Source organism: Leptodactylus fuscus, chromosome 3 (assembly GCF_031893055.1).
Source record: "Leptodactylus fuscus isolate aLepFus1 chromosome 3, aLepFus1.hap2, whole genome shotgun sequence".
NCBI classification, from domain to species: domain Eukaryota; kingdom Metazoa; phylum Chordata; class Amphibia; order Anura; family Leptodactylidae; genus Leptodactylus; species Leptodactylus fuscus.
The window spans coordinates 221701140-221840355 of NC_134267.1; the positions used below are offsets into that span (position 1 = coordinate 221701140).

A 139216-nucleotide genomic window follows, 5' to 3' on the forward strand; every position below is an offset into this window, starting at 1 on the left:
CTGTGTGTATTACCTCTGTACTGTGACATCACTGTGTGTATTATCCCTGTACTGTGACATCACTCTGTGTATTATCTCTGTACTGTGACATCACTGTGTGTATTATCCCTGTACTGTGACATCATTATCCCTTTACTAAGACATTACATTGTGTTATCCCAATATGGTGACATCACTGTGTGTATTATCCCTGTACTGTGACATCATTATCCCTTTACTAAGACATTACATTGTGTTATCCCAATATGGTGACATCACTGTGTGTATTATCCCTGTACTGTGACATCATTATCCCTTTACTAAGACATTACACTGTGTTATCCCAATATGGTAACATCACTATGGATTGTCCCAGTTTATTAGGGATAGTCCCATTGGTTCCCCACAGCAGGAGGTGTCAGGGTGTTGCCATACCAGTCAGAGGCCTTCTGGGTCTAAGTACCAATGCCTATTAGGTCCTGACAAACTCCAGACATAATCCCCTACAATACTGATCTACTACAATGTATTATATATATATATGATCAGCCTGCTGACTGCCCATATAATATACCGCACTATATCCGCATTGTAGTGTATTACGTCCCGACTGAGACTTCCAGAAAAAGTTAAAAAAAACGGCGTATTCAAGATCCAAAAACATGAACAAAAGTTAAGATGATACAGTGTATGTACCTCAAACTGGCGCCATCTAAAAACACAACACATCCCACAAAAAACAAGTCCTGCTATCGCTTTGCTACAGAGAAATAGAAATGTTTCGGATTTGGGAATGGGGAGATAGAAAAAAAAAAAAAAAACCAGGAATAAGCTGCGTCCTTGTGGGGGTCATTAGCAACAATGGGGGGAACGCTGGATACCCCCACTACACCCAATATGTGCTGCAATATGGCGCACGCATCGCTGCAATATGTCTTTGTGGACGCCATAAGGAGACGTATTGGTCACCAATGGGTTAATACATATAGTTGATTCTTGTGGGTGCAATTCACTAATAAGATGTCTGATAGGTCAGGGCTTGCTTTTACTAAACTCTCTCTTTATTCTGGAGGTTTCCAGCTGCCCCCTCCCTGGTGTCAGTAACATGGCTGTCCACCCTCCTCCTTCCCACAATGCACCCGGCCCCTAGCAGGTGTGACACTGTGAGAGGACCAAGATGGCCGCCTTCTGGAGCCCCGGGAGGAGCCTGGAGTAACGGGGGGCGTGAGGATCACGTCAGGCTGCCTCCCTGTAGTTGGTGCTTGTGCCCTGGCACCATCACACCCCCCGCCACAGGCACGACGGGGGCAAATGATTGGGATGGCTAATATAGTGTGTGTATGGGCCACCTGCCCGACCGTGTCACTGCACTGACGGCGCCTGTGTGTGAACCTGCAGATTAGCGCTGCACCTGCCTGCGCCCGCCCGCTCTCCCTGTCAGCAGCGCACCTTGTCATTGGGCCGCGGACGCCTGTGACGAGTGCGCGCTCCGAGCTGGTTTGTCCTGTGGGGCTTGCTGTAGTCTGAGGTGTACGGGGCACGGAGAGACTGGCAGCGGCAGGAAGACAGCGGGGAGACCGAGCGACTGACAGCGGCTGTACATGGAGGTCAGTACTGTGTGTGCCCGGTGTATGTGCAGCTACAGGTGACATGTATGTGCCCGCGCCGTGGACAAGCAGAGTTGACATTTATGTAGGAGCTTGCTCCATGGGGTGGGACATGTTTATAGCTGTGCAGGACATGTTACATGTATGGGACCGGGCTCATGTATCTACCGCAGGGTGACAAGTCACATGTATGTACTCAATATATGGAATAGGATACATTACATGTATGTGCTGCAAGTCACATGTGTGTGCTAGGACCTCTGACATGTATGTGCAGAATATATCGTATATGGAACCTTACTAATATATACTGAGTATATAGGGTAGGACATGTTACATGTATGTGCAGAATATATCGCGTGTAGAACCTTACTAATATATACTGAGTATAAAGGGTAGGACATGTTACATGTATGTGCTGCGAGTCACGTGTGTGTGATAGGACCTGTGACGTGTATGTACAGAATATATCGCATGTAGAGCCTTACAAATATATACTGAGTATATAGGATTGGACATGTTACATGTATGTGCTGCAGGTTGACAAGTCACATGATATATGTTTATTGTGAGAATAAGGGATGGCAAATGTTTCATATGTGATACATGCTTGCAGAATGAGAAGTCACGTGTGTATATATACGTATATATTTACTTATACTTTATAAAATATATAACATTTGACTTGTTATCCTGCAAGCATGTATATAATGTCATATCTCTTATACTTGGTACATGCATGTAACGTGTGACTTGTCAATCCTCAAGAATACCGCACATACATGTAATGTGTCCTATATCATATTCTTAGAACCTACATCTTTATGTTGCAGAGTAACAAGTCACATGTTAAAGGTATGAACTAAGTATATGGGATAGGACATTTTACATGTGTGTGCTGCATTCGTGTGGCATGACAAGTCATGTATGTGGTATATGACGTGTATGTACTGCACGTTTGTAGGGTGGAAAGTAATGTGATGTATGTATTGAGTATATTGTGTAAGGTTTATGAAGTATATTTCTGTATATCATTGTATTTGATATGAAACTATGGGACATGTATGTACTGAATATGTGAGATAGCTTATGTACTATTATATAGTAAGGAGCCATGTCTTGTGTGTGCTCTGGTTCTAGGATTCTCATTAATACATACAGGTAATAGATATGTGTGCACAGGATAGGACGTGTTCTGTCTGTATTCTCTCTACGAGGATCACTTATACATGTCCTGCACATGTACTCAGCAGATATAGTGACATGTTTATATGTATCAGTATAGGTGATATGTTACATCTAAGGTCTTAGTACATTTAGTAATATATTTATTGTGTGCTTAGGACATAGACATTGTATACGATCACCTGTAGCTGACATGTTACATGACATGTAAGGTTTGGAGGGCGCTGCTCCATGTTGTATAGACTCCCAGTACATGTGACGTGACAGGTGACTTGTATGTGCCGGTCACCCCCTCCCCTTTTACCAGTATGATAAATAATACATGACAGAGTCATACAAGTAGTGGAGACATCGGCATTATGGTAGTCCGTGCGTCTTTTCTTGTAGTCCGGCATAATCCAGAATGTCATCGTCTGCTCGGAGCCGCCATGTAACATCAGAGTGCACCAGACGTGATTCAGGTGACTTGGATACTTTCAGAGGTTACTATATGTCTGATAATCTGTAATATCCGGCATCCATCGCCTCCCATTGGTACAGTAACTGACGGCCTTTACATGTCATGCAGTTCTGAGCTCCATCTGTCCCCCCCCCCCCCCCTTGTATTTTGATGCTGCCTTTGCCCCCTGTGTGTGTCCTGGCTGACCCAGCATGTGCTGCCCCCGATCTCCTCCAGGCCGTGTACACAAGGAACCTGGCAGGTGGTGCAGCATCTACCTGGTGCAAATCACACCGGGCACTGCCAAGTCCTGATCTTACCAGCTCTGCAGCATCTGTAACTGGTCAGTGGCCCAACCAGTGTTCACATTCACATGTATACTCATGGAGAGCAGCTCCTGTTTACAGTGGGGATGAGGGGGACGCAGGAAAGACAGGGGGGGAGAGGGTTTCCTTGCATTGAAATCCCTTAAAGGGATTGTCCAGTTTAGAGAATCCATAAACCCTACATGTGCCAAAGAGCTGTAAATTCCTGATATCGCTTACCCCAGCTATTTACAGCAGTTCCTTGCTGCTGTAGATAGACATGGTGCTCTACATCCGGACAAAGATGGCGCTAGTGAGGTGATAGCCCGATTGACCACCTATGTGTATTCACTTCTGTGCTGATTCAGAAGGTTTTGCCGCCTTTATCTGCACTTGAAGGAAGTTAAAGGATGGGGGTCAGAAAGTGGGCAGAGCACATCGGCGCCATCGTCATTCCAATGTAGCACTAAATGTCGTGTACACATCTTAGCAACCGAGCCAGTAAGTCTTACACTGCGTATAAGCCAATAAATTCCAGAACTTATTGGGAACTGCTCAGATCTTCACTAGGCCTCAGTGACCTAGGAGCCATCAGACTGTCCAGTCCCATCTGTCCTGTCTACACTAGACCTCAGTGACTTGGGATCCATCAGACTGTCCAATCCCATCTGTCCTGTCTACACTAGGCCTCAGTGACCTAGGAGCCATCAGACTGTCCAATCCCATCTGTCCTGTCTATACTAGACCTCAGTGACCTAGGAGCCATCAGACTGTCCAATCCCATCTGTCCTGTCTATACTAGGCCTCAGTGACCTAGGAGCCATCAGACTGTCCAATCCCATCTGTCCTGTCTATACTAGGCCTCAGTGACCTAGGATCCATCAGACTCTGATCCCCATCTGTCCTGTCTATACTAGACCTCAGTGACCTAGGAGCCATCAGACTGTCCAATCCCATCTGTCCTGTCTATACTAGACCTCAGTGACCTAGGAGCCATCAGACTGTCCAATCCCATCTGTCCTGTCTATACTAGGCCTCAGTGACCTAGGATCCATCAGACTCTGATCCCCATCTGTCCTGTCTATACTAGACCTCAGTGACCTAGGAGCCATCAGACTGTCCAATCCCATCTGTCCTGTCTATACTAGGCCTCAGTGACCTAGGATCCATCAGACTCTCTGATCCCCATCTGTCCTGTCTATACTAGACCTCAGTGACCAGGGATCCATCAGACTCTCCAATCCCCCATCTGTACTGTCTATACTAGGCCTCATTGACCAGGGATCCATCAGACTCTGATCCCCATCTGTACTGTCTATACTAGACCTCGTTGATCAGGGATCCATCAGACTCTGATCCCCATCTGTCCTGTCTATACTAGGCCTTGTTGATCAAGGATCCATCAGACTCCCCAATCCATCTATCATATGTACACTACTCTTGAATAACATGGGATCCATCATTACATAGTTATGACAGCAAGCAGAGGTCTTGCCAGTGCTGACATGCATTAGGTAGCAGCAGAATTTCCGGAGCACTGATGCCGCCTCCTTCACAATGGATCCGTACATCATGCGGCTGGCACTGCTGTGCTTGGAGAAGGCCGACTATTGATTTATTAGATGTGTGGCGTCCTGCGGTACGGTAGAGAACAATCATACTTATATTCTGTGTCACTGAGCAAGGCGCTGAGGAGTTCTGCTTGTGCTTTACAAGAAAATTGTCTGCTCATATTAAATCATTCTAAGATATTAGCGGACAGTAAGTATCTGCAGAGCTGGCAGAGCCGTATAGTGTGTGCCAGCCAGCAGTGATATCAGTACCGATGGCGTATTGCCAGGATATGCCACCACTTTATGATTGGTGGGGGTCCAACTAATCCTGAGAATCAAGGGGCACAGTTGTGGTGTCCCTATTACAGCACTGCGGCTACCTACTGTACAGGGGAGTGCAGCTCCCTGCAAGTGAATGGGACTGAGGGCAGTGCCCTTCATGGCTGGGGAACTGAGGTGCAGGGAAATTTTAGGTACATTGCAGAGCCCTATAAGCCCGGCTGCAAAAAGTATTTGGTCTGTACAGGTTATCACCCTAAGGAAGTACACAGGGACGTTTCCATTCACAGACAGCAAGCCAATCTGGGTACTGGTGAGAAACTGAAATGCAAAATATTTTAGAAAAATGCAGAATTTGCACATGAATCCAGAAAGCCCCTTCGGTTCCCCTCCTATAGTTTTAGTAGTGTTTGGTCTCATATGTTACTGTACATGGACTCTGTGTAGTATTGCTGTAGCCACTTGTTTTCCCTGTTATACAGGCATGTACAGGCGGGAATTAGGACACGTGTGAGTCAGTGTCAGGGGAGGGGTGTATCACTAGCCACTAAATAACCCAGCAACATTGCAAAACCAGCAGTGACAGTGATTTGTACACAGTGTGTTTTGTGGCTTTACTTCACTACTGGGAAACCACAGAGTAAACAACATTTCTTTTTTTGCCTGTGTCCATCAGTATTGTAAACTCATTGCTACTATGAACAGGTTATATACATTAATGCCGCCATAGCGTGGGATTGTTGTTTAGGCAGTTACCTAATGCACATGGGAAAGTAGATGTAGATTGGACATCCACATGTTGTGGGGTAGTATATAGAGGATCTCTCCTGTGTGGTGTAGTATATAGAGGATCTGTCCTGTGTGGTGTAGTATATAGAGGACCTGTCCTGTGTGGTGTAGTATATAGAGGACCTGTCCTGTGTGGTGTAGTATATAGAGGATCTGTCCTGTGTGGTGTAGTATATAGAGGATCTGTACACTGTAGTGTTCACTCCTATTAGATATACTCATATCCATACTGAAGCTCTTACAGTGTTGGCCAAAAGTATTGGCACCCCTGCAATTCTGTCAGATAATACTCCTCCTCTTCCAGAAAATGATTGCAATCACAAATTCTTTGGTATTAATATCTTCATTTAATTTGTCTTCAATGGAAAACCACAAAAAGAATTGTCAAAAAGCCAAATTGGATATAATTCCACAGCAAACATAAAAAAGGGGGTGGACAAAAGTATTGGCACTGTTTGAAAAATCATGTGATGCTTCTCTAATTTGTGTAATTAACAGCACCTGTTACTTACCTGAGGCACCTAACAGGTGGTGGCAATAACTAAATCACACTTACAGCCAGTTGAAATGGATTAAAGTTGACTCCACCTCTGTCCGGTGTCCTTGTGTGCACCACATTGAGCATGGAGAAAAGAAAGAAGACCAAAGAACTGTCTGAGGACTTGAGAAGCAAAATTGTGAGGAAGCATGAGCAATCTCAAGGCTACAAGTCCATCTCCAAAGACCTGAATGTTCCTGTGTCTACCGTGCGCAGTGTCATCAAGAAGTGTAAAGCCCATGGCACTGTGGCTAACCTCCCTAGATGTGGACGGAAAAGAAACATTGACGAGAGATTTCAACGCAAGATTGTGCGGATGGTGGATAAAGAACCTCGACTAACATCCAAACAAGTCCAAGCCGCCCTGCAGTCCGAGGGTACAACAGTGTCACCCCGTACTATCCGTCAGTGTCTGAATGAAAAGGGACTGTATGGTAGGAGACCCAGGAAGACCCCACTTCTTACCCAGAGACATAAAAAAGCCAGGCTGGAGTTTGCCAAAACTTACCTGAGAAAGCCAAAAACGTTCTGGAAGAATGTTCTCTGGTCAGATGAGACAAAAGTAGGAAAAGGCCTCAACATAGAGTTTACAGGAAAAAAAGAGGCCTTCAAAGAAAAGAACACGGTCCCTACAGTCAAACATGGCGGAGGTTCCCTGATGTTTTGGGGTTGCTTTGCTGCCTCTGGCACTGGACTGCTTGACCGTGTGCATGGCATTATGAAGTCTGAAGATGACCAACACATTTTGCAGCATAATGTAGGGCCCAGTGTGAGAAAGCTGGGTCTCCCTCAGAGGTCATGGGTCTTCCAGCAGGACAATGACCCAAAACACACTTCAGGTCAGCACTAGAAAATGGTGGTGAGAGAAAGCCCTGGAGACTTGTAAAGTGGCAGCAATGAGTCCAGCCCTGAATCCCATAGAACACCTGTGGGGGAGGAGAGATCTCTTGGTGGCAGTTTGGAGAAGGCCCCCTTCACATCTCAGGGACCTGGAGCAGTTTGCCAAAGAAGAATGGTCTAAAATTCCAGCAGAGCCTTGTAAGAAACTCATTGCTGGTTACCGGAAGCGGTTGTGCGCAGTTATTGTGTCTAAAGGTTGTGCTACCAAGTATTAGGCTGAGGGGGCCAATACTTCTGTCCGGCCCATTTTTGGAGTTTTGTGTAAAATGATCAAGGATTTGACTTTTTTTTTCATTCTCTTTTGTGTTTTTTCATTGCAAGCAAAATAAATGAAGATATTACAAAAGAGTTTGTGCTTGCAATCATTGTCTGGAAGAACACGAGTATTATCTGACAGAATTGCAGGGGGGCCAATACTTTTGGCCAGCACTGTATATAATGGCATCTCTAGAATCAGAATATTTTTGCTATCTTCCTCTCTGTCCCTGAAGCTGCAGGTTCTTTACTCCTTTATGGTGTATATTCGGTGAGCTGATGCCATTCTGCTCTTTGGTATATTCGGTGAGTTGATGCCAGCCTGCTCTTTGGTCTCGCCCGCTCTCTGGCCCTGCTTGGCTCAGGCTTGTTGCTCTATGACACATTTGGAATCCAAACCTTCCTGTTTAGGATCTGGATAATATTCACCCTGCGCGTTATCACCTGATCTCACATTCTGAAGAGTTTATTACACCTCAATTATAATACAGGCTGTGTGTGCCCAGTGTATACAGCTTTAGCTATGGGCAGATGTGACTGTGCGTCCATTCACTTGTATGAGGCTAATATCTCCCCCTCAGGACTAATTTTGTCTGTACTTGACCCCCACCATTTGTAAGGTGCTGCGGAATATGTTGGTGCTTTCTCTTTTCTCTTAATTCCGGTGGGATCAAAGTCGTTCTGGGGATAGTGAATAAGTGTCTTTTGGGGAACACTCCCCCTTCCACAGGATAGGGGATTCGTTTTTGCCTACTGGGGGGATCTTGATAGTGAATATACACACAACCACTGCGGGGTCTGTGGATAGGAGGTAAGCGTCTGACTGTTTCGAGTCTATTGAAGTTGATCAGGTGTGAGGATCTAACCTCTATGGTCTATAGATGTGGGATCAATGTCTGACCGCTGGGGGTCCCTGGATAAGCATCAGTGTCTGACCGCTGGGGGTCCCTGGTTAAGCATCAGTGTCTGACCACTGGGGGTCCCTGGATAAGCATCAGTGTCTGACCGCTGGGGGTCCCTGGTTAAGCATCAGTGTCTGACCGCTGGGGGTCCCTGGATAAGCATCAGTGTCTGACCGCTGGGGGCCCCTGGATAAGCATCAATGTCTGACCACTGGGGGTCCCTGGATAAGCATCAGTGTCTGACCGCTGGGGGTCCCTGGATAAGCATCAGTGTCTGACCGCTGGGGGTCCCTGGATAAGCATCAGTGTCTGACCGCTGGGAATTAGCATTGAGCGAGTAGTTTTCAATCAAATACCTCACCGGCATAGGAATGCGTGTAATCGGCCGAACACTGAGGGGTTAAACGCATTGAATATTTGAAGCGTTTAACCCCTTGGTGTTCGGCCAATTTCACACATTCCTATGCCGGTGAGGTATTTGATTGAATACTACTCGCTCCACGCTACTGGCAATCTGTTGGATCAGAGATGAATTTCTGACCTCTGGGTGTCCAGGCATTGTGGCCAGTTCCTGACTGCTGGGTGTCTGCATTTCAGGGACAGGTCTAACTACTGGGACCAATCACTAGAGTGAGGGTCCCCCCCCCACCACCTGAGTAGAGTGACCTGAATCCGGCTCGTGCACTACAACTAGACACAAGTACTTTGCCCGGCTGTCAGTCCCTCTCATGGAGTTGCATGGAGCAGCATTTGCACATGGCCGGACCCGGTACATCCACTTGTGGTCCAGGTGACGCAGCGCGGTATAGTCATGAGGAGTTGCCCTTTATCCGTGGATTAGCAATGGGTTATGCAGCGTTCTTAGGGGCAGTCTTACTAGGTAGGGGCACCATTAGGGAATCTTGTATCCTTTTGCCTGAAGCTAGTATTGTTCTGGTGATGGTCAGGAAAGGGTTACTTGCACATTGCTAAATGCTCCCGTGTTTACAGCCTGGAATTGCAAATGAGGGGGCAGTAGTGAGCCCGCATAATGTGCTTTTTATGGAAACCTGAGCACCAAGACAGAACTAGCTAGTTATCCAAGCGGTGCGAGCTGGCGTTCCTGTGAGATGTGTAATTATACAGCGCCGGGGGTATACGGATAGCTATATACGCTGATCTATATACACTCTGCATACATTTCCTATATTCTCTGCTGTTTTCCAGGGACTGTGAAGTTGTGCGCAGCGTATGGAGGAGTCAGGGGGAGCGAAACAGGACGCATACAGAATATATAGATACAGAGCGGGTATTTATAACCCTGCAGGGTCTCCAATGGCTTCTCTGAGACTTCCTCCTCATACCGCACATGACTTACAGGCCTTCTTCTTCTACACCCCACCGTCTCCACGTCCTTAAGTGTTTTGATAGTACACGACCCTGTACGCAGTAACGTTTGTCTCCTGATGCTTTTTGGGGTGACCCTAAATGGTTTGTGTGGGTGAAGAAGCAATCTGTTATATAGGCAGTATGGAACTACAACGCTCAGCATGCTGTCAGGGATTTCTGGTGGAAGCTGTAGGACACAACACTGACACTTGCTGTCTCCATTAAAGGGGTATTACAGGTTTCTTCAATTGATAATCGTCAGGGATCCGACACCCAAACCCCTGGCAGATCAGCTGTTTAAAGGGACAGCGACGTTCAGGTGAGCGCTTCGGCCTCTACGGCGTAAACTAAGCACAGTGCCATACCCTATATAATGGCTGTGATTGGTATTGCCCCTCAGCTCAGTCTTGATTGGGACTGAGCTAGGATCAGGCCATTTGACTGATGAATGTGCATTACATGGCCTGTGAAGTGGAAGTGGCGCTCAATGAGGGTTGTCACTTGCTCACTGAATAGCCTCAGTATTGTCACGCCGCGGGTTCTGCCACTGAAGCTGCGGGAAGATCTTGCAGAACGCTACCTTACTGCGTCATGAAAAAAGGAAAGCCCATTGGTACATTCCAATAAAAACTATAGAAGGAATATTCCATCAGGGAATCCACCTCAAAATTGGCTTCTATTGTGTGACTATAATCTAACTGTGTCTTACTCAGGAACCATCCCCAGGAATATGCAGAACATATAAAGAGAAATACTAAATTGTACTTAGTAAAGTGAATTGGTTGTGATAAAACATTCAGTTCCAGCATCAAGAGCCTATTCACATGACTGACTTCCTTGCTGCATGTTTTTTTTGTTTGTTTGTTTGTTTGATTTCCCCGCCTCCACAGATGAGAATCAGCAATTGAGGGACTGTTTCCATGAAAAAGATCCTTTAAATACATGGCCAAATCTCCGCTCAGATATGTGAATAGAGAGTAAGCCTGTGTTTTCTCCTGTTGTCTGCCTATTTCTCTCTGCTCATTCTTCCCCTCTCCATAGACTTCTAGAGAAATGAGTCAAATCACCTGCAGTTTGTCTCGAGACATTGAGCAATGATTTTCACAGTGAAAGTCGCTTTAGCAGAGGGAAAAGGAAAGCAACCTGGTTAAAGGAGAAAGAAGAAGCATTTTTCTCTAGATATAGTACATACTAGCTGGTACCCGCGACTTCGTCTGTGGTGATTGTAGAAGTGGGTATATACAGGCGTGGGTAAGGTTTTCGTACTGTGTATAAGGTATGGGATATGAAATGTAAGTTTGTATCTTGTTTTTGCTGTAATTCATAGAATACGTGAGACTTTTGTGTTGAAGTTACTTTGTATTAGAGCTGCTATATATACGGTGTTGTGAGAAACTTTACATAGTGACTTTGGGACAGAAGTATTTGAAGTTAACCCTTTCCCGCCAATGGCATTTTTTGATTTTCGTTTTTCGTTTTTGACTCCTCTCCTTCTAAACCCCATATATATATTTTATACGTGCGTGTACGGGGATGTATAGGGCGTCTTTTTTTGCGGGACCGGGTGTACTTTTTAGTTCTACCATTTTCGGGAAATGTTATTGGTTTGATCACTTTTTATTCAAATTTGTATCAGAATCAAAACAGTGAAAAAATGGCGGTTTGGCACTTTTGAGCATTTTTCCCCCTACGGCGTTTACCGAACAGGAAAAATATTTGTATAGCTTTGTAGAGCTGGCGATTTCGGACGCGGGGATACCTAACATGTACGTGTTTCACAGTTTTTAACTACTTTTATATGTGTTCTAGGGAAAGGGGGGTGATTTGAATTTTTAATCCTTTTTATTTGTTTTTATTTATTTTTTTTACTTTTTTTAAACTTTTTTTTTGCATTTATTAGACCTCCTAGGGGTATTGACATGGGTGGGCGGTGTCGCGGATTGTCAGAGCGGTGGGGTTCGGCAAACATGGCTGCTCCGGAGCGTTAAAGAGCGCCTCCTGGAGTATCGTTAAGGTGAGGGGCAAAGTGGTAAAGTATATGTGAATGTGATTGTGTGGGGTTAGGGGCGAGGCTGCAGAGGGCAATATGAATTTTGTGGCTTGCTATGGTCCAAAGTGTGTGAGATTGCAGAGATGGTGGTGTGAGTTTGGGTTTGTGGGGGTCCTGGCACAAACGTATGTGCGCTATTGTGACGAAAAGTAGCCTATTGCGCAATCCAGTGTAGTGACTATGTTTGTGGAAAATTTCAGCCAAATCGGTCGAGCGGGTTTTGCGTGATTGACTAACAAACATCCGAACACACAAACCCACAAACATCCAAACTCACAAACTTTCACATTTATAATATTAATAGGATTTAATACATAGTTTCTTATCTTCGCCTGTACTATTCATTAAAGGGGGTGTTCCAATGTGGACACTTATCCCCTATCCACAGGACGGGGAATAAGTGTCTGCTCACTGGGAGTCCGAATGTGTGTCCCCCAGTGATCGGGAGGTCCGAAAGTCCCCCTAAGGCCTTCTCGTGAGTGCGCTTGTGTGATCACTTCTATGAGCTGCCAGCGCTGTAATATCCAGTACATAGAAGTGAATGGAGCACTAGTCACTCACAAGGGAGGCCTTAGGGGGACTTTTAGTCCCCTATCCTCCTGATCACTGGGGGGACCCTAAATTCAGGCCATATATTTTACAGAAGGGATCGTGTGACACAACGCTGTGTGTGTGGGCAGGATAGTTTCTGCCGCTTGCAGCTGTTTCTATGTACTAACATTTGATGTTGCACAATGAATGTCGTCTGAAGAACATGTAATTTATTCCTCGGGGTGGGTCTGACATCGGCTGACTCATTGTAGGTCCTTATTGTTCTGAGGAGCGCTCCTCACACGGGGGGGGGGGGGGGGGGGGGATTGTCTTAAGGGAGTACAAAAATATCTGTCTGTTGCCTAAATTAAAGTGGTGCTCCGCCATTGAAACCACTCCAAGGAGTTTATCATTTTCCTTCTTTGCATTGACAGTATCTACAGCATTGGGTCTAAAGTACAACAAAAGGAAAGGGGTAGCATAGGACATGATGGCCTGCGAGCCTCGAGGGGGTCCAGGTGTCAGAGCCTATTGATCTAAGGATGGACTATCAGCATTGTAGCCCTGGAAAACCGTATCTGAACATTCCCACAAGGCAATGGAACGCCCATGTTTTATTTTTTTTGTATTTTTTGTATTTGTAACCTATCTAACTTCCTTTTAATAGAACTCCGGCTGTAAAGCTTCCACTACCAATGCTTTAACTTAGCGTTACCAGAAGTAGTCTTTCCTGTAAACCTGTACTCATTGCAGTATATAGAGCTGAAGGGGACGGTTGCTCCAAGTGGTTTATATCTTTTTATACTACTTAGAAAAATGCTTCTGGTTTTATATGAAGGCTGAAAATGCAATACTGGCTCTACAAGAACCGGAGATATCACTAGTTACAAATACAGCCAGGATTGTGATTTATATATGCAGCATGAACTATAGCATACAAAGCCCTAAATTGTGTTTTTTACCTATTGATATCTCATGTTGTTATATACCACCGTATATACTCGACTATAAGCCGACCCGAATATAAGCCGAGGCCCCTAATTTTACCATAAAAAACCTGGGAAACTCGAGTCGAGTATAAGCCAAGGGGGGAATCCACCATTGCAGATAAAAAGTCTGGTCATGTGCATTGCAGCTTAGTAACTCCATGGGGATCATAGTAATAGCAGTTAACCCCATCATGTCCCTCACATTAACCCCCTGTGTGCCTCACATAAGACTTACTGATATGTGGGACATATGGCGGTAATAATTAGGTATCTTCATAATTAAGGTCCTTCATTAGTACCCTCATGTGTCTCATATATTAGTAACCCTTATATGGGGCACACAGGGGTTAATATGAGGGACATGATGGGGTTAACTGTTATTAATGTGTGGCACATGGAGTTACTGAAACTAAATTAATAAACTCCAAATGCCTGACATTAATAGGAATAGTATCCCCAGTATGTACCTGTGTGTTACTTTCACTTTACTGTAGCTTCCTCTCCTCCATACAACAGACATCTTCCATAAGACACAATGAATCCTGGCCACTGATTTATCTGCAGATGTTACATACTAGTGGCTACAGGACCTTTGATGACATCACAGTCACGCAGTAGCACTAAAGGACCTCCCCCTTTGTTCAATGTATGCAGGTCCTTGCAGGTCTCAGTGCTCCGTGGACCCTGACTCGAGTATAAGCCGAGGGGAACTTTTTCAGCATAAAAACTGTGCTGAAAATGTCGGCTTATACTCAAGTATATGCGGTAGCTGAAAATATCAGCTTTCATGCGATACTAGAGCTATTTTTCTAGGTGGTATAAAACCGGAGATGGAGCCATTGGAAGTGACCATCCCACCTTTGGCTGAATCTGTTTACACTGGCAATACAAATGTGTACGGATTTCTCTGGCAACAGGAGAATGTTGTAGCCTGTTTTTCATTAAAAAGAAAGTTAGATAGGTTAATATAGTAGATCACAAAAACGGTCACCCAAAAAGAAAGTGAAATTGGGAGTTTTCTAAGTAGAAGCGCCCACTACTGGCTGAGGTACATTTCCTTCATCCCTTGTGCTCCGATCCAGCTCATGTAGCAGGTCACGTTGTAGCAGATATAGCATTAGGCTGTATATATGTATTGATATTGTGTCACTATCTCGGGAGACTCTCTGGATTATCCGCTCTGCTCCCACTAATGGACTTTCCACCATTGACCAGTGGTCAGTCATCCCACTAGCCCCTGGATCCATAGTTCTAGTTCTACAATGGAAATATTTAACCCTTGTACTGATTCCTATACTAATGATCTTTACATTGTGTTCCGTGTCCGGCCTGTCTGTCTCTTGGCTTAGCTTTTCCTTCTTGTACTGGGTCAGATCTGTCCTGTTGGACATGGATACAGTTTCATAAACCTGTGCGCTCCGGGGTCGGAGCATGAGCACGGTCTTTGGTTTCCGTTATATACGTTATATATTGGTTTTTCTTGCCGTGTTCCTTTAAGGATCTGTTCACACGGCTGCCTTTAAGGCACAATTTACAAATTCTCCGGCAGGTTCGGTAGTGGAATCTGGTCAAACCAAATCTGATATTGATGGCCTGACTGTTTTGGACACATTTGGGATTTGCATTGACCCTATGGGATTCCCGGACTTGGTGTGGGTTCTTGCACAGATTTGCAGTTGCTCCTTTGTATTGCACCGTTCCCAGTCTCTGTAAGCATTTCCTGATTCCATCCCCTTACCGGTAGAACAATTCGAGGCGGGCGTGTTGCGATGTATCGCTCTGTATTCTCTATTGTTGTTTCCGTCAGTGCCACTATGTCATCGCCCATAAACCAGCCGCTTCCCACCCACAGCAAGAATGCAGCAGCGTCTGTGTGATGGTAAGTCCGCTCCGTCCTGGCCTCTCTGCATTAGTAATGTCTCCGATTCCTTATTCCAATGAACAGTACTCAAGAATGACTCTGCTGACATGTTATTTCCTTCTAAAAGTCCCTGCCTTGTAAGAAGTTTGACCCTAAATGGCTTCTGCATTCTTTGCAGACTTTTCCACATCAGGGTGCCTGGAAAGCTGGATGGACACGGTAATGCAGGAGATCAAGGTACATTCCACTGATGTGTAGCCTTAAAGGGGACTTCTATAGGGATGACCTATCTCTAAAATAGGTCATCAGTTGTGATTGGGGTGGGTCCGACACCCAGGACCCCCACCGATCAGCACTTTAAAGAGGCCACGTCGTGTGGTACAACAGCAGCCCAGTCCCATTCAAGTAAGTGGGGCAACACTGCAATGCTAAGAAGCTGATTGATGGGAGTCCAAGGTGTTAGACCCCCACCAACCACCTATGGATGACCTACCCTAAGGATGGCCATCAAGACGGAAGCCCATTTAAACAGGTTGTATGAGATTAAAAAAAAACTTAACCAGGCGACAGCGCCTCTATGGTCTATAGGCAGTTTCTGGGATTACAGCTCAGACCTTGACTAGTCTCTACCCAATAGATAAGCAAGGGCACCAAATACCTTACTAGGTGATAAGTCAATGTGGTTCTTCATTTTCGCCAATACATTTGTATACATGGATTACATCGGGGTTATTTTTACCTATAAATATTGCTCAGTGTTGTGACACCCAGGACACAATGGAATAATTCATGTCATTGTATTCATTGTCAACATTGCAATGGCTGGTCTAGAAATGGGAGAAAGCAGAAACCTTCTGGCGTACGAAAGCAACTACCATCATCCTCCTCCTGCCCTTACTGCCATATATTCTGCACTACTACTACAAATCCTAGAAATATAGACCTGTAACATCGCGTTCTCTCTTTTTGCCGGCACCACTAGGGGGAGTCTACTGCATACTGTTTTATTATTGAGTCCAATGTAAGAACTGTCGACGGCACTAAGCTCCCCCTAGTGGTGGCTGCAGGCAGCTAGAACTTTATAATCTACTCTAAGATATGATTCCTTTGCATATGGATTCAAATTGATTTAGAAGGGATTTGGCAGGTGAAAGATTCCCTATAAAGTGTAAGTAATGTAATTTTCATGAATCTATAGTGCGGGTGAAAGGAACAAACTTTGGAGTATACTAAAGAAAAGCGCCGGCGTCTTTAAAGTGTTACTCCTGTCTTCACTTTTTATCTGTTGATTCTGCTCCATACACGAGCAGACTTTACAATGAAGTCTATGGAGAGAGGAAGAGGAGAGACAGAGATATGGGGCAACTAAAGTCAGGGGAAGGCTGATAGACAACCTGTTGGGTTACACGTTAAATCCCTTCATGTAATGGTTAAATATTTTTCGGGGGGCGCTGCCAGCTCTGCAGGGGTGATGTGGCTGACTACTACGCGATCCCTGTTGAGATAATGGGAAAGAATTGTTATAATCCCCCTAAAAATGCTTCTTGTTAAAGGCTGCAGAGCCCGGAGGGATTACCCAGCGGGGGGCAAGTGCTTGGGTTAATGGAAATAATACACATGGCCATACAGTACACTGGCCGCACTGTATATACGCTATATGGAGGTCCCTATTGGTCCCAGATCTTCATCATTCATCGCCTCACTTCATATTAATGCCTATGGATCTAGAATAGGATGCCATAAAAGCGCCTGTAGGTGCCCATATACTATACCGTATACCGTACCTCCATATAGTATATAAGTATAGGCTCCTCCAGCCTCACATTCCATGGTGTAGTTTCTTCTTGTACAGCTAAAAGCACAAAAGGGTTTGTAGATTTTGGCTGCACACGGAGCAAAATAATAAAATTTCAGGTCAAGTCAGCCTCGGTGTTGCATAGCAACAATCTTAAGAATCTTCTGAAGGTGCTCGTATATACTAGACCATCTAATGTATAAAGGGGGGACCAGACTGTTCCCTCATGGAAAATGGTGGGGGTAGTAGGGAAAGAGAAGTGCGTTTCTTGTTAGGGAAGCCAAGTGGCCACCAGAGGTGTCTGGCAGCGACTCATTTCCTAATGAGAACATCTATGTGCTTGTCTGAGGGTTCATGTGTGTGAGGGATGCGAGGCCTTACTATTGGCTAACTGAGTGTTTCACTGACATCTAAGAGGTATTTACATAGGAGGCAGTATTATAGTAGTATTATTCTTGTACATAGGAGTAGTATTATAGTAGTTATATTCTTGTTCATAGGAGTAGTATTAAAGTAGTATTATTCTTGTACATAGGAGCAGTATTATAGTAGTTATATTCTTGTACATAGGAGCAGTATTATAGTAGTTATATTGTTGTACATAGGAGCAGTATTATAGTAGTTATATTCTTGTACATATGAGGTAGTATTATAGTAGTTATATTCTTGTACATAGGAGCAGTATTATAGTAGCTATATTCTTGTACATAGGAGTAGTATTATAGTAGTAGTATTCTTGTACATAGGAGTAGTATTATAGTAGTTATATTCTAGTACATAGGGGCAGTATTATAGTAGTTATATTCTTGTACATAGGAGCAGTATTATAGTAGTTATATTCTTGTACATAGGGGCAGTATTATAGTAGTTATATTCTTGTACATAGGAGCAGTATTATAGTAGTTATATTCTTGTACATAGGAGGTAGTATTATAGTAGTTATATTCTTGTACATAGGAGCAGTATTATAGTAGTTATATTCTTGTACATAGGAGTATTATAGTAGCTATATTCTTGTACATAGGAGTAGTATTATAGTAGCTATATTCTTGTACATAGGAGTAGTATTATAGTAGTAGTATTCTTGTACATAGGAGTAGTATTATAGTAGTTATATTCTTGTACATAGGAGGTAGTATTATAGTAGTTATATTCTTGTACATAGGAGTAGTATTATAGTAGTTATATTTTTGTACATAGGAGTAGTATTATAGTAGTTATATTCTTGTACATAGGAGTAGTATTATAGAAGTTATATTCTTGTACATAGGAGCAGTATTATAGTATTTATATTCTTGTACATAGGAGTATTATAGTAGCTATATTCTTGTACATAGGAGTAGTATTATAGTAGTAGTATTCTTGTACATAGGAGTAGTATTATAGTAGTTAAATTCTTGTACATAGGGGCAGTATTATAGTAGTTATATTCTTGTACATAGGAGCAGTATTATAGTAGTTATATTCTTGTACATAGGGGCAGTATTATAGTAGTTATATTCTTGTACATAGGAGCAGTATTATAGTAGTTATATTCTTGTACATAGGAGGTAGTATTATAGTAGTTATATTCTTGTACATAGGAGCAGTATTATAGTAGTTATATTCTTGTACATAGGAGCAGTATTATAGTAGTTATATTCTTGTACATAGGAGTATTATAGTAGCTATATTCTTGTACATAGGAGTAGTATTATAGTAGTAGTATTCTTGTACATAGGAGTAGTATTATAGTAGTTATATTCTTGTACATAGGAGGTAGTATTATAGTAGTTATATTCTTGTACATAGGAGTAGTATTATAGTAGTTATATTTTTGTACATAGGAGTAGTATTATAGTAGTTATATTCTTGTACATAGGAGTAGTATTATAGAAGTTATATTCTTGTACATAGGAGCAGTATTATAGTATTTATATTCTTGTACATAGGAGTATTATAGTAGCTATATTCTTGTACATAGGAGTAGTATTATAGTAGTAGTATTCTTGTACATAGGAGTAGTATTATAGTAGTTATATTCTTGTACATAGGGGCAGTATTATAGTAGTTATATTCTTGTACATAGGAGCAGTATTATAGTAGTTATATTCTTGTACATAGGAGCAGTATTATAGTAGTTATATTCTTGTACATAGGAGCAGTATTATAGTAGTTATATTCTTGTACATAGGAGCAGTATTATAGTAGTTATATTCTTGTACATAGGAGCAGTATTATAGTAGTTATATTCTTGTACATAGGAGCAGTATTATAGTAGTTATATTCTTGTACATAGGAGCAGTATTATAGTAGTTATATTCTTGTACATAGGAGGCAGTATTATAGTAGTTATATTCGTGTACATAGGAGCAGTATTATAGTAGTTATATTCGTGTACATAGGAGCAGTATTATAGTAGTTATATTCTTGTACATAGGAGCAGTATTATAGTAGTTATATTCTTGTACATAGGAGCAGTATTATAGTAGTTATATTCTTGTACATAGGAGCAGTATTATAGTAGTTATATTCTTGTACATAGGAGCAGTATTATAGTAGTTATATTCTTGTACATAGGAGGCAGTATTATAGTAGTTATATTCGTGTACATAGGAGCAGTATTATAGTAGTTATATTCGTGTACATTGGAGCAGTATTATAGTAGTTATATTCTTGTACATAGGGGGCAGTATTATAGTAGTTATATTCTTGTACATAGGAGCAGTATTATAGTAGTTATATTCTTGTATATAGAAGTCGGTATTATAGTACAGTTCTTAGTTATCTGATTTGTACTATATTATGAGGACATAGGTAGCAGATGTTTAGTTTTACACTCTCTATAGCCTGGGGTTTTCCTATATAATGTTTGTTTTCATCATATATACATTATGTCTCCTCTAGTGTATATAGACAGGACGTATCAGAGTAGTAAATAAAGGTGTTGTCTGGCAGCAAACATATGGTGTATCTGATGCCTTCATTTACATTTGGGGTTGACTCTGGAGAACATATGGACGCCTCTCTGAGTGTGTGTGGTTTCATTGTGTATTGCTTCCTATGGCGATAAGCAGTGATCTGTCGTCTTCATAGGTGACATCCGCGATGGCCGTAGACTTATAGAGACATGATGTCTAGACAGTCGAGCATCTTAAAGATGTTTGCAATGGTCAGCTGTTCATCCTCTGACTTTTGGGATGTTTTTTTCCTGTTGATGTCTTGGCGTTTTTGTTGTGTAGTTCCTAAAATTAGACTGATTCATCTGGTCATGAATCACAGCTTTTTTGTAATCGTTGCAAGGAGTAAAAAAGTGTGACTACCGAGAGATCCCAAGACGCTAACAGGAGGCCGAGCTGTGACATGTAGATGGAGGAGTCGGATCCTGGCGGTAGAGGAGCTTCGAGGAAAACAGGCAGACGTCAGTACGAGACAGAAGTATCTGACCCCGCCATCGTCTCCCATCCCTCAGAAGGTGTGAGGTGCTCAGTGTCAGGAGAGCGGCATCAAAGCTCAGGTACAAGCCAGGACCTGCTCCTTCTCATCATGGATGACTGCACCTCCGGGATGCTGTAGATGACAATCTAACACACGTCAAGAGCGTGTATGGAGTCAAATTCACACTTGCTTATGTCTTATTTCTCTTTTTATTCTGTCTTCGGATAATAGATAAATTTTTAGGGTATTAGGGCTAAATTCGCAACTGCGCCGGAGTTGGCATTCGATGGCGCCGAGTCTGTCCGAACTCCCAGATGAAAATGTCCTGCCGAAATAGTACTGGACTCGGGATTCATCATTAGATGGACTGTCTTTCCGTTCTTCTCATTCTGCAACTGACCAGTAAACAGGACAAAACAATGCGGATGTGAACGTAACGTATCGGCATGCAGGAGAGGTTTCGGCCACATAGGCAACAGCCCCAGTTCTGGACAATACCCAGAGTAGATGCAAGAAGAATGGCAAAAAAAAATACAGTTTAGCGGGGGCTGCATCTGAATCCTGCTGACATGTTTAGGGTGGGTTCACTTACAGAAGATCAGTGATGGTCTGACACCCAAGACCCCAAAGGGTCAGCTGTTTGTAGTAGATCATATAAGGTCACGTGCAGACACCTGGCCAGTTCAAGTGAATGGGCTGAGCTGCGATACTATGCGCAACCACTAGGCAGTGTATGGAACTGTGTTTAGTTTTGTGCCAAAATCGCCTAAATTCTACAGCACCCCTGCTGTTCTTCAGTTATATACTGATCCTCTAGTTAGGTAATCAATTGATAAGCCTGGAACACCCCTTTAAGATTTCATCCACTTTTATGCAGCTGTACATTATAGTCTATGGCCATGATGGCGAACCTATGGCACTGGTGCCAGAGGTGGACTCAGAGCCCTGTCTTTGGGCACCTATCTTTGGAACAGAGTATACTGTGTGGGGGCCACTGTTCAGCAGATTGTACTGTGTAGGGGCCACTGTGGAGCTGATTGTACTGTGTGGGGGCCACTGTGGAGCTGATTGTACTGTGTGGGGGCCACTGTGCAGCAGATTATACTGTATGGAGGCCACTGTGCAGCAGATTATACTGTATGGAGGCCACTGTGCAGCAGATTATACTGTATGGAGGCCACTGTGCAGCAGATTATACTGTATGGAGGCCACTGTGGAGCAGATTGTACTGTGTGGGGGTCACTGTGGAGCAGATTGTACTGTGTGGGGGCCACTGTGGAGCAGATTATACTGTGTGGAGGTCACTGTGCAGCAGATTGTACTGTGTGGGGGGCACTGTGAAGAAGATTGTACTGTGTGGGGACCACTGTGAAGCAGATTATACTGTGTGGGGACCACTGTGGAGCAGATTATACTGTGTGGGGACCACTGTGGAGCAGATTATACTGTGTGAGGGGCACTGTGAAGCAGAAAGCTCTATAAAGTCCCCATTCACATGACCGTATTTTGCAGGTCCATAAAAGTCTGCAATTGTGGATCCGCACATTATTAAGGTTAATTTGCCATGTTGGCACTTTGTGATAATTTAGTGGGTTTTGGGTTGCAGTTTGGGCACTCTAAAAGGTTCACCATTGCTGGTCTATGATATAGTGTATTGCGATACTGCGCATCAGTAAGGGATTCTATACGTGACTCTCGGGTTTTATTAACCTTTTTTATGTTGCACTCACTTCCCCTATATAAAGCCTGTATACATTAGCAGTCAGAGTGAAGTCTGTGCCAGCGCCTTTTTTCCTACCATCCGGTGCCCCTAATTCATGTCCAGCCCTATAAATGAGACCTGACAGACAGGGCACAGTGGCGGTGCAGTGTCTCCCCTCTAATGTACAGTGACCTCCCCCAGCCCCCATTCCTAGCCCACCGCCAGCCCTGTCATTGTCTTTCAGTGGGGAGAGTCAGTCATGAGGAAGCAGCGCTCTGTGTGCACAGCGGGGCCCAGGCTCGGCATTATTACTAACAAGGACTGTGTTTGTGTGTTGTGTTTGCAGATGGCCCGGAGTTAACCAGACATGCTGCGCAACACCATGCCTCACTTTCCCATGGCCCTGAATGGTGAGTACATCTCTATTCACACGAGCGGAGGGGGAGACTGTAGGCTGAATACAAGATGACTCTGTGCAGTAGATGTTGGTGCTACTATTACTATCATTTCTAAACTACTGTTGTGATGTAGCAGAGCTGAAGTTGCTCTTTGGCGGTGCAATGTTTATGCCTAGTTTTTGCATTGACTTGTAGAAAGTGACAGAATCGGCACTGCTACATCTCACAAGTTATACAGTAGGATGCCTTCTGGTTCTTCTCCGTATCTTACACTCAATGGTTTTTGGTCTTTCCAGCAGCCCCCAGAGGTCAGACCTCCATGATAATAGGGTTATGACCTGTCCCAACACTATGACGGCACATTATAAGATCAGACAACCCCTTTAATGACTGGTTTCAGTAACTCCTATAGGTTCTACCATGTCCCCTTTAACCCCTTCCTGCACCACCTGTATCACAGAACTTGCCGTGCTGCAATTGATAGGATTGTGGTTGGCTCTAATGTTGACCGTCGTAATTCGGTTTTGCAGAGGGAGGGCACTCGGTCAGTAAGACCCTTGAAGCGGAGCCTCAATTCACACCACCATCGTAGAAAACCCTCATGTACGTTCTTCAAAAAAATTAGTCATGTGACTAGCCCGTCATAGACTGAGCATAATGCAACTATATATATATATATATATATATATATATATATACATATATATATATATATATATAATATATATTTATTTATTTTTTATGTTTCCAGTGCACCTTTAAGGGGTCAATGTGAACAGAGCCTTAGTGGTAATTGTTAGTATGGTCAGCAGGTTTTTTCCGCTCGCTCCTCTATACAGAGCGGCTTTATACCGCATCAATTAGTTTTCCTGCAGAAGCGGCACATTTCTTGATCTGCAGCAGTATTGCTGTTGGGTTCAAGTCAGGACTATATATAGAGGCAGCAGATACTTGTATACATGGGAGCTGGCTAACTCTTTAAAGTAAATTAAGCTTAAAGGGATCCTATCATTAAAACAACTTTTTTTTTTGTCCCTAACACGTAGGAATAGCCTTAAGAAAGACTATTCTCCTCCTACCTTTACATGTCTTCTCCGCGCCACTGTTCGGTAGAAATCCCGATTTTCGCCAGAATGCAAATGAGTTCTCTCGCAGCACTGGGGGCGTCCCCAATGCTGCGAGAGAACTCTCCAGTGCCGCCTCCATCTTCTTCAGGAACAGGCTCTCTTTGCATCGTCTTCCAGCGCTGGCTTCAAACTTCTAGGCCTCAGGCCTAGGGCAAAACCGACTGCGCATGCCCGCTGGCCACAAGAAAATGGCCCCTTACACAGTATTGTAAGCGGCCATTTTCTTGTGGCCAGCAGGCATGCACAGTCGGCTGCCCGAGACCCAGAAGTTTGAAGCCACCGCCGGAAGAAGACGCACATGGATGGCGTTCCAGAAGAAGATGGGGACGGCACTGGAGATTTCTCTCGCAGCATTGGGGACGCCCCCAGTGCTGCGAGAGAACTCATTTGCATACCGAAGAAAACCCAGATGTCTACCAAATGGCGGCGCGGAAAAGACATCTAGAGGTAGAAGAATAGCCTTTCTTAAGGCTATTCCTACGTGTTAGGGAGAAAAAAATAGTTTTAATGATAGGATCCCTTTAAAGGGATTTTGTTCTGATCGATATCAGATCTTTGTGGTCAGGAATCGTTCTGTGATCAGCTGTGGTCTCATGCTCATGCCACGTCCATCAAATGAATGGGGATAAGGTGCAATACCACATGTAGCCACTATACAGTGTATGGTGCTGTGCTTGATAAGTATTTCTAACAGCTGATTGGTGGTATGTCAGGTGGACATTAGACCCGTGGCCTCCGTGGACCTGTTGCTGTCTGATGCCACATTAGATGGGACCTGAGTGATGTTCCACAAGGCCTGGTCATCGATACTAGACCAGCCGGGGCCAGGACCTCGCACACTGCCAACCTTGGGGGGATTTCTGGTGCTGCGAATACTGAGAATGGGGTGATGGAGGGAAAACATTCAGCAAAAGGGGATCCTGAAAAAACCTAATCAATGAAAGGGGTCAGAGGAGGAATCTGGTGCAAGCAGAATGAATCTATGATCCCTTCCTAAAAGGTGGATGTGCAGTGATGGCGCCCTCCTCTGGTACATTGGTGCTGGTATGAAGGCCAAATGAGGTCCAACACTACAGTAAGGGGGGGGGGGTCTCTAATAAAGTGGCCATTCAGTGTACATTACATGGTTCTTATACATTTTATATAAAGCTCAGCATGCCACATATACAGTACAGGGGGCAAATACTTCTCCACACCATGGAATATCATGTTAGAAGTCTCTGGCTTCTTCACTATAGATTATACATTTACCTCCGGCTTCATCGCTCACTCGCTCCATTCCTGTAGTTTGGCCCGGTGCCCATGTCAGGCTTTGCAGTATATGTTTGCACCAGAGACGGAGGCCAGTTTTTGGCAAAGGGACAAGCCTGGGTGTAGTGAATGGAGACAGTGCTGGGCACTCTGGGCATCTGTGTCCGGATAGATTCTCCCAGTATATTGTTAGTGGTCCCATAGACTCTCCCAGTATATTGTTAGTGGTCCCATAGACTCTCCCAGTATATTGTTAGTAGTCCATAGACTCTCCCAGTATATTGTTAGTAGTCCATAGACTCTCCCAGTATATTGTTAGTAGTCCATAGACTCTCCCAGTATATTGTTAGTGGTCCCATAGACTCTCCCAGTATATTGTTAGTAGTCCATAGACTCTCCCAGTATATTGTTAGTAGTCCATAGACTCTCCCAGTATATTGTTAGTAGTCCATAGACTCTCCCAGTATATTGTTAGTAGTCCATAGACTCTCCCAGTATATTGTTAGTGGTCCCATAGACTCTCCCAGTATATTGTTAGTGGTCCCGAGGACTCTCCCAGTATATTGTTAGTGGTCCCGAGGACTCTCCCAGTATATTGTTAGTGGTCCCATAGACTCTCCCAGTATATTGTTAGTGGTCCCATAGACTCTCCCAGTATATTGTTAGTGGTCCCATAGACTCTCCCAGTATATTGTTAGTGGTCCCATAGACTCTCCCAGTATATTGTTAGTAGTCCATAGACTCTCCCAGTATATTGTTAGTAGTCCATAGACTCTCCCAGTATATTGTTAGTAGTCCATAGACTCTCCCAGTATATTGTTAGTGGTCCCATAGACTCTCCCAGTATATTGTTAGTGGTCCCATAGACTCTCCCAGTATATTGTTAGTAGTCCATAGACTCTCCCAGTATATTGTTAGTGGTCCCATAGACTCTCCCAGTATATTGTTAGTGGTCCCATAGACTCTCCCAGTATATTGTTAGTGGTCCCATAGACTCTCCCAGTATATTGTTAGTGGTCCCGTGGACTCTCCCAGTATATTGTTAGTGGTCCCGTGGACTCTCCCAGTATATTGTTAGTGGTCCCGTGGACTCTCCCAGTATATTGTTAGTGGTCCCGTGGACTCTCCCAGTATATTGTTAGTGGTCCCGTGGACTCTCCCAGTATATTGTTAGTGGTCCCGTGGACTCTCCCAGTATATTGTTAGTGGTCCCGTGGACTCTCCCAGTATATTGTTAGTGGTCCCATAGACTCTCCCAGTATATTGTTAGTAGTCCATAGTCTCTCCCAGTATATTGTTAGTAGTCCATAGTCTCTCCCAGTATATTGTTAGTAGTCCATAGTCTCTCCCAGTATATTGTTAGTGGTCCCGTGGACTCTCCCAGTATATTGTTAGTAGTCCATAGACTCTCCCAGTATATTGTTAGTGGTCCCGTGGACTCTCCCAGTATATTGTTAGTGGTCCCGTGGACTCTCCCAGTATATTGTTAGTGGTCCTGTAGACTCTCCCAGTATATTGTTAGTGGTCCCATAGACTCTCCCAGTCAGGAGACAGGAGTCCACACCTGCCATGTACAGTAGATAAACCTGTTTGCACGTACTTGAGGCGTTGCATGTCCTTACAACACTAAACCATGACTATATAGTTCTGCAATGAATGGGCCGTACAGTAAATCTTCTTCATTCTCTTTCTGGTGCTTCCATCTTTTCCCCTTATTCAGCACTAGGACAGGAGAATAAACCCCATGACTTACCCTGTGACCATACAACCCTTACACAGCAGAGCCGACTTTACCGTATCACACAAGGTGCCTTAATGTTCCTGTGTTTAGGGGATTATTTTAGTAGTACAATTTACATCACACTGCACAAAGGAAACCGCTGTGTGACACATGTAGCTCTGCTATATCTGTAGAGGGCGCTGTTCTGATTTAGATGTAGTCAGGTAATACAGGAGGCTCACTAGAGCCTACACCCTCCTTGTATGAAGGGGGATCCGGCCGGTACTACTATACTTAGCACTTGACAAAACCACGTGACAGTCGGTGAGAATTTCTTCCGATGTCTTGAGGATTTGGGAAGCGAGATCTCGAAACTGCAGGAAGTTGCAATAACTGTCAGCAGAGTCCTGTGTCCTGTGACTTCCTCTGTAGACCTAGGAGGGGCGTCTTGTATCACCGGGTTGTATACTAGCGAGCGGTGGATGTGGTGACAGTAGCTTTGTACGTTTCCGGTGTGCACTAGATACGGAGGTGTTACTATAAGAAGCCGATCATCATCTCAGAACTATATATAACCTTCAGTGTTTTCCTTACAGGAGGGCCAAACATGTGGGCGATCACTACGGAGGAGCGGACCAAGCACGACCAGCAGTTCGCAAGCTTGAAGCCAATAGGTGGACTCATCACCGGTGAGCTTCCTCTTTTTTTATTTCTTTTTTAAAATTGATTTAGCCTTTTTTTTTTCTTTTTTTTTTAGTTATTTTGCTTAACAGGATACTTTCTGAAAGATCGTCCCCTCGGTAGTGATAGTTATCTCCTCCGTGATAGTTTACTCTGCTGTCACCCACTTCAGTAAGTCACATGATCACAGTTGGACCTTTTTTTTCTGGCATGGGTTGCTGTGCAAACAGAAGGTCTCTCCCTGCTACCTGCACATTCTATTGAGAACTACCATGTGACCTCATATTCATCAAAGTCTCTCCCCCCCCCCATCTTCTGTGCTATTGCCCACTGCCCACTTGCAGTGACATCACAATGCCCCCATTTCCTTTTCCTGTGCTAGCAGTAGCGGTTGGTGCTGCTTCCAGGACCTTTCATGTTCTCATCCACACAGTCTATGGTCCTGGAAGGTCCATTTTAGAATTGTGGTGTTAGATGTGGACACAGATACTAATCACATGCACAGGTATTCGACGCACACAACCCCCATACAAGTTTTTGGACAGACAGAGGTAGCTGAAAAAAACACACATAAGTAACAAGGTCTGCAGTGGATGTTCCCTTACAGTTTTTAGATCTAGTGTGGCTGTCCTTAGTCACCACATTGCTGTGCACCTGTATATCACATGCTGCCCTGCAGGTGTTTACTACAAGGTGACTGAAATAAATGGACGCCTTCCCTTAAAATATATCTAGTACAGATGGAACCATTCCATTTATATCCGTGTACCAGTAGTAAGCACCTGCACAGGAGCGCGTGATACACAGGTGCATAAGGAGCTCACAGCGCATTTCCTTTAACACTTCACAGTCCAGTCCAGTGCCACCCTTCTCAATAGGTAATGTGTGGTATTGCAGCTTGGTTATGTTGAAGTCAATGGTGCTGAGGTGCAATACCACTCTTATCCTGTGTGACATTGTGTCTTCTAAATCTTCTCTTTATTTTGGACGTGTGTGGAGCGCCCCTTTAAGAGCCTCTTATGGTCATGGTTCAGCAGTTGTAGGAAACCTCAGGATTTACATGACAGTCATAGTGTAAGCGGTGACTGGGAAGTCTCTGAGGGTTCCCGGATTTGATCATCACATGGTGCAGCACATTATGGGATCTATCAGTCACAGGGAGATATAGCCGTATCATATGTCATCTGCATAAAATGATCTATATCAAGTGTTAGGTATTTTTCTGTGTTTGTGTCGCTGACCTTCCTCGCCATTACTACAGTCATGGCCAAAAGTTTTGAGAATGACACAAATCTTATATTTTCACATGATCTGCTGCCCTCTGGTTTTTATGTGTGTTTGTCAGATGTTTTTATCGCATACAGAAATATAATTGCAATCATATTATGAATAACAAAAGCTTATATTGACAGCTAGAATGAGTTAATGCAGCAAGTCAATATTTGCAGTGTTGACCCTTCTTCTTCAGGACCTCTGCAATTCTCCCTGGCATGCTCCTGGCATCAACTTCTGGACCAAATCCTGACTGATGGCAGTCCATTCTTGCACAATCAATGCTTGCATTTTGTCAGAATTTGTAGGTTTTTGTTTGTCCACCCGTCTCTTGATGATTGACCACAAGTTCTCAATGGGATTAAGATCTGGGGAGTTTCCAGGCCATAGACCCAAAATCTCTCTGTTTTGTTCCCTGAGCCATTTAGTTATCACCATTGCTTTATGGCAAGGTGCTCCATCATGCTGGAAAAGGCATTGTTGATCGCCAAACTGCTCTTGGACGGTTGGAAGAAGTTGATCTTGGAGAACATTCTGGTACCATTCTTTATTCATGGCTGTGTTTTTAGGCAAGACTGTGAGAGAGCCGATTCCCTTGGCTGAGAAGCAACCCCACACATGAATGGTTTCAGGATGCTTTACAGCTGGCATGAGACAAGACTGGTGGTAGCGCTCACCTCGTCTTCTCCAAATAAGCTGTTTTCCAGATGTTCCAAACAATCAAAAAGGGGATTCATCAGAGAAAATGACTTTACACCAGTCCTCAGCAGTCCACTCCCTGTACCTTTTGCAGAATATCAGTCTGTTGCTGATGTTTTTTTTGGAGAGAAGTGGCTTCTTTGCTACCCTCCTTGAGACCAGGCCTTGCTCCAAGAGTCTCCGCCTCACAGTGCATGCAGATGCACTCACACCTGCCTGCTGCCATTCCTGAGCAAGCTCTGCACTGCTGGTAGCCCGATCCCGCAGCTGAAACACTTTTAAGATATGGTCCTGGCACTTGCTGGTCTTTCTTGGGTGCCCTGGAGCCTTTTTGCCAACAATGGAACCTCTCTCCTTGAAGTTCTTGATGATGCGATAGATTGTTGATTGAGGTGCAATCTTTCTAGCTGCAATACTCTTCCCTGTTAGGCCATTTTTGTGCAGTGCAATGATGACTACACGTGTTTCTTTAGAGATAGCCATGGTTAACAGAAGAGAAACAATGATGCCAAGCACCAGCCTCCTTTTAAAGTGTCCAATGGTGTCATTCTTACTTAATCATGACAGATTGATCTCCAGCCCTGTCCTCATCAACACCCACACCTGTGTTAATGGAGCAATCACTGAAATGATGTTAACTGGTCCTTTTAAGGCAGGGCTGCAATGATGTTGAAATGTGTTTTGGGGGATAAAGTTCATTTTCTAGGCAAATATTGACTTTGCAAGTAATTGCTGTTAAGCTGATCACTCTTTATAACATTCTGGAGTATATGCAAATTGCCATTAGAACAACTGAAGCAGTAGACTTTGTAAAAATTAATATTTGTATCATTCTCAAAACTTTTGGCCATGACTGTACATTGTCTGCCTCTTCATTAAAGGCTTTGCTTTGATGTCAGCGTAGTCCGAGCACAGTACACACAGCATGCCAGCCTAATCCATAGACTATTATATGAGCCGCCGCTGAGCTAACAGGGCAGCTATTCTGTCATGTCATGTCTGAGCTGTACAGTCATCTATGTATATACCTCTCTGTCTGTATATCCCGTCTGCCTATATACCAACCTATGTATTTATCTGTTAGTCTGTTTCCTAGTTTTTTTTTTTACCTTACTACTTATGTCTTCTATTTACTCAGACCTGTATCTATAGACCTATCAGTTTATGTTTCTCTCTCTCTTTATCTGTGCGTCTGTTCATTTATCTTACTGTATATGTATCTGTCTATTCACTTGCTGACTTACCCATCTCCTATTTATCTATCCATCTAACCAACTACCAATCCTATTTGGAATCCCGGAGTAGTGCTACAGTTTTGTTTTTTTTTTGCCTAGGCTTGTGTGGAGAGTCCATAACCATGACTCGCTTTATGAAACGCATCTCTCGCGCTCTGTCCTTCTGGCTCTTGCTCTAGCTCTCTGTCTGATTTTTGCTCTCTCTCTGTCTGGCTCTGTCCCTTCCTCTCTCTGTCTGTTTGGCTTTGACTCTCACTATATCTGGCTTTGGCTCTAGCTCTCTGGCTGGCTCTAGCTCGCTGGCTCTAGCTCGCTGGATCTGGCTCTAGCTCTCTGGCTGGCTCTAGCTCTCTGGCTGGATCTGGCTCTAGCTCTCTGGCTGGCTCTAGCTCTCTGGCTGGCTCTGGCTCTCTGGCTGGCTCTGGCTCTCTGGCTGGCTCTGGCTCTCACGCTCTGGATGGCCCTAGCTGTCTGGCTCTGGCTCTCTGTTTGGCTCTCGCTCCCTCTCTCTGTCTGTTTGGCTCTCGCTCCCTCTCTCTGTCTGTCTGGCTCTCGCTCCCGCTCTCTGTCTGGCTCTCGCTCCCGCTCTCTGTCTGGCTCTCGCTCCCTCTCTCTGTCTGTTTGGCTCTCGCTCCCTCTCTCTGTCTGTTTGGCTCCCGCTCTCTGTCTGTTTGGCTCTCGCTCCCTCTCTCTGTCTGTTTGGCTCTCGCTCCCTCTCTCTGTCTGTTTGGCTCTCGCTCCCTCTCTCTGTCTGTTTGGCTCTCGCTCTCTGTCTGTTTGGCTCTTGCTCCCTCTCTCTGTCTGTTTGGCTCTTGCTCCCTCTCTCTGTCTGTTTGGCTCTCGCTCCCGCTCTCTGTCTGTTTGGCTCTCGCTCCCGCTCTCTGTCTGTTTGGCTCTCGCTCCCTCTCTCTGTCTGTTTGGCTCTCGCTCTCTGTCTGTTTGGCTCTCGCTCCCGCTCTCTGTCTGTCTGGCTCTCGCTCCCGCTCTCTGTCTGTTTGGCTCTCGCTCCCGCTCTCTGTCTGTTTGGCTCTCGCTCCCTCTCTCTGTCTGTTTGGCTCTCGCTCCCTCTCTCTGTCTGTTTGGCTCTCGCTCCCTCTCTCTGTCTGTCTGGCTCTCGCTCCCGCTCTCTGTCTGGCTCTCGCTCCCGCTCTCTGTCTGGCTCTCGCTCCCGCTCTCTGTCTGGCTCTCGCTCCCTCTCTCTGTCTGTTTGGCTCTCGCTCCCTCTCTCTGTCTGTTTGGCTCTCGCTCCCTCTCTCTGTCTGTTTGGCTCCCGCTCTCTGTCTGTTTGGCTCTCGCTCCCGCTCTCTGTCTGTTTGGCTCTCGCTCCCGCTCTCTGTCTGTTTGGCTCTCGCTCCTGCTCTCTGTCTGTTTGGCTCTCGCTCCCGCTCTCTGTCTGTTTGGCTCTCGCTCCCGCTCTCTGTCTGTTTGGCTCTCGCTCCCGCTCTCTGTCTGTTTGGCTCTCGCTCCCGCTCTCTGTCTGTTTGGCTCTCGCTCCCTCTCTCTGTCTGTTTGGCTCTCGCTCCCGCTCTCTGTCTGTTTGGCTCTCGCTCCCGCTCTCTGTCTGTTTGGCTCTCGCTCCCGCTCTCTGTCTGTTTGGCTCTCGCTCCCGCTCTCTGTCTGTTTGGCTCTTGCTCCCGCTCTCTGTCTGTTTGGCTCTCGCTCTCGCTCCCGCTCTCTGTCTGTTTGGCTCCCGCTCTCTGTCTGTTTGGCTCCCGCTCTCTGTCTGTTTGGCTCTCGCTCTCTGTCTGTTTGGCTCTCGCTCTCTGTCTGTTTGGCTCTCGCTCTCTGTCTGTTTGGCTCTCGCTCCCGCTCTCTGTTTGGCTCTCGCTCCCGCTCTCTGTTTGGCTCTCGCTCCCGCTCTCTGTCTGTCTGGCTCTCGCTCCCTCTCTCTGTCTGTTTGGCTCTCGCTCCCTCTCTCTGTCTGTCTGGCTCTCGCTCCCGCTCTCTGTCTGGCTCTCGCTCCCTCTCTCTGTCTGTCTGGCTCTCGCTCCCGCTCTCTGTCTGGCTCTCGCTCCCGCTCTCTGTCTGGCTCTCGCTCCCTCTCTCTGTCTGTTTGGCTCTCGCTCCCTCTCTCTGTCTGTCTGGCTCTCGCTCCCGCTCTCTGTCTGGCTCTCGCTCCCGCTCTCTGTCTGTTTGGCTCTCGCTCCCTCTCTGTCTGTTTGGCTCTCGCTCCCTCTCTCTGTCTGTTTGGCTCTCGCTCCCTCTCTCTGTCTGTTTGGCTCTCGCTCCCTCTCTCTGTCTGTTTGGCTCTCGCTCCCGCTCTCTGTCTGTTTGGCTCTCGCTCCCGCTCTCTGTCTGTTTGGCTCTCGCTCCCGCTCTCTGGCTGGCTGGCTCTCGCTCCCGCTCTCTGTCTGGCTGGCTCTCGCTCCCGCTCTCTGTCTGTTTGGCTCTCGCTCCCGCTCTCTGTCTGGGTCTGCCTCTCCCTCTCTGGGCAGTCTGCTGTCTCAGTGGTTACCACTGTTGCTTTTGCCTACCTAGGTTTGAATCTGACCAAGGACAACATCTGCAAGGAGTTTGTATTTTCTCTCCGTGTTTGTGTCAATTTCCTCTTGATATTCTAGTTTTCTCCCACACCTGAACAATATATTGGATGGGGGGGATATTTATCAGGACAGGATTTTTCGATGCCAGTCTTGATCTCCCTGCACTGGCGTGACAAGCACCTAAATTGGTCACATGTCCTACTGTCCCACTGTGCAGCGGACTCTGCAAGAGATGGTGCAAGTCTGAGTAATAACTTACACCTTCTGTTGGGGGCTCTGCAAGTCTTTTCCACTTCTGCTAAACCCTGCTCCAACGAGCCCACTTTCCTGAGAAGAGGCAAATAGGGACACGACAGCAAAAAGTTGCAAATTCGGTCACAAAACTGACTTTGCAATAAAATTCCCACCTCTCTAATAAATTTTCCCCAGTGAGAGGTCAACCCATTCACACATCTGGTAGGGTGGCCGATGGTCAGACCACATCATCTGAGATCGATTGTCTATCCTCAAGATGGGACATTCATATTTTGGACCCGGATAATACCCTTTAAATACCACTTCCACCAACTCAACATCTATTTGTCCGTTGATAGGTTTCTCTCTCTGATTCCAGTACAGTTAGAATTTTTTTTTTCTCTAGCCCTCACCACTCCTGAGTTATCATTGGTAAGTTTCTGTGCATGACAAGCTAACTAGACTCCCTAATGTCAAGTGGGTGAAAGTCACATAGTAGCAGGCAAGGGGGTGTGACTCATAGCTCCAGCCAGAGGGGGGCACTGTCAGAGCTCTGAATCACACGCCCTTGTGACTTTCACCCACTTGACATTAGGGAGTCTAGTTAGCATATCAGGAACTGAAACTAACAGCAGTAATTGTTCAGGAACGGTGGGGGCTAAAGGAAAAATTCCAAGTGTGCCAGAATCATTTTATCCGTGACTATTAAAGGGTTCAAGGGAACTGGAGGTGGTGACAGGTCCTCTTCTAAATATTAAAATTTACCCCACCACTAGATCTTTGCAGTCAAGGACATACTATGTAGACCTTATATGAGTAATAAACCCGTATGCCGTAATCTCATAAGCTCCCTAGTGGTGGCTGCATGAAGCCATAGTATTATTTATGTCTATGTCTTTTATAGCATATTTCTAGCTCTATATTAGGAAAACCAAGTTCTACCCAGCATAACGGTATATTAAGACGTTATTCAGTACAGAAGGTGGAAACTCGCGTTACTGTCTTGTGACATTGCTGAAGGTGGAAATTTAGTGCCGGTTGTACAGCAGTAAGCAGCAGGCGGCGTGCTGAAGAAGCTTCATGAAATATTAAGTGCATTGCAGTGCTGCGCCGCAGCTTTTCCGTTACACTCGGATTTGTTCAGGTGGCTTCACGGGTCAGGCGGTAACTCCGTCGTTCGTTGACAAACCTGAACTTTAGAGTCCACGATGCTTTTTATGGCTCTTGGGGTCTTTCATGGGTTAATAATTTCTCTGCGGTCAGAGCTTTTTCTATGCTCGGGCCAAACGTTGCGCAAACCTAGCAGAGCCAGGTACGGCGTAGCACAGCAGTGCGGAGTGAGGTGTCAGGCAGATGCTCTGTGCAGCGTTCCTGTGTACGGGCTTAGTGTTCTATACTAGGGGGCAGAAGTCAGCTTCGGCAACGCTATATAGGCTGTTTATACTGATTGGTTTTATGCCATCCTTCTGCGCCGACTAATGTGACTGCAATTGCCGATCACTGGCTACATTGGAGAGATGGCACCGCTGCCACCAGTGATTGCTATTATGTCACTGTGGACCTCATGGTATCAGTAAAGCTGTGTTCACATTAAGTTCAATTACAGTATGCATAAAAGTCTGTGCCTTTGTTTGGCGGCAATGCACTGTTATACCTTTGCTTTCTGTGTAGGGGCAGACTTTTATATACATTGGATACTCAAATAAATAATCTACATTTTGGATAATGGCCGACATATGCCACCGTATGGCTTGATGGTGGCTTATGTCACAGGTATGTGTCAGTGAACACTTCCAAAGTGTACCTGCAACATACAACCCAATTGCGGTTGAGCTTATTACGGTGACTGTTCTGCATTTTGAGCACAAATTTTTTTTCTTTTTATTATACTCGAGTATAAGCCGAATTTTTAAGCACAGTTTTTGGGCTGAAAAAGCCTTCCTTGGCTTATACTCGAGTCAAGCAAAAAAAGGGGGGGGGTCTATGAAATTTTCCAGTAGCTGCTACATTTCCCCCCCAGGCTTATACTCGAGTCAACAAGTTTCCCAGTTTTTTTGGTAAAATTAGGGGGGTCGGTCGGCTTATACTTGAGTATATACGGTAAATAATTTTAATTACAGAAACAAGAAGGTCCGTCTTTATTGTTCAATTCATTCTTCTGTCCCTGCAATGGGCCAGAAGAACAGATGCAACCACCCAGATGTGAACGCACTGTTATTGGGATATGTCCACTATTGGGCACCATTTCCAGTATGTCTATGTGTAATGGGCAGCCGTAGAGAATGGAGTTCATTACTGCGGAAATGCAGCTTTTTTTTTTTTTTTTGCTGATTTTTGCTACTTTTTTTTTTTTTTTTTTTTTAATGCCAATACCAGTGGTGAATTTATCAGAAATATATGTGTTCCCATTACATTTCCCATTCCTTTTGTAGCCACTCTTGGGTATTGCTGCTTTTATGTTTTTAACCCATTTTGGGCATGCTTTATATCTCAGGCCCGGTTCACATCTGCGTATGGGGTCCGTGTGGTTTCCGCACGAAAAATGCAGAGAGAAAAGCGCTGCTTGCGTGACTCTTATCTCCGCATTTTTCATGTAGAGAGGGGAACGGAATGGCCCGAATGCAGATGTGAACCGGGCCTGACATGTGGAAAATGTCGTTATAACATGTAACCTATAAGAATCGGCTACTAATGACTAATAGTGTGACTTGTATCCTATAGGAGAGCAAGCAAGAACCTTCTTCTTACAGTCAGGACTTCCTCCTGCTGTCCTAGCGGAGATATGGCAAGTATACTTATCCTACCTGTATATAGAGGTCTATGCGGTTTCCATGCACCTCACCTGCAATTGATCTGTAGTGATGTTTGGTGACCCCATTATTTCACATGGGGGTGTGGAACAAAAATAGATTTGCGCAAAATTTTTTTTACTTTTTTATGCCTTGTATGCTAGAAAAGATGCAAGATGGCTTCCCTCAAAATCCTATACAGAAAATAGAATAAAAAAATCTACAATTAGTATCAGTATCTGGTACTTCTCCTTTAAATACTCTCCATTGACTAAATGTTCCACTTACCTCCTGTATATTATTTAGCTGCTGTTCTGTTCCTCTGTGCCAGTTTGTGACTGCTCGGAGCAGATGCTTCAAGACTGTAATTAACATCTGAGAAGCCGTCAGAGTGTTGTGGAGAACGCGGTGTTAATTCTCCTGAGCTCTGCTGAAATCTTCTTGAATCTTCCTATTAATATGCATGTGTTATCTCCGACATGTTGCCTAATACTTTGCTCCTATACTTTACTGCATGTATAATTCATGAGTGTTCCTACATACAATGAGGCCAATACTTGCATAACTTTCATCATGGAAGTTTAGGAAATTTTTGATTTTCATATTTTCACAGTATTGGAGCCCTTACGTTTTACAGCATTTGTTGTACAATGCAGCTAGACTGTGAATAGATTTGTATATGTAATGGAGAAGTGTCTATTTTGAGCCTGTGTTAACAATTCAGTATGATTTCACATTTACTATATGCAAAGCTGAGTTACCTTGTTACTTAAATTACATCGCTGATACAGATTTACATAATCCAGAGCTGCGCTCACTATTCTGCTGGTGCCGTCACTGTGTACATACATTACATTACTTATCCTGTACTGATCCTGAGTTACATCCTGTATTATACTCCAGAGCTGCACTCACTATTCTGCTGGTGCAGTCACTGTGTACATACATTACATTACATTACTTATCCTGTACTGATCCTGAGTTACATCCTGTATTATACTCCAGAGCTGTGCTCACTATTCTGCTGGTGCAGTCACTGTGTACATACATTACATTACTTATCCTGTATTATACTCCAGATCTGTGCTTGTGCTCACTATTCTGCTGGTGCAGTCACTGTGTACATACATTACATTACTTATCCTGTACTGATCCTGAGTTACATCCTGTATTATACTCCAGAGCTGCGCTCACTATTCTGCTGGTACAGTCACTGTGTACATACATTACATTACTTATCCTGTACTGATCCTGAGTTACATCCTGTATTATACTCCAGAGCTGCACTCACTATTCTGCTGGTGCAGTCACTGTGTACATACATTACATTACATTACTTATCCTGTACTGATCCTGAGTTACATCCTGTATTATACTCCAGAGCTGTGCTCACTATTCTGCTGGTGCAGTCACTGTGTACATACATTACATTACTTATCCTGTATTATACTCCAGATCTGTGCTTGTGCTCACTATTCTGCTGGTGCAGTCACTGTGTACATACATTACATTACTTATCCTGTACTGATCCTGAGTTACATCCTGTATTATACTCCAGAGCTGCGCTCACTATTCTGCTGGTACAGTCACTGTGTACATACATTACATTACTTATCCTGTACTGATCCTGAGTTATATCCTGTATTATACTCCAGAGCTGCGCTTACTATTCTGCTGGTACAGTCACTGTGTACATACATTACATTACTTATCCTGTACTGATCCTGAGTTACATCCTGTATTATACTCCAGAGCTGCACTCAATATCCTGCTGGTACAGTCGCTGTGTACATACATTACATTACTTATCCTGTACTGATCCTGAGTTACATCCTGTATTATACTCCAGAGCTGCGCTCACTATTCTGCTGGTACAGTCACTGTGTACATACATTACATTACTTATCCTGTACTGATCCTGAGTTACATCCTGTATTATACTCCAGAGCTGCGCTCACTATTCTGCTGGTACAGTCACTGTGTACATTACATTACATTACTTATCCTGTACTGATCCTGAGTTACATCCTGTATTATACTCCAGAGCTGCGCTCACTATTCTGCTGGTACAGTCACTGTGTACATACATTACATTACTTATCCTGTACTGATCCTGAGTTACATCCTGTATTATACTCCAGAGCTGCACTCACTATTCTGCTGGCGCAGTCACTGTGTACATACATTACATTACTTATCCTGTACTGATCCTGAGTTATATCCTGTATTATACTCCAGAGCTGCGCTCACTATTCTACTGGCACAGTCACTGTGTACATACATTACATTACTTATCCTGTACTGATCCTGAGTTACATCCTGTATTATACTCCAGAGCTGCGCTCACTATTCTGCTGGTGCAGTCACTGTGTACATACATTACATTACTTATCCTGTACTGATCCTGAGTTACATCCTGTATTATACTCCAGAGCTGCGCTCACTATTCTGCTGGTGCAGTCACTGTGTACATACATTACATTACTTATCCTGTACTGATCCTGAGTTACATCCTGTATTATACTCCAGAGCTGCACTCACTATTCTGCTGGTACAGTCACTGTGTACATACATTACATTACTTATCCTGTACTGATCCTGAGTTACATCCTGTATTATACTCCAGAGCTGCGCTCACTATTCTGCTGGTGCAGTCACTGTGTACATACATTACATTACTTATCCTGTACTGATCCTGAGTTACATCCTGTATTATACTCCAGAGCTGCGCTCACTATTCTGCTGGTGCAGTCACTGTGTGCATACATTACATTACTTATCCTGTACTGATCCTGAGCTATTACTGATTCTCATCCACTCCGTGTCTTCAGGACCCTGTCCGACCTAAACAAAGACGGAAAAATGGACCAGCTGGAGTTCTCCATCGCAATGAAGCTGATCAAACTGAAGCTGCAGGGTCACACATTGCCAATGATACTCCCGCCAGTCATGAAGCAGCCGCCAGTCTTCTCGCCATTAATGTCCTCCCGCTTTGGTGTGTTTTTCTCTGTAGACGGTGTCCTGATCTTGTGTCTGTAGCTTTTACCTAGAATATGATATTTCATTGTACTCTCTACATTACACATGTTATGGCTTAGATGGAGAAGAGCAGAAATAAATCTGATAATCTGGTGGAAAAGATTCAGTAATGCTAAACCTAAAAACTTAAAGAAAAAAAAAATCCTGGCGTTTCCTCCATTGATATCTTCCTTTGTTTTAGGATTAGGTCTTATACACTGCTCAAAATCTAATGGGAATACTAAAATTACACCTCCTAGATGTGAATGAATGAAATCTTCTCATTGAATACTTTGTTCTGTACATAGTTGAATGTGATGACAACAAAATCACACAAAAATCATCAATGAAAATCAAATGTATTAACCAATGGAGGCCTGGATTTGGCGTCACCCCCAAAATTAAAGTGGAAAAACACACTACAGGCTGATCCATCTGTGATGTAATGTCCTTACAACATGGCAGTATGAGGCTCAGTAGTGTGTGTGGCCTCCACGGGCCTGTATGGCCTCGCTACAACGCCTGGGCATGCTCCTGATGAGGTTGTGAATGGTCTCCTGAGGGATCTCCTCCCAGACCTGGACTAAAGCATCTGCCAACTCATCATGTATGAGACAGACTCCTCCCCGAGGTTGCAAACTAGAGAATGCACCACTCGCCAAATTTGGAATGGCGGTGCAATAACAACGCTTGCAACAATTTTTTCTAATGATAAATGTCCCCCAATAAGTTACAGATTAGACTGAATCTTTTCCACCAAACTATACATCAGTCTGGTGAGCTCCTCCTGCTGCAGATAGGGGGCAGCATCTTCTGTGTGACGGATCTACTTGCCCGTGTGAACCGAAATTCTTAAGGAATTTGCTGAGATCCTCTCTGGTAATCCAGCTCCTCACATGAATGATGTGTTGTCGGTGTAATGTTGGTCCTTTGTGTTCTACGTTCAGGAATGGGAAGTATGCCAAACCTGTCCATACCGCCATCTATGCCCACGCTGTTACCCCTTGCACCCACCACTTCGTTGACCTCAATGAATTCTCTGACACCCATGCCTATGTCTAGTCCCCTGGTGCCTTCTGTCGGCTCATCATCAACATTGCCAAATGGAACGTCCTCTCTCCTGTCCTCGTTCACTGTGCCTTTGTCTTCAAGTAAGTGTCCATGTAAAAAACACATACTGCTTGGTTTTCAAGATATTCATAACCTAGAATTCCAGGATAATTGGTCTTATTAGGAGGGGGGGGTCTAAGCTGCATTTTTCTGATACATCAATCCAATGCACTTTCATAGTCTGAATTGTGTGCACGACGCTACTACACACCCCCTAGTGGTGATTGCAGATTTTTGTCTTGGCTATAGTAAGCGGGGCATGGGATTTGCACCTTTGTATCAGGAAAAAAAAGCTGGAAGCATTATAAAAGAAATGAATTGGTGCAAATTTAAAAAAAAAAATTCCCCCTTTTTTTGTGCATAGTCATCTGTTGTCAATTTGCTATTAATTGTCTGATCGCTTAAGAATAAGTCACAGCTTTAATGCTTGGAAATAAATGAATCAGATATAGGAATCTGTGGACAAACTACATTTCCTCTGATGCATCTGCCTACTCTCACTCTCTGTGTTCCCCTTCCTTCTTCCCTGCAATGACATCACAGGTAATAAATCACTTCCACATCTGATGTCACATGATACTGTGATGTTTCATTTGCAATCTCACTCCCCCTCCCCCTTCCCCACATCCCTCCCTGGGAACAGCAAGCGCAGAAAGGGAGAGCAGCAAGATGAAACCTGGGAAATGTAGTTTGTTCACAGATTTATTCCTTGCAAATAACAGAGATACAAGGAGCAGCAAGTAAAATAAAGACCAGCAAAGGAAACCGTGAGTATATTGTACTGCTGTGGATTTATATGCAGATAATTTTTGGAAACTGGATTACGCCTTTATCTCTGCTGAAATTACTGGGATCCATTTTTAGACTTTGCGTAAGTCAATAGTACAGTGTGTGTAGCATTAACACTCTAGAGACTCTGTGTACAGCTTTGTTTGCCCTGAGCTGGGGTGCGGAGACTAGCTGCTATTGACTGTACATAGGAAGTAGACAATCTGTTCCAGAATTTAGAAGCAGCAGCAGGATCCTGCAGGACATTGTAGAGACGCTCTGACCTATATAGATGTAACTAAAGTGCTTGGGTTGAGATAGAAACTTCCTATTTAGCTACAGCAGCCACTGTCTTGTGTAGCTCTGCCTGCTTTCTCCATAAACTTCTATTGTGAGCTGTAATCTGATACCTCTTAGAGTTCTCTCGTACTCAGCTTTTTGCTCTTCCTGCTCTCTCTATAGTCGTCTATTGTGAGCTGTAATCTGATACCGCTGAGAGTCCTCTTATACTCAACTTTTTGCTCTGCCTGTTCTCTCCATAGACGTCTATTGTAATCTGATACCTCCGAGAGTTCAGTGTCTCATGAAACCAAGTAGAGATTTCAGAGTGATTGTCAGTTTAGGAAGGAAATTGGAAACAGGAAAATGGCCAGATAAGTTGAGAAAGGGGCTTTTTTTTTTTTTTTTTTTTTTTTTACACAGGCTATATCATCATCTCTGGTACTATGGATTTCGCAAAGTACAGATTTTGGCATACCCATTACATTATGGTCTTGTTTTTGACACTGTGATCTCTTCATTTTCCATTCTGTGATTTTCCATGACTTTAATACTGAAATCCTGTGCTTCAGATAGGTCATCCATTAATTTTCAGTAGGGGTCCAGCTCCTGCCATCACAAGGCAAGCTGTCTAAAGGAGCCACAGGCCACGACATCTTTGAATTGGGCACAGCTTAATACCTTGTGTAGTGTTTGTGCTTGGTTATTGCAGCTGTTCCATTTAAAGGGATCCTATCATTGGATACCCTTTTTTTTTGACTAATACATAGGTATAGCCTTAAGAAAGCCTATTCTTCTCCTATCTTTAGATGTCTTCTCCGCGCCGCCGTTCGGTAGAAATCTCGGTTTTCTTCAGTATGCAAATGAGTTCTCTCGCAGCACTGGGGGCGTCCCCAATGCTGAGAAAGAACTCTTCAGCGCCGCCTCCATCTTCTTCAGGAACGGCCTCTCCCTGTGTCGTCTTCCATCCTGGCTTCAGTCTTCTAGGTCTCAGGCAGAGCCGACTGCGCATGCCCGGGCCACAAGAAAATGGCCACTCGCACCATTTTACCATTTTCTTGTGGCTGCGGGCATGCGCAGTCGGCTCAGCCTGAGGCGTAGAAGATTGAAAGCCAGGCCGGAGGTAGACACAGGGAGAGGGTGTTCCTGAAGAAGATGGAGGCGGCGCTGGAGATTTCTCTGTCAGCATTGGGGACGCCCTCAGTGCTATGAGAGAACTCATTTGCATATGGAAGAAAAACGGGATTTCTACCGAACGGCGGCCCGGAGAAGACATCTAAAGATAGGAGAAGAATAACCTTTCTTAAGGCTATTTGTACGTGTTGGTCAGAAAAAAAAATTATCCAATGATAGGATCCCTTTAAGTGAAAGAAGCTGAGCTGCAGTACCACTCACAACCACTACAGAATGTATGGCGCTGTACCAGCTACCAGAGCGCCGCTGCTGATTATGTGGATGCCAGACATGAGACCCCCACTCATCCTGATATTGATGGCCTGACCTAAGTGGAGATTATCAATATTAAAGTCCCAGAAACCACTTTAAACCTGCAGCAAACTCCTGGAAACTGATATTATTGAGCTGTCCTCTCCATGTCTCTAGATTTATCATCCTAGCATTTACTGTCAGCGTATTATGTATTTCAGCGCTGCCTCACAACAGCTCGCTGTCATTAATGGCCGGAGGATTCGGCAGTGCTGGCATGCAGAAGACTCAGTCCTTGATAGACCTGGGCTCCAGCAGGTAAGTCGTTGGAGGTCTTGCCAAGTATCTACATGCCATGGTCAACAGCACCATGTAAAATGGTTAGACGGAGGGAAGGGGGGAACACTCTGCTACCCCCTCGGCCTTTCGCACCGTGTTTGTGAGTACTGGCGGGATTGCCATTGCAGCCAAATACCTGGCCGAGCCCTCTGGCACTGCAATGTATGGAAACCTATTAGGCTCTGCCAGAGGCTGGGTGTGATAGACCGAAAGTCAGTGTTACACTGACATGTATAATACTGCCAATACACAGGTATCACAGGGTATTATACAAGAGCTGGCAGCTTCAAGTCTCCTTGTGGGACTAAAGAAAAATCTAAAAATTAAAAAAAAAAAAATTCCCAAAACGTTTTTTTTTTTCACAAACACATTAAAAATAATCATTCCTGCACTATAAAGCTAACGTGAAATAATAAAAAAATAAATTAAAATCATTGAAAATACATCTAGATTTTTGTTAGTCTCGCCTCCCAAAAAATGGAATAAATAGTGATTGAGAGGTCAAATGCACTACAAAAAAAATTCCATATGAAAACTACGGCTCATACCACAAAAAATTGTCCCTGCTCTAACGCTAGGTTAACACTAACGCTGCCTCTCCGTCATTCGGGGGCTTGAACAAGGGACGGCTAAAATGGCGGTTACACACGGAGACCCGCGGACTCCTCACAAGAGGCTCCTGTCCTTAAAGGGGCGGTCCAAAACTGTCAAAGATTTCAGCTGACAAGATGTTTACACAGGTCCCTACCTTACGATCACTGCTTTGTGGCCCATACATATACAGTAGTGCCGTACAGTAGTGCTGAGATATTTTGGTCCCTTTAATTGTCAGCCATGATTTACGTAGGAGTTTTCCTTTAAACAATCCCGATAAGATAGCAGACAAGCAGATCGCTTACCCGCAGTAAACAATAGGGCGTGTGACTTTCCTGCAAGAAGCTTTTTCCTGTATAATTAGTGTTATTCGTCATCACATAGTCAACATGTGATCCAGGATCTTAAGATGAGGAAGACTGTGATCACATGTTAGGGCTATGTTCAGTCTTGGGAGAACTTGGGCCAAATACACTGACTAATGTGTATGGAGGTTTCCTGAATTTCCCCTGAGGTGAAAAAGAAGGATCAGACACTTGGGTTTCAACATGTCCCATCCTTTTGTTCTCAGAGATGAGGATAGAGATTTCTGTCGGCTGCTTATTCCCCTTTTCAGGGCACTTGCTGCTGAGTGTGCATGAAGTTGTAGCAGGACTGAGTTTGGTACTACACAGTATCTCAGTACGATGACCTGTCCTGTCACTCAGTGATCAGCTTTGCTGTATAGATTAAGACATAATAGAGTAAGTGGAGCATATTCTAGTTAATGGGTTCCCTCAGGTTCTTTTCAGGGTCCATTATTCCTGGCGTAGATGTGAACGTAGCATAAGCTAGAAGTCATACATGTCCACGTGTAAAAATGTTAATTTCTCTCTTACCTTCCAGCTCTAATTCCTCTTCAACCACTTCACTGACGGGTAACTCCCCGAAAACTAGCACCCAGGACTGGGCTGTGCCGCAGGCCAGCAGGCTGAAGTACAGACAGAAGTTTAACAGCCTTGACAAAGGCATGAGCGGCTACCTCACAGGTCAGTGTGTTGGTCATTCTCATGTCACATGGGCATTATTATATGGAGTGGGGTGTGTGTGTGTGGGGGGGTTTGAGTCAGTTTTTTGACGCTGCCTCATCAACACGTGCTACTGTCAGAGCTGCCTGGAAGCTCAAACTGGGCCAGGCCACTCTAAGGCTGGTCTTACACTACCGTAACGATTTTACGGTCCACAAGTTGCTGATCAGCAACATAGACACCGCAGATGCCTGTAAACTGCCGCACTCGCTCATAGAGTTCTATGGGCGAGTCCGTGCAGTACCTTAATTCACGGCCATTACAGACATGTGCTATAAATTCCCGACCACGGTTGCGGCCCGGCCACACCACAGATAAAATATCCGATGGTGTAAGAGGCCACATTGACTATAATGTGTCCGCAATTGAAAACCCGCAATTGAAAACCCTCAATTGCGGACCATTTGCGGACTTACATTACGGTCGTGTAAGACCAGCCTAAGGGTATGTTCACACATTGCAGGCTGAAAAAATCTGCTTCAGGAATTATTAGGGTAAGTTCACACGGTTTTTTTGGTCAGGATTTTGAGGCCGTATCCACCTCAAAATCCTGACCAAAAAAGATGGTTCCCGTTGGAATCGGGTTCCGGTCCAAAAAAAAAATGTGTGTTTAACTTACCCTCAAATGGTTTTTGAAGTGGATTTTTTTTACATGATGCGTTTTTTTTTTTTTTTTTGTTTTTTTTTTTGCCTCACATTGTTTTCAAGGTGGAGTCTGACTGAAGATAGGTGGTTAGTAGAGATGAGCGAACAGTGAAATATTCGAGATTCGATATTCGTTTCGAGTAGAGCCTCAATATTGGACTACTCGATCGAATATCGAATCCCATTATAGTCTATGGGAAAAAATGCTCATTTCAGGGGAAACCACTATTCGACTAAAGGAGAGTCACCAAGTCCACGAGTAGCAGGAGGAGAGTGTTTAGGAGGCGCGCTGTGCAGTTAAAGCGCACGGACCCCATCATAGTCTATGGGGTTTGTGCGCTTTAACTGCACAGCGCTTGCAGTTGCGCTGATAAAAAGTAAGCTCCCTCGTAACCGCAAGCTGCCAGCTCTCACGACTAGCAAAGACGAGCCTGCGGCAAATCACTGCTGATTCTGCAGCAGGTTCGTCCTTGCTAATCCGGAGAGCTGGCAGCTTGCTGTTACGAGGGAGCTTACTTTGTCTCATAGGAATGAATTGACCAGCGTTGATTGCCCAGGGTACAGCATTCGACCAATCAACGCTGGTCTTGCCGGAGGCTCGTCTCTGAGGAGGCGGAGTCTAAAATCGGACCACAATGGAGACTGCTGTGGTCCGATCTTAGACTCTGCCTCCTCACAGATGAGCCTGCTGCAGAACCAGCATTGATTTGCCAAATGCTATACGCTGTTTTTTTTTAGTTGGTTGCTGCTGCGGACCCCCATCGAAGTGAATGGGAGGCATTATTTGGGCAGATTCCATCCTAAAATCAGCTTGCAAAAAACAGTGTGTATATACCTTAAGACGGATATGTGTTGATAGGTTAGCATATTGGGTGCTCAAACAAGTGGGAGGGGAAGGAGATTTAAAAATATAAAAAGAAATTATAAATAAAAACGCCAATCTTCATAGCCCTGGAGCTGACGGTGGATGCGCCTCATACATACGTACATACACTTCCCAGATTTAGCGGGTTCACGGCCCTGCCATTAACATCATGTAGTGTTCGATTATTTCCGTTAGGAGAAAACCTAAAATATTTGGCTCACGAAGCCCCAAAACAGGTGGACTTTAAGGGGTTAATTTTCGGAGAATCAGCCTTAACATTGTTAATTGTCTACTAAAGAGCTTTTTTTTTCCTCTCTGTTTTTAGGGTCTCAAGTGAAGAATGCCTTGGTACAGTCCAACCTCTCCCATACACAGCTGGCCACTATATGGTAAGATACATCGTCCCCACCATTGCCTCAGTCCCACCCTCTATAGGGTGGCAAATGTATTACAGGAGGACAATGGGCTGATTTATCATGGCTTGCACGTTCTGCACCCCCTAATTATATCCTAGCGGATATGTGGCGTTACAAGGAGCGGAATATGTTTCTATGGGATAATCTTCCCCTATGATACAATGACAAGATGGAGAGCGTCTGTTTGCAGGCGGAGGCAGATACAGGAGCAAGCACATTGTGTAGGGAAACAAGCGGCGGTCATAAGACCGGACATGAACAGGCAATGTCTTGTAGCTGTGAGAATTGATTAGAAAGAAAGGAAGGAAGACCCGAGGATGTTTAGGGAAATCCTCTGCTGTTTCGGCACTGCGAGGTATTAGGAATGCATGTAACCTTTATCTTCACGCTCCGCCGGCCCCAGCTCACTGCCAAGTTCACAGCAGCGTCTGCTTATTGTTTGCACTTGTTGCTTACCCTGCAAACATTTCTCTGCTCCAACTATAACCTTGTTGACTTCTTAAAGTGAAGCACAACACAGACTTTACAAGCTTAAAGGGACAGAAGGTCTCCTATTTCTGTAAGCACGCTCTATGTTAAGCAGATTTTTAAAGAATTGTAGAAATGTTTTCATGTTCTCTCTATCTTAACATTCTTAAAAATAATGCAATTCTGAGTCTGACCACTAGGCCTAATAATATGCGGATGCTAGGTTCACACCTGGGTTCGGGTTTCCATTGGGGGGGTTCCCTGAAGGGTAACCTAATCCGCTTACTCACAAAAAAAACCATGGACCCCATAGTGTATAATGGGGTCTTTTGGGTTTTTGCCTGAAAAAAGAACACCACCTGCAAACAGGATGGCGCTGTTTTGAGAAGAAAGCAGCTGTTTTTCTTATCCGGCACTTTCCCGGTTTAAAGGGATTATCCCATGACTGCTACTTTTATGACTTATCTACGGACAGGTTCTAAAAGGTGCAGGCTTAACCTCTCCATTGATGAGAGCACGGGACCTCAAAGCAATAACAAGTGGCTGCTAGGTGTATATAATGCAGTGCAATTGGTGCAACCACTTGAATATATACCCCCTATTGTGTATACTGATATGTACTAGCACAGGAAGTTCTGAGGACTCCTTTATAAGGAGCAATTTTCACAAGGATAAACCTAATCTTCCGCACGTGTCTCCGTAGGTCGCTCGCTGACATTGACCGAGATGGAAAACTGAAAGCAGATGAGTTTGTGTTAGCCATGCATTTAACCGATATGGCGAAAGCCGGCCAGCCGCTCCCTCTGACTCTGCCCCCAGAGTTTGTGCCACCATCATTCCGGTAAGTAACCAATATGGAGACCGCGCTGTATAATGGTGGCCATACTTGTATAGTTTTTCTAGTGCTCCAGGTCAGCAGACCATACCTCCTGATTGGGGTTGCAGGGTAAGTACCAAGATACAGCATGTCTGTTTATGTGGCTGTCATCCATCGCTGAGGGGTGTAATTATAATATGTCCTACTTCCTATCCTATCCTACTAATATTATAAATGTGAAGCGTTTGTGTGTTTGGATGTTTGTTACTCAATCACACAAAAACGGCTGAACAGATTTGAATGACATTTGGCACATACATAGATTGTAACCTCGATTAACACATAGGCTACTTTTTATCCTGGTAAATGACATGGATTCACAACTGTTAAGAATTTATGTTCACATACTATATTACACTGCTCTTGCAGCAGCTTATCTCTGCCAGGTCTATTATCTCTGTATGTAAACACTCAGCTAACCCTCAGTCCATTGTGTACATGCATTTGCATATTATCTGATCTGCTCCAGGCAGTGCTGACAAACTGACATGGGCAAACCCCTTTAATCGAAATTGGCAGTTTTCTACTTTTAAACATGCCGGGAAAAAGAGAATCTAATTTGTCGCAAACAACGAGATCTATGAAGGAGCCAGAAGTCACAGAGTTCTCCTCAAGCAGAGCTGAGGGGGATCATTGGCGCCAACAACACGCTCATTATATGGCGTCCCAGCGAGCTCCTGAGATGCCAGAACAATCACAGGCACAACATGAGGAATGAGTTCAGTGGCAGGCCAGCTTAACAGCTGCCGAAACGCTGAAGCAGGCAGATCATCAATGCCAACAACACGCTCATTATATGGCGTCCCAGCGAGCTCCTGAGATGCCGGAACAATCACAGGCACGGAACAAGGAACAATTTCAGCAGCAGGACAGCTTTAGAGCTGCCGAAATGCCGGAGCAGGTGAACCATCGACGCCAGCAAGTTGTTGAATATAGGTAGATCATTGACTCCAACAACCCGCAGACGAAGTCGTGGGCAGAGGCTAGTTATGAATATATTATGGAATTGCTATTTATGCTTCAACTCCATAATGGGGCGTCCCTTTGAGACCACAGATTATCTATACAGCACAGCCGTTGTATGACGGACGTTGAGCCTTGATAAGAGTTTGATAGCTTGTGTGCGGCCGCATCTGTTGTTTTCTGTTAGTCGCCTCACACAAGGGACATGGAGGCGTCAGGGGACAGAGCACGGCTATGGGTTGTACGGTGTGTTTGAGGAGGATGAGGTGAGTATTGCCCGGATCATTGTTCTCATCGGTGTATGCGGCTTTCATGTGTGTGAAGATGGGACAGAGATCTAGAGCTTGTGGTTCAGCTGCTGTGCAAAGCGACAACACCCAAAACTCCCTGACAGTTGCAAAACTATAACTCCCAGCATGCCGGTCAAGGCATAATAATTGAAACCGTAGTAGGGTAGGGCAGCTTTTAGGAATTGTTAGATGATTTATCCGCTGATGTTTTAGTTAATTTTTTTTTTTTTTTTTTTTTTTTTTTTTTTACAATTATTGTAAAATAAAATGTGTTCTCGTATCTAGCGATGTCAAACTATATATTTCCTCGTGATTTATCTTGTCAATATTTTTTTTTTAATATTTTTGTTTGAATCCTAAAAAATGGCGTCTGCTGTCTTTCTTGCAGTGGTGACGACACCATTAATGGGACCTTGCCAACTTACAAGAGGATGCCAGATGAGGAGCCACCTCAGAAGAAAACCGCAGGTAAGCAGGCCTTAAGCCTACACTCTATTCACATGTCTGTGGTGCAAAATGGCAACTTGTACTTGGACACGTTGCATGCGCGGGGCACCTGTTTCCACGGATTCTGCATAGACTTGAGTCTATTGAAAGATCTATGAAAATCGGTCAAAAAACGGGCACATGAAATTGGGTTCAGGGAAATTGGTGTTAATGCAGTCATGTGATTGGCGATAGGCTTGTTCATGGGAGGGAACCTTAGTGAATTTGTTTGGGCAGGACACTGATTCATTGAGTAGCTACCTATAGGTGGCACTAGAGAGAGAGCTGATTTGCATACTTGTCCCAGGGATCATTGCCTAAAAAATAAATCTCTACACCAAGGAGACCGTACCTTCCAAAATCTCGAGAGGTTTCTCTGTATAGATATCTTGTATACTATGGCATAGAACTTCATTACTAATGTTAGATGTACAAAAAAAACGACAGTCTCCATAAGGTTTTTAAGGTTAGTTTATAATTAAAGGACTTTTTAATTGATGACTTAGTCTTGGGGTAGATCATCAATTGAAGATCTGAGATGGTCCGACATCCAGGACCCTGCAGATCAGCTGTGTGCAGTCACATTTATCAGTCACATGACCTGATTTCAGGTCGGTCCCAGTGAATTGAGGGTGCTGAGCTGCGATACTAAGCAATATGGCAGTATCGAAGTGATGACCTGTCCTATGGATATGTCCTCATTTATTTACCCTGGAAAACCCCTTCAGGACAATATGTCCCAATACACAGTCCCATACTAAGGATTCATATCCTATCAATAACCACTGCCTATATATACTATTGTACATGACATACTCACCTGTCTTCTGCTCTGTACTGAATAGTGACTTTTGAGGAGAAGAGGAAGGAAAACATGGAGAGAGGTAACATGGAGCTTGAGAAGAGGCGCCAAGTCCTGCTGGAGCAACAACAAAGGGAGGCGGAGAGGAAAGCGCAGAAAGAAAGGGAAGAACAGGAGCGCCGGGAGCGCGAGCGCCAAGAACTAGAACGTAAGAAGCAACTGGAGATGGAGAGACGCCTGGAGCGGGAGCGAGAGCTGGAACGGCAAAGGGAGGAGGAGAAGAGGAAGGAGATCGAGAGGAGGGAGGTGAATATCATCCATCTATTTATTGTAATAAACCAAAAATACCCCAGTCCCCTTCGTTTATCCTAAGGGTATGTTCACGCTACAGTCCAATTCTGTCACTCTTCATAGGATGAGCGCAGATATTAATGGCGGTAGAGTAACAGACACAGACAATGCTTGCTGCCATTGACTATAGTGTAAAAAAACCAATCATAATGGCCACTTTCTGCTATCATGTTTGTTTACTTTTCTAACGGGGGGGGGGGGGGGGAGAGGAAGGATATTTGCGAATCACTGGACAATAAATATCTGTAGTCTGAACCCACCCTTAGGAGTCCCAGATTAAGGTGAGAGCTGGTCACAGTAGGCACTAACAAGGCCGTTTCCTCTGTATGTTAAAGGGATTTTACCCTTAAAATGCTTTTTTTTCCCCCTCGATAACATGTAGGAATAGCCTTAAGAAAGACTATTCTTCTCCTACCTTTAGATGTCTTCTCCGCGTTGCCATTTGGTAGAAATCCTGTTTTTCTTCGGTATGCAAATGAGTTATCTCGCAGCACTGGGGGCGGTTCTCAGCTTACTTTGTAAGCAGCCATTTTTCCTGTGGCCACGGGCATGCGCAGTCGGCTCTGCCCGAGGCCTAGAAGATTAAAACCCAGGACGGAAGAAGACGTGTGAAGAGGAAGAAGATAGAGTTAGCGCTGCAGAGTTCTCTCGCAGCATTGGGGCCGCCCCCAGTGCTGTTTGAGCACTGAGGACCGCCCCCAGTGCTGCAAGAGAACTCCTTTGCATACCAAAGAAAACCAGGATTTCTACCGAACGGTGGCACGGAGAAGACATCTAAAGGTAGGAGAAAAATAGCCTTTCCTAAGGGTATTCCTACGTGTTATCGAGGGGAAAAAAAGTATTTTGATCGTAGAATCTAGAGCTGAGCGAGTACTATTCGAAACTTCCGTTTCAAATAGCACGCACCCATAGGAATGAATGGAAGCAGCCGGCACGCAGGGGGTTAAGTGGCCGGCCGTCGGCAAAGTCTGCATGTCGGCCACTTCCATTCATTCCTATGGGTGTGTACTATTCGAAATGGCCGTTTCGAATAGTAGTCGCTCATCTCTAGTAGAATCCCTTTAAATAGAGCACTGTGTAGTGGGAAAAAAATGAGACCGAAGTGACTAAAAACCACCTCTGTCTTCTCATCAGGGTCCCGTTTTCCCCCGGGATCCATGAAACAGACCTGCTAGATCGACTTTAAAGGGTTCTTCCAGGCTTATCAATTGATAATCTATTCCTAGGTTTTGTTATCAATTGAAGATCTTTGGGGGGCCCCCGCAGATCAGCTGCTTGAAGGGACAGAACCATTTGAGTACTGAAGCTCAGCCCTGTTCGCTTAAATGGGACTGAGCTATAAACTGGCCGTGTGACTAATGTCCCATGACTTGGGGAGTGCCGCTGCCACTTGGAACAGCTGATCTTTGTATTCCTATGTGTCAGACCCATGCTGATCTAAGGATTGGTTCTCAATGAATAAAGCCTGGAAAGCCACATTAAACCGCTGCATAACTTTACAGTGGTGCAGATTTCAAGTAAAGCGCCATGGGGCCGTATTGGTTTGCCGTGTGGTAATGTTTCGGATAAAGGCTTGTCTTGAAGCCTCTAACTAGCCCCTAGAGACTAGTCCTCAGTAAGCCTACTTCATCTTCCTACTGACTCCTATTCCCATGCCCTTGTGTCTCTAAGGCACGCTACGAACATGTTTTTGAGTGGACCAATGTATTATTCTCATTTCATAGGCTGCAAAGCAAGAACTGGAGCGACAGCGGCAGCAGGAGCTGGAGAGGATCCGACGCCAAGAGCTTTTCAACCAGAGGAATAGAGAACAGGAGGAAATAGTGAAGCTGAAGTCCAAAAAGAAGAGCCTACAATTAGAACTGGAAGCGCTGGTAGGAATCCTGTGACCGGCAATTGTACATGTCACCTAAAATTAGTCGACGACTGGGTATTGTGCTGCAGAACTGATGCTGTGTACAACATCATTATTAAAGTGGGGTGTAATAAATAGACGTCACATGTAACAATGAGCATTACAAGCCAGATTGTTGGATATATCCCCTAGCTTATTAACCCTTTATGCCTGCAGATACATTACTAAATCGTAAAGGAGTTTTACGGTCCAAATCAAGTTTTCCACAGGATAGATCAGACTGATAAAATATCTGCATCCGACAGACGTGTCACAGCAGTCCTCCCCAATGCATAGCCGTGATCCTGGTGAACTACATCGCTGCTTCTATTACTTGAATAGGAGTGGAGCTGCACACGCCGCCAGCACCCAGAGGCTGCTACAACACATGATCTGTGTACATACATTACATTACTTATCCTGTACTGATCCTGAGTTACATCCTGTATTATACTCCAGAGCTGCACTCACTATTCTGCTGGTACAGTCACTGTGTACATACATTACATTACTTATCCTGTACTGATCCTGAGTTACATCCTGTATTATACTCCAGAGCTGCACTCACTATTCTGCTGGTGCAGTCACTGTGTATATACATTACATTACTTATCCTGTACTGATCCTGGGTTACATCCTGTATTATACTCCAGAGCTGCACTCACTATTCTGCTGGTACAGTCACTGTGTACATACATTACATTACTTATCCTGTACTGATCCTGAGTTACATCCTGTATTATACTCCAGAGCTGCGCTCACTATTCTGCTGGTACAGTCACTGTGTACATACATTACTTATCCTGTACTGATCCTGAGTTACATCCTGTATTATACTCCAGAGCTGCACTCACTATTCTGCTGGTACAGTCACTGTGTACATACATTACATTACTTATCCTGTACTGATCCTGAGTTACATCCTGTATTATACTCCAGAGCTGCGCTCACTATTCTGCTGGTACAGTCACTGTGTACATACATTACATTACTTATCCTGTACTGATCCGGAGTTACATCCTGTATTATACTCCAGAGCTGCACTCACTATTCTGCTGGTACAGTCACTGTGTACATACATTACATTACTTATCCTGTACTGATCCTGAGTTACATCCTGTATTATACTCCAGAGCTGCACTCACTATTCTGCGGGTTGAGTGGGCAAATAGTAATTCTCTCTAATGTCCTGTCATATTTCTTAGGAAGAGAAGCATCAGCAAATCACTCTGAAAGTCCAAGATGTCCGAAGTAGAAAAGTAATGAAGAAGAATGAGCTGAATGCTGTAGACAAGAAGTGCGATCTGGGAGTCCTCGAGATCAAACAGCTCCAGCAGCAGCTCCAGGTACGGGCTGAGCGTCCATCTCCGACATGAGCAGTCTCAACAATTGCCTACATAGTAGAGATGTTGCCTCCTCTTTTGGGTTTCTTCATGGTTTAGGTGACAACTCTGGTGAATCTGAGTTGGTTGCAGTTTTTTGATTGTTCCTGTCTTATCTTTTAGGAATATCAGATTAAACTGAGCTCTCTGCTCCCCGAGAAACAAGCTTTGAATGAGAAGATGAAGCAGCTCCAGCTGGGGAAATCACCAGGTAAGTGATGGCTGATTGTGCTACAGGACTTCTACCATGAGGTGGCGCTCTAACAGGTTGACCATGGTGGATATGCTTCGTGTAACTCCGGATTATCTTCTCTGGCAGACAGCACCAGTTCTAGTTTACTTGGCGTTCAGAAGAAGAATATGGAGAAGGATGGGCTGTGCCAGAGGCTTCGGGAGCAGCTGGATGCTTTAGAGAAGGAGACGTCTGCAAAGTTATCAGAGATGGACACGTTCAACAACCAGCTCAAGGTGGGGAAGACTTCCAACCACCGGATGCGCTGCAGACATAGACCACTGGCAGATGGTCCAAACACAGCTTTATTTTAACATTATCTGCCATTTATAGTATTAGAGAAAAATTCTTGTCACAGACCTATGGGATCTCTCCTAGGCACACAGACTCGCCTGCAGGCTCTGGTTTTGGCATGCAGACTCATGGGGTAGTCCCTTAGGCACACAGACTAGTGGGCCCATTTTCAGGCAAACAGACATAGACTGGTGAACAGGCTTGTGAGCTGTATGCTAAGTAAGCAGACAAGCCCTCTGCATGGAGGGAGGGCAGACTTTTAGATCCTCCTTGAGGCAGGTAGACTTAAAAGCCCTCTTCAAGGAGGGTGGGCAGACTTGTTGTTCCTTCTCGGGGCAAGCAGGCAGACTCACAGACCTTCCCCTTGCTAGATTTGCAAGTCATCCCTTAGGCAGGCAGAATTACAAGCCTTCTGGCAGACTAGCCCTCCCCTGACAGGTATGCACACTTGTAAGTCCTCTTCCAGACAGGTGGGCAGACCTACAGACCCTTCCCTAGGAAGATAGGCAAACTCTCTCCCAGACGGGCAGGCTCACAGACTCTCTCTCCCAGACGGGCAGGCTCACAAGCCCTCACTTTACATGTACCAGGACATGAAATCTTTCTTTTTTTGTCCAACTATGGTTTGTGGTATGCACCCAGAGATTTTACACTGTTATTCTACCCTGACCCGTCTGTGCCCAGCAGCCCTGGCAGCGGGGTTCCCCTAACTTACCATGCCTTCTCTGCCTTATCTTGCAGCGTGAGAATATGGATGACTCTGTTCTGCAGTGCCTTTTGTCTCTTCTCAGCTGTCTCAGCAATCTCTTCCTCTTGCTTAAGGTTATTTCAATTTCAATGTTTCCTTTTCCTGTCACTCTTTTTCATTCTTTCCCTTGTATTCCCATTTCTGGCTTTCATTTCTGGTGTGAATGTGCTCATTTTTTTGGAGCAGGTGAGTAGAAGGGACAGGTCCGGGAGACTCGCCTTCTCCTTCAGTACAGTTTTGTTACATTATGAAGATATCAATTTTGCAAAAGATGTGACATTGACTTTATAATGGTGGAATGACTGGTATAGGCTGTTGTTCCAAACTCATGACAGGGTGTCACAATCTAGTCTGCAGCAACTGTTTAAATTGCCCTCTGCCCAGCACCTAGGCAGTACACAGTTGGGGGCGATACACATGTTATGTACTCTCCTCTGCGTCACATTTGCCAGTAGCTGGCGGAAATGAATCTGGGACTCAACTGCAACAAGTTAGAATCGATAGGGAATTTGTCACCAGGACCCAGCACATCAACTTTCATAAGTAGGTCACCTGAATCAAACAGTGACAAACTCCCTTAAAAAAATACTACTGAATGGATGAGACTGAAGTTAGGGGCTGCAAACCAAGTGACAGGTTCCTTTTGTAAAGGGATTTTTCCAGAATTTTAGAATAGTTTTTACGGTAAGTACTTAGGTGGTTGAACGAACCAGATCAGCTCTGCTGACCATGTACCGTACTGGTGTTGCCTTGTGTGACACAGTATCTTTTGGACCTAATAGTTCTGCACCCCCATAGGGACGCTGTTTACTAAGACCACTTATACATGTGTGCTAGGGCCATTGTACATGGCTCCACAAGTGGCCGTTTTCATCGCCAGTCTCCCATTATGAATGCCCGCTGGTACAATACATGGTTTACAAATGGGTTAGCACCGCCTTTTATACCTCCATTATATCCAATTTTCATTAAACCAGTCTCATTCCTTGTGCTTAGTCCATGGTATTGGTGTCCAGTGGCAGAGCCATATTGTTTCTTTGTATGCCGGGTTCTTCATCTGCCCGTCATGTCAGTGCATGCCACACAGCGCAGACCTTCATTGTTGTCGAGTATTATCCTCCTCGAGTTGTATCTTTGTTTTATGAAGAGTTTTTGTCTTTTTTTAGGAGCTGAGAGAAAGTTACAACAAACAGCAGGCGGCGCTCCACCAACTACAGAAGATCAAGCAGGACAAACTGAGGGACCTGGAGCGAAAGAAAGCAGAAATGGCCCAGAAAAAGAAAGAAGAGGACGAAGCTGCTAGGTAAGGCCATTACAGTTTATCTCCTTTCCACAAGATCAGTCTGATTTCTGCAGGGACTGCTATACATCACAGGAATGTCTATGGGACTTACAGAGATCACCGAGTACAGTGGTTGGCTGTCTTGTTCAGTCGCAGAGCCCAGGACATGGTTCTCCTGATCGGATGGGAAAGACTGGAATCCCTACAGTGGGACATTGACCACCTAGTCTATGAATAGGCCCATACATCATGCATACTGATCACCTATCCATAGGATAGGTCGTCCATGTCAGATCGGTGGGGGTCTTTCACTTGGACCCTACATTGGTCTACTGATTTGGCTGCCATAAGCCATTTACAGCTGGGTGCAGCTCTGCTCCTATTGAAGTGAATGACAGCAGAGCTTCAATTTTCAGTGTACTGCTCTGTATACTGTATACAGCTCACAGCTTGTACACTGGGGAACTGCAGCTTGGCTTCCATTCACTACTGTATAACTGGAGCACAGCTGCTTACAGCCTTGTATATGGCTCCTTGTATATGTTGTCCGAATCGGCTGATTGGTGCCGGGTCTGGATAATGGACCCCCGTCCAATTTGAAGCTGATACCTATCCTGTCGATAACCCTTATCCAAGAGTCCTGTAGACCCCTTTTAAGCTGTGATTGTAGGACAATCCCTTTACCCATCGGCAGTGATCACCCCCATATATGCATACTTGGTATATTTGAGAAAGCGAGGTTATAGCGGGTTCACTTCTGCGCCCTGGTCTCCGCTTTCAGTTTCTGTCTTCTGCCCAAGAAACTGGACAGGAGACGGAAAACGGCAGTCAGTTTTCAAACCCATTCATTTAAATGACTTTGCAAAGTGTCCTCTCGTGAGCGTTTCATGCTCTCCGCGGCAAAATCGTTTATTTTTTATTTTTTAACTGGACACAAAGTCAGACATGCAGGACTGTGTATCCGGTTAAAAAAAAACAAAAAAAACTTTCGCCGCGGAGACCACAAAACGCTCATGGGAAGACACAGTCTGCCAGGTTTCCGTCTCCTGTCAGCAGAAGACAGAAACTGAAAGTGGAGACCGGGGTGCAAATGTGAACCTGCCCTCAAAGGGGAAGGATATAAGCACTCACCTACAATGTTTGATACTTCTCTTCCAGGGAATTAAAATAATCAGACTGTCCCCATACACAGCAAGGCACTGCTTTCTGTTGTAACTCATTGAAATCATTGAGGTTGTTTCTTCTACAGGAAAGCCAAGCAGGAGAAGGAAAATCTATGGAAGGAGCGAGTGAAAAGAGAAGAGGAGGAAAAGCAGAGACGTCTCGAGGAAGAACGGAGGAAGGAGCAGATGCTCCTGGAAAAGCAGCGGGCCGAGGAAGAAGCTGCTAGGATTAAGGAGCGGGAAGCCCAGCAGCAGAAGCTGGCGGAGGAGAGGCAGAGAGAAGAGGAAGAGAAGAGGAAGCGAGCAGAGATACAAAGGGAGGCAGAGCAGAGGCGGAAGCAGGAAGAGGAGAAGCGCAAGCAGGCACAGCTGAGGAAGGAGGCCGAGGAGAAAAGCAGAGAGGAGGAGAAGAGACGGAAAGAAAGCAGCAGCAGCAAAGAGCCGGAGAGACGCTTCTCCAAGCTAAGCATAGACGAGAAGTTTGCAGACAAACTAAAGTCGATTGGGGGAAGACACGGCAGCATAGACAAGGGAAGAGAAGGTAAATGCAGCCACGTCGCTGCGAGTGCTCCACCATAGGGATAGAATATGACGTAACGAAGTAATCCGATCTAGTTGTGTTTATTAAGACCCTGTTCACATAACGTTAGTGGAGTATTAGTGTCCACACCAGGACACTAGCATACAGAATACACGCTAAGCATATCCATAGGAATCCGTTCATCTGATTGATCCTGGAAAAGTGTCCTTTTCACCGTCATCGGGCCGGTATTCATCACGGAGACCCTTTTGGGTGAACAAGGGAGTTTTGTTCCCCGCTCTGAATGGAGCAGCGGTCGGGCGGACATTGATTTATTCATTTTAATGGGAGTGTTGGTGTTAGCCAGGCTCTGCACTGCCGCTATCTCTAGAACCTCCAGTGAAATGAATGGAGCGGTGCGTGCTGGCCTGACCACAGCTATATCCCAAACTGTGGGTCAAACTCCCATGTACTCCTTATCGTGGGGTCTGAGCTGATCTTCAAGTTCTCTATTCTTTGGATAGGGAATAATTTAAGATGGTAATACCTGCTTAAATTGAACCGACTTTTAGTCACATAAGAGCTTATGCTAGAATCACAGCCTTCAGAATTTTAAAGGTAGCTTTGGATGTGATTGGAGTAGGAGGCATGATATATGTATTTAAGTAGTACCAATACAATCCAGTGTAAGGCAATGTAGTCTAACATGAGGGAGTGTAAATGGCAGACCCTTCAAGCTTAAAGGGGTTGTCAAGAATTGGACAAATATTACGCTTTCATCCAAAAACAGCTTTGCATCTGTCCACAGCTCAATCCCATGCAATTCAGTAAAGCTGAGACATGTCTTACTAATCTTGGACATCCCCTTTGACACCCTTTTGGCCCGCTGCTGTTATCTGTAGGGCACACCTTATGTAACCTGCTGATGGGTTATACTTTCCAGGTTCTGCTGCTGGGGCTGCTGACCGCAGAAAGTCCTCGGCGTTTGTGAACTATACCGCTCTATATCCCTTTGAGGCCAGAAATGCAGATGAGCTGAGTTTCAACGCTGGTGATCTCATCCAGGTAAGGAAGTGGTGAAAATAATCTATAAAACTAATGTAAATAAATAAAACGAATCTGTAACCATGATAACAGGCAAGCTCTAGGTATTGTCATATTCATGGTTACCCTTTGCAGCCATTTCTGCTGCGGTTTCCCTTTAAAACCGCAGCAAAAATGGCTGCAAAGAGTCTTTAAAGGGTCAAGGTTTCCCCTTTAATCTTGTGACCTTTCCAGATCCGTACGGGTTGTTCAGATTTCCCATACTCCTCTCTTCTCACCAGGTGGATGAAAATAATACCGGAGAGCCCGGCTGGCTGTATGGCTGTTACCAGGGAAATGTCGGCTGGTTTCCATCAAATTACGCAGAAAAAGCACCAGAGGCTGAGAAGCCGGCATCTCCGAAGAAGGCCTTATTACCGCCAACCATATCTGTGTCATCTACCTCACCGCCTGCCAAGTAAGTAGTGCTGGCCATGTCACTTACTGAACTGACCAGTGGAAGTGTGCGGACTATAGGTGGTCATTAGGGTTCAGCGATCATGTTCGGAAAAGATTGGATTCCGATCGGCGATCGAGAAAATTTTGCGATCAGAATTCCGAACACGATCTTTTTAGGTGGGATCGAGATCGGTGATTATTTCCCGCAATGCTTTGCTACTGGCCAAGCATTGTGGGAAAAGCTAACAATGTTAGCCTTCACACTGAGTATACGCTCCACTCATTCTGAGCGGAGTGTATACTCAGTGTGAAGGCTCCGCTGCGGTTCCATAGAAATGAAATTAATCCCCTGTGCGCCGGCTGCGTCCATTCATTCTAATGGGAGACTAGCTAGCATCTCTAGTAGCTACTTACTTGCAGAGATGGCTGGTCCAGTGCCCGGTGTTCTTGTTTTTCTTCGCCTCGCTGCCCCCGCCTCCCAGGTTAGTGTTAAAGAGCTAGGAAGAAGGCGGGGCTTGTGGCTTAGGAGAGTGTGGGCGGGTACTGGGAGGAGAGACGTGACGTCTCCCCTCCCAGTACCCGCCCACACTCTCCTAACCTGGGAGGCGGGGGCAGCGAGTCGAAGAAGAACGGGACCAGCCATCTCTGCAGGTAAGTAGACACTAGGGAGAATAAGTAGCCAGAGGATTAAAAAGAAAAATCCTCTGGCTACTTAGTGATTAAAAAAAAAAAAAAAATCACTACTCAGCGTTCAATTGTTAGATTCTATGCTGTATAGTGAATAGGATTGTTTTTAAAATCCGATCTCCGATTAGTAAAAAAAAAAAATCCCATTGACTTGCATTGGGATCGGAATTGGGATTGAGATCAGGTTCGAATGAAAATTTGTCGGAAATCGGATTTCAAAATCGATCCTGAAAAGTCAAGATCGGCTCAACCCTAGTGGTCATTATTGCAGAGGGACAAAAAAACTAAAGAAAAAATCTCTGGATACCTGCCCTCCCTCAAGCACAGCTGCCACCACGTACAATGATGCAGGGGCTACGAGTATGATTGGGGGAACAAAATGGCTGCCCCTGCTTTTCTTACTGTAATATTTTTGATTTTGTTTAATAATCTCCAGGTCACTTTCACCAACTAAGCCCTCCGAAGTGGATACCGAGTATCAAAATCTGCCTTTCTCCAGCCTTAACGTGAATTCTACATGGCAGAAAACCTCTGCATTTACCCGCACTATTTCACCGGGCTCCATCTCCCCACTTCATAGTCAGGTAGGTATCCGAAATGCCTTGACTTCACACTATCTGCATAGCAGGTGTATATTCTGGTATGTTCTGGTTCCTTCATAAATAAACATGCTTGATATGTCATGTTTATTTCATTGAATTCACATTTTGGCTCATCCACCATAGAAAAAAGGACTTGGGGTGTTGAAATCCAACATGCTCAATTCTGTGGTCAGAAGACCAGATGGGCAGACTCCCAAGAGCCGGTTACACTGATTCCTTAAGTCCCATTCATCGTTTATGGGATATAAGGAAACCGCGTAGTAGAAACGTGTTCATCTGCTTCCATATCTTCTGGTCACCTTAAGGAGGCAAAGGCTGGGCCGTTCCCATCCCAGGCATGAAAGGCTGAGATGGGAATAACCCTTTAGAGGGTAGCATATCGATATATCCTATTATGACACATAACAAGGCACTTTCTTCATGACACCATTCATTCCTATCTTCCTGTGTCTCAGGGTCAGCCGGTGGAGGAGGTAAAGGCTCAAGCACTGTGCTCCTGGACTGCAAAAAAGGACAACCACTTGAATTTTACCAAAAACGATACAATTATTGTGCTGGAACAGCAAGAGAACTGGTGGTTTGGGGAAGTTCGAGGCCAGAAGGGATGGTTTCCAAAATCCTACGTCAAGATCGTCCCCAACGAGGCTAAAACTCCCGAGTAAGTAATTCCACAAATAGCCTGAAAGGTTCAGTAACGTATAGTGATCAGTAGCAGCACTATATGACGCATATCCTATATATCAGTGATGGCAAACCTTTTAGAGTCCGAATGCCCAAACTGCAACCCAAAATCCACTAATTTATCACAAAGTGCCAACAGGGCAATTTAACCTTAATAATGTGTGGATCCACAATTGTGGACAATGATGGACCTGCAATATATGATCATACAAATGGGGCTTTATAGTGCTTTCTGCTCCACTGTGACCCTCACACAGTCCAATCTGCTTCACAGTGACCTCTACACAATATAATCTGCTCCGCAGTGGCCCCTACACAGTATAATGTGCTGCACAGTGACCCCCACACAGTACAATCTGCTCCACAGTGCCCCCCACACAGTACAATCAGCTCCACAGTGGACCCCACACAGTACAATCTGCTTCACAGTGACCTCCACACAGTATAATCTGCTCCACAGTGGCCCATACACAGTATAATGTGCTGCACAGTGACCCCCACACAGTACAGTCAGCTCCACAAAGGCCCACACACAGTATAATTTGCTGCACAGTGGCCCCCACACAGTATAATGTGCTGCACAGTGGTCCCCACACAGTATAATGTGCTGCACAGTGACCCCCACACAGTACAATTTGTTCCACGGTCACCCCCACACAGTATAATCTTTGGGTGCCCAAAAAGAGGGCTCTGAGTGCCACCTCTGACACCCATGCCATAGATTCGCCATCACGGCTACATGTTAATATATAATTTCTCTGTGTGTATATATGGTGTTTGCTTTGCAGTATGTTTATAACTGTTTGTTTCATACAGATCTGAGCCTGTGTATGCGGCGGTCAAGAAGAAACCGAACACCCCTTCTTACACTGCTGAAGGTGAGGCTTTATTGGATGACAATATACATATTGGATTAGAAAACCGGTAATTTTATTAAAGGCGACGTCCATCTTCATTGTCCTCTACACCTTGCTAACATCCATTTTGTGTAGGAGGGGACAGATAGAAGTGGGGTATGATTGCAAGATCTGACACAGAGATAGGTTTGTAGTCTGGACCATGGAGACTCAGATCTTCATAAAATATAAAATCCAATATCTTTATTATCATGTATATATCATGCAAGCTCGAAATATGTAAAATAAAGATATTAGATTTAACCCTGGTGGCACTGAATCAGTGAAAGATGTATGTACATGCTGTCACTTGTAGTCCTGTCTGTTTGCTGGGTGGTCCTAGATTTTACATTTCTGTAATGTTTTGTTTTTGTTTTTTTCATATAGAATTTGTGGCGCTGTATCCTTATTCAAGTAATGAACCAGGAGACCTCATATTTAATGAAGGGGACATCATCCAAGTGACTCAGAAAGAAGGCGAGTGGTGGACTGGGACAACTGGTGACCAGACTGGAATATTCCCATCAAACTATGTGCGCCCACGTGATCAAGAGGTAAATACAGGGTTAAGTTCTAGAGGAACAGTCAGCTCTCCTGATGTGTGTAGTTTATCAAAGGGGTTGTCCAGGAACTTGAGTTTATATTGATTTTTACAGCAAAAATAGAAATAATGGGGGCTCTCACCCAAGGCGTCATTAAGACTTTTCAGGCTTTATTCCACTTCATTAGAAGCAACAGCGGGAGAGAGGCATGCAGAGGTGAAAAACAGCAGCGACGATCATTTTGCACCTCTCAGGTGATTTTTCAAGCTTAGTATACTAAGCTTGAAAAAGCACCTGAGAGGTGCGAAACTATCATCGCTGCTGGAAGTGGAATAAAGTCTGAAAAGTTTTAATGACGCCTTAGGTGAGTGCCCCCATTATTTCTATGTTTGCTGTGGACTTATGTGCTATTTATCTGGGAGTGAGCACCACCGAAATTAGGCTTAGCTACACCTGACCGCATGGTATATACATTTTTTTTTTTTCCTCCTGACATGCCTGCCGCTATATAGTGGGTTTTTTTTTGCAATGCCACCTCCACTTTTTCTGAGTGTTTTATATTGATTTTTCAGACGGAATATTCACCATGTGCCTGAGGGTTCCAACCTGGTTCATCCCACCCACCCACCCAAATCACATAATCAGATTCCCTGACCCACGGGTCACTCGTCTCCCTCCATGCTCTCCTGAACCCACATAGCACAAGTAAATTAACTGAGAGACCAAGAGAAGGGGCAAAAAGACCCAAGAGTCTGGTCAGGGGCTGGTTGTGGTCACATGACCCAGAGGTCAGTACCCGGCCAGAACCCCCAAGCCCCATGGTGAAGATCATCATGGATCAATAAAGTTACATTTAAGTCATATTCTGCATAAACAATGGTAATGATTGAATATCTTCTCTTCGATCTGTGTTGTGCTGTCCCTCTGTTACTCCTCTTACAAATTTATGTTGCCAAACTGGGTGATATTATTTGGGGGCGTGTCCTTACAGTTGGACACTACAATGCTGACAGTGTCAATCTATAGGGATACGCCCCTTTGACATGACTTGTCAAACCCTGTTGGTAAATTTCAGGAAGGGCTAACGGATGGACATCACCAAATGAATATCTAAGAAAAGATTCTCCAGAATTATTTAGTGTGGAAGACAAGTATTTAGGAGACCGATCCATTAGATAAATCCAGGGTACCTTCCTATTCCATTATATACCACATTTTAATTATATTTCATATTTTAATAATTGTCGTTTCAGGGTTTCGGCAGCGCTGGCAAGACTGGAACTCTAACCAAAAAGCCTGGTAGGTGATGTTACATTGTGCTTGGCATGTGATCCGTTTACAGCATCACAACTGGTGTTTTTGGCAGTATGCAGTCCTACTTACTGACAATCTCCCTGTCATACCGCAGAGATCGCCCAGGTTACTACAGCGTACACCGCAACGGGAGCGGAGCAGCTCAGCCTGGCCCCAGGACAACTCATCCTTATCCTAAAGAAGAATCCATCAGGCTGGTGGCAAGGAGAGCTGCAGGTAACAGATGAACACCCGTCCAGGAGGAACAGTCCTCATCCCCTTCATTTTAACCCCAGGGTCCTCTTTAGGTCCTGTAGGGAGTACCTCTACTCCAGTCAGTGTTGCTAAATTAACCAAAGGACTATGGAAGTGAATTTATAGGACTTTATTTTGAGGGATGGGGATGCACTTTAGGGTTTCTGTGTGCTTCCGGTTTTAAGCTTGTCATCCTTGCTTGCAGACTCTGAAATAATAGACAGAGAGAAGGGGGATGCAGCTGCAGTTTGTGTACATGTGGGCTGTGAGAGGGAGGAGGGAGCAGAAGCCTGCAGATCCTTTATTTAATTGGGCCACCATGGAGCAGAGCAGCAAGTTCATAATTCAACAGTATTGTGTATATATACTACTTTATAGTATAATATACACGCACTACTATAGTAGTAAAATTTAGCCTTATAATAGTTGATGTTTTCTGTCTTCATCAGGCAAGAGGCAAAAAGCGTCAAAAGGGATGGTTCCCAGCTTCTCATGTCAAATTACTGGGACCAAGTAATGACAAGGCAGCTCCAGCATTCGTTTCAGGTAAAAAAAAATATTGTAAATCTTCTAAAGTTGAATATAAGACGTCCGTGTACAACCCAAAAATGTCTGGTCCTGAACTGGTTAAATGTTAAATATCCATGCCTTATCTTAAGGACAAGCCACCAATGTCAGATTGGGGGGAGTCTGACACCTGGCACCCCCATCAATCATCTGGTCTCAGCACCTGATTCTGTGTGTGGTGAGAATCAGCTCCGTTCTATATGTAGTGGCCGAAACGTGTAACTGCAGCTTGGGTTCCATTCAAGTGATCTGTAGTAACCTGGACTGACCATTATACACAGAACAAAGCTATCTGTTCCCTGCTCAGTTCTGTGTGTGTGTGTGTGTCAGTCCTAGGAACAGATGACTGATGGGGCTACCGGGTGTCTCAAACCCCCCTCAAAATCTTTTTGCCTGGAGAATCTTTTTAAGGGTTTTTTCTTGAAACTGGGATAGCTCATCAATATCAATTAACTGGCGGATTGACATCCAGCTCCCCATCAGTCTGTGTTGTCATGTCCGTCTGTCATAGGACCTGTGAACAGGAATGAACTGCAATACCAAGCACAGCCACTATACAATGTATGGCGCTGTGCTCTGTAAACAGTTAACAGGCAGCAATGCTTATCCCAATGCTGTGGCCTCTTCAAAGACGTTTTCCTGCATGGACAGCCTATCCTATATTGCTAGGACAGACCTAGGACCTCCACCAGCCCTCAATTTTCCCTTGAACAGCACCTTAAACTAGTGGCTGGTGTAGGCAACTTTGAAATAGGGTCAGCATGTGTGGTATATCCCAGCACTGAGAAAGGGAGAAATTGGTTGGAGGTCTTCTCTGTGCTGATACCCTGTCTCTTTATCCCCCTCAGTGTGTCAGGTTATAGCGATGTATGACTATATTGCCAACAACGAGGATGAACTCAACTTCAACAAAGGGCAGCTCATCAATGTCATCAACAAGGACGACGTTGACTGGTGGCAAGGGGAGATCAACGGAGTCACCGGCCTGTTCCCATCGAACTATGTCAAGATGACGACAGAATGTGACCCCAGCCAGCAGTGTGAGTACTCATGTCATGTGTCAGGGATTCATTTTTCATCTTGTGAATCTTATTGCGGGAATGTTACCTAGTTGTCGTCTTCCTCTTGTGCTACCAGCAAATGTCCACTGGGGGAGCTGTCTCTCAAAAATAAACTAAAATAAAATGTAGATGCAACGGTGTCGGCGTCTGTGGGTGATGTAACCAGTACGTCAAGTCTATTAAGTCTCTAGAGTGGAGGCCCTAGGAACACATTAAGGTTGATAATACCTAGTATTATGTGTTTATTCACAACTTATTGGTGCAACCCATAGGTTTGCTTTCTGCACTGTATATTGGTATGCAAAGGTACAGCATACCGTAATAACTGAGATTTTGTTAATTTGCTGTCACCACATCACTGTAGTCGTAGTAAGGCTGACCTAGACAGATTCATGTAATAGCTATAAAGTATTTAGTACCTTGCTTCATTCTTCATGATTTGAATTTTTTTTTTTTTGATTTATGGCAGTATTATAGTAGTTATATTCTTGTACATGGGAGCAGTATTATAGTAGTTATATTCTTGTACATAGGAGCAGTATTATAGTAGTTCTATTCTTGTACATAGGAGCAGTATTATAGTAGTTATATTCTTGTACATAGAGGCAGTATTATAGTAGTTCTATTCTTGTACATAGGAGGTAGTATTATAGTAGTTATATTCTTGTACATAGAGGCAGTATTATAGTAGTTCTATTCTTGTACATAGGAGGTAGTATTATAGTAGTTATATTCTTGTACATAGGAGGTAGTATTATAGTAGTTATATTCTTGTACATAGAGGCAGTATTATAGTAGTTCTATTCTTGTACATAGGAGGTAGTATTATAGTAGTTATATTCTTGTACATAGAGGCAGTATTATAGTAGTTCTATTCTTGTACATAGGAGGTAGTATTATAGTAGTTATATTCTTGTACATAGGAGGTAGTATTATAGTAGTTATATTCTTGTACATAGGAGCAGTATTATAGTAGTTATATTCTTGTACATAGGGGGCAGTATTATAGTAGTTATATTTTTGTACATAGAAGCATTATTATAGTAGTTATATTCTTGTACATAGGAGCAGTATTATAGTAGTTATATTCTTGTACATAGGGGGCAGTATTATAGTAGTTATATTTTTGTACATAGAAGCATTATTATAGTAGTTATATTCTTGTACATAGGAGTAGTATTATAGTAGTTATATTCTTGTACATAGGAGCAGTATTATAGTAGTTCTATTCTTGTACATAGGAGCAGTATTATAGTAGTTATATTCTTGTACATAGGAGCAGTATTATAGTAGTTATATTCTTGTACATAGGAGCAGTATTATAGTAGTTATATTCTTGTACATAGGAGGTAGTATTATAGTAGTTATATTCTTGTACATAGGAGGTAGTATTATAGTAGTTATATTCTTGTACATAGGAGGTAGTATTATAGTAGTTATATTCTTGTACACAGGAGCAGTATTATAGTAGTTATATTTTTGTACATAGAAGCATTATTATAGTAGTTATATTCTTGTACATAGGAGCAGTATTATAGTAGTTATATTCTTGTACATAGAGGCAGTATTATGGTAGTTATATTCTTGTACATAGGAGGTAGTATTATAGTAGTTATATTCTTGTACATAGGAGCAGTATTATAGTAGTTATATTCTTGTACATAGGAGCAGTATTATAGTAGTTATATTCTTGTACATAGGAGGCAGTATTATAGTAGTTATATTCTTGTACACAGGAGCAGTATTATAGTAGTTATATTCTTGTACACAGGAGTGGTATTTCAGAATGTGATACATACAAAATTGGGACCTCCTGTGATCATGAGAATGAAGTCTGTGATGTGTTTGCATGTCTGCTGCTTTATTCATGTCTGTTGTACTTTTAGCTAAGCATTGTTCACTACCATTACATGCACATGGGGGACTTAAAGGGCTTTTCCGTACTCAAATCGAATATTCATACTGATGACCTGTCCACATATGATGTGTGGACATCAATCCCAAAAAAAGATCATGTGTTCTTGTAGCCACCAGGTGCAGTAAGCTGGTAGTGGACTGGATGTGCGTATAGCCACCATCCTAATGACGTAATAGGAGCCATGTCCATAGCGGTGGTCCTCAGGTAACTGCAGTGCCGCTTCTATTACTTGAATAGGATCAGCATTACACTTCACCCGTCCTACTGCAGCTTCCAACACCCCGACACTCCTAAACTTATAAATTCAATTTATTGCTGGAAAATCTCTTTAATCCATTCTAACTATGTATATAGAATTTGGAGTTTGATAGTTGGATAAAGGAGCTGTGACCAATAATGCTGAATTTTGTACCTAAAAACAAGATGCTGATAAGATATAGACCTGGATATTACGTCTCTGCTGCTACATGGAATCTTTTTGTAGTGTTTGTCCATAGGAATGCACTGAGTAATGTTCAGCCAATAGTTAACAGTGGGGATCTCTTGTTTGGGGTATTTGCCTCTTGTTTTCTGTGTTTTCCTAACCTGCGGTTTCACTGTCGGCATGTTCTCTGCTTCATTTCCAGGACACAGTGTTGACTACCTGTATGAAAGCACCACAGAGACCCACTATCCCAGTGTATGAGTATAGCGAGGAGAGCGCCTCCGTCATTGGCTTCAAATCCGCTCGAATAAACCTCTGACGTGATCAAGCCGAGCATCGCCTCACCATGTTGCCTTTGGGTTTCATTTTATGTATGGAAGGATAGTGGGTCTTTGTGGGTCTTCCATAGCTTGCCGCTTGGCTTAGTGTGGTTTGCTCGCTCCGCCTACTAGCCAGTGTTTATTTGCGAGCAGTGAATGTCAGAACCTAGTGCCGCTGAATGTCCGCCTTGCTTGCCGCACCGCCCTCGCTGCCTGGGTTCTAACGGCAGCTTTATTTTTATGGGGTCTGGGCACACAAAGACCCACTAAACCGCTCCTGAGCTCAGTTATATCATTTTGTCATATATTTATTCTTTCTTGCCGCCAAGACTTGCTGGTACTTGTAGTCCCCGCATCACCATAGGAGTCTGATATTGGTTTCCGTCTACTTTTATACAAAGAAGCCATGTATACGGCTGCTTGGTGAATAAGTAACTAGTGCAATAGCTTTATATGTTCTTGGGGTTGTACTTTTATTCTTGATGACACTGCTGTCAGTGGGGGAGTGCTGTATATTTTTTTTGTATTTTTGGTCTTGTGAGGTTTTAAAGGGGTTACCTGGTGCTGAATGGGTTAAAAACATTGAATTCTTGCCTCACTGGTTCCCCAGCTGATCCCATTCCAATGCCTCCTGGGTCCAATGCTGTTGTCTATTTCCTGGTCCCTCTAGATACGCAGTAAAGTACCGCTCGGCCAATCACGGGGCCCGTTGTAGACAGGCCTCAGCTAGTGATTGGCTATGGAGCATTTCCTGTTTGTCACACTGGACCAATGGGGAGCCGGGAAGTACTGAATCTAAGGGAGTGTAAGTGCTAATTCTTTTGGGAATGGGTTAAAAAAAATAAATTCTCCGGCAGCCCTTTTAAAGGGGATCCCAACCGGAACCCAGCATGTCAAGCTAGTCCTGCAGATAGATAGGTTAAAGTTCCCTGAATCAAAAGGTGTTTTCCCCTTGTGAATCGGGGCCTCTGTTGCTGAGATATTGCTGTTTTTGTCAATATGTAAATGAGCCCTTTGGAGTAATGGCGCCCCCTTATTACATGGTAAAACGGCGATAACTCTGCAGCAGAGGCTCCGATTCACAAAGGGAACACACCACTGGGTTTAGGTGACCCTAACCTATCTACCTATAGCGTTAGATTGACATGCTGGGTGCTTGTGACAAACTCCCTTTAAATCACACTAGCAGTATTTAGCAACATGCAGGCGCTCCAGCTGTTGCGAAACTACAACTCCCACCATAACCTGACAGCTAAGGAGTCATTGCGTCACAACATTTGGAGACTGTGCTACCAGTTGGGTGGCGCTGCTTAAAATTATTTCCACCTAAATTTACCAAAAAATCAAAGTTGTATTGTATTGAGTTGCATTATACTTGCGCAAAGGATTATCACCCAGCTTTCCTTAGTCCCAACTAATATACTTGGTATAATGCTTAGAATATGGCAAGGAAATGTATTCCTGCTCCAATATTGATTTCCGGAGGCCTGGAAGCCGGGTGACGACCACAAGGGAACACGAATATGGGTCACAAAGGTTGTCGCCCAGCTTTCAGAAGAAGACATAGCCCTCATTCACTCATGATTCAGAAATTTTGGGTGGAAATGCGCTAAAACTGACAGTTCTGTACCTATATAGTCAGAGGTTGCAAGTATTTAACCCTTGCATCACATTGTAATTCTGTTATTTATCGCTTTTTTTTTTCGGTCTCACCAAAAGGTATACATATCGCTGGTATAGTAAGCTACAAAGTTGCCAAAAAAAGTGTTTTGCCAAAAAAAAGTATTGCAATCATTTTGTGGAGCGACAATGCATACGTAATCACATGTAGCACAGCAATGCTGCAGTCCTATGTAAGACACATTTAAAGGAGTTGTCCAGAAAATGGTTCTTTCATCTGCAGAAATGGCATCGCTTTATGTCTGGCTCTGCTGGTGCAACTGAATCATATTCCAGTGGATTGGAGAGAGCTGTAATACCAGAGAGAGCCTCTGGGCAAGAGGGGAGCTGTTTTTGGAAGTAAAGCTAATCCTTTGTTTCTTCTTCTGGACAACCCCTTTAATTACCCTCATGATGTACCAAATTGCAAATTCAGCTCTGTTATCTCTGTATCATACTACCTATCGAACTGTGTCCGCACATGCTAGGATGATGGTTATAGGATATCTTACATTCTTTATTGGTATAGTACATTCGCTTTTGGGGTTTTTGTGGAATTGGGGCAACGTTGTATAACTGTGCTATCTTAAGGGGGCTTAAAAATACAGATTAATAAAGCAAAGCTGCCTTTCCCCTTCCCTGCCTTCTATTTAGTGCACCTTAAAGGGGGCCCAGTGACCAGAACCCAGCATATCAATCCAGCCCCACAGATATAGATTTGGGTCAGCTGAGTCAAATGGTGTTTTCCCCTTGTAAATCAGAGCCTCCGTTGCTGAGATATCGCTATTTTTTATATATGCAAATGAGGTGTTGGAGCAATGGCGGCGCCCTTGTGGCTCATTTGCATGTGGTAAAAACTGCGATAACTCAGTAATGGAGGCACCGATTCACAAGGGCATAAAACCCTTTGATTTAGGTTACCCTAGGCTATCTACTTGCAGGGCTAGGTTGATATGTTAATTCTAGTGACCAACCCTTTAAACGCAAAGCAAAATCCCCCCCCCCCCCCCAGTAGTCAGATCAAAATTTACAATTCATAATAGTCTAATAGTCCACTCTCTAGTCATCATTGCATGGCCCCTATTTCCCAGTTGCCCCATCCCCTCATGACCTTCCCTTCCCCCTTCTTCTGACCTTCTGAATGTGCCCTCTGCTGGCAGGAGGCTCCAGTACAAGCAGCGTGTTGGTGCGTACATAGGAGCACTACACCCTGCTGGCGTGCTGTAAATTGCACGAAGGGTGTGGACCAATTTTTCCCAGCCTTGTATAAGGGAGACATAATATATGTTCACATATAACGCACAGACGTGTTTACTGTATATAGGGCGCTCTGAGTGTAACCCATGAAGCACTGACACCTGAGTTTACATATAGAGAGCAGCGGTGTGTGTACATCCAGCTCATACATATAGGACCATACCGCCACATACTGTCCGTATCTAGTGGTGACGGTCACTTCCAGGGCCAGGTATTAACTCCCGGAGGGAATGTTTCCATAGTTGCTTTAGTGGTATGTTGACTTATACAGTAGTCACATCCAGAGCTGCGCTCAGAATTCTGCTAGCTGCTTCCTGGCTCTTATTGTTGGTATTAGCTTATAAGTGTTATAGGAAAATTAATTATTATTACTAATGATAATATTATATTAATGTAGTGAGGGTAAGGAGTTACAGTGCTTATATAAAGTATTCACTCCCCAGCCCCCTTCCTTCATGTTTTTTAGGTCACAGTGTATTTATTTGGACTTTTTGACACTGATCGACAGAAAGACACATTTATTGTAGTTATATTCAAATCAAATGCAAAAGTATTCACCCCCTTTAAGTCAGTGATTTGTATGGGGTGGAATTTAGCAGGAACTACAGCCTTGAGTGTTGGATAGCTTGGTTTCTTACAAATGTTAGATCTGTGGGCGACTAAATCCTGCAACGCCAACCGATTGCTAGGAAAGGGCATCCTAGTTGGTGGCCGTGGGTTGAAAAAAAAGGTATTCCCCATCTTTCCCGTTCCAGCACTGCCTGGGTCTGCACTGGTATCTACTTCCTGGTCCTGCCTCATCACACAGGAAGTACCTAGTAATACCCTTTCAGCCAATCACTGGCTGCGGTGCTGAACTACCTTAGCCAGTGATTGGCTGAGCAGCCATTACCTGTGTTAAGATGGGACCAGGAAGTAGAGGCTCTCTACTCCTGGCTTTGGCTCAAAAAAAAGCTGCGTTTCCGCAACGTGGAGCCTCGGCCTGAATTAAGATGTAGACACTTTCTTGACAACCCCCACACTTTACTATTGCCTTCATTTCCCCACACAGGTCGCAGTTCCCTTGCAGACAGGGATTGTATTCTCAAGAATATACTGACTGGAGGGTGTGAATACTTCTGCATCATACCCAATGCATATCAACTTGCTGAGATTTGTAGTTACTTTGACGGTACAAACTATTTAGTATTGTCCAACTATTGAGTCCAAAGTTGAGGAAGGGGGGTGAACACTTTAATATGCCTTGTACGATTTTCAGTGCCCCGTGAAATGTCTTTTAAAGCTACTGATTTAATTCCAGGTTTGTAGAGACCCAGGAGTCTATGGTACTAGAGTCTTAAAGGGGTCCTGCACCTTAGGCCACGTCCTGTCCCCAATTCAGAGGGAAGCTGTCTGGTCTTGTATGAATTTGTCCTGTCCTGTTACATAGGGGGGTACAGCGACTTTTTTACCTTCTGCCATGTGGCTAGAGGAGGATAAAAGTTGTGAGCCATTTAAAGGGAGTGTCTCCAGAACCCAGCATATCAACCCAACGACACAGATAGATAGGTTAGGGTGAGCTGAATCAGCTGCTGCTTTCCTCTTGTGAATCGGTCTCTCCATTGATGAAATATTGTGGTTTTTGTAATATGTAAATGAGCTCTTTTGAACAATGGCTGCACCCTCAGTTCCGTAGAGCTCATTTGCATATTGACAAAAATGCTGATATCTCCGCATCAGAGGCTCCGATACACGAGGGGAAAACAGCGTATGATTCAGGTGACCCTAACCCATCTATCCGCGGGGCTGGGTTGATATGCTGGTTCTCGTGACAGGCTCCCTTTAAGCTACTGAGCACTTAATGATTATTAACCGTAAAATCAGAGTATTTATAGTATTTGATAATTTATTCGTTATGGGAATCAAAAGGTAATTTTACGTATGTACTGAATTGTGATTTTTTTTTTTTTTTTTTTGAGCAGATTTTTAAAAAAATAAAATTATTCGCATATGGAATTGACTGTAAATAAAAAAAAATTAATGAATTTTTGTCTGCAAAATTAACTGTTCAATAATTACTTTATTCCACATTGATACTGATTTATTGCATCTGAATTTGTCATTCTTCTGACATGTTTGCCCATAAATACTTGAAATCAAGGGCATCGCTGTAGGGGGCACAGAGTTAGCAGTCGCTGTAGAGCTCTGGACCCTGAGGGGGCCCCCGATTGGTCCCTACACAACATACAGTAAACCAATATTATAAATGACACAAGGTTAGGTAGGGGCCAGATTATAGATTTTGCCCTGGGGCCCAAGAAATTCAATGTATGAACAATCCTCTGTTATTCTTCTTGGGAATATGTGAACAAATTAACAACTAGGCATTTCCTTTGTCGATATTAGTGTCCCTCCTCACAATCCTGCTTACTAGGAGGGGAGGTAACTGCCCATTGTTCATTCATTAATATATTTCCCAGAGGAATAATTGAGGAACTTCAGAATGCAGACTTCAAAGGTGTTCTTCTTGTTGTTTGTTTGCCAACATGTCCTCAATTACTGTCCAGTGACCAACTCAGCTCTGTTACATGTATGGTACATGTCTCTTCTCGTACATCTGTTATAATGCTATATGCGGCCTATATAGACTGCATTCTCCTTCCCCTCCTCCCACTCCAGACGGGATCAAAGTGGCAAATGTGTTTATAAGTTTGTTGGTAACGTTTTTCTCACAAATTAGTTGTAACTGGGAATAGTTAAAACTTTGTAGCTTTTCTCCTAGTAAATGAAGACAGAGGAGTGGGAGGGAGGGGGATGCAGCTGCAGTCTTTCTGCGAGTATTTGCTGTGAGAGGGGAGGAGGTCATGTTAGATCAAATTTCTGCTCAGACTGGGTAGGAGATCACAGGTTAGGCACAGCATTTCTACTTGTACTACATCTTGTATATGTTCACAGCTGCCTAAGGAGGGATTAGGATTTTTTTTTTTTTTTTTTTTTTTTTTTTTTTTATATCAGAATTATTTCATTTCTTATAATGCAGTTCTTTAGTATTTATCCAAGGATGAGTTAAACTTTTGAGATAGTATTTGTATGTTGTTTGTGGCACCCATACACCAGTTAGATGATCTGATCGCTGTGACCATCCCAATACTGCACCTTCTAGTGGATGGAGGGGGCCATCACTTGTCCTATGCATACAGATACAGCAAGCCTTAAAGGAACCGCCAGCGTGCAATGCAGTGAACATAATGCACCATGCAACTTTGCCCTGTTGTGATGGCATATTCATTCCAAGACAAAGTGGTACAGCCCTGCTACGCAAATATATTCTACCCACTAGGACGCTGCAGCGGTCCGATAATGCTTACTACATCTGTAGGTGATAAATTATGGGAAAACCCTTTTAAAGGGAGTCTGTCACAAGACTCCAGCATATCAACCCAGCGATGCAGAAAGATAGGTTTTGTGAATCGGTGCCTCCAAAACCAAGATAGGAGTATGCAAATGAGCTCTATGGAGCAATTAGGGGTGTCTTCTTACCTCTTTGCAGCAATGGCCACGCCCTTGTTGCTCCAAAGAGTTAATTTGCATATTGACAACAATAGCGACACAGACACCAATTCACAAGATGAAAATATTGTTAGATAGGTAAATATCACCTGAATCTGCAGGGCTGGGTTGATATGCCGGGTTCTGGGGACACACTCCCTTTAAGAATTTGTGAGTCATGTAAAGGTTTTGTAGCAGTATTTTTTGCTATATTAAAGGGATTGTATCTTTGCATTGTGTATTCAGGTCGCCCTTTGCTGGAATGTAATCCATTTACCTATCACGGCCTATTGAATGTACCCAGCCCCCGTGCTAAGTCATGTTACTGAGCAGCGCTCCTCGTCCCCCTTCCATGTATACAGATATCTATTATATTGGTAGCACACACTAATGCAAGAGGTGGATAACAATTTATTCCCAGGTTTCTGTTCTTCTTCGTGGATGGGTTTGGGCCTGCAGATCTTTGGTTGTACATGTAAAATCTGAAAGGGAGTCTGTCATCAGAGCCCGGCCCCACCGATAGGTTGGGGTCACCCGAATCATACGCTCTTTTCCCTTCTATTGCTGAGAGATTGCTGATTTTGTCAATATACAAATGAGCACTTTGGAGCAGCGAGAATGTTGTTGCTTTTTTGGTGCAATGGCTACTCCTTTGTTGCTCTTAAAAGCTAATTTGCATATTCAGAGACACGACGATCTCCACAATGCAGGCTCCGATTCACATGGGGGAAGCCATGTTTGAATCATGTCAGCCATACCTATCTATCACTAGGTCAGGGATTATATTCGGGGCCAGACTGCCTTTAAAGGGTATGTCTAGTGAGCAGCCCTATCCATATACCCTATTAGGGGATCCTAGTAGGGTCGTCACCTTTTACCCATACTGCTCACAAGGCAGCCATATGATCAATGGCTCAGCTTTATGAAGATTTTTCCAGCCAAATGTACAGACTGCGTCTAGGGTTATGCAGCCTGACCACCTCATTTTGAGGTCCCAAGTGTGCCATTTTGGATGGGGGAAGGAGGGGTGCATTTTCTGGCCTGCTCTATATTAATTGGAATGTAATGGACCATTGGACACCCCCTCAGGAGATCCAAGTCTCTGGATGATAGGCTAAACATCCCTATTAACCAGGAGAGCCTTGGCCTGCACACTCAGTTTTGCACATTAGAGCTTCCCTAGTGACCAGCTCAGACCTGGATGGAACGGTTTTGGGATATTTTATTAATCAAAAAAGATGGTACGTAGAAGTTGTGATGTCGTTATACCGGCCATTCATATCCAGATCACCATTGTCCATCCATAGCCCATTACGTTACAATTATGCCACATTCCAATTGCTAAAAATTCCATGTCTGGGCTATTGGGGTCTATTTATAGATATTTCCACCATTCCCCACCCTCTTTTTTTTTTTTTTTTTTGGTGTAAAGTAGTTATATATAATATACAGTATATGGGAAGTCTGGTGACTATACTTTTTGCGAATGTATCCCGTTATCGCCAATATGGCCGCAGGCTGGGCTCATGGTGTCCGGCTTTTAGTGACTCTTCCGTGGCCTTAAATTGTGATTTTTATGATTTTAGTTCTTGAAATTTACTGTATGTGATGATCACGCAGCTTGTTTTCGGCATGTGGGAAATTGCTTTCCTGTGTACGGGGGAGATGAATGTAACTATGCAAATGTGTTGGTTTATTAAATGATCATTTCATTGGGACGCGCGTGTCTCGTGTCTTTGTTTCGTGAGCTGAAATGTTCTCAGATTCTTCCATATTACTGGGTCAGTTGTCAGCCGCTAGCCAAAATAGCCATAAGGTAGGAGAACCACTTACTGAAGGCCTGTATACCCTTCAAGGAGAAATCTACAAGTCGCTCATTTATATTCAGCCGGCCCAGCGCAGGAACAGAGGTTAGGATATGAGTAAGGCTAGGGTCACGTCTTCACTGGGATCTCTGTTGATGGCTTCCACCAGGGAGCCGTAACACTAAGATCAGGACCACTAACACAGTGGTTACCCATGTACACCAGAAGACCCTATAGTCTATAATGGAGTCCGCTGTTTTTATACGTGCTGGACTTTCCTCTCCGGTGGGATCACAATGGAGACACCATACATAGGTTTGAATTTGGCCTAACAATGAATGCATGTCTTTATTTTAAGCCCCTCCCCTCTCGACTACGTGTAAAGTTTTAATCCCAGACAGCCCCTTTAAGCATAAGCTTTAGCACCCAATGTCAGGAGGCTGCTGCCAAGTCAAATACAATCATGAGAGTCTTAAGAAGACCTAGAGGTTCATGACCAGAACAAAATTTTGCCTCTATACAAACCGCTAGTCAGACTACAGGTGTAATATTGTGCCCAGATTTGGCAAAGAATCAGAGGGAATACAGGGGGGTGGGGGGCGATACGTTGAAAATGGACAGTACAATGAGATTATAACAAAGGGGCGTCCTCTGTGTGTAGACAAAGGTTTCCCCAACCTCCTAGATGAAGAGTCTTTACTGTAAGAGCAGTAAGATTCTTACAACTCCCTAAGACATGTTATAAGATTAGATTAGAGTCCTGGATTCCTTTCTTGAAGAATGTAATATCACAAGTTCTCTGTATTTACGGAGTTGTCAATCCAGGGATTTCTTCTGTTTGTCAAATTTTGTTGAAGGAGAAATGGAAGAGATGAAAAAAAAAATCACTTTGTCCTTCAAGGAATTCCATCACTAGAATTCCCTTTTTACAATATATACACGTAAGAATAGCCTTAAGAAAGGCTTTTCTTCTCTTACCTGTATTATTCTGAATCACGCTGGCGTTCCTCACAAATTTCTTCTTTCTTCCTTATGCAAATGAGTTTTCTCGAAGCACTGGGGGCGTTCCCAGTGCTGCTTGGACACTCTCCAGTGATGGCCTCTGTCTTCTTCTCCGCCTTCTTCTCTCGTGTTTCTCTTCTCTTGGTCCAAAAGCGCTGACTGCACATGTGCATAGGCCATTTTTCCTGTGGCCAAAGGGGGGAGGCCCCAGGAAAATGGCGTCTATATGGAAAAATAATGCCCTACGTGTCACTGAATAAATAAAAAAATTAGTTGAATAACCCAAATGAAAAAGTGTTGTACCCTCAAAGCCACATGTACATGGGTTTGTTTGTTTTTTTGGCCCATCAGAACTCATTTTTGGAGCTAGTGTATATACTTTTCCTAAATGCCTCGAAAATCCCAATTGTCAGCCACTGTAAAGTCTGTACAGACTTCTAGTCACCAGGTCACTGAACAATACAAATCTATACGGATACCTGCCTATTCCTTACTTTTCTTTGGGCAGCACCATTCTGCCACCACTAAGAAAAGATAATGGGGTTTTGGCTGATACACCCACATGGCAAACATTCCTCATAGGGTCGGCCATCTTTGGATATTGTACTGTAGGACATCACCAGTAGTTGGCACAGAATTTATATCTCTCTCGCCATAGCAATAAATATACTATAAAGATATAATCCGTTATGAGTAACCCGTGGGATATTACGTCCAGCTATGTTGACCTTACCCACTTAACCTTCCGATCTAGAGATATGGTGATAAAGACGCTGCTCTGGGCTGAAGTCTACTGCTTTATGCCGTAACGCCGCCCAGTACCTATTACCTGTGATTCTTCCCAACATTGTCATAAACATGCATGCATCATTCAGCTGAGCTGACCTTTATTTCAGTGATGAGGTTGGAATCTAAGCCACCACCTCGTTCCTTTAGTAGCCACTTATCTCCCATAGAAACAAATGATTGGGCTTGTTAAAATCCAACATGTCCAATCCTTTATTCTCATAACATTCAGAACTCCTGACATCTGACCAAAATACTCTGAAAGTTGTAGTTTTTTCAGGCAAGGGTATGATAGAGCAGAAAACGGCTGCAAAGAACATCTCTCGATCAAGATCAACCCCTTCCATGTCTGCTATGCAATTTACTAGCTGGCATGTAGTACTAAATTTGTCCTGCTGTGGTGCTACAGAGGCATGTTATGGTCGGCCCTGACTTTCCCCAGCTGATCATATGGAGTTTTTGGAACTGAACCTGCCAGGGGCCGACTTCATGTAACAACTGAGCAAATAGGTGGAAACCTTTCCCGTTGAGTTGTCACTTTCACTGAACTGTGAGTCCTCACTTGACATACTGTACCTAGTGGAGCTCCAGAATGTTCTGTAGTTGTCGAAGGCTTTAGGGATGACTGTATGCCGTCACGTTGAAGTTGAGGGATGTGTCCTTGTACCGTCCTGCCCGACAGGTGCATCTGAATCATGTTCAGGTGCATGTCTGTAACGGCATTCCTCTGGCTGGGACATCTTCCATGTGTCGGTAACGTTACATGAGGAGGAGCAAGGCTCCTCAGCCTCCGACATGAAACAGTTGTTCTGTATGGTGGTAGAGAAGGACAGCGATGACATGTATCGTAGGGCCCTCAGAGCGGTCCCCAACCCAATGATCCTGAAGGAGAAGGAGGCTTTACGGTTGTTGACTGAGCAGGACTCCTCAGCCTCCGACATGAAACAGATGTTCTGTATGGTGGGAGAGAAGGACGGCGATGACATGTATCGTAAGGCCCTCAGAGCGGTCCCCAACCCATTGATCCTGAAGGAGAAGGAGGCTTTACGTTTGTTGACTGAGCAGGACTCCTCAGCCTCCGACATGAAACAGATGTTCTGTATGGTGGTAGAGAAGGAGAGCGATGACATGTATCGTAGAGCCCTCAGAGTGGTCCCCAACCCATTGATCCTGAAGGAGAAGGAGGCTTTACGGATGCTGACTGAGAATGTTAGAGGATCGAGGACAAGTCTGGACAGCTGTAAGTACTGAATCTGACAACTTCTCCGCCGTGGAAGGGAGTATTATCTTTGTAGATTATGTGAACGTTCAGGTATATCCCGAGGCTGGCGCTGGATAGAAGCCAACGTCATGGGGTTATTACAGTCTCGCTACCTAGGACGGAAATGGAAGATCCTATATCACTTATAAAAGTTCAGAAAACTGCAATAACCTGAGTGAGCTAATATATTGGCCTCTCATTAGTTTAGTGGCCCAGCGGCTAGCACTAGGGTCTTGGGTTCAAATCAGACTAGGGGTGACATATGTTTGGGGTGTGTATGATCTCCTCATGTTTGTATTGACTTCTTCCAGTTATCCGGTTTCCACCCACGCGTAGCTTTGGGTACGTTCACATCTGCAGTATTTAATCCAGTCTTCTGATCTGTCGAAGAACGGATTAAACACTAATGGGTGAACAACAAAAGATCCCGAGGGTCCACTCGGTATCTATTGTTTGGTTCCTGACCTCGCTGGAGGAAAGTCTTCTTACAGGACTATGTCAGATTTCAGGTGTCCTTGCTGAACAGACTGACACCTATGTGAACCTAGTCGGTTACCCATAAAAATTTACCCCTAGTGGTACCAGAGATAACGAAATTAGAATGTGAAGGATTCCAGATTTCATCCTGGTGGAAACCCAGTGGATAACACTTATAGTCGATGGGGTCCACCGGGTTTCCGTCTGTTTTATTGCAAGACTTTAAGTGGAACCTAGCGTTACTTTGCAGCATTTATTTCTACACATGACTAAAACTTTTGTCAACTTGGTTAAAGTCGTTTGAGTAGGAAATGAAAGGCACATGGACTAAAGAATTAGATGGAGTGGTGAGAGGACTGTGGCAAGTGAAGACCTTCAAAGACCAGAGAGCCAATTTCTTAAAGATAGAAGCTGCAAACGTAGGAGTGCTTATGGAAAGAAAGAACCCAAGACTCTTGATTTTCGACAAGACCTAAATACTATTAACGCAGCCATTTGTACACATTATATATAGTCATGGGATAAGGTATGGCTATCCATGTACAGTCTTGTTAAGTGGAGAAAATTTTCAACAATTGCTGTTGTACCCAGGCCAAACCATCCCGTTGAGGTCTCCTGGAGAGACAAACAGCAAAGACCTGGGGGTCTGTATCAGGAGATCCGCGCTCGCTGGTATTGATGAAGATGAGGCACAAATCAGAATTTCCAACAATAAACTCTTTATTGAAGTAAAAGAACAAGTCATCACGATGCGTTTCTGGCCAGAACTGGGCCCTTGTTCAAGTGCAAGTGGACAGATCACGTCGGGCCGGCCAGATGTGAGTTCTCCTGGAGAGTAGCATACATGTTGCCGAAAAGTCACTGGAAAACACCAAATTTCCAGAAACTGTAGGTGGAAATTGCCTTTAAGGATGTCGGTCTGCAAGTGTCTACCACAAGGAGGTCTAAACTGCCAGTAATAAACATCTACAGTCCAAACAGAACAATCGGGGGTAACGTTTGCTCATGGACAACTGGGAAAATGCAGAGATTTGGCCAGCATACAGTCAGAAGACCTATTTGGCAGACAGAAGAACTTGATACGTGAAGCTTGTCCTAGAATGGACCTTGCAACATGACACCGACCTCAAACATATCCGTGAAGACCCCCATACACACATAAATAAGTCCGCCATCCTGCGAACCTGCTTATCTTTCCAACCATTGGATGTCTATGGGTGATTCTCGATTCTCTCGATAGGTGATGTCAGAGGAAGAAGAAAGGATGGGGCTTGGGGTTGAATTTTATTGACCATACCAATTATAAATTTTGCGATTTCCCCCACCAACCTTAAGCCATCTTCCCTGTTCTCTAAAAACATTCCTACCGACCCTGGAAACAAATTTTTAAAAATTTTGACAAATATACCTAAGGCTCTATGCACCCGACTGCGTTCTTTGTGGGTGTGCTAGCCATGTTTTTCAGAGCTTTCACAGTGACCTCTTTGTTTCTGTCGCCCCATACACATCCGAGTACACGGCATTTACCAAAACTCAGGACAGGTCCCATAGCCGGCCATTTTGAAGCCCAGGCTCGCTAGGTGAAATGAATGGGTCTGTGCAGGCACGGGCACCACAAGGATGTCATCCATGTTGCATTAGTGCCATTTTACCACGGATCGGGTACGTGCATACATCAGAAAGTGATGGTGTGAATTATAAATATTCGGACCAGTTGTCACTGTACATAGTGTACGACTGAGCAGTGTATACACCTATAAGTACTGTACATAGTAGTATACCGTATATACTGCAGTCTTGTGCCATGCCCAAGTTCTTCCCCTCCCTGGCAGCATTAAACACTTCTGGTTGGCACATGTTCTGTGCACGGTGATGTCATCAGTCTGAAATTACTAATTGTTGTAATTAAGGACGTAGTGTTATGTGGATGCCATTGAGCGTAATATAGAAAGCGCCACAACTTGTAAATTCCTCTCCCTGACGAGGATTGACTATCTTGTTTTTGTAATGTGGTGATAGACAGGTGACATGTTGATCTGTTAATCCTTTGTATATTATTCCTAAATAGTCACTGGGGTTTAGGGTTGTCACGAAGGGCTTATCCAGCCAAATATACCCTGAATCTATGACGTTCTCTAGCAGGTGGAATTACTGAAGGAAGATGTGTCCTTCCTGGGGAACCCCGACAAGTACCCCAATCTAGTGTGACACTGACAGCTACTACTGTTCCTTTTAGCCTCTTAAAAGGGTTGTTTCAAGTTTACAGTGTACACCGTATAATGCCCATTCAGTGGCCCCCACACAGTATAATGCCCATTCAGTGGCCCCCACACACTATAATGCCCATTCAGTGGCCCCCACACAGTATAATGCCCATTCAGTGGCCCCCACACAGTATAATGCCCATTCAGTGGCCCACACACAGTATAATGCCCATTCAGTGGCCCCCACACAGTATAATGCCCATTCAGTGGCCCCCACACAGTATAATGCCCATTCAGTGGCCCCCACACAGTATAATGCCCATTCAGTGGCCCCCACACAGTATAATGCCCATTCAGTGGCCCCCACACAGTATAATGCCCATTCAGTGGCCCCCACACAGTATAATGCCCATTCAGTGGCCCCCCCACAGTATAATGCCCATTCAGTGGCCCCCACACACTATAATGCCCATTCAGTGGCCCCCACACAGTATAATGCCCATTCAGTGGCCCCCACACAGTATAATGCCCACTCAGTGGCCCACACACAGTATAATGCCCACTCAGTGGCCCACACACAGTATAATGCCTCTTTAGTGGCCCACACACAGTATAATGCCCCTTTAGTGGCCCACACACAGTATAATGCCCATTCAGTGGCCCACACATAGTACAAAGCCCCCTTACTGACCCACGCAGTGTGTATAATGCCCACTTACTGACCCATGCACTTTGTATAATGCCCACTTACTGACCTACGCAGTGACAGGGGGCCCATGTGTCCATGACCAGGACACTAAATAATGAAGGATCCTTCAAGCATTATAAAAACATGGCTGCTTTCCGAAAACAGTGCCTCTCCTATCCTCAAGGTGTGTGTGATATTGCAGCCTGATGCACTTCAGTTTTGCTAATCTTCAATACTATATACAACCCATGGGCAGATGTGGAGCGTTTTTTGTAAAAAAAAAAAAAAAAAAAGCAGCCATGTTATTCTAACCCTGTACATCCCCTTTAATTTTTCTGACAGAAATTGCAATGGGGGTCTCAAACGCTAATGTGAATAGAGCCTAAACCATGCCTTTTACAGTTTTGTTTTTCTATCTATGAAGATAAACAGGATAATTGTTCCCAGTTCAGCAAATAATTACAAGGCTTCATCTCAGCTACATTCCAGGACGCCACTACTAACATTCCTCCTGTCAGGTCTGGAAAAATCAATGAATATAAAATTATGACTAATGGCGGTCACATCATCCTGTCCGGTCTGTTCTGAGAAAGACAAAGAATAGCTTATGTAATACTTACCGTAATGACAAGATGGGAGTTGTAGTTTCAACCAGAGAACCCCTGAGAAGATAAAAATAATACCTGTCATATCATGGAGTCATATGTAGTCTACTTTTGTCCATGGAGTCGTATGTAGGGTCTACATTGTCCATGGAGTCGTATGTAGGGTGTACATTGTCCATGGAGTCGTATGTAGGGTCTACTTTGTACATGGAGACGTATGTAGGGTCTACTTTCTCCATGGAGTCTTATGTAGGGTCTACATTGTCCATGGAATCGTATGTAGGGTCTACTTTCTCCATGGAGTCTTATGTAGGGTCTACATTGTCCATGGAGTCGTATGTAGGGTCTACATTGTCCATGGAGTCGTATGTAGGGTCTACATTGTCCATGGAGTCGTATGTAGGGTCTACTTTGTCCATGGAGTCGTATGTAGGGTCTACTTTCTCCATGGAGTCTTATGTAGGGTCTACATTGTCCATGGAGTCGTATGTAGGGTCTACTTTGTCCATGGAGTCATATGTAGGGTCTTCTTTGTCCATGGAGTCGTATATATGGTCTGCTTTGTCCTTGGAGTTGTATGTAGGGTCTACTTTGTCCATGGAGTCGTATGTAGGGTCTACTTTCTCCATGGAGTCTTATGTAGGGTCTACATTGTCCATGGAGTCGTATGTAGGGTCTACATTGTCCATGGAGTCGTATGTAGGGTCTACATTGTCCATGGAGTCGTATGTAGGGTCTACTTTGTCCATGGAGTCGTATGTAGGGTCTACTTTGTACATGGAGACGTATGTAGGGTCTACTTTGTACATGGAGACGTATGTAGGGTCTACTTTGTCCATGGAGTCGTATGTAGGGTCTACTTTCTCCATGGAGTCTTATGTAGGGTCTACTTTCTCCATGGAGTCTTATGTAGGGTCTACATTGTCCATGGAGTCGTATGTAGGGTCTACATTGTCCATGGAGTCGTATGTAGGGTGTACATTGTCCATGGAGTCGTATGTAGGGTCTACATTGTCCATGGAGTCGTATGTAGGGTGTACATTGTCCATGGAGTCGTATGTAGGGTCTACTTTGTCCATGGAGTCGTATGTAGAGTCTTTGTCCATGGAGTCAAAAGTAGGGTGTACATTGTCCATGGAGTCGTATGTAGGGTCTACTTTCTCCATGGAGTCTTATGTAGGGTCTACATTGTCCATGGAGTCGTATGTAGGGTCTACATTGTCCATGGAGTCGTATGTAGGGTCTACATTGTCCATGGAGTCGTATGTAGGGTCTACATTGTCCATGGAGTCGTATGTAGGGTCTACATTGTCCATGGAGTCGTATGTAGGGTGTACATTGTCCATGGAGTCGTATGTAGGGTCTACTTTGTCCATGGAGTCGTATGTAGAGTCTACTATGTCCATGGAGTCAAAAGTAGGGTGTACATTGTCCATGGAGTCGTATGTGTGGTCTGCTTTGTCCTTGGAGTTGTATGTAGGGTCTACTTTGTCCATGGAGTCGTATGTAGGGTCTGCTTTGTCCATGGAGTCGTATGTAGGGTCTGCTTTGTCCATGGAGTCGTATGTAGGGTCTACTTTGTCCATGGAGTCGTATGTAGGGTCTACTTTGTCCGAGGAGTCGTATGTAGGGTCTGCTTTGTCCATGGAGTCGTATGTGGGGTCCCAGAGGTGGTACCTCAATCTATAAGACCTTTAGATATGCCATAAATGCCTAAGATGAGATGGTTGTTCATATTCCTGTATAGGAGAACTCTTTCTCTAAGACCATCTTTCCCAATCTCCTAAATCTCACCATAGCTAGCTTCTAGGTTGCTCTTTAAATCCCATCTGATTGATAAGCCTTATGTGAACCATGTGTGTTTTTATAGGGTGCGCTGATCTCCATACACTGGACACCATGCACCCAATGGAGAGGAAGAGGCAAGGCTATATACACGAGCTGATCCAGACTGAGGAGAAATACATGGACGACCTTCAACTTGTGGTTGAGGTACAAGACCAAGCCAGACCTGCACTTTCCAATTGGTTTGGTGGGAATTGTCTCCCTTTTGGGTGGGGGGGATTGTTGCCAACTGTTTCACATAAACATGGCTGCCGCTAACAGGTATGCATCTCTTTTAGGTGTTCCAGAAGCCAATGGCCGAATCTGGAGCGCTCACTGAGGCGGAGATGTCCATGATATTTGTCAATTGGAAGGAACTCATCATATCCAATACGAAGTTACTAAAGTGAGTGCACGTGTTTCTTTAACCCTTTGTTACGCCCCTCTATGTTCTTTATTTGACCACGGCAGAAGAAAAACATGAAGGCTCCTTATAAATTAAAGCAAACTGAGATCTTGTAACCAGTGAGAAATTGATCCAAAATTATATTGTATATTTATTTACTAAAACCAGAATAGTCCCTTTAACCCGCTGCACCCTCCTTTAGGATCCATATATTCACACATGGTTAATTTCTGCAGGGCGTTACGAGTGCGCAAGAAGACTGGAGGGGAGAAGATGCCGGTGGATATGATTGGAGACATTTTGGTCACCGAGCTGTCACATATGCAGGCTTATATCAGATTCTGCAGCTGCCAACTGAATGGGGCCGCCCTGCTACAGTCCAAAACTGATGAAATCCCAGAATTTAAGGATTACCTGAAGGTTGGCACATGGCGATCCTCATACCCTGGCTCACTTAGATATAATACATTATGAGATACATCATGGCACCCTATAAATGTACAGTGTAATGTACAAGCACCGCAGCACCTCTATATATCCCACGCCTACTCATTGGCATTGTGGTTCTCCCATACCTATGGACTTACTGAGTGTATTGCTCACAGGGCACATTGCATTCCAGTAGTTACGTTCCTACATAAATTGAATTGCTTTAGGACTTACCCAGGAGGACTAAATATAAGGTCCCACACTAGTGATACTACCCTGCCATTACCTGTATCTTGGGGTGGGGTTTGATCTTGTGACACAGAAGGGGTTAACAGGATTGCAGTGTCGATTGCGTAGGCCCCGCACAGTTAGTTCGTCCCATGGGCGTAGCTATAGGGCAGTGATGGGGAACCTTTTAGAGACCAAGTGTCCAAACTGCGACCCAAAACCAACTAAATTATTGCAAAGTGCCAATACGTCAATTTAACCTTAATTCTGTGTGGGCAATTACGGACCCGCAAAATACGGTCGTGTGAATGGGGCTTTACAGAGCTTTCAATTATAGAAACAATTTTGCACTGCATTTGGTATAATTTTGAACAATTACTGTTCACTATTTACATTGTACAGATCTGTTTTATAGGACCGTGCGATGTTATTACGACCTATAATAATATCACGTCTGCTATAAAACCGATAATGTTTGATATAAATAGTTAAGGGCCCCCACTCAGTACAATCTGCCCCAAAGTGATCCCCACACAGTACAATCTGCTCCACAGTGGTCCCCACACAGTACAATATGCTCCACAGTGGCCCCCACACAGTATAATCTGCTCCACAGTGGCCCACACACAGTACAATCTGCTGCACAGTGGCCCCACACAGTACAATCTGCCCCAAAGTGATCCCCACACAGTACAATCTGCTCCACAGTGGTCCCCACACAGTACAATATGCTCCACAGTGGCCCCCACACAGTATAATCTGCTCCACAGTGGCCCCCACACAGTACAATCTGCTCCACAGTGGCCCCCACACAGTACAATCTGCTCCACAGTGGCCCCCACACAGTACAATCTGCTCCACATTGGCCTCCACACAATATGATCTGTGCCACAGATGAGTGCCCACAGAGAGGGCTCCGAGTGCTACCTATGGCACCTGTGCTATAGGTTCGCCATCACTGCTATAGGGCAGGTAGGTACCCCATTACAGATTCAAGAGCTTCAAGTAACACCTCTGCTTAAGCCCATTACATAGATGCCAGGACATTATAGTGTGATTTTCTTCACGTCACCCACTATTTCTGGTCTCCTGTGCCTGTTTCTCTGCTCTAGAGACTCGCCACTGACCCACGGTGTAAGGGAATGCCTCTGTCCAGCTTCCTGCTCAAGCCTATGCAAAGGATAACCCGGTACCCTCTCATCATAAAGAATGTAAGTGTGCGGCCTAGTCCAGGCACAGGCAGGAAACCCCACGCACAGCCTTCAGTTCTGATCTTTGTGTTTTTACCAGATCCTGGAGAACACGCCAGAAACTCACCGTGACCATGGTCATCTGAGGGATGCTCTGGATCGATCCGAGGAGTTGTGCTCTCAAGTCAATGAAGGCGTGCGAGAAAAGGAGAACTCGGATAAGCTGGAATGGATACAGTCACATGTTCAGTGTGAGGGGTTAATTGAGGTAAGGAAGCCAGGACTGAGTCCATATTCCAGTGTATAGGTGGACAGGAGGGCTCTGCTGTGTGTAGGTGAAGTGTATCCTCCACTATCTACAATCCTCAACAATGACATCACAACACCAAGAAGGAAAAGTCTTAGAATTATGGAAATAACAGGATCAGTAAGTATTTACACACCTCGGCCTGCTGTCAGTGATAGTGGCTGTCTGAGGTATGTTATACCGCCCTGTATGTACTTGGGTGCACAAATCATCAGAATTGGCCACTGGCTGCTCCCTTTGCAATCGCCGATCAATGACTTATAGGGTGTTCTGGATGGGAGACAAGTTCGGAGACATTATGGTGCATGCTAGCTTATTTAGACCGTGCAGGCCTCACCTGCAGCCTGGGATTATCCTTGCACACTTTGGTGAAATGGCTGTACCACTGGTTCCACAACCAAAGGTAATCAATGTAATGTTGAGATGTTGGTGCACCTGAAATGAAGACTAGAGGGGTCCGGCTACCGTACATTGTGCCACCCCATACCATAATCCAAGGAATATGACTGATATGACGTTCCCTTGTGAAGGTCTCTTCATGTCGTTGCCCATGTGGTCTCCAGACCAATCTCCAGTTATCATTGCATTTGAGACAAAAGAGTATACCTCCATCCCAGTCTCCATTACCTTGTTGGGCTCCATGATACTCTTTGAGAGTGGTGTGAGATGAGTGGAGGCTCTGGCTAGTAGCCCTGATGGCATATATCAGCACGGTTTGCCTCCTTAGGCTTGGGATGTGTCAGTTTCACTTGCCGTACAGAATGGATCTACTAATCGGACACCTCCGGGCACCTTGTGTATAATGTAGTATAGTGTTAAACAGTATACTGTGCCAACTTGATCATGTGACTTGATCTCTTTCACTCCCTGTTCTAAATCCTTCCAATCAGCTTGTCTTTTGCATTTTATAGCAGATCACGTTTAACTCCTTGACGAACTGTCTGGGGCCCCGCAAGATCCTGCACAGCGGCAAACTGTATAAGACCAAGAGCAACAAGGAGCTGTACGGATTTCTCTTCAATGACTTCCTGCTCCTCACCTACATGGTTAAGCAGTTTGTCTCCTCGGGATCAGACAAGCTCTTTAGCCCTAAAACCAATGCCCAGTACAAGATGTACAAAACGGTAAGGAACTAGTTAAGATTCCAGCATCTAGTGAACTGTCTGATATTTTCATCAATATATATTCACCCGTTTCTTAGTCACCCAGCTTTCCTAAACCCCTGCATGGCAAATCCACTCACTAAATCCTCTGCAATACACCCATGGCTTCTATATGGCTGCAGATTTTCTGCTCAGGACTCTTAACGGTAGCCATATTGTTGGACGAAGAGTTGGTACTAGAATAGAAAAGTTAACTGTTTACCCCCAGGCATAGTGCCACATCAGTCCACAGGTTGTGTGTGGTATTGCACCTCAGCCACGTTAATGGGATACCATTTTAATGTATGCCTGCTTGTGGGACTGCGGGTTCAGAGCTCACTGGGCATCCCTCCTTTTTTTATTTTAATATGTGTTTAGCCTTTATTTGATTTTTCTCTGTTTCCTACAGCCAATTTTCCTAAATGAAGTGCTGGTCAAGCTGCCAAGTGACCCCTCCAGCGATGAGCCCGTGTTCCACATCTCCCACATAGACCGGGTGTACACCCTGAGGACAGACAACATTAATGAAAGGTGGGCTATATAGTTACCAGAAAAGGCGTGAAGGGTACGGTGACAACACAGCACGTCAGCAGAGCTAGTAGTACAATATGGTAGCTGAGTAAATACGTATGGAGACATCATATCCCCCATGTGCAGAGGAAACACTGATCATAGCAACTTCTGGAAGCCAACATGCCCTCCGTCCATAAGGAGAATTAAGTCAAGACCCACATACAGAGGCAGTCTCCTGTGGACGGACCTATTTCGATCTGTTGGCCTTCATCAGCACAAAACAGTATATAGGGTTAGCTATTTGATTTACGCCCATTGCACATGGGACAATCTGGATCCAAAAATCTGGTCCATATTTCAGCCAGATTCTGGTCCATCCTAACTCGGGAGACAGGATTCCTAGCATTATAGTGATCTCTGATTCTTGGAGTCCCGGCCTCATCACGGGTCTACTGTGCTTACTGACATCGAATACGTCGGCAGACAAGGACTCCCAGCATCTCAGACCACTATAATGCAAGGAGTCCTGTCTTCTCACGAGGTTCACACAGGGGTGAACCTGCCCCTTTCGCCGCCCGAGGCGAACGACAGAAAGCTGCCCCCCCCCCCCACACACACACACACACACACACACACACACACCCGGATGAGGAGGCGGGGCTAAGCGAAGGGGCATGGCTTAGCGGCGTTCGCAGGCACGGAGAGGACCTGCGTGAGGGGAGGCTGCTGGAGCAGCGCTGCTTCAGTGGCCTCCCCAATCCACCGCTTGGTGCTAAGTCAGTCCAGGACAGCTTGTCCTGGACTGGCTTAGGTAAGCAAAAATGCTGCCCTCCCTGGGGCCCTGGCATAGCGCCGCCTGAAGTGGTCGCTTCAGGTCACCTCATGGGAGGTGCGGCACTGGGTTCACACCAAGACAGACCAGATTTTCCAGTCTGGATTGTTCTATGTCCATGGACCTAAAAGGGATATTCCAGACATAAGATAATGAAGACCTATCCTTTGGTCAGGGGTCCGTCACCTCCACTGATCAGCTGATATCCGCAGCCCTGGCACCTGGCCATGACGGTTACTACAGCTCAGTTCCTATCCACTTGCAACATATCATTTTTGCATTAGTAAAATAGTATAGTAGGGTGATTTCTTTACCATCTGGATAATGGACTTGTACGTTACATGTGTGTTACGCCAATATATGACACGTTGTTGTCTTCCTCAGAACTGCCTGGGTCCAAAAAATTAAATCTGCCTCTGAGAACTTCATTGATACTGAGAAGAAGAAGAGAGAAAAAGCCTATCAAGGTATTAGGATTGTTTCTGGGTATTCCGCATATCCTGGCGACTGATCATCCAGAAGGTCTAATAATCCGGCACTTGTTTACAACATGGGACCTGCCATTGTTTGGGTCTCCAGACTTCTCAGGAACGAGCCTGTGACCCTGTCTGCATCCACCTCTCCTTGTCTTGTCTCGTCTTATTTATGTATTTATTATCGCTCAGTTACTGGTATTTTATGTATTTTGTGATTATTGTATAATACGTCCTGTTAATAAACTGTGCCAGTAGAGGACCTGCCAGAGTCGTACACAGGTATGGATAAAATCTACCGCACTCCGCTTCTATGTGACTTCAATTTGATTTTATTATGATGAAGATCCAAAATCGTGCATAAAAATATATAGCCATGATATACATATTGCAGTAGCCGACACTTATATACCAACAATATATATAGTGTGACTATTAGAGATGAGCGAGTACTGTTCGGATCAGCCGATCTGAACAGCACGCTCGCATAGAAATGAATGGACATAGCCGGCACGCGGGGGGGTTAAGCGGCTGGCTGCCGTCAAAGCGGAAGTAACAGGTGCATCCATTCATTTCTATGCGAGCGTGCTGTTCGGATCGGCTGATCCGAACAGTACTCTCTCATCTCTAGTGACTACAACCATGGCTGTGGTTGCTCAGCTTAGGCAACGGAGAGAATAGCCGTGGTGTCTGAATGTCAAGGCATTACAACGTTATGTTAGTTTCATTTTGTCAGTTAACAAAATTAAGTTAATGAAGAAAAGAGAAATGTAAATCCCATCAATATTTGGTGTGACCTTTGCCCACCATCAGTTCTTCTCTGTACTTGTAGACAGTTTTTGGCAGAACTCAGCAGGGAGGTTGTTCCCGCCATCTTGGAGAACTAAGCACAGATCTTCTCTGGGTGTAGGCTTGCTCCAATCCTTCTCTCGCTTCATGTCATCCCAGACAGACTGGATGATGAGATCAGGGCTCTGCGGGGGCTGGATCATCACTTCCAGGACTCCTCCTCCAAAGAGAAAACCTCACACTAAATATTGATAAGATTTACATTTCTCTTTTCTTCATTCACTTGATTTTGTTAATTGACAAAAATAATCGATTCACCCTTCTATTTCTGAAAACATTTATGTCACACCTGCCTGAAACTTTTGCACAGAACAATAAGAGAACATCACACTGACAACGTCGTCATCGTGACCAAGATACCATCAGTTCAGAGAAGTCAGCAACAAACACTAATATCTATATATACTATATAGTGGACCCAACATAAAAAGGAACACATTCACTATTGAGTCCATGGGGGGGGGGGGGATTTGAATGCTATGATATTTTTTGTTTTATGGTGGATTTGGATAGCAGGTCTTGTGTAGTTGGGTGGTCTCCCCATCGTCTGAGACTACATGGGCACGAAAGGTGAGTGACAAGAGATATAGTCATTAAAGGGGTATTCCCGTCTTCTTCTGACAAGATTGGAAGAGCCAGAAAAAGCCAAACACGACTGTCCTACACTGTTTCCGTAATTCTGATTTACCCCATTCAGCTGTCTCTGCGACTCCCGACCACGGCAGAGGCTGAGATGGGAATAACCCTGTCATTAGGAAGTGTTAATCTGTGTGGGGTGTGATATTGTCCCCCCAAATAATGGAGCATTGGGTACACTCAAGACACAGTAAAGTACCATAGTGTGTGTGTCAAAAAAAAAAGTTGACATGGCACCTTAGTGAGATGTATTGTCGACCTATAGGAGTAGATCAGGAACGTTTTGTGACCTCTTGTTAACAAGTTAAAGGGGGGGGGGGTCTGAATTCTTAAACCAGGGGAAAAATCTTGTTGAGGAGGAATCTATCTGTGCTCCTAGTTGTCTGGATTTTGGGCGGTAGTGGGGGATGATGTGAAATTTTAATCTGGGAGGATGAGTTCAGTTTCAAGCAGATTTTTTTGGGGGAGGAAGTGGGTAACCTCTAGAGAAAAATGAATTGAGGCATTATTTAGTCTGTATGGGGTCTCGGGTGATCCCTCTTACACAGTTGACTCTCTTGTGACTGTCGGATGGCAGCTACTGTAGTGTCATTTAGTTTTCTGTACGTCTCAAAATCCAAATGGCCAACCTGTCTCTGGTGTCTAGAAAACTGACCTCTGAAAGGCTGGTAATGGATGGTAAATTCGTTTTTGGGGTATGTGATGTGAAATACATTAATAGTGTGGTTGGGACCCCTCCCAAATGCAGGGAACATCAAGAAATTGTAACCAAATGAAGGCAAACTTCTGAAATAGATAAATGCAGTCCTATACATATTTGCATGAGGAGGGGTTGTAGTCTAGCCCATAGCGGTACCTAAATTGGCCCCAAGCAGAAAGTAGTCTATCTCGAATGCTTAAGATTTTATCCAAGCAAATGGCTAGAGGTGAAAAGACCGACTCCGTGAATGCCAATACGTATTTGATGGGGGAGCGGATGTTTATGCGTTTGGTAGAGTTTATTTTTCATGACACTATCGTGTGTGGCCATCTTTCGTATTTTATCTTCTCAAATGCTCATGTGGTCTCTTATATGTGGGGATGACCATCCAGTATATACAAAACTGAGTATCCAAACACAAAATCCACCTTAAGGGGGGGGCGTTCACATGGTGTTAATGTGGCACTGATTCTATCACGATAACTCGCAGCGGAATCAGTGCTGATAAAAAGCCTCCCATTAATTTCAATGCGTTACGCGCTGTAAAAGCAACCCATTAAAGTCAATGGGTGTCTTTTTATCAGCTCTCATTCCTCGTGGCAGAATCAGCGCCACATTACTCCGTGTGAAGACCTTAAAAAGAAAAAAAAAATCCTGTTCCTTTCCACTTCCACCAACATGTTAGTTTTACGTTTTGGAGCAAAATTGACACAGGCCTTGGCTCCATTATGACTTTGGTTGCGACTCCTGCCATCACATCACCCTATGATGCCTTCATTTATGTAAGTGAATAGAGTTGCATTGCAAACCCAAAGGTTCTTCGACTGAAAAATTACAAAAAAAACCATTAAAGCACTGCTGGATTTTTTTTCCTAAGGCTGAGGCCCCACGGGCCGTATCCGCAGCACTAAAGCGCTGCGGGAAGAACCGCTGCATGAACGCATTGCGGTGGGCAAATTGCAGCGTTTCTGGTCCGTGGGGCAACCCTATTAACTTACATTAGTGAAGGAGGCGCTGCAATCTTTAGTCGCTCTACCTAACTCCTCATCATTGTCTAGCCCTAACTTTAGATTGTTCGATCCCTCCAGATAATCCTTGTAGATTTGTCTGCTTTATTTTATTTTCATTATTTTTATTTCTCTTGAGTTTTAATTCACACTTGTGTTTTTATTGTATTTTATGTGTAATTGTCCCTCTATTTTTGTATAAATCCCTCTTTTTCTGTATAAGTTGTCCTCTGTCGCTCCTTCTTTTCATTATGGATCCATGGATAATATCTGTTTGCATGGGCCATACGTGGATAGCATCTTGGGGTGTAGCACGCACAAACCGCGATGATCTCACCGGTCAGGATGGCTTATCCAGTACACAGGCATGGCTGACTCTGTGGCTAATGTTGGACTACATACATTGTCTTCTGCCTGGTTTTGTGTCCTCAGCATAGTGAGATGACCTACAACCTGAGTGCCGCACATGCCTCTCACATTAGTTGTGTTATATAGCGGCCATATTCTTCAATGTGTGCACTGCCATAAGCCAGCACGTTATTACAGCACAGCCGGTAACCCAATTACTTTTCCATCCACAGCGAGATCTCACAAGACTTCTGGAATTGGGCGTCTTATGGTGCAGATCAATGAAGCGGCAGAGCTAAAAGCTTGTAGACCCAATGGTAAGATCTTTCTGGTGTATAAGGGATGGTGGGGGTCCGTTACTATATTCACATTGCTCAGCTGCAATACCAGTCACGGCCTGTGGATTAGTGTGGCGCTGTTTTTGTCCACTTCGAAATATTGGATATCTGTTTGTCACACAGGGAAGAGTAACCCGTACTGTGAGGTGACCCTGGGCTCCCAGTGTTATACCAGCCGGGCGGTGAGTGACACCCTCAACCCAAAGTGGAACTTCAACTGCCAGTTCTTCCTGAAGGACCTGTACCAGGACGTGCTGTGCATCACTGTGTTTGACCGAGACCAGTTCTCTCCTGATGGTGAGTCGCCATGGCCTGTATTCCCACCTCACACTCGCTATATAATGTCTGGCCTTCTCGTTCTGTTTCCTACCTGGTAGATCTCCGCTCAGTTATTCTATATTTTGCCTTTTACAAAAGTTTGTGCACCTCGTGTCAGATTCCATTGTTTTTTTATTGCAAATAATCAGTAATGAACTCATTACTGGGGAAATTATAGATTATATATGCAAATGTAAGGGTTCATCAATTTAGACGATCTCTATTTGTTAGAAGGGTCTTTTAAAGATAACCAGATAGGAAAGCGCCCTCTACAGTGACAATACAGCACCACCACAGGAGAATTTTGGTGTTAAAGGGGACCTGTCACCACCTCCACCAATTCTAATTCTTATCATGTTAATAGCTGCTGCTCCACTGATTCCAGCACATTTGGAATTTTCTCTCTCGCTCCCACCATTCCTGAGCAATCAATGCTGTTAGTTTTGGTATCTGATGTGCTATTTATGGGTGGTGTCAGGCAGGGGGCGTGACTCAGAGCTCCAATCAGAGGCAGCCAGTGTCAAAGCTCAGAGTCACACCCCTTGTCTCTCCTGCCTGACCCCGCCCTTCTGACAGTACAGAGACTAAATAGTGTATCAGGCACCAAAACTAACAGCATTGATTGCTCAGGAATGGTGGGGGGTAGAGAAAAAATTCCAGCTGTTCCAGAATCAGAGCAGCAGCATCTATTGGAGGATGTAAAGAGCTGGACTTGTTGGAGGTGATGAACGGTCCTCTATAAACTGCTGACAGGGGTCACATAACCCCCTGCAAACCCCTTACGTGGCAGTTCAGACCCCCATTCATCCTCTCCAGCTACTCTAGCGTCTATTACTGCAACAATCTAATGTAATCTCTTTCAGATTTCCTGGGCCGCACTGAAATCCCAGTAGCGAAGATCAGGTCCGAACAAGAGAGCAAAGGCCCGACCACCAAACGTTTACTATTACACGAGGTGCCAACGGGGGAGGTGTTTGTACGATTCGACCTGCAGCTGTTCTAGATGACAAACGGCGCCCCCTACAGTCCAATTTTCTGGGTATGCACTAAAATCAAGCGTGCAGAATTCCCTCCACACTCCTCTGCTACTGACCTATGCAAACGCGGGTTACACAATCACAGTGCCTTGTACCAACCACTGCGCTTTTTGTTTTGCAACCCTTTAAGGGTCCGTTTTAACCATTTATTTTTGTTGGTGCCAGGGGAAACAAACCGATCTTCTGTGAGAGTTACACGTGGCATGTACCAGGATAGTGAAGGTCCTCCATATTACCTACCAAGCTTCCCCATGGGAACAGGATAATTTATCATTTCTAATTTTTTTTTTCTTTGTATTAAAGTTATAAAGAATTTTTTTTTTTTCCGGTGCTCCTTTAAGAGACGCTGAAAAAAAAAAGTGAAGTAGAAATTTAGATTTAAGAAGAAAAATTAATTTTGTAAGAATCTGAGTGTGACGAGGAATAAGCAGATAGAAATCTATATTTATAGTCGTGTATATATTTCTATATGACGGATACACTGGGAAAGATTTTTTTTTTTTTTTTTTTTTTAATATTTATGATGCGATGAATACGATTGTCCAAATTGAATCTCTCTTAAAGGGACGGGTTTATTTTATATTTTTTTCTGATGATTCGGATAGGCCTTAAAGCATCAGAATCTGGGAACGGTAAGAATCGCGGAGCGGATTCCTTCGTGATATAGATGTATAGTAGTTATCACTACAGGGAGGCGACCTGCTGCAAGGGCTATGGGAAGGGGTCTTTACTGCAGTGCATTATTGTAGTCACTGACTACTTAGTTACACTTAAAGGGGTTGTACCAAGTTGTAACTTATCCTGACCTATGGGACCCCTAGTGGGGGTCTCATGTACCTCCATAATATCAGACATTCAACATGACACCTCATTTATCTCTATAGGACTGCCTAAAAGAGTATAGCACCCAACTATCTTTGGCAGTCCCAGAACGATGAATGGTGGGGACACAGGACCACCTGTGGGGTGGGGGCTCCAGCGGTCTGATCCCCACTCGTCAAAGAATTTTCACCTAACCAGTGGATAGTGAATGTTTTTACAATCTGATACAATTCCTTTAATGACTCCTTTTACAGCTTACATCTCTGTATAATGTTGAATAATTTTCATACTCCATTCACCTCCAGAGCTGCATTTAGAATTCTGCTTCTGTGTGTTTTGGTTAACCCTGCATATATTTCACTTTACCTAATTTGCACTGTTTCCTGACTTACATTATGGCTTCTATTCAAGTATCATCCAGAGCTGAATTCCGAATTCTGCTGGTTGTATGTGTAATGTTATATATTATACTGCATTCACACCCAGAGCTGAATTCTGAATTCTGCAGGTTGTATGTGTAATGTTACATATTATACTGCATTCACACCCAGAGCTGAATTCAGAATTCTGCAGGTTGTGTGTGTAATGTTACATATTATACTGCATTCACACCCAGAGCTGAATTCAGAATTCTGCAGGTTGTATTTGTAATGTTACATATTATACTGCATTCACACCCAGAGCTGAATTCAGAATTCTGCAGGTTGTATTTGTAATGTTACATATTATACTGCATTCACACCCAGAGCTGAATTCAGAATTCTGCTGACTTTATGCGTAAAATTCATTAAGCCTACGAATAACTTTCTTGCGTATCTAGTACTCTTCCTGTATTACATTATATCCTATACTCCAGTCACACCACAAGCTGCAGTCAGAATTAAGCTCATTCTGTGTAACGTTGACTTTTTTTTTCTTTTTTACCCAATAATTCAACCTGCTGTTCCTAAGCAGAATCATGCCTTCTACCTGTTCACCTCCAGAGCTGCATTCACAATTCCTGATGTCTTCACATTAGCTTTTAGCATCCATAAGACTTGCTGCTGCCCCTGCTGGTCTGTACGAGGTATACTCATGCGTTGTGTTCTGGGAGATGTAGTGCGTAGCAAGTAAACTACGTTACTTCAGGTATATTAGCCTACCAGTTACAGCTAGTACAGTTCTGAACGCAGCTTTATATGTGACTAGAGTATTATATATATCTCTTACAAGGAGTTAAACTGTAAAATGTTAAAAACATCTTAGAGGGCCAAAGATGGCAGAAATGTCACGTTCAAAATGGCCGCCTATAGGATTAATAAGTGCCTGTAACTGGAGTAGGTTGTAATAATTCATCTAGTACCGTTTAACAGACCTGTTAGGGTCATCAGTATCAGATTGGTGGGTGTCCGACACCTGACACCCCCACCGATCAGCACTACAGCCTCTTCACTGTTTACAAGCACAGCTCCCTACATTGTAGAGTGGTTGTGTTTGGTATTGCAGCTCAGCCCCATTCACTTGAGTAAGACTGAACTACAGACAGACCATGTGACTGATGAATGTGACATTTCACGGCCTGTGAAGAGGATGCGAACGTCCATCAATCTGATATTAATGACCTATCAAAACAATAGACCTTTGATATTAAAATTGTGGAATCACAGACTAGGCGGCGTAATAGAGGGCAATGACTGGGCGCTTATATGAGACGCGGGAAATTTTATCATATGTGTGGTTGCAAAAAAAAAAAAAAAAAAAAAATTACTTTAGAAATTGGCCACTAGGGACGCTGTACCACTGAGAACTATTGTGCGTATTTAAAGGGACTTTAAACCTACATAAGGGAAAAATATGCGGTCAAGCCAGAGGTCTTCTACAAACTCCAACACAATATGCCCTCTAGAGACCCGTTTTGGGCTTGGATCAAGGGGCAAATCTTATTTTACTGGAGGTCCAGTGCTGCGGAAGATTCCTGCTGCTGCAAGCTGCCTTCCAGCTAATGATGGTGTCAGTCTGAACTGTATAGGAAATGAGGGGCTGTGGACAAGATGGAAACCCCCCGGGAACAAATAAAGAACACTATTAGGATAGGAATATGGAGCAAGATGATTGAGAAAAATTCAGTCAGTGGTGTCAGATTTTTGTAATGTTCCTTGAATACCATGGTGCATAAAAGTGTAGCAAGTCATGGCGATCAGGCAGATTTTTGGTTTTCCTTGTCTTTGCTATTGCTATGGGGTACAGGGATTCTGGGATCTGGGGCCCTCTCATGCCTCATATGCTAGGCCTCTTTAATAGTTGTAGAAAGTCCCTGCAGTCCCTATATTGTACTAACCATACAATACACAGATATCAGTACAGTTTATGAAAGTGAGACAATTAGAGATACTTCTATGTTATATGAGAAGACCCTAGTGACTGCCCACGAGGATCCTCCCTCATCTGCTCAGACACCTGCCTAAGACCTTCCCCCAGTACGCTGCTTAAGCAGACTTCTATATCATATCCATAGTAATATATAATAACCATCAGTAGGGTACCCATGGCAAGACCTACCTCCCAGACTGAAAATCCCTCTTCTACATCTCAGACATGAGGTAACCTCAATATGTATTGGCCATAGCTGCTGGGAAGCCCCTGCCTGCCCTAAAGTGGGGAAAAAAAAATTGTAAAAATACTGCAAAACATGTCCTAATCAAGTTTGTGGTTAAAAGATCCTTGGTCATGGGTATCTACATTAGGTATAGAAGAAGGACCGCCCATGAGGATCCTCCCTTCTTCTCATGCACCTGCCTAAGCACTTTCCCAGTATGTTTCTTAATCTATCCTCTATTCCTTTTACACAGTTACATATGATGACTCTCAATATATTAGGTGACCGGTCAAACAAGATATCTACAGTTGGTACATTAGAAGACCTTTCAAGACTGCCCATGAGGGTCCTCTGTTATGTTCACAGGCACCTACCTCAGTACGCTGTTTGATCCAACCTCCTGACTTTTCATGTCCATGGTGGTGTATGACAACACAGTATACTAGCTGAAAGGGTCTTGTTGGTATCCATAAATCCCAGACTAAAAATCCTTCCTCTATATTGCTGAAGTGAGGTAAACTCAATATATCTTATATATTATGCAGAGTATCTTGTCCAACAAAAAAGAGCATTAAGCTCCACAACTCCTGGAGAGTCCTTGCCTGCCCTAACTTAAAGTGGGAAAGAAAACAGTAAAAATACTGCAAAGTGTGTCCTCATCAGGTTTGTAGGTAATAGCACCTTGGTCAGATACCTACATTCAGTATATAAGAAGTCTCTAGTGCCCGCCCATGAGGATCCTCTCTGCAATCTGCCCAAGTACTTTCCCAGTACACTCCTTAAGGTAACCTCTTCACCTTTTTATACAGTGATACATGATGATTCACAATAGATTATGTGAATGGCCTTGTTAGTACCAATGGTGGGATCTAAATTGCAGATGGATAATTCCTCCTCTATATTTCAGAAATGAGAGAACCTCAATATGTCATTTTTGAATCCTATATTACCTAGAGTGCCTTGTCCATCAAAAATGAGCATTGACCTTCACAACTGCTGGAAAGTTCCAAACTAAAGTGGAAAATAAGTGTAAATACTACAAAATGTGTCCTAGTCAAGTTTATGGATTTGGTCAGAGGTATCTATCTACATTTGGTATATGGGAAGACCTTTGAGACTGCCCACGAGGATCCTCACCACCTGCCTAATTCCATAACTTACTGCTTAACCTAACCTATTGACCTTTATATATTATGTACACAATGGTGTATGATAACACAGTATATCAGGTGAAGGAACTTGTTGGTACCCATAGCGGGACCTAAATGCCCAACTTAAAATTCCTCTTTTGCATTTCAGAAGTGAGGTAAACTCAATGTGTCATGGCCGTAGCATATATTGCCATATATTCCACAGCTGCCGGAGAGTCCCCGCCTGCCCCAACCTAAAATGGAAAAACCGGTGGAGGTGCCTCAAAATGTGTCCGAACCAAGTTAGTGGTTAATAGATCTTTGGTGTGTATCACACTCTGGAGTCTTTGGACGTGACCTGAGACAGATACTGAATATTTATATTTAGGGCAGTGCATTATGGGAGGCTGCCATTATTGTGTCACATGGTGTTATTATGTGAACAGTTGGATCGACTTTTAATGAGCTCCATTAGGTGATTATAATAGAGGAGTGAAGTAGATTTACTCTTTATTACAGGCTGGTTAGACTGGAATGCTATCGAAAGATGTAGCAGAGCAGAGATTGTCATTCAGCATATATCAGTGGATGACTGGACCTGGTTAGGCTACTCAGCAGGCACATGGAGGAAGGAAAGAGATTCTTGCCCTTTCTATGAGACAGGGGAAGGACTGTTCACTTGGCTGATAGACTTCTAGTACTGTACATATATATTCCCACATACTAGCCCTTATTGGTTTATACCACTCCTTGGCCTCATCAGACGCTAGAAATGTAGCGGTCTGTCTTCTTTGCTTTACACTGCAGCGCTGCTTGTTCATTTTCCTGTATTATAAGCCTATGTAAAGCTGCAAGGAGAGAATAATCATTACCACCTTTGCTTATAGACTGTGCCCCTGTGAGCCTAGGGGAAATCCACTTCAATATAGTATGCATTCTACCCTAAGCCATATCTATACAAGGTACATTAGGATACCAGAAGCCATATTATATATGGCCCTTAAGCATAGTTGCCCCCAAAAAATAGTGGGTAAATATAGCCCCATCCACACCCCAACTGGTAACGTACTTAATATACCCAAACCTATGAGCTTAGCCTTAGCCCTTCCTGACCATTTCCCAGGCCTTGAACCAGTTGCTGCATCGCCCTCCCCTGCTTAGAACTATAAGTAGCGCCATCTACTTCCCGTTACCGTGACATGGTTGAGTATCTCGCACATGGTGACATCACAGCCATATATAAAACACTTCACGCTCATACTAAGTCATAGGAAAACTAGCAGATGTTCATAGCCCCGCCCCTGCTTATCTCAAAAATTCAACTTGCCAGAGGGTTTCATTGAAATGGTGCAATCTGCTGCCACATATACATATAGAATTATTATAATACAGTGACTGCCGGGATAAGCAAAATGTACTGCCTATGGGAACTGAACTGGGATTCTGTTACTTTACGGACTGGTAAAAACAAGTCTCTCGGATTCTGCTTTTAGTAAATGCACTTTCTGCAACTCGGACCTATTAAATTGAAACTTGATTCTAATGGATAGGAAGGTGTGTGTGTGTATTTTTTATGACTTTGCACTGTGTGTTTCTATACAGATAGATCTTATACGATGCCTTAACCAGGAGACCCGGATGTGATGTCGTCTATGGGACGCAGTATTCCTAACATTGCCTTTATCTGACCTGAATTAACACTGGCTAGATTATTATTATGTATTTTTAACTTAATATTTTTGACTGTTTCACTTTAAGCTCAGGCAAAAAAAAAGTCTGTGGAATCAGGTTGGGCGAGAAATCGGATTATTGTAGATGCTGTGACTTGGCAATCCTTGGTGTCAGATATACAGTAAGAATGCGTACGTGTCGCTAATCTGTATGTATGTTCTGCACGTCATTGAGTTCATGCTAAAATGTACATAAAAGACAAATTTATGATTTATGGCTCATGACTCTTTCTTTATGATCAAAAGACAAGATTTGGTTAAAACTGCCGACGGATGGTTGTGCTGGGAGTTCCTGCTGGGAGAGAGGTGAAGCAATCCAAGCCTGGGTGTTGTATGTTACTTTATCACAGACAAAACACCATCCACTTCCATTACACCCAAGACGGAAATAAAAATTGCACGAGGGCTTTCATCACACAGACTGTCTATATTTGGATGGTTTTGTCAGCAGGGAGGGATAAAGGGGAGGGCCCCCAATTTTTACAATATGCAGGAAGGGATGATGGCCTGACAGGAAACTTCCTCTTAGGACTGATTTTCATTTCGCTGCTGAAGATTTCCGGTGGGTACTTTGTGTTCGTCCACTGCTTGAAATCCAGATTTCCCAGGTTATAGGATCCTCTTACTCTCTGCCTGGAAGACATTAGAAGGAAAAAGTTAAAGGGATTCTACCACTAAAACACTGTTTTGTGTGCTTTAGACGTCGGAATAGCCTTTAGAAAGGCTATTCATCTCTTACCTTTAGATGTGGTCCCCATCGCGCCGTTCATTAAAAATATCAGTTTTTACCGGTATGCTAATGAGTTCTACGCAGCAATGAGAGCGGGCCCCAGCGCTCAAATGGCGATGGGGGCGTCTTCAATGCTGCCTGAGAATCCGCTCCATCGACACCTTCTTCTTCAGCTGCATCCTCCCCTTTTCTGTCGTCTTCCCTCTTCGTCAGCTCTGACGCCTACGCAGTCGGCTCTGCCAGCGAGACACTGGTAGAGTAGACTGCGCATGCTGGCTGGCGGCCATATTTTCGCGGCCGCAAGGCAAGACTGCGCAAGTGTCAGAGCTGACGAAGAAAGAAGATGACAGAGAAGGGGAGGATGCAGCTGAAGAAGAAGGCGTCGCTGGAGCGGGTTCTCGGGCAGCAGTGGGGATGCCCCCATCGCTGTTTGAGCGCTCCGGCCCACCCCCATTGCTGCGGAGAACTCATTAGCATACCGGTAAAAACCGGTATCTCTAAGGAACGGTGCGGCGGAGACCACGTCTAAAGGTAAGAGATGAATAGCCTGTCTAAAGGCTATTCCGACATCTAAAGCACACAAAACGTTTTAGTGGTAGAATCCCTTTAAAGTAAACTGGATCTGAACCGCACACAGAGGGCAGCCATCTTGTGGTAAGTAGGCGTTTACATTGCAGGTGGTGCATGTGTACAGTTGGCAATATAATCCACCCAGAAACATCCACAAACCTTTCGTGGTTGACCATGTTCATTTTCTGAGACTGTTTGCAACTAGAGATGAGCAAACACTATTTGAAACTGCCATTTCGAATAACACGCTCCCATAGGAATGAATGGAAGTGGCCGGCACGCAGACTTTGCCGGCGGCCGGCTGCTTAACCCCCTGCGTCCATTCATTCCTATGGGTGTGTGCTATTCGAAATTAAATTCGAATAGCGTTCGCTCATCTCTATTTGCAACTATGCATGTGGGCTGTCATGTGGACGCTCCTACCTTAATGTAGCAGTGAATGTGGACTCAATATACATAGAAGACTGACAAATGGGCGGGAGATGATAGCAGGAAGTAGTTTTATACCCCTGAGCCCACTGTCTCTACTATAGCTACATGATGATGCCCTGTACAAACCCTGAGGATCCTCACCGGCTCTTCAGCCTGGTCTCACTCTCGATGTATCCTAGTGGAGTCTTCAGCCAGTCAGCGCTGTTCATGCTCTGGCGACCCGCTGGTACCCGAGGAAGCTTCTGCAGGTTCAGGTCATGGATTTCCTTAGCAGAAAACACCCTGCCTTTAAAGAGGAGATTCAGTGAGGAAAAAGCTAGAACCTGAATCTATAGACATTCCAGGTCACCAATCACCCAGGCCTGATCCCAGAGTATGTCTCAGCAATAGGACGTTACTATGCTGCCATCTACAGCATTGGCACAATATGAGCTTCTGGTGCCAATGACAGGGTTTCTAGTTCGCACATCGCCTGCTCTCAGCTATCAGCCAGTCATTCATAGCACTGTGGAACCCGCGCTGCTCAGACATGCAACTGTGCAAAGATACTTAAAGAGAACCTGTCACCAGATCGAAAAACCCCAAAGCCATACATCATCTGACGGCACTTCACCCTGATAATTGTAGTGTTTTGTTTATCTAAATCTGTTCAGCCATTCCAAAGATACAAGCCCTTTAGTATTAATAATACATATTTGTATCAACAGGGCTTATATCTTTGGACTAGCTGGACAAGTTTGGATAAACAAAACACCTATTAGAGGTATATCACTGGGTTTTTTTGGCCTTTTAAAGGCAATGTGTTTTTTTTGTTGTTTTTTTTAAATAATGCCCCTCCCCTCTGACTACTATAAATTTGACAACATTAGAAATAAACCGTTTATGTGAAGAGAAGTGGTCGCCGGTAGGGCTGACACCTTACCTGTCTCACAGTGCATGGCTATCTTCTCCTCCTCGTACCTCTGCTGACACTGCTGGAGGAGCGGGTCCTGAAGCATCGGAGTAGAGACCTGAGCAAAAAATTTAGAAGAACCAATAAAGTGAATGTGGTGCAGTTTCTACACACATGGGTGGCACAGCGTGAGGCGGAGCTCAGGGAAATATGTGACAGACATTCAGAAGAATATGGTGACCATAACATTCATAGGATGTCCTAAGACCACCTGAACTGTGCTCACTCTAGAGCAGGGGTCCTCAAACTTTTTAAACAGTGGGCCGGAGGCAGAGCAGGTCGCACAGACATCGGGAGCGGTGCCCTCCAGTAGGTAAAGTGAAGTGCGCTCCATGGCCTGGCCCGAGCTCCCCAGGAGCTTCATTATAAGTGCACACCTGCCGGCATTGTCGGCGGGGCCAGACAGAAGTGCTTGGTGGGCCGCATGTGGCCCACGGGCCGCAGTTTGAGGACCCCTGCTCTAGAGGGACAGAGACCGTACCTGTAGGTCATACTTCTGGGGCCCCTACTAATCCGGAGAATAAAATGGTCACTATACTGAAGTCACATTGCAACTTTAATGTCCCTCAGCCATGAGCGCCAGTTTGGAGGGAAGACATAGTAGGCGACACTCGCTCATTCTAAGCCCTGATAGGGCATCCTAGAAGTGGAATCCCCTGCACCAAACACAGGGCTGGGCCCATCACCTCATAAGTATATCTATCCATGTACTACTAGGGCCTAGACACACACACAGGTCTGCACACGAGCTGTATCCACAAAACCGTAATATTTGGAAGGAAGACTATTTGCGAATCCTTTAAAATAGAGGGGGACAGTGATCTCTGCCATACTGAAAAGTAGTGTTGTAGTCAATAGGGAGTCAAAAATCCCATTCACGTGATTCTATGTCTGTCCGTTCCTTATTGACTGCAATGCTTCACATTACATATTGTCTTCCAGGAATGAGCGCAGTGCTATTATATGAGGGCCTTGTTGCCAGGCAGTTCACACTGTATACAGGCCTCTGGGGTAGGAACTAATGACGCGCTCTATTGGACTTCTCTTACCCGGAGGTATTGCTTGTAAAGACGATTAATAAGGGGGTCATACTCGGAGGAGTCATAATCTCTCATAAACGCGCTACCCTGGAGGAGAAGAAGATCACATAAATATTAATGAATCCCACAGCTCCGGCCCAACTCACAGACATGTAGAGCTCATTACTTCTAGGAACAGGATGCGGAATACATAAAAGATAAGAAAACTACTATAATACTATAGGGGCAACACAGTGGCTCAGTGATTAGCACTGCAGCCTTACAGCGCTGGAGTCCTGGGTTCGAATCCCGCCAAGAAACAACTTCTGCAAGGAGTTTGTATGTTCTCCCCCTGTTCACATGGATTTCCTCCTATTCTACAAAGACATAATGATAGGGGGAGGAAAAAAAGTGCATTGTGATCCCTATATGGGGCTCACAAGCTACCGTACATTTAAAAAAAAAAAAAATAATTAAAACTACTATAATACTGCTCCTATGTATAAGAATATAACTGCCATGAAACGCGATGCGCATGAGCATATGCGCGTATGTATTACATTGAAACCAATAGGGAAAAAAAGCAGCCCATTCATTACAATGGGGAGCGCTCGTATGCCGGCTCCCATTGAAATGAATGGGATCTGCTTTGTACGCGCTGATTCTGAACGTGTTTTGCGTTCAGAATCAGCTCAGCGTATACTTAGTGTGAATGCACCCTAATACTGCCTCCTATGTACAAGAATATAACTACTATAATGCTGCTCCTATGTATAAGAATATATCTACATAAACACCTTTTTCTACGAAAGAATCCATGTGTTAGGGTGGGGAGGGGGTTTAACTTTTATTTTGTCCCGGACAACCCCTTTAAACATTACATAGTGTATCAGTTTTTCTTTCTATAGTGAATGGTGATCTGTAGTTTTACCTTTTTATTACAATATCTCAAGTACTGAGCCAGAAGTCGTCTTCTCCGCTTTTCTATGTCCTCACTGGATTGGTGATCAATGTAGTTCTCTATGGCTTTCTGTAAAGGATCTGACACTCGTTCCGTCCACCTCTTGTGCTGGATCTCCTTCCTGCACTGCTCAGTCTGCTCTGCCTGTTTCACATATTCATTTACTTTCTAATTAAAAAAAAAAATTAAAAAAAAGTCACTGCTGAATTACTACACAAGAAAGCGCTCCGCCATTGCTTTATACATGGAGAAGGACCTTACATGCCAGAGCTTTATAGTCATAGTTGCTATCCAATACTGGTCAATGCTGGTCCTAGGACTGGGTAAATTTTGCCATTTTAGAATTTGTGGCACTAAGTTACATGTGAGGTTGAATTGTAAAAATACCTCCCCCTTCCTGACCTGGGCTATACTGGCACAAAATTGGAAAATTTCCCAATATCCCTACTGTGGAAGTGTCAAATACCAGTAGACCACTCGATCCTAGCTGGTCCAACTCTTTCTGGAACAGGTTCTGACTCTTGGTACTGACATGGTCTCCATTCCTGACCCGTACATTGGTTGGATGGTCCATCTGGCTGGCACATGATCCTGAGGTTGCATCTACTCCTGGCTCCTAGTTTTAGTATGGTCTTGAAGCATTGGTTTGATGGTCCATCTGGCTTTAGGTCTTGGCTACATCTTCTAAGATTCTTCTTCTCGTACATTTGATTATCCAGAATTTGGTTCGGATTACCACTAGTCTTGCTGGTACTTGTCCTCACCTACCACTATGATAAACATCTTGTCACTGACAGATATGGAGACTGTTCAGGAAACCGGCACTTGATGTATCCCTTAGCAAAGTCTAAACCCCCTAGCTTTATTCGAAGAAGGGATTCTTTGGATCTTCCACCATTCCACAACCTTACAACTGTAGGCCCCATTCTCCATAGGCCATCAATGTTGACCCCATGCTTCCACCACAGACCTACCATCACATGCTGCAAACTTCTTCGACCATCAGACTATTCAGATACAAACTTAACTTGATGACCAAATGTCAAGAATGCTGGATCAGCAGATATTGTGAACCACTAAAGTTAAGGCTGAAGAAATGTGGACTAGGCCTGAAGGTTGGAACAATGACGACCAAAGACACAAGAAGAAAAGGAACACGGATTTGTCCTTAGTTTACGGATTTGTCCATATCTGACCCATCCCCACCAAGTACCTGGTTATAGACGTTCTCGGTGTCCAGGACATTCTGGGTCATTGCACTGATCTCCCGACTTTCTTCATCCACCAAGAGCTGAGGAAAAAAGTAGGACATTTCAGAAAGGAAATATTCTAAGGTGGGTGGGGATGAGGGGGTGCAGGTTATGGTCCCTCAAAGTAACCTCAATCCCCACAACACGCCTGCCCAAAATACTAGGAACCAGTCAGAATCTGGCTCCCATTTTTCCAGGCCTTGCTGCTTGCTATGGGCAACTGCTCCATTTCCCTTTCACCAGTTTTGATAAATCTCCCCCATAGAGTCCTGGCAAGCAATGTCGTCCCCCTATGATACAAGACTTTACCTGGATGTACGGCTTGTGTGACAACCAGTCCCCCGTCTTCCTCAGCGATGTAGTAGACAGACTTTTGGTTTCCGGATTCTCCGCCGTCATGTTGGGCAGAGGAAGGTTACTTTGTTTTTGGGATGATTTCCTAAAAGTGACAGACTGAGAAATAATATGAGATCAGAATTAACCACATAGAGGTCCATAGACTTTAGTCAGGTAGCAGAATGAAGTCCCTCCTGACCTCCTCATACACATGCACACTAAGCTTGGCCAGGCATGCATGTATTTTCAGTGGCAAGAGGTGAACTAGCTGCTGACAGACTCCTCTGGCAATGGGTTATTTCCTATGAGAACAACCCAATCCTTCTGCCAGTATGGAAGAGTCCAGAGGCCGCCATACCTTAGACAGCCAAGCCCATTGAATTAGTCTCTGTGCACATTTGTATAGTGGTTTCCATTCACAATGGACACTAATCTGAGGAACCCTACCAAATTATAATGGGGTTCTTCAAGGTTCGCAGAAGTGTCCACCATATCTCCATCAAATATGGAGGAATCTGCAATGCAAATGTGAAGACGGTCAGAAGTAATATTCAGTGATTATAGTGGATGTAAAGAGGGGGCTACTAAAATTACAAGCCAAACAAAACTGAAGGCTCCTTTTACCACCGAGACAAAAGCGACATGAAGTCAGGGCTCTCTGGTTACCTCGCTATTGTCTACCGCTACGTCAGTCATTCCGGTGACTTTCTATGAAGAATTCAGAACCTTCGGCCCGGGGGGGTCATTTAAAGGTGCAGGTACATATAGGATCACAAAGAAGGTGTACATAAAGGCTTGGGCCCCCCTGATCACCTACATCCCTGTCATATTTTAGCAAAATTTCCCTTTTCTCTATCTGGGCCCAGAAGCTTCCCATCATTCCCATCCGCTGTTGGTTCGTACCTTCCCCCCTCCCATACAGTAAATATTCCCCATTTTGTGCCACCGAATCCCTCCTACAGTAATCCTTTCATTTTGTGCAATGAAAGGATCAATGCTCTCCTTTCTGACAGGGGAAGGCTGTGTATTATAAATCTTCTCGCCCTGCCTCACTCCAGTGGTCATAAATTTACAATGCACAGACCGCCGGCCGTGAGCGGCAGATATTGTACTAGCCACTTTCTCCTGCCTGAAAGGGACAAGCAGAGACGTTACAGAAATCACAAAGGAGATCAAAGAGGTTTACCCAAACATAGCGTGTTGAGGGTGACCTATAGGCCCCCCTGGCTTCTGGGCCTGGTTACAGCGGCGACCCCTATAGTTACACCAGTGCTTTGAACCCTTGGGGTTCAGCTAGAACCTGATCCTTTCTTTCGCATGAATAAAGAAAATACTTGTACAATCTTTTCAGACCTATCAGGCTTTTTACGACTTGCCCTCCCCCAATGAGAACCTATAGCTGGCAGTCGGGACCCCCAACCAGACCGGGTTTTGTAGATACTGGCTCAGAGAGACACCCCGTATAGAAAAACCTCAAAGAATCCACAGCCCCGTCCTATGGCCTAATGGTCGTTCCTATGTACCTTTAAAAGGGCAGCCATTCCTGTTCCTGGTCATATGGGTACAATGTTGGGGATGTGGTCCCTTTTGTACCATAGACATAGGTGAAGTCATGAATGTGTCAAAAGGTCAGGCCTGGCACCCACGACACCCACCAACCCGAAAGATCGGCCCACAGTGCCCGTGCATTACTAATTATAGTGATAGTCTTGTCCATGACATATTACAGTAATCTGGCTGCAATGGATGAGGAGGAAGAGGAGGTGGCATGTACAGTCATGTGACTACATATTATATAGTATAGATGGAATAATAAAAATGTGCGCCCACTGCAGGCTACACATAACCATTATCTACTGTAACCCAAGTCACTCCACCATTATACATGCCAGTAAGTGACAAGTATTGTACTAGTCACCTCCTCCCGTCTGCAAGGGACAAGCAGAGACTTGAAGAATGACAATAAGAACCCTCCCTCATGTGACGCGGTAGTCACAGAGTAGTGTCACACAAGGAAAGTAACCCCTACTGCGCCAGAGGACCTGACCTATAACCTTACACGGGTCTTTTTGGTGATGTGCTGGATTATGAGATGTTACAATTGAAACTCTGCAAATACTTATCTTGTAGCTTCAGAGCTGAATTCAGAATTCTGCTGACTACAGCTTGCAGCCTGACAACACTGTGCTGTCAGACACACCCCTCACCTCCTAGTTCACCTTATTCTGGTATAGTGTATTATGGTGGTATAGGATTCATCTCTCACAGTGCACCACAGCGGATCCTACCCTGAGCAGACCATCTGCACCGGAGATGCAGACCCCAACATCAGAGAGCCCGGCGAAGATGTGAACCTAACCTTAGTGGTGACACGTGAGGTCCTAAAACATGGCAGCTATTAGGAGACTCAGGAAATAAAAATCATTTATGAATGGCGGCGAGGAGATAAAATAATTCCCAGGAGATTTTCATTCATGCAGATTTATATTATACAGATGTAGCAGAGTTGAGTTTAGCAATGCACTAGGTTATCTATGGCTTCATTTACTAACACCCAAACACAGGATGCACAGAGAAAAATAAGCCATTAACAAAGTCACCTCTGCTACATCAACACACAAGTCAGAGGAGGCGACTTATTATCTACTCCATACATGAGACCTCTGAGGATGTTGTGGGACGTGTGCAATGAGTCATCCACAGCGCTCCGCCATCTTCACCAATGACAAGGAGCTTTAAAGGGATTCTACCATTAAAACCTCTTTTTTAGTGGATAAGACGTCGGAATAGCCTTTAGAAAGGCTATTTGTCTCTTACCTTTAGATGTGATCTCCGCTGCGCCGTTCCTTAGAAATACCGGTTTTTACCGGTATGTAAATTAGTTCTCTGGCAGTGATGGGGGCGGGCCCCAGCGCTGAAAATACGATGGGGGCGTCCTCACTGCTGCTCGAGAACACGATCCTGCGATGCCTCTATCTTCGGCTGGATTCTCCCCTTCTCTGTCGTCTTCCTCCTGCGTCACCTCTGACGCCTGCACAGTTGGCTCTGCCAGTGAGACACTAGTAGAGCCAACTGCACATGCCGGCCGGCGGCCATTTTTGGGAGGCTGCTCTTGCTTTTGTAATTCAATGCAGGAGCGGCTTCGCAAAAATGGCCGCCGGCCGGCACTCGGTTCTGCTGGTGTCTCACTGGCAGAGCCAACTGTGCAGGCGGAAGACGACAGAGAGGGAGGCTCCAGCCAAAGATAGAGGCGTCACAGGATCGTGTTCTCAAGCAGCAGCGGGGACGCCCCCATCGTATTTTCAGTGCTGGGGCTCGTCCCCATCGCTGCCAGAGAACTAATTTGCATACCGGTAAAAAACGGTATTTCTAAGGAACGGCACAGCGGAGATCACATCTATAGGTAAGAGACGAATAGCCTTTCTAAAGACTATTCCGACGTCTTATCCACAAAAAAAAGAGGTTTTAATGGTAGAATCCCTTTAACCAAGGCTCCAAACAGGGGACACTGGACCCTCACACTAAAGATTAGTGGGGTCCCCACCAGGAGGACAATTATTACTTATCTCAAACTAGCTACAACCCCCAAAACGTCTAAAACACATATATTGGTTGCATGCCATTTGCGCCATCTTTGGTGTAATGTGATTAGTAAATACTAGAGATGAGCGAACAGTGTTCTATCGAACTCATGTTCGATCGGATATTAGGCTGTTCGGCATGTTCAAATCGAATCGAACACCGCGTGGTAAAGTGCGCCATTACTCGATTCCCCTCCCACCTTCCCTGGCGCCTTTTTTGCTCCAATAACAGCGCAGGGTAGGTGGGACAGGAACTACGACACCGGTGACGTTGAGAAAAGTAGGCAAAACCCATTGGCTGCCGAAAACATGTGACCTCTAATTTAAAAGAACAGCGCCGCCCAGGTTCGCGTCATTCTGAGCTTGCAATTCACCGGGGACGGAGGTTTCCGTCCAGCTAGCTAGGGCTTAGATTCTGGGTAGGCAGGGACAGGCTAGGATAGGAAGGAGAAGATAACCAACAGCTCTTATAAGAGCTAAATTCCAGGGAGAAGCTTGTCAGTGTAACGTGGCACTGACGGGCTCAATCGCCGCAACCCAGCTTTCCCAGGATCCTGAATGGAATACACTGTCAGTGTATTCCCGTATACCCCATATATACCCCCGATACCCGTTCCAACGGTGTGCCCCCCCACCTTCACCCCAGAAATACCCTGCAAGTCCCCTAGCAATAGAATTGGGGCTATATACACCCACTATTTTTGCTACTGCCATATAGTGCCATTGTCTCACTGGGAATTCAAAGAATATATTGGGCTTACATATAACTTCAATTCCAGGGAGAAGCTGGTCAGTGTAACGTGGCACTGACGGGCTCAATCGCCGCAACCCAGCTTTCCCAGGATCCTGAATGGAACACACTGACAGTGTATTCCCGTATACCCCATATATACACCCCAAATCACCGTTCCAACGGTGTGCCCCCCCACCTTCACCTCAGAAATACCCTGCAAGTCCCCTAGCAATAGAATTGGGGCTATATACACCCACAATTTTTGCTACTGGTATATAGTGCCATTGTCTGACTGGGAATTCAAAGAATATATTGGGGTTACGTGCACCCACAATTTTTACTACTGGTATACAGTGCCATTGTCTGACTGGGAATTCAAAGAATATATTGGGGTTACGTGCACCCACAATTTTTACTACTGGTATACAGTGCCATTGTCTGACTGGGAATTCAAAGAATATATTGGGGTTATAAATACCCTCATTTCTTGCTACTGGTATATAGTGCCATTGTCTGACTGGGAATTCAAAGAATATATTGGGGTTACGTGCACCCACAATTTTTACTACTGGTATACAGTGCCAGTTTCTGACTGGGAATTCAAAGAATATATTGGGGTTACAAATACCCTCATTTCTTGCTACTGCCATATAGTGCCAGTTTCTGACTGGTAATTCAAAGAATATATTGGGGTTACGTGCACCCACAATTTTTACTACTGGTATACAGTGCCATTGTCTGACTGGGAATTCAAAGAATATATTGGGGTTATAAATACCCTCATTTCTTGCTACTGCCATATAGTGCCAGTTTCTGACTGGTAATTCAAAGAATATATTGGGGTTACGTGCACCCACAATTTTTACTACTGGTATACAGTGCCATTGTCTGACTGGGAATTCAAAGAATATATTGGGGTTATAAATACCCTCATTTCTTGCTACTGCCATATAGTGCCAGTTTCTGACTGGGAATTCAAAGAATATATTGGGGTTATAAATACCCTCATTTCTTGCTACTGCCATATAGTGCCATTGTCTGACTGGGAATTCAAAGAATATATTGGGGTTACGTGCACCCACAATTTTTACTACTGGTATACAGTGCCAATTTCTAACTGGGAATTCAAAATGCGCAAGGCTCCCGGAAAGGGACGTGGACGAGGCCGTGGGCGAGGTCGGGGGAATGGTTCTGGGGAGCAAGGTAGCAGTGAAGCCACAGGGCGTCCCGTGCCTACTCCTGTGGGGCAGCAAGCATTGCGCCACTCCACAGTGCCAGGGTTGCTTGCCACATTAACTAAACTGCAGGGTACAAACCTTAGTAGGCCCGAGAACCAGGAACAGGTCTTGCAATGGCTGTCAGAGAACGCTTACAGCACATTGTCCAGCAGCCAGTCAGACTCTGCCTCCTCTCCTCCTATTACCCAACAGTCTTGTCCTCCTTCCTCCCAAAATTCCCAAGCTTCACAGAACAATAACCCCAACTGTCCCTGCTCCCCAGAGCTGTTCTCCGCTCCTTTCATTGTCCCTCAACCTGCCTCTCCACGTCACGATTCCACGAACCTAACAGAGGAGCATCTGTGTCCAGATGCTCAAACACTAGAGTCTCCTCCATCTCCGTTCGATTTGGTGGTGGATGACCAGCAACCCACCCTCATCGACGATGATGTGACGCAGTTGCCGTCAGGGCATCCAGTTGACCGGCGCATTGTGCGGGAGGAGGAGATGAGACAGGAGTTGGAAGAGGAAGTGGTGGATGATGAGGACACTGACCCGACCTGGACAGGGGGGATGTCAAGCGGGGAAAGTAGTGTGGATGTTGAGGCAAGTGCAGCACCAAAAAGGGTATCTAGAGGCAGAGGCAGAGGTCAGCAGCTTAGGCGAAGCCAGGCCACACCCGGAATCTCCCAAGATGTTCCAGTTCGTACCCAGCCCCGAAAAACTCCCACCTCGAGGGCACGTTTCTCGAAGGTGTGGAGTTTTTTCAAGGAATGCGCCGAGGACAGATATAGTGTTGTCTGCACAATTTGCCTCTCGAAATTGATTAGGGGCTCTGAGAAGAGCAACCTGTCCACCACTTCAATGCGCCGTCATTTGGAATCCAAGCACTGGAATCAGTGGCAGGCAGCAACGGCAGGACAAAGGCCGCCTGCCGTTCACGCCACTGCCACTGCCTCTGCCACTGCCTCTGCCTCTGCCACTGCCACTGCTGACTGTGCTGGCGATGCACTCCAGAGGACGAGCCAGGACACCACTTCATCTGCCTCCGCCACTTTGTTGACTTCTACCTCATCCTCCCCTGGTCCTGTCTTATCTCCTTCTCCTGCACCATCAAAGGCACCATCAGGCGTTTCTTTACAACAACCCACCATCTCTCAGACATTGGAGCGGCGGCAGAAATACACTGCTAACCACCCACACGCGCAAGCCTTGAACGCCAACATCGCTAAACTGCTGGCCCAGGAGATGTTGGCGTTCCGGCTTGTTGAAACTCCCGCCTTCCTGGACCTGATGGCAACTGCGGCACCTCGCTATGCCGTCCCTAGCCGTCACTACTTCTCCCGGTGTGCCGTCCCCGCCTTGCACCAGCACGTGTCACTCAACATCAGGCGGGCCCTTAGTTCCGCGCTTTGCACAAAGGTCCACTTGACCACCGACGCGTGGACAAGTGCATGCGGACAGGGACGCTACATTTCACTGACGGCACACTGGGTGAATGTAGTTGAGGCTGGGACTGCTTCCCAAACTGGCCCGGTGTACCTCGTCTCCCCGCCTAACATTCCTGGCAGGGACACGAGAAGAACACCCCCCTCCTCCTCCTCCTCTACCGCCTCCTCCTCCGCCACCGCCTCCTCCTCCGCTGTTAGATTGACCCCAGCTACGAGTTGGAAACGTTGCAGCACTGGCGTTGGTAGACGTCAGCAGGCTGTGCTGAAGCTGATCAGCTTGGGGGACAGACAGCACACTGCCTCCGAGGTGAGGGATGCCCTCCTCGATGAGACGGCAATATGGTTTGAGCCGCTGCACCTGGGCCCAGGCATGGTCGTTTGTGATAACGGCCGGAACCTGGTAGCAGCTCTGGAGCTTGCCGGACTCCAACATGTTCCATGCCTGGCCCATGTCTTCAACCTAGTGGTGCAACGTTTCCTAAAGAGCTACCCCAATGTTCCAGAGCTACTGGTGAAAGTGCGGCGCATGTGCGCCCACTTTCGCAAGTCGACAGTAGCCGCTGCTAGCTTAAAATCTCTCCAGCAACGCCTGCATGTGCCACAACACCGGCTTTTGTGCGACGTCCCCACACGCTGGAACTCAACGTTTCAGATGTTGAATAGAGTGGTTGAGCAGCAGAGACCTTTGATGGAATACCAGCTACAAAACCCTAGGGTGCCACAAAGTCAGCTGCCTCAGTTTCACATCCATGAGTGGCCATGGATGAGAGACCTTTGTGACATCCTACGGGTCTTTGAGGAGTCCACAAGGAGGGTGAGCTCTGAGGATGCGATGGTGAGCCTTACAATCCCGCTCTTGTGTGTTCTGAGAGAATCCCTGATTGACATCAGGGATAACTCAGATCACACAGAGGAGTTAGGGATAGCATCCGATCCGTCACAGCTGGAGAGTAGGTCCACACATCTGTCCGCTTCACTGCGTTTAATGGAGGAGGAGGAGGAGGAGGAGGAAGAAGAGTTGTCCGATGATGTGATGGTGATACAGGAGGCTTCCGGGCAACTTCGAATCGTCCCATTGTTGCAGCGCGGATGGGTAGACATGGAGGATGAGGAGGAAATGGAGATTGAACTTTCCGGTGGGGCCAGAGGAGTCATGCCAACTAACACTGTGGCAGACATGGCTGAGTTCATGTTGGGGTGCTTTACAACCGACAAGCGTATTGTCAAAATCATGGAGGACAACCAGTACTGGATCTTTGCTATCCTTGACCCCCGGTATAAAAACAACATCTCGTCTTTTATTCCGGTAGAGGGGAGGGCCAATCGCATCAATGCTTGCCACAGGCAATTGGTGCAGAATATGATGGAGATGTTTCCAGCATGTGACGTTGGCGGCAGGGAGGACAGTTCCTCCAGTAGGCGACCAAGTTCTCACCGGTCCACACAAACGAGGGGCACACTGTCTAAGGTCTGAGACACCTTGATGGCACCCCCTCGCCAAAGTGCCGCCACGGAGGGTCCTAGTGTCACCAGGCGTGAGAAGTATAGGCGCATGTTGCGGGAATACCTTTCCGACCACAGCCCTGTCCTCTCCGACCCCTCTGCGCCCTACACGTATTGGGTGTCGAAGTTGGACCTGTGGCTTGAACTTGCCCTATATGCCTTGGAGGTGCTGTCCTGTCCTGCCGCCAGCGTCCTATCTGAGAGGGTGTTCAGTGCAGCCGGTGGCATCATCACTGACAAGCGCACCCGTCTGTCAGCTGAGAGTGCCGACCGGCTCACTTTGATAAAAATGAACCACCACTGGATAGAGCCTTCATTTTTGTGCCCACCTGTGTAAAGCACCCCAACATGAAACTCCATGTCTGTACTCAACCTCTCCAATTCCTCCGCATCCTCATACTCATCCACCATAAGCGTTGCACAATTCTGCTAATACTAGGCTCCCTCCAACATGATTTCCCACAACTCTGCTGGTTAGAGGCTCCCTCCACCATGAATTTGCCCAAACTGGGCTGGTTAGAGGCTCCCTCCACCATGAATTGGTCCAAACTGGGGTTTTTAGAGGCTCCCTCCACCATGAATTTGCCAAAACTGGGCTGTTTAGAGGCTCCCTCCACCATGAATTGGTCCAAATTGGGGTTTTTAGAGGCTCCCTCCACCATGAATTTGCCCAAACTGGGCTGGTTAGAGGCTCCCTCCACCATGAATTGGTCCAAACTGGGCTGGTTAGAGGCTCCCTCCACCATGAATTGGTCCAAACTGGGGTTTTTAGAGGCTCCCTCCACCATGAATTGGTCCAAACTGGGGTTTTTAGAGGCTCCCTCCACCATGAATTGGTCCAAACTGGGCTGTTTAGAGGCTCCCTCCACCATGAATTTGCCCAAACTGGGCTGTTTAGAGGCTCCCTCCATCATGAATTTGCCCAAACTGGGCTGTTTAGAGGCTCCCTCCACCATGAATTGGTCCAAACTGGGGTTTTTAGAGGCTCCCTCCACCATGAATTGGTCCAAACTGGGGGTTTTTAGAGGCTCCCTCCACCATGAATTTGCCCAAACTGGGCTGTTTAGAGGCTCCCTCCACCATGAATTGGTCCAAACTGGGGTTTTTAGAGGCTCCCTCCACCATGAATTGGTCCAAACTGGGGTTTTTAGAGGCTCCCTCCACCATGAATTGGTCCAAACTGGGCTGTTTAGAGGCTCCCTCCACCATGAATTTGCCCAAACTGGGCTGTTTAGAGGCTCCCTCCATCATGAATTGGTCCAAACTGGGGTTTTTAGAGGCTCCCTCCACCATGAATTGGTCCAAACTGGGGTTTTTAGAGGCTCCCTCCACCATGAATTGGTCCAAACTGGGGTTTTTAGAGGCTCCCTCCACCATGAATTTGCCCAAACTGGGCTGTTTAGAGGCTCCCTCCACCATGAATTTGCCCAAACTGGGCTGTTTAGAGGCTCCCTCCACCATGAATTGGTCCAAACTGGGGTTTTTAGAGGCTCCCTCCACCATGAATTGGTCCAAACTGGGGGGTTTTAGAGGCTCCCTCCACCATGAATTTGCCCAAACTGGGCTGTTTAGAGGCTCCCTCCACCATGAATTTGCCCAAACTGGGCTGTTTAGAGGCTCCCTCCACCATGAATTGGTCCAAACTGGGGTTTTTAGAGGCTCCCTCCACCATGAATTGGTCCAAACTGGGGGGTTTTAGAGGCTCCCTCCACCATGAATTTGCCCAAACTGGGCTGTTTAGAGGCTCCCTCCACCATGAATTGGTCCAAACTGGGGTTTTTAGAGGCTCCCTCCACCATGAATTGGTCCAAACTGGGGGTTTTTAGAGGCTCCCTCCACCATGAATTTGCCCAAACTGGGCTGTTTAGAGGCTCCCTCCACCATGAATTGGTCCAAACGGGGGTTTTTAGAGGCTCCCTCCACCATGAATTGGTCCAAACTGGGGTTTATAGAGGCTCCCTCCACCATGAATTGGTCCAAACTGGGCTGTTTAGAGGCTCCCTCCACCATGAATTGGTCCAAACTGGGCTGTTTAGAGGCTCCCTCCACCATGAATTGGTCCAAACGGGGGTTTTTAGAGGCTCCCTCCACCATGAATTGGTCCAAACTGGGGTTTTTAGAGGCTCCCTCCACCATGAATTTGCCCAAACTCTGCTGGTTAGAGGCTCAATCCACCCTGATTTTCAAAACAAATGTTGGTGCCAACCTCAACTTACTACAAGGGCCAAATTCACTGCTGGTGACAAGCTCTCCTCACTGCAAGTGCCAAATACACATGTTTCAAGGTGTTTTCCTACTGTCAGAGAGGTGGTATTGAGTGTGTAAAGTGTGTAGTTGTTAGGCTGTGATGTTGGGGTAATAGAGGGTCTTTGGTGTGTTAGATGCCCCCAGACATGCTTCCCCTGCTGTCCCAGTGTCATTCCAGAGGTGTTGGCATCATTTCCTGTGGTGTCATAGTGGACTTGGTGACCCTCCAGACACGGATTTGGGTTTCCCCCTTAACGAGTATCTGTTCCCCATAGACTATAATGGGGTTCGAAACCCGTTCGAACACACGAACATTGAGCGGCTGTTCGAATCGAATTTCGAACCTCGAACATTTTAGTGTTCGCTCATCTCTAGTAAATACCCCCCATGGCCGTTCTACAAGGCGCTGTCTGTACTACTGATGGGGGAGACGACGCCATATTACGGGTCAGGAATCTCCATCTAAAAAATAAAAAGCAACACCGGAAAGACACCCCTGAGACTCACCTTCACCCTCTCTGGGCTAGGGAATAGTTCCTTGGGCAGCTGCGGGCTCTGGACGGTGACCATTCCTTCCTTTTTAGTTCCTCTGCACCCAGAAATCATCTTACTGGGCGGAGCATCCCCTAGTGGTCAAAAAATAATGAAGATGAATTACACATCCCAAACCACGTAGTCCCCCAGAGTGTGACGCTGCTCTGCCAAGGCTATAGGGGGGCACCTATGGGGGACAAAATAAAAGGGGTACACCGGCGGCTTCCTAGTAATGTGCAAGTCCTTATATACAATTGGGGAAGGGTATGTAACGTGTCTTCTATCCTATTAGTCCCCGCTATATTGCATTGCAACGGTTCCAGCTCTGCTACATCTGCAGTAAAGTACAATGCTGTGAAATAACCGCACAGACCCCCTGCTAATGTGTGCACCACCTACCAGCCATAGCAGACAGCTTCACCTCCCTGCACAGACCTCAGCACACAAGTCTGACAACTTCTCCTGCCCCAGCACTCACTCCTTCATCACTGTATCCCTCCGCGGACTATATATTATATATATATATATATATATATATATATATACTATTATAGTCCCAGCTATTAACCCCTTAGATCCCAGGTCTTAGCCAGCTCATTCTGCTCACCAGACGATATGTCCTGTCACTTTATATAGATAACATACAACAGACACACCACAGCATCGTTTATCCTCTCTCCCTGTCTCCCCTCCATGTTATGAGCTGTATCTTTATATTTACCCACTTATTCACTAGTTTATAGATTATTTCACACCTATGGAACCATTTTGGTAAATATTAATAGGAATAAAGTGTCATTTATTACAATACAAGGTGCGGACCTATATTCTACAGCCGGTATCCCTCCGCCATAAAGGTCCGACAGTGTACAGTTACTATAACGACGCGTTGTTACTTCAGTCTGTGGTGAGTGGCAGACGTAACAGCCAATCGCGTGTAGGAGGCGGGATTAGGAGAAGCTTGACGTCCAATGGGAGAGCTTTGTCGCCTTCTCCGGGTCGGTGCGCGATGTAGCGGGTGAATGTGGAGCCAATAGGACGGGTGAGCTGAGGTGATTATTATGGCTGGTGTGGTGGAACAGTTGGGTGCAATACATTACTATTAAAGGTACATTTAGCCTTAAAGGAGATGTTATGTATGGACAAACCCTTTTAGTGTGCAATATAGTGCTAGGCGGGTTACAGATGCTTGTCATTAGACCTCCTACATGTTGGGGGCGCCACTTGCATCTTATTTTCACCAGGTGTAACAAGCGATGAACCAGATACAGAATTTGTTATATGATGCCCTAATACGGAGCCAGCAGGTGGAGAGCGCCGCACTCATCAAAGTAAGGGAAGCCATCGCCCTGACCTCACCGCCTGGATTCCAGGTAAGGACAAGGCGCACCATGTACAGGGGGCCTACACTCACCGGCCACTTTATTAGGTACACCATGCTAGTAACGGGTTGGACCCCTTTTGCCTTCAGAACTGCCTCAATTCTTCGTGGCATAGATTCAACAAGGTGCTGGAAGCATTCCTCAGAGATTTTGGTCCATATTGACATGATGGCATCACACAGTTGCCGCAGATTTGTCGGCTGCACATCCATGATGTGAATCTCCCGTTCCACCACATCCCAAAGATGCTCCTCTATTGGATTGAGATCTGGTGACTGTGGAGGCCATTGGAGTACAGTGAACTCATTGTCATGTTCAAGAAACCAGTCTGAGATGATTCCAGCTTTATGACATGGCATTGCATTATCCTGCTGAAAGTAGCCATCAGATGTTGGGTACATTGTGGTCATAAAGGGATGGACATGGTCAGCAACAATACTCAGGTAGGCTTTGGCGTTGCAACGATGCTCAATTGGTACCAAGGGGCCCAAAGAGTGCCAAGAAAATATTCCCCACACCATGACACCACCACCACCAGCCTGAACCGTTACCGATACAAGGCAGGATGGATCCATGCTTTCATGTTGTTGACGCCAAATTCTGACCCTACCATCCGAATGTCGCAGCAGAAATCGAGACTCATCAGACCAGGCAACGTTTTTCCAATCTTCAATTGTCCAATTTCGATGAGCTTGTGCAAATTGTAGCCTCAGTTTCCTGTTCTTAGCTGAAAGGAGTGGCACCCGGTGTGGTCTTCTGCTGCTGTAGCCCATCTGTAGCCTCAAAGTTTGACGTACTGTGCGGCGTTCAGAGATGCTCTTCTGGCTACCTTGGTTGTAACGGGTGGCTATTTGAGTCACTGTTGCCTTTCTATCAGCTCGAACCAGTCTGGCCATTCTCCTCTGACCTCTGGCATCAACAACGCATTTCCGCCCACAGAACTGCCGCTCACTGGATTTTTTTCTTTTTCGGACCATTCTCTGTAAACCCTAGAGATGGTTGTGCGTGAAAATCCCAGTAGATCAGCAGTTTCTGAAATACTCAGACCAGCCCTTCTGGCACCAACAACCATGCCACGTTCAAAGGCACTCAAATCACCTTTCTTCCCCGTACTGATGCTCGGTTTGAACTGCAGGAGATTGTCTTGACCATGTCTACATGCCTAAATGCACTGAGTTGCCGCCATGTGATTGGCTGATTAGAAATTAAGTGTTAACGAGCAGTTGGACAGGTGTACCTAATAAAGTGGCCGGTGAGTGTATAGTGGCTGCAGAATTCAATTCATGGCTGTAATTCTACTAGTCACCACTAGGGGTGCATGTGAATTTAATAAAAGGGCACTCCAGGCTTTTTAAGGATAAGGATTGGTCATCAATTGAAGATCGGCCATGGTCTGACAGCCTGGACCCCCACAGATCAGCTGTTTGAAGAGAGCACGGATTGGGTGAGCACCAAAAACCAAGAACATCGACGCACTTTGTATAGTGCCTGTGCTCGGTATTGCACCCCAGCCCCTTTCGCTTGAATGGGAATGAGCTGTGATCCTATAACCAATGAACGTTGTGTTACATTTGGAAAAATTTCTGAAACTTCAAATAGCTGATCTGCAAGGGTCTCGGCTGCCAGACCCCCAAGGATCTTTAATTCCTGACCTATCCATCATTTATCAGCTATCCTGAATCTCTGTGAAAGAATGGGTGGTCTGGTGTCACACAGAGAAATTATAGGTACACGTTCCTGCCCAAGATCAACTATATATAATGACAATAAATGGTTAAAGTGGGTGTGGCATAAATAAACTGAATATACATTATAGTAACAGTATAAAGTATTGTTAGTAAGAAAAATGTCTCTGGTGTTGTGTTCCTGGTGTTGTAATAATATTGTTGCCCTGGTGTTATAATCTCTGGTATTATAGCCCCTAGTATTATAATCCAGGGTATTATAGACCATGATGTTATATATAGCCCTTGGTGTTATATCCCCTGATATTATATTCGCTGGTATTATGGTATTATATCCCCTGGTATTGTATCTCCTGATATTACGCTGTTATATCCCCTAATATTGTGGTATTATATCCCCTGGTGTTATATCCCCTGGGATTATAGGTCCTAGTATTACAGTCTTATTTGAGGTCCTGGTGTTATGTCCCCTGATATTATATTCCCTGGTATTACAGTGTTATATCTCCTGGTATTATGGTATTATATACTCTGGTATTATATCTCCTGGTATTACGGTGTTATATTCCCTGGTATTGGAGGTCCTGATGTTATATCCACTGATATTGTATCTCCTTTATTTATTGCACGTTTCTCTGTATCGATCTCATCGCAGCTCCAGCCTCAACAAATCCATGTGATCATTGATGCCTTCAAGAACACTCCGGTCCTGAGAAGAGAAGGTTTCAACTTTCGAGATAGGAATTACAAGTGTGTCCGTGCCGATAAGAACTCTATCTATGCTAAATGTGTGAGTGCCCAGAGAAGAGTAAAGGGGGGGGGATCTCTATACAGATGCATACAGCCAGGACTCAGACCTCATTACATGACCACTCTTTATATAAATGGCCACACGATTTGGCCTACAATACCAGTTTTATGCACCAGACCGGCAAACATGATTGTATTGAAGGATAGAATTGTACAACCAATGTGACAATGTAGCCCTACAACCCCTATAAAGTCATATAGTATTAGTAGGATGGAGATCTGTAGGAGATGTACCATTTAGAACAGACATGACTAGTCGATCCTGTATAGCGCCAATGTAATAACACAGCAGGAGTTTTTGTCAATATGCAAATTAGCTCTTTGGAGCGAGGACAACGCCCTCATTACTCCAAAGAGCTTATTTGCACATATTTGCGATATCTCAGCACTGGAGACGCCGATTCACAAGAGGGAAACGCCATTGGATTCAGGTAATCCTAACCTAGCTATGTGTGGGGCTGGGTTAATATACTGGGCTCTGGTGACAATGATAAATCTGCCCTCAGTTTCGGTAATCTTTGAGAACCCCCACTATCCAATAAGGTCGGAGACACTGCCTAACATGCTTTTCTTCTCACAGGATAATGACGGCATCGTAATGGTAAAAACCAAGTCCAATATCCTCTTTACTACGTATCGGGACGGCATGTACCCCAGTGTGTGCGTGGAGGCCTCGGAGAAGCTGGGTAGGTTTCACTTGTAAAATCAACCACAGAAGGCGAGCTGGCACTGCCCATGCACACGGGCAAATCGGAATGGAAAATCTGGTCTGTACATCGGCCATACTTCCCATTCTGAACCTATTCAGGAGAGCGGGAGTCCTTGCATGATAGAGATCTATGATACTGGGTGTCCCTGCCTCGTCAGGGGTCTACTATCCACACGGGCAATCTGGATTGGGTCCATACATCAGCCCGATTTCCTGATCTGGATTCAGGAGACCAAGACTCCTTGGATCATAGTGATCTGAGATGCTGGGAGTACTTGTCTGTCCATGGCCTCACTATTCAATACCGTATATATGGACATTAGCGTCAGCAGGAGGCTAGGACTCCCAACAGGATAGATCACTATGATCCAAGGAGTCCCAGCTCCTGACTAGGTTCAGATCAGGAATTCCAGCCAATATATGGAGCAGATTTTTCAATCTGGATTGCCCTGTGTGTACGAGGACTAAACACAATAGGAAACCTGTGCTGCGCCCAGAGACTTGATGGGAGAGGCAACCCAAATATTCAAAAATATGTAGCAAAATCTGAACATTGCAAAATTAGTCACATTACGTACAGTCACGTATAGTCATGTCATGTATACGGTAGTCATGTACAGTCACTTATAGTCATGTCATGTATAGTCACGTATACGGTAGTCATGTACAGTCACTTATAGTCACGTATACGGTAGTCATGTATAGTCACATATACGGTAGTCATGTACAGTCACTTATAGTCATGTATAGTCACGTATACAGTAGTCATGTACAGTCACATATAGTCATGTACAGTCACTTATAGTCATGTCATGTATAGTCACGTATACGGTAGTCATGTACAGTCACTTATAGTCATGTCATGTATAGTCACATATACGGTAGTCATGTACAGTCACTTATAGTCATGTCATGTATAGTCACGTATACAGTAGTCATGTACAGTCACATATAGTCATGTACAGTCACTTATAGTCATGTCACATGTTTATGGTCGTTTATCTTTCTTTTTTTCACTTAGGATGTTATTTCCGTGAGAAGGAAATCTGACGTCAGACATCGCGGGGGATCGCTGTGGTCCGCGCCGCTGCCAGGCTACTCATGAGATGAAGATTTTTATACTCCAGAGGAAATCGATCATTACGTTTTTTATTCATAGAGATGTAAAAAAAAAAGTTATTTAATTTTTTTTAATTTCTGTGTATAATTTCAAATATATATTACTACAGTAATAAAAAAATATGTGAACCCTTTCACGCTCTCAGTAACACATCCAACTTTTCGACTTCAAGCGATTACCAAGCTCACTTGCCTTGTAATGCCATAAAATGGCAGAGATCTGATATTGTGCCGTGGCAGACTAAAACGTGGCCTTACAAAACTTCAATTCAGGGATGCGGCTGGGATTTCATATAGGAGCTCAATTTTTCAGTTTCATTCTTCAATTTCTGCGAAAAAATGTTTCTTGGTTAAAGGGGTCATTCTGTTTAGAAAAATGATTTCCGTAGAACCTATTAGGAAGTTCTGAGTTAAAGGGGTTCTGCAGGACTCAAAAACATGGCTCAGGAAGTAACATCATGTCGCTTGGCAATGCCACATCTCCGTCCCATTATAATGAATGGGACTGAGCTGCAGCATGGCCATGTGACCAACGGACTTGATGTCACTTCCTGAGAAGAAGAAAGCAGCCATGTTGTCAAAGTCCTGCACAACCCCTTTAATAGAGGGGGTGGTTTCCTCTGGTCAGAGTGGTTATAAAAAGTATCTCTGTATGTGGAGGACTCGTCATGTCCTGCATAACATGGACAGAGTGCAATGCTCCATTTCCCCTGTAACAGCGCTGCAGGGATATTAACCACTTCCTGCCAGGTTTCATTCTTAATGCTGCAATTTCAGGAGGGGGATACAATGTGATCACCTTATTGTCAAAGAACCCTTCTGAATATGGATTGCTCAGGGTGAAGAGCCCCCCCAAGTGGTACCCTAAGTATGACTATATGTCTACTTTGTGCATGCAAAGGTGTAACTGGAGCTCCAGGGCTCCAATGCAGAATCTGTAACAGCCCTTCCAATGTGCCATGCAACAGTTATAATGCACTTTTGGGCCCCCTTAGGCACTAGGGCCCAGTGCAACTGCTACCTGTGTAGCCTCTTGTCAGATCAAGTCATGTCCATATGCTCATTGAGTGTATATGTATGTACCAGTAGCCAGATAGGTGCAGATGGAGCTACATTTGGAACGGCGACCGTCCTGGATGTAACTCTTTGCCTTCTCTGTGTTGTAATGAGAAATAATGTTCAATTTTTGCAAATCTCAAACAACCCCTTTAAAGTAGGTTATCAGATGAGACAAACATGGCTGTTTTCTTCCATCAGCATTGCCACTTTTATTCATAGACTGGATCTGGTATTGCAGCTCAGCCTGATTCATATCTCTATGTAGTACAGCCAGAAATATGTATGTTGGGGGTTATTTTCAATCCTTTCCATGGCTCCTAGAAATATACCTACTTTCCTTTGTGAGTACGCCAGTTCCTGACATAATCTTTGCCCTTTTGTTTGCTGACCATCCCATAGTGTCCTACTCTGCACAATGAGGGACAGAAACTGCAGCTGCACCTCCCTCACCCCATCTAGTATTCATTCTATTCAGGGGATACACAAGGGGACGGTTTCACTTTTAAAACCGCCTCCTTTGTTGACCAAGTCCGGCCACCACTCTCCTGAATGTTAATCTTCATCAACAGAAAAGTGACAGCTCAGCGGTTAACAGACCCCCACCAATAATTGATCAAAGTGTTCATAGTTTACGCGTTTGGTACAGAGAATGAGCAGTGAGTACAATACTCAGTACTCACCTCCTTCAGGACTCCCCGTTCCTATTGTATACCAAGATCAAAGATGGTGGGGGAACCTAAATATCACTTTACTGTGTATGTGCTTGGGACAATGGCCTTAGACCAGCGGTTCTCAACCTGTGGGTCGCGACCCCGGCGGGGGTCGAACGACCAAAACATAGGGGTCGCCACATATCTCCCAAACGTCCCGGTTGGTGGGAGGTATGTCCCGGTTTCAACTGATCGGCGCCTGGAGGACGCCAATGAGTTGAAAACACAGGCGATTAAAGCAGGAGCTGTCACAGCCAGCTCCTGCTTTAACGCTGTGCTGCGGCTTCTGTATGTGTAGCCGCGATGTGATGACGTCACATCGCGGCTACAACTATATGAGTGAGCGAGACTGACCGGGCAGCGAGGGAGCGTTGGAAGGTGAGTGTAAGTGTTTTTTTTTGTTTGTTTGTTTTAAACATTAAAGTGGAACATAATGAAGGGGCAGATGAAGGGGGGGACGGCGTGACACTGGGGCAGATGAAGGGGGGGAACGGCATGACACTGGGGGCAGAGATGGAGGGACATGAAACTGGGGAACAGATGGGGACACGAAACTGGGGGCAGATGAAGGGGGGGTACGGCTTGACACTGGAGGCAGAGATGGGGGGACATGAAACTGGGGAAGAGATGGGGGACATGAAACTGGGGGCAGAGATGGGGGGACATGAAACTGGGGGCAGAGATGGAGGGGGGAAATGAAACTGGGGGCAGATGAAGGGGTTATATGGCGGGGGGACATATAATGTACGGGTGACTGTAGGAGGATTATACTGTGTGGGAGCACATGAAACATGAATGAGAATAGGCAGAGTCAACATAAAAGTGGGTGGAGCTAAATTCGCTCTGCGCGCACATATTTTATCCCTCTTTCTAATCTTCAAAAGTTGGAAGGTATGCCTAAAGCTATCAGAAAATACATATTTCTGATGGCTTTAGCCACTGAGAAGCCACACTACTGTCTGCAGCAGCGCTATTCAGCTGGAACGCACGCCGTTATGGACGCGTGTTCCAAACTGAATGTGGTCACCGCAACATGAGGAACTGTATTGCGGGGTCACGGCATTAGTAAGGTTGAGAACCACTGCCTTAGGGCTCGTTCACACGGTGTAACGTGCCGCGTGATGTGGCACGTGTACGCCGCGTGACCCTTTGCGTGCCGTACATGCTCCCATTCATTTGAATGGGAGCGGGGATCGTATGTGCCGCGCTAGTTTGCGCCCGTGAATTTATTCACAATCCCCGCTCCCATTGAAATGAATGGGAGCGTGTACGGCACGCAAAGGGTCACGCGCCGTACACGTGCCACATCATGCTGCACGTTACACCGTGTGAACGAGCCCTTAGACTGTCAAGCCTGAGGACAGTATACTATGTGGGGGCACAGAAGGGACAATATACTGAATGCGGGGCACTAAGGAAAGCATTATATTGTGTGAGTGGCACTCAGGAAAGCATTATACTGTGTGAGGGGCACTAAGGAGAGCATTATCTTGTGTGTGGGCACTAAGGAGAGCATTATATTGTGTGTGGGCACTAAGGAGAGCATTATATTGTGTGTGGGCACTAAGGGGAGCATTATATTGTGTGTGGGCACTAAGGAGAGCATTATATTGTGTGTGGGCACTAAGGAGAGCATTATACTGTGTGAGAGGCACTAAGGAGAGCATTATATTGTGTGTGGGCACTAAGGAGAGCATTATACTGTGTGTGAGGAGCACTAAGGAGAGCATTATCTTGTGTGTGAGGGCACTAAGGAGAACATTATATTGTGTGTGGGCACTAAGGAGAGCATTATCTTGTGTGTGTGGGCACTAAGGAGAACATTATATTGTGTGTGGGCACTAAGGAGAGCATTATATTGTGTGGGGGCACTAAGGAGAGCATTATACTGTGTAAGAGGCATTAAGGAGAGCATTAGATTGTGTGTGTGGGCACTAGGGACAGCATTATACTGCTTGTGGGGTCACTAAGGAGAGCATTATACTGTGTGCAGGCCACTAGGAGGGTGTTATACATGCTGCTACAGGGGCGGATCCAGAGCCGGGCAACCGCGCGGGGCCCCGCGCTCAGCGGGGCCCCGCGGCCCGGCCCTAACAAAATGGTCCCGGTCAGCTCGGCAGTCGGGCAAGTTCCGGGGCCCACAGAGCCTCTGGGGGCCCCTGCACTTGCCTGCCACGATTTCAGCTCATCGGCGTCCGTCCGCCGATGAGCTGAATACATACGCGATTAAAGCAGGAGCTGTGACCTCAGCTCCTGCTTTAAAGCTCCGGCCCGGCTTGCGTGTGTAGGCGCGATGACGTCATCACATCACGCTTACACACGCAAGCCGGGCCGGAGCTAAGCAGGAGCTGAGGTCACAGCTCCTGCATCGCGTATGTGACTGCACTGGAGTGAGAGAGAGCAGTGTCGGGGGAACGATGGAAGGTGAGTGATGGAAGGTGAGTGTAAGTGTTTGTTTTGTATTAAATATTAAGGTGGAACACAATGAAGGGGGCCCAAAGAAACTGGGGGGCAAATGAAGGGGAGGGGGGAACAGCATGACACTGGGGCAGATGGGGGGAGAACAGCATGACACTGGGGCAGATGGAGGGGGGAGAACGGCATGACACTGGGGCAGATGGAGGGGGGAGAACAGCATGACACTGGGGCAGATGGAGGGGGGGGAGAACAGCATGACACTGGGGCAGATGGAGGGGGGAGAACGGCATGACACTGGGGCAGATGGAGGGGGGAGAACAGCATGACACTGGGGCAGATGGAGGGGGGAGAACGGCATGACACTGGGGCAGATGGAGGGGGAGAACAGCATGACACTGGGGCAGATGAAGGGGGGGAGAACGGCATGACACTGGGGCAGATGAAGGGGGGAGAATGGCATGACACTGGGGCAGATGAAGGGGGGAGAATGGCATGACATTGGGGCAGATGAAGGGGGGAGAACGGCATGACACTGGGGCAGATGGAGGGGGAGAACAGCATGACACTGGGGCAGATGAAGGGGGGGAAAACGGCATGACACTGGGGCAGATGAAGGGGGGGGGGAATGGCATGACACTGGGGCAGATGAAGGGGAGAGAATAGCATGACATTGGGGCAGATGAAGGGGGGAGAATGGCATGACACTGGGGCAGAGACGGGGGGGACATGAAACTGTGGGCAGATAAAGGGGGAGAATGGCATGAAACTGGGGACAGAGATAGAGGGGGGGGACATGAAACTAGGGGTAGATGAAGGGTGTATATGAAAATGGGGAGAGATGGAGGGGGGTCATATAATTTACGGGTGACTGTAGGAGGATTATACTGTGTGGAATCACATGAAAAATGAATGAGAATGGGCGGAGTCAACATAAAAGTGGGTGGGGCCTAATTTGCTGCGGCGCGCTGCTCGTAGGGCCCCGCCAAAGTCAATTGCCCAGGGCCCCGCAAACCCTGGATCCGCCACTGTGCTGCTACAAAGTGAAGAAGATGCCACTACCTCTAATAAGATAAGATATTCCTTTAATAGTCCCACAATGGGGAAATTTCAGTGATACAGTTTCATAGATGGTACAGTAGTATATAACAAGAGAGAAACACATAGAAGCTCATGGCAGATAGAGAAATCCTAGGAATCATAGCAACTAAAACGAAAGAAACACAGACACACTGCAGGATCATTTACTTCTCTGTGCGGAGTGATGTTAATAATAATACAGCCGACTGTGGTTGGAGGACACGAGGAGGGGGGGGGGTCACAGCATGTAGATATAACAGGCAGAAAAACATTTTTTGCAGAGGTGGGGGACATATGTTGCTATCATGATAACATGTAGTAGTTCTTTGGTAGGTGGTGAGATCTCCTGCTCACAGCTGATAGTTCGGTATCTTGCATCAGCACTATTGTCCATTAACCACAAAAAAATGCCCCAAATGGGGGGCGTAGCCTAGGCTATGGCGGCGTGAAGACGCGGACTTACTGAGCTCCCGGACCCCAACGGCTATTTCCCCGATATACTCGGGTCTCTGCACTCACCCGCTCCTCGTTCCGGCATGGTCCGACGTGTGGGCCGAAAATCTACCGCCTCGGCCCAGATTGACCCTCCTATGGCGCGGTTCCTCCTATCCGCGGCTTCATCGGCATCCCCGGCGGGCAGCTCCAAAATGGCGCCGGCGTGCGCTCTCCTTGAGACGTCGGAGGTCCCGCTGCTGCAGCTACAGTCTCCTCCAGTGCCGGATCTCACCTCGGCTGTCCCTCCTCTCCAGGCTGCTTCGGCTCTCCCTCTCCCAGACGTGGGGACTTCCCGGCAAGCTGCTGTCAAGGTACCTGCAGTCCCAGGGAGTGATGGGGGATACCTCGTGGCGGCCCCCCTCCCCCCCCTCCTCTTCCTGCAGCACTCCCCCTGGCTCTCACCTGCAGGTCGGCATCCCTCCTGTTCCCCTCCAGAGGGGACTGATGCTGGGGACGGTCCCCCTCTCCCTCCATGGTTCTGATGAGGTCTCCTCTCCGGTTGCTCCACTGCCCCCCCCCCTCCAGGTCCTGATGACAGTGGCCCCCTGGCCCAATCCACTGTGCCTCTCCTACTGGCTCCTTCCCTCTCCTCTGGAGCTCCTGAGGCCTCTTCCTATGTGGCCCCCACCCTGACCAACTCTCCTGACTCGCAGTGGTCTCAGTCTGTTAGGGGTGACCCCCCTCGGCCTCCTCATGTTACTCCTGATATGGACTTTTCTGCTACCCCCACTGTCCTGCGGACCCCTGCGGACCCTGTTTTCTCTGATTCTTCCTCCTGTGCTTCCTCGCCTCAGAACCGGCCCAAGCGCCCTAAGTTGTCGGACATTTGGGAGTTGCTCCGTGCTATGCCTACTAAACTGGACATGGAGGCGATGGTCCGCAGGGTGGAGGAGAGGCAGGACCAGATTCTGTCTGGCTTTAAGTCTGAACTGCACTCTTTGTCGACCCAAGTCTCATCTCATCAGCACCGTACGGATTCTATTGACCAGCGCCTACTGGCTGTGGAGCAATCCCTATCCACTCAACGCACGTTTAATCGCCATCTGCTGCTACAGGTTGATGACCAGGAAAACAGGGGCCGCCGGAACAACATCAAGTTGCGGGGCATCCCGGATGCTGTTCCCACCAAGGAGCTGAGGTCTATTGCAGTATCCGTCTTCAACACTGTCCTCTCTAGGCCGATGGACACTGAAATTGTTATTGATAGGATCCACCGTGTGCTGGGGCCTGGAAGGGCTTCCTCCTCCGATTCCAAAGATGTCCTTTGTCGGGTCCACTTTTATAGGGAGAAAGAGGACATTCTTCAGGCTGCGTGGCGTCATGGCCCGGTCCCGTTCTTGGATGGCTCGATTACTCTTCTCCCGGATGTCTCTCGCCGCACTCTGGCCATGCGGCGCCTCCTGAAACCTGTCCTGCGTCTTGTCCTGGACTCTGGTGCCTCCTACCGCTGGGGTCACCCCTTCCACCTGCAAATACGCCGCAATGGTGCCGTCTTCACCCTCCACTCCCCAGATCAAGTGGAGGCCTTGGCCTTGATGGGTTTTGTCGTTGTGGGAATGGGTAGCTTGGGTTTTCGGATCTACCTCTCCCCCAGTTAGAGTTCTTCGGCAGCTCTCTGAGTGCGTACTGCGGTGTGCCTCTGAGACTTGCATTAGTGGGATTGTCCCACTGTTTGGTGTCTCCCGGGCTTGGACTAGCCGAGCTCGGTTTCCACTTGGTTGTCTGTGTTGTCCCTTTTGGTCTGTCTTACCCTATCCCAATTCCGCTTCCCTAACTGGTGTCTGTCTTGGTCCTCCCCCCTCTTCCTCTCCCTACCCTTCCTTCTCTCCCCCCTTTTTTCTCCTCATTTTTCCCTACCTCCCTTCCTTCTCTCGTCCCCCCGGGGTGGGTCCCGGATCCCGAACATGGACTCCCTGACCTTCTCCTCCATTAATGCTAACGGGCTTAACACGCCCGAAAAAAGGTCCTCTCTCTTGCGGCTGTTGTGGAGTAAGAGGTCCACTGTGGCGTTTATACAGGAGACGCACTTCCGGGAGGGCTCTGTGCCCTCTCTATCTTCCCAGCGCTTTCCAGACGTCTACCATGGCTGCTTCGCTGAGTCCAAATCTAGGGGAGTTAGTATCCTGATTGGTCGCTCAGTGGCCTGGAAATTCCGGGCTGCTATGTCGGATGACTCAGGTAGGTTCTTGTTTGTTAAGGGGGAATTGGCCGGCACCTTGTTTACCTTTGCTAATCTTTATCTCCCTAACGCTGATCAGGTTGGCACCCTTGAACGCATCTTGGATAAGTTGTCGGACTTTTCTGAGGGCACTCTCTTGGTGGGCGGAGATTTCAACTTTGCTTTGGACCCATCTGTTGACATTTCTAGGGGCGTGTCGTATCTTCCTGCTAAGGCGCTGTGTCGGGCTCGTAGGCTTCTCCACTCCCACCAGTTGATTGACGCGTGGCGCACGATTCACCCTGACGTTCGGGACTACTCCTTCTATTCTCATCCCCGGGATGTCTACTCCAGGTTGGACTACTTTTTTGTTACACACTCCGATGTCCCCTTGCTTCGTGGCTCCACGATAGACCCTATTACCTTCTCAGACCACGCAATGGTCCATGTTGTGCTGTCATCCCCAGCTGCGAGACCTCGGTCCTGGCAGTGGCGCCTCAATGAGTCGCTCCTTCAGGATGCTCCGACCTCGCTTGCTGTCTCTTCCGCCCTTGAACTTTACTTCAGGGAGAATGACATGGCAGATGTGTCCCCGGTCACGCTTTGGGCGGCCCACAAATGTGTCATTCGGGGGGTGCTGGTTCAACATGGCTCACGTATGAAGAAGGAGAGGTCTCGTGAACTCGCTACCTTGATAGCTGACGTGGTCTCCCTGGAGCAGACTCACAAGCGTTCGCATGCGGCAGAAGTACGTTCTGCTCTCTTGTTGGCCCGTAAGAAACTGCGCGAGCGTCTCGATGTTAGGACCAGATGCCTTTTGGCTAGGGGCCGTCGCCACTTCTACGAGTTTGGTAACAAGTGCAGTAGGACTCTTGCTAGATCTCTTAGGGAACAGCGTTCCCGTAACTTTGTCCCCCTAGTCTCTGACTCTGCGGGTACTCGTCTTACTGATCCGACACGTATTGCGGAGGAGTTTGCTAGTTTTTACCGCCAGCTGTATAATCTTCCCTCTGCCTCCGCACCCCCCTCGGATTCCTCGCTTCTCCCCGCGATTGTGCAGTATCTCTCCGACTCAGGCTTACCCCGTTTATCTGACGGAGCCTTGTCTTCGCTTGAGGATCCTATCTCGGGTGAGGAAGTTGCAGAGGCCCTGGCTTCCATGCAACCTAGCAAGGCCCCCGGCCCGGACGGCCTCCCGGCCTCGTATTATAAAAAGTTCTCGTCCCTGCTTTTGGGCCCCCTGACGCGTGCCCTTAATTCTATTTCTGAAGGCTCCCTTCTCCCTCAGGATCTGACTAGAGCTCACATTGCAGTGATACATAAGGAGGGCAAGGATCCTGCTCTGTGCTCTAGCTATAGGCCCATCTCCCTACTCAATGTAGACTTGAAGATTTTCTCCAAGGTCCTGGCTTCGCGCCTGGCCCCTCTTCTCCTTGACCTAGTGGACGCCGACCAGGTTGGTTTCATACCTACTCGGGAAGCTAGAGATAACTGTGAAGGTTGTCAATGCTATACATTTTGCCCGCTCCCGTGACCTCCCGCTCTGTCTTCTCTCCACTGATGCGGAGAAGGCATTTGACCGGGTTGGTTGGCCCTTTCTCTTTGCGGTCTTGGACCATATTGGTCTTGGCCCGGTCATGAAGTCTTGGATTACCTCTCTGTACACTGGCCCCTCGGCGTCTACTAGGGTCAATGGGATCTTATCCTCCCCCTTCCCCAATGGTAATGGCACGCGTCAGGGTTGTCCCCTCTCCCCCTTGATTTTTGTTCTCACCCTAGAACCCCTCCTTAGGAAGATTAGGGACAACCCTGCCCTACTGGGCCTTGTGATTGGGAAGCGTCACCTCAAGATAGCTGCTTATGCGGATGACCTCCTGTTTTTCCTACGAGACCCGGCCACCTCGCTCCCTGCTCTGATGTCCGAACTGGACGAATTCCACCGCCTTACCAACTTTAAAATTAACTATCAGAAATCTGAGGCGCTGGACGTTTCCTTACCCCCCGGGCTCGGATCTTCCCTAGCTCACACTTTTCCCTTTCGCTGGTCCAGTTCGGCGATTAAGTATCTGGGTGTCTGGATCCCTAGAGATCTGCGTGAGCTTTTTGCAAAAAATTACTTGCCCCTTCTCAAAACTGTCCGACTAGATTTGAAGAGATGGTCCAGAGGCACCTATACGTGGTTTGGCCGTTGTGCCATCTACAAGATGAATGTGATGCCTAGATTCCTCTACCTACTGCAGACTCTTCCGATTCACATTCCTCCTAGTTTTTTCAGATTGCTCTACTCTGATTTGGTTAGCTTTATCTGGCAGGGTAAGCGGGCTAGGTTGGCCCGTTCCACTTTGACTCTCCCGAAGTCGTTGGGCGGCATGAGCCTACCTGATCCCCGCCGCTATTATGAGGCTGCTCTCTTGCAAAGAGTGATTGACTGGTGCCGCCATTCCCCCTTCAAACAATGGATCTCTATGGAGGGCTCCTTTTCGAGTCTTCCGCTTCATTCGCTCCCCTGGTTGGATTCCGTCGCCCCCTCCTCTGTCTATTCCCATCCCACTATTGGCCCCACCCTTAAAGTTTGTAGGTCGCTTTTTCAGAAGGACTGCCTCTCCCCCTCTCCGTCCCCTCTCCTCCCTGTTCTAGGTCACCTGGCCTTCCCAGCTGGCCTCTCACAGGGCCCGTTCCGGTCCTGGATGGACGCGGGCATGCAAAGAGTCCTCCACTTTCGTTCAGAAGGGTCTTGGCGGCCTCTCGAGAGCCTTCACACTGTCCATGACCTCCCACCCCTTGGTCCTTGGAGGGGGCTACAACTTTCCCACTTCCTTTCCTCGCTGTCAGACCCGGACGCCTTTGACAGACCTCTTACGGGCTTTGAGAAGGCTTGTTCTGGTTCTGGCCTTTTACGCCATTCTCTCTCGGAGCTCTACTCGCTCTTGGTTTCCCCTCCTCCGGGCCATAGACCCCCCTTCCTAGCTAAATGGGAGACTGATCTCTCTCTCTCCTTTTCGGATGCGGACTGTGTCAGGATCTTGGAGCTCGCCCACAAAAGCTCTGTGGCTTGTAAGTTTCAGGAGGCGGGCTACAAGATTCTCACCAGATGGTATCATGTCCCGGCCTTGCTGCACAAGTTTTTCCCCACCACCTCTCCGCTTTGTTGGCGCTGTGGCTCGGAGGAGGGGACCCTCCTTCATGTCTTCTGGAGTTGTTCGGCTTTGAGGGGCTTCTGGGATGGTGTCCACCGCCTGACTTCTCAAATCTTCCAGTCTTCCCTTCCCAATACCCCGGCTTGCTTCCTTCTACACCTCTCCAATATTCCCCGGCGGGCTTACCGCCGCTCGGCGATTCGCCACCTGATCAATGCTGCCAGAGCCTGTATCCCTGCCCTCTGGAAGTCTCCTAACCCCCCGTCCCTACGCCACTGGATCCGTAAGGTGGAGGACATTCAGGCTATGGAGGACCTTATGGCGTCTCTTCGAGACAAACATGAATCCTTCCTGAGGGCTTGGACCCCGTGGATTTTATTTCAGGGATCCCAGCCGTATAGGGACATCTTGGGTTTGGCTTGAGATCTGGTTCTGGGTTTGGACCCCCCCTCCTCCTTCTGTTCCCCTCTCCTTCCTTTCGTCCCTCCCCCCTTCCCTCCTTTCCCCTACGCCCCCCCCCCCCCCTCACCTCTTGTTCTCTGCGCTCTCCCCTTCCCTTTGTTTCTTTAGTACGATGCTGGCGCCCTTCCTCGCCCTTTGGTTATGGAGGGGCCCCACTTCCACATTTCTTGTCCTGTTCTGTTCCACTGGTCCTTGTTATTATGGGCCCTTTGTTGTTCTGGCAATCATTTGTCTGTAATTACAGTTGATTCTTTTCTATTGTATATGTGTTTATAAATAAAGAATTTATAAAAAAAAAAAAAATGCCCCAAATGTCCTTCATCACAAGCCCTCCTCCTCCTCCTTACCACAGTGTTCTACTTCCCCAAAGAAGTCTGAAGCCATCCAGGTAGACAGGGTGCTGCTCTCTTGCCAAGCTTCCATAGCTCCTGGGGTAGGTGGGTGATGGTAGGTTTCCAGGCTGTAACAGAGTCCCACGTGTCCACAGTAATAGAGAGAAATACCAGTCAGCTGTAGCATCTTCACACATCAGCAATAGACACCAGAAATCATCTCCTTGAACGAAGAAGTCCACACTTCCATGTAGGTTTTCTTCCATGCCGCATGGTGTCCTGGGGGGATGGTAACAGGCACATGTGCTCCAGGTCTTCAGTCATTGTCGATGCTTTAACAATAATAATACATATTGCAGACCTTCATCTATTCCATGTACTACTGACGTACACAAACATGTTATAATACTATTACATTATTCCATTCTACTCCCTGAATCTCTGTGTTAGCAGATGCCTGGTGACTTCATGACAAAACAAGATGATAAATAATTTTTATTATAATTTATATTGGTTTATTTTTCTTTTAGCCTTTTTGATCAAATGCATTTATTCACATATTGCAGACTTTTTATGAGGGGACATCTAAGTTAAAAAAAAACAAAAAAACAAACAGGGTGTGGATGAGTATTCTTTACCCACTATGTATCCCCCTCCCCAGTCCTCAAAATTATGTGCACCAGAAGCAGCCAATGATGGAGC

General features: G+C 45.4%; 3 protein-coding genes across 4 annotated transcripts; 2 read left to right on the top strand and 1 right to left on the bottom strand.

Annotated features, from left to right (window-relative positions):
* Positions 1-1269: 1269 nt before the first annotated feature.
* On the top strand, positions 1270-103643 carry ITSN2 (intersectin 2). Of its 2 annotated transcripts, XM_075269181.1 has the most exons (40): positions 1270-1586; positions 22791-22854; positions 27537-27629; positions 36266-36329; positions 39165-39328; positions 40299-40502; positions 43155-43251; positions 44752-44894; positions 46769-46832; positions 48031-48168; positions 49846-49925; positions 50789-51051; positions 52821-52970; positions 54196-54336; positions 54496-54583; positions 54692-54840; positions 55640-55720; positions 56813-56949; positions 58178-58632; positions 59555-59676; positions 59937-60112; positions 61217-61364; positions 61838-62040; positions 62880-62941; positions 63347-63513; positions 64755-64800; positions 64910-65031; positions 65499-65595; positions 66465-66656; positions 86482-86603; positions 86735-86841; positions 87078-87261; positions 88611-88709; positions 88789-88956; positions 89907-90119; positions 90547-90668; positions 91867-91949; positions 95729-95812; positions 95957-96130; positions 97015-103643. In XM_075269181.1, exons 2-40 carry the CDS (start codon positions 22812-22814, stop codon positions 97152-97154), a joined length of 5385 nt encoding a protein of 1794 aa, XP_075125282.1. In that variant the 5' UTR covers positions 1270-1586; positions 22791-22811; the 3' UTR covers positions 97155-103643. The 2 variants fall into 2 exon arrangements, with proteins under 2 accessions (XP_075125282.1, XP_075125283.1); XM_075269182.1 differs by lacking the exon at positions 55640-55720.
* Positions 103644-103870: 227 nt separating this feature from the next.
* FAM228B (family with sequence similarity 228 member B) lies at positions 103871-121422 on the bottom strand. Its single transcript, XM_075266913.1, has 9 exons — positions 121361-121422; positions 120935-121053; positions 109669-109812; positions 109323-109400; positions 108080-108277; positions 107179-107256; positions 106100-106187; positions 105319-105463; positions 103871-104078 (listed from the first exon to the last, which is right to left on the bottom strand). Exons 1-9 carry the CDS (start codon positions 121365-121367, stop codon positions 103871-103873), a joined length of 1065 nt encoding a protein of 354 aa, XP_075123014.1. The 5' UTR covers positions 121368-121422.
* Positions 121423-122217: 795 nt separating this feature from the next.
* On the top strand, positions 122218-126674 carry PFN4 (profilin family member 4). The gene is made up of 4 exons (XM_075266816.1): positions 122218-122334; positions 124684-124818; positions 125419-125524; positions 126569-126674. The coding sequence occupies exons 1-4, from the start codon at positions 122218-122220 to the stop codon at positions 126595-126597; spliced, it is 387 nt and encodes a 128-aa protein (XP_075122917.1). The 3' UTR covers positions 126598-126674.
* The last annotated feature ends 12542 nt before the right edge of the window (positions 126675-139216 follow it).

Bases quoted from the DNA above. Each gene is read 5' to 3' on its own strand.
- FAM228B (XM_075266913.1), bottom strand. The intron at 109,813-120,934 runs GTGAGTCTCAGG...ATTATTTCTCAG, and splicing joins CTAGCCCAGAGAGGGTGAAG to TCTGTCACTTTTAGGAAATC. The intron at 108,278-109,322 runs GTACTTGGTGGG...TTTTTTAATTAG, and splicing joins CCGAGAACGTCTATAACCAG to AAAGTAAATGAATATGTGAA.
- PFN4 (XM_075266816.1), top strand. From the start codon at position 122,218: ATGAACCAGATACAGAATTTGTTATATGATGCCCTAATACGGAGCCAG. The intron at 122,335-124,683 runs GTAAGGACAAGG...ATCTCATCGCAG, and splicing joins CCTCACCGCCTGGATTCCAG to CTCCAGCCTCAACAAATCCA. The intron at 124,819-125,418 runs GTGAGTGCCCAG...TTCTTCTCACAG, and splicing joins ACTCTATCTATGCTAAATGT to GATAATGACGGCATCGTAAT.
- ITSN2 (XM_075269181.1), top strand. From the start codon at position 22,812: ATGCTGCGCAACACCATGCCTCACTTTCCCATGGCCCTGAATG. The intron at 48,169-49,845 runs GTAAGTAACCAA...TCTTTCTTGCAG, and splicing joins TTTGTGCCACCATCATTCCG to TGGTGACGACACCATTAATG. The intron at 90,669-91,866 runs GTGGGCTATATA...TGTCTTCCTCAG, and splicing joins ACAGACAACATTAATGAAAG to AACTGCCTGGGTCCAAAAAA.